Source organism: Schistocerca gregaria, chromosome 9, assembly GCF_023897955.1.
Source record: "Schistocerca gregaria isolate iqSchGreg1 chromosome 9, iqSchGreg1.2, whole genome shotgun sequence".
NCBI classification, from domain to species: domain Eukaryota; kingdom Metazoa; phylum Arthropoda; class Insecta; order Orthoptera; family Acrididae; genus Schistocerca; species Schistocerca gregaria.
Window position 1 is genome coordinate 145,257,040 of NC_064928.1, and position 134,476 is coordinate 145,391,515.

Below are 134,476 nucleotides of genomic sequence, written 5' to 3' on the forward strand. Positions count from 1 at the left end.
TCGTCGCCAAGTAGAACGCGTGCAAAAAAATCTATCATCGACCCGCAATTTTTTCGTGCCTAGAGGCAGAACTGTACACGACGTTCAAAGTCGTCGCCATGCAATTCCTGGTGCATAGAAATATAGTACGGGTGCAGTTGATGTTGATGTAGCATTCTCAACACCGACGTTTTTGAGATTCCCGATTATCGCGCAATTTGTCTGCCACTTATGTGCAGATTAGCGGCGACAGCAGCTACAACACCTACTTGGGCATCATCTTTTGTTGCAGGTCGTGGTTGACGTTTCACATGTGGCTGAACACTTCCTGTTTCCTTAAATAACGTAACTATCCGGCGAACTGTTCGGAAACTTGGATGATGTCGCCCAGGATACCGAGCAGCATACATAGCACACGCCCGTTGGACATTTAGATCACAATAGCCATACATAAACACGATATCGACCATTTCCGCAATTGGTAAACAGTCCATTTTAACAAGGGTAATGTAGCACGAAGCAAATACCGTCCGCACTGGAGGAATGTTACGTGATACCACGTATTTATATGTTTGTGACTATTACAGCGCCATGTATCACAAAGCGAAAAAAGTGGTCCAACTAAAACATTCATATTTCTTTACGTACTACACGAATATGTAATAAAAAATGGGGGTTCCTCTTTAAAAAAAAACTCATTTGATATTCGTTTGACCTATGGCAGCGCCATCTAGCGGGCCAACCATAGCGCCATCTGGTTTCCCGCTTCAAGTTAGACGAGTTTCGTACTTTTTAGTTTTTTGTTTTGTTTGATGCTTATTTCGTGAGATATTTGGCCCGGCCACTATCAATGGACCACTCTGTATAACAGAATTTCTGGGGTGTATACGTTAGAACATACCCTCGGGACACTGCCTGCTACTGCACTATGCTAGAGCTTTCCTGGGGGCGCAATGTTAAGAAAATCTCGTGTGAGCATCGAACTGTTGACCAGTGTTGTTATGTTGCTCCTCTTCAAATGCAGGATTGTCGGTGGGCTTGGGCTGTGCATGCACAGGTACATCAAGCCGAATAACCTGCGAATGCGTGAGGAGGAGCGTAGGCCATCTGATGATAAAATTACACCTTTTAGCTGGATGTTCACAGCCTCTATGGATACACCATGCAACATTTGGAGGTTTCTGATGGCAGCCTGAGAAGGAAATGTCAGATTGAAGGAAAAGATGCTGCTAAGGTCGCTAATGAGAAATATTTTCTGGAGGTACATGTGGCATATCCCACACATTTGCATGGCAAGCATAGCGACATGCCACATCAGGTCCAGCTAGTCGTCCTCCTTGAAATGGTTCCATCCTGAAGTAGTGGACAATGCTGGGGAATAAGCAGCGTTATATCCTCCACTGCAGGAACCTCCAGCTGTGTCTCACATTGCTATGGAGCCGGACGCGGTTCTAGGCGCTTCTGTCAGGAACCGCTCGACTGCTACAGTCGCAGGTTGGAATCCTGCCTCGGGCATGGATGTGTGTGATGTCCTTAGGTTTAAGTAGTCCTAAGTTCCAGGGGACTGTGACTGATGACCTCCGATGTTAAGTCCCATAGTGCTCAGAGCCATTTGAACCATTTTTGAACATTGCGATGGAACTTCTTGGTATCACTCATGTAGTTGGTTCATGAAGTAAATCGATGTAAACACCAAACAGAGGGCTCGCGCAACATGTGTCTTCTAGAAATATTGTTAAAAGTTAATGAACCATTCAGATTTAGTAAAAACGAGTAAAATGTTAAAGAATGCCACTAAATGTATTAATTTACAAATGTGATGGGTGTCATGGTGAAAGAGTTTACACCGCTAGGGCAAATTTCAAATGAACCATCATCTTTAATAAAGGACTGTTCGCTGTGGAGATTACCAACGTTTCAGGGCAGTTCACGAAGGTTGTCTCTATCGGTATGCGTATTCTGGACTTGTCCAAACTCCACGTCTACTTTACGAGTTTGCAAAGACAAACTTGACTGACCTCACTGTATATAGATACAAACCGTTTCGTGTACTGGATGGCTGGCTGCGACCCATATGAAGCAGTTAGATACAATACCAACGAAATCGACATGTCTGGATATGGCGCTGATGATCCTTTTGGAGTAACACCTCAAAACAAGAAAGGAAGACAAAGACAATTGGTCGCAGAGTGTCGATTTTGTCGGGTTCAGGCCAAACATTCACACATACGTTTAGTAGCAGGTGTCACTCAGAGGCAGGCTAACGGTGTGCATCATGCGACCTCAAGGGCTCTCAGGATTGGAGATTATATGGAGTGCTTCCACGTGGCAGTTTGCACAGATCCACATATGGTGCACCACGTAAACTTTTGATCATGTGTTCTTGAGGTACATACTGCAATATGTCCGAAAGTAGAGCCGTTGCAACATGAGGGCAAAGTGTTCATCTATGTGCATGTATTTACATCACTCACTCGAGTGACTGAATGTGTGGCAGTGTGTTTATTTGTAAATAGTGGATGTGTGTATTTGCGAGTATATGCGGAGTAGTTGGATGAACCACTTGTCATAGTTCTGTGTGTGTGTGCGTGGGGGGGGGGGGGGGGGGGGGGGGAGTGGCTGATATCTTCGTATATATAGAATAGCATTGATTAAATGTGAACATTGTGCATATCGAAAGAACAGTATATACTGTATACATAAAAATGATGAAATCATCGAGGAAAAAATGTAAATAGGAAAATAATGGGAAACTTAGTGTTACAGTTCTCGTAACTGATAGTCAAAGACGCTTTGTTTATAACGAATAGCTTTGTAAAAAGAAAATCAATTGAAAATAACACTAGGGTCGTTCAATACGTAATGCCCTACGTATTTTTAAACACCCATTAATATACATAGACAAACTTTCTTGTTGCTGCTTCTCATCTGATGTTTGTTTGCGCGCTGGTGAAGTTTCGAACCGTTCTGGCAGATGGAACAGCTGTAATACAGTGTCAAAATGGCGTCTACATACGACTCACGTTACAAGCAGCATGCTGTTATTCAATTGTTGTGTGCAGGAAAAGAAACCATTAACGTTTGTGTGCAGTGTATGGCGATGCTGCGGTTGATAGAAGTACACTTGGGTGATGGGTAAAGAGTTGCAGCATCAGGAAATGCAGAACCAGAGCTTCATGATGAGCCACACTCGGGACGTCCTGTCACAGCCACTGCTCTAAACATACTGAATCGTGTGGATGCCATTATTCGTGCCGACCGGCGCATCACAACTCGACAGTTGGCTCTACAGTTGTCGGTCAGCATTGGAAGTGCGTCTGCAATGGTCGGGACTTTCGGATACTCAAAGAGGTGTTTACGATGGGTTCCACGAATGCTCACAGCAGACCACAAGATACAGAGAAAGCCCATTTCATCTGAATTGTTGCAGGGTTTTTGAGACCGAGAGAGAGGCCTTAGGGAACACACTTTGAAGATGAGAAGAGTGTCAGTCATGCAGTGAAAACAGGGCTGCGCCTACAGGACGAGAGCTTTCACCAGCAGGGAATACATGCTCTTCCACAACGTTGGCGTACAGCCATTGAGCGTGATGGACACTATGTAGAAAAATAGACCATGGACAAGACATTTTGATGTATATTGTCTCCAAATTGTGACTTTAAACAATAAATACGTTCTAAGAAAAAAAAATGTTAGGCATTACTTATTGAACGACCCTCGTACACTGCAAAAGAGAAATTGTTCGTAATAAACGATTAGTTCATTAGTTGTACCATTATTATTTTCAAACCTTGCCACTCTACAATTATCAGACATATGAAATTTTATGTTTCAGAGACATATTAAGTCTCAGTCTTACCTATGATAATACATACAGGCTGAAGCAATGATTTCAAATTTGTATGAAGGCTGGGACTCTAACACAGGCATGCTGCCCACCAGTAGATGCGCTGATCACTGTGCCACCCTGGCACTGCAGCTAACACACCTGCAGGGATTACCCCGTAGTTACTCTTCCATAATACAAGTTCCAGTTCACATCTCAGTGCATTTTGATGTTCCTCTTCTTAACTTTTATCAGCATAACAAAGTTTCTCCAACATTGGAATAGCACTGTAACATGAAACGAAACTGGAATAATCCTGCCTGTACCTCAGATGTAGGTTTCTTGTGTGTGGTTTTAGGGCGCACAACTACAATGGTCGTTAGCACCCAGACTAAGTTATGAGTGCACTGCGAGGCACAAGTTTAAAACAGCAGCTAAAAAGGACAACACTATAAAAGGCACATTAACAGGCATAGGATTAAAAAAAACACAGTTTAATCAAATGTCCTTAGGTTTGTCAAGTGGATAAAACGAAGAACCCGAGCAGCTGCTCCTGGATCATCCACTAAAATGGCATCCAGAGTACATGGCAGGCCAAGATCAACGCGCAGTGCATTAAAATTTGGACAGGACGTTAAAATAAAGCGTACCGTCAGCAACTGCCCACATGGGCAGAACAGTGCCGGCTCAGCCGTCATCAAATGGCGATGGCTGAACCGGCAGTGTCCATTTCGTAACCGGGCCAAAACGACCTCCTCCCGCCGAGAAGGGCGTGAAGAGGTCGTCCAAGCCGTGGGAAGAGGTTTCAAGGCCCGAAGCTTGTTCTCCGTAAGTGTAGCCCAATCGGCATACCACAGCGATAAAATGCACTGTCAAATGACCCTGCTACAATCTGATGAAGGGACACAAGAAGAAGCTGTCCGAGGCTGGAGGACCGCAGCCTTGGCCGCGGCATCTGCAGCTTCGTTCCCAGGGATACCGACATGGCCAGGAACCCACATAAAGGTAACCGGAGAACCGTCGTCCGCCCGCTGCTGAAGAGAGCGTTGGATCCGGTGCACGAAAGGGTGAACCGGATATGGATCTCTGAGGCTCTGGATGGCGCTCAAGGAATCGGAGCACTTGACATAAGCAGAATGTCGGTGGCGGCAGATGTAAAGAACAACCTGGTAGAGGGGAAATAGATCAGCTGTGAAGACCGGTATTTGAAACTGTGTGTCCCGACAATAAAAGAACACCATCATTGGTTTTAGAGCAGTTTGTATAAATGAAGATCATATTAATGAACTTAGAACGAAGTTCGACAAAACGGGAACGGTATAACGAAGCTGGGGTAACCTCCTTTGGGAGCGAGCTGAGGTCAAGGTGAACGCGAACCTGAGCCTGGTCCCAAGGTGGCGTTTGGCTCTCGCCCACTCGAAAGGTTGTAGGGAGTGAAATATCAAGGAGGCGACGAAAGCGAACTCCAGGGGGTAGCAGGGCAGAGACATACAACCCGTATTGACGGTCGAGAGAGTCGTCAAAGAAGGAACGATAAGACGGGTGGTCGGGCATTGACAATAGCAGACAGGCATACCGACAAAGCAGTATATCGCGCCGGTAGGTTAGTGGCAATTCACCGGTTTCAGCATGAAGACTCTCGACGGGACTAGTATAGAACGCTCCTATCGCAAGACGTAAAAGTCGATGTTGTATGGAGTTGAGGCGGCGTAAGATGGACGGCCGTGCAGAGGAGTACACGAAGCTCCCATAATCCAGCTTTGAGCGGACGATCGACCGATATAGGCGAATTAGGACGGTGTGATCCGCTCCCCATGACATACCGTGAGAACACGGAGGACATTTAGAGAACGGGTACAGCGGGCAGCCAAATATGACACATGTGGAGACAAGTTTCCTGTCAAATGTAAGATCTAAAATTTTGTTGTCTCCACGAATGGGAGAGCAAAGGGACCAAGTCGTAAGGACGGTGGGAGAAACTCTTTGTTGCGCCAGAAGCTAATACAGACCGTCTTCTGGGCAGAAAAACGGAAGCCATTGGAGACATTCCAGGAGTAAAGACGTTCAAGACAACGCTCCAGGAAACATGTACGCTGCGCGCTGCAATAGATGATAAAATCGTCCACGAAAAGGAATACTGATACACCAGCTGGGAGGCAATCCATTATTGGATTTATCGCTATGGCGAAGAGAGCGACGCTCAAAACGGAGCCCTGTGGCACCCCATTCTCCTGCGAAAGGCGTCGGACAGGGCAAAACCCACACGTACCCTGAACTGTCGATCCATTAAAAAGGCACGAATAAAAAGAGGGAGGCGACCGCGAATGCATGATGCGGAGTATGCCCGCCCTCCAACAGGTGTCGTAAGCCTTCTCCAAATCAGCCGTGGTCGGGCGCTTCCGCAAGAAGTTATTCATAATAAAGGTCGACAAGGTAACCAAATGGTCAACAGCAGAGCGGCGCCTACGAAATCCACATTGTACATTGGTAAGTAGGCGTCGAGATTCGAGCAGCCAAACCAAACGAGAGTTAACCACTCGCTCCATCACCTTACAGACACAGCTGGTAAGCGAGATGGGTCGATAACTGGAAGGCAAGTGCTTGTCCTTCCCCGACTTAGGAATCGGGACAATAATAGACTCGCGCAATCATGCGGGAACATGTCCCTCAATCCAGATGCGATTATAAGTGCGAAGAAGAAAACCTTTACCCGCAGGAGAAAGGTTCTTCAGCATCTGCATATGAATAGGATCAGGCCCTGGAGCGGAGGACCGTGATCGGGCAAGTACATTTTCGAGTTCACACATGGTGAATGGGGCATTAAACTTTCACGATTCGAGGAGCTGAAGTTAGGTGGCCTTGCCTCCTCTGCCTGTTTTCGGGGGAGGAAGGCAGGGGGGTAATGAATTGAGCTCGAAACCTCTGCGAAAAAGCGGCCGAAGGCATTGGAGACATCCTCAGGGGCCACAAGGACATCATTCGCGACCGTGAAGCCAGAAACTGGTGAGTGGACCTTAGTGCCAGATAGCCGGCGCAGGCTACCCCCAGACAACAGGAGAAGGAGTAAAACTGTTGAAGGTGCTTGTGAAAGCAGCCCAGCTGGCTTTCTTGCTTTCTTTAAAAATACGACGACACTGCGCACGTAATCGTTTATAATTGATACAATTCGCCACTGTAGGGTGGCGTTTCAAGGCGCGTAAAGCACGTTGACGAGCACGTAAGGCGTCTCTACATGCTGCTGTCCACCAGGGGACCGGTACGCGGCGTGGAGAAGAAGTAGTGTGAGGGATGGAATATTCAGCAGCAGTGAGAATGACTTCCGTGAGGTGTGCGGCCTGACTATCGCAACTTGTGAAGGTTTGATCCTGAAAGGTCGCCCTGGAAGAGAAGAACCCCCAGTCTGCTTTGGAGATGTTCCAACTAGTTGAGCACGGACAGGGGGTATGATGCAGGAGATGGATAACACACGGGAAGTGGTCGCTCGAATATGTATCAGAAAGCGCATACCACTCAAACCGGCGTGCAAGTTGGGTAGTACATACAGAGAGGTCTAAATGGGAATAGGTGTGAGAGGTGTCTGAAAGGAAAGTAGGGGCGCCAGTATTGAGGCACACACGATTGAGCTGGTTGAAAACGTCTGCTAACAGGGAGCCCCTCGGACAGGATGCTGGAGAACCCCAAAGAGGATGGTGAGCATTGAAGTCTCCAGTTAACAAAAATGGTGTAGGTAGCTGATCAAGAATTTGCAGCATGTCTGCCCTGGTAACGGCAGATGACGATGGAGTGTAAACGGTACAGATGGAAAATGTAAAAGTGGGGAGAGTAATGCGGACGGCAACTGCCTGCAGGCCGGTGTGCAATGTGATGGGATCATAGTAGATATCATCCCGGACCAGCAACATAACCCCTCCATGAGCCGGAATACCTGCCACAGGGGGTAAGTCAAAACGCACAGAGGTGTAGTGTGCAAAGGCTATTTGATCGCATGGGCGTAGCTTCGTTTTCCTGGAGAGCTACGACGTGCGGACGGTGAAAGCGGAGCAGCAATTTCAAGTCCTCTCGGTTTGAGCGAATGCTGCGAATATTCCAGTGAATAAGTGCCATCGTGAGAGGAAGAAGATGCAAGAAGGGGTCATCTCGAAGGCCACTGAGGGTCCGGCTTCGAGCGAGCACTGCCGCCGCTAGCAGTAGGCGGACAGTCATCGTCCATTTGTTCTATAGGTTCATCGGCCATCTTGTGAAGATGGCCGGGAGGGGGAGCTTCCTCCACTAGTGATCGGCCAGATGGTCGGCTACCAGCGGTGCGGCCAGGCGAAACGGATGACGGCCTGGGGCGGCAACCGCTGGGTGGCGCAGGAGGAGAAATGCGCCGTGGCGGGGAAAGAGAACTGTGCTTCCTATGAGCCTTCTTGGAAGGTCGTTTTGTGGAAGGATTGGTCGACGGCTGACGGTTCGAGGTACGTAGAAGGTCTGCACGAGACAGTTCCTTCTTGAAGGACCGTGCATCTGACTTCTGGGTCTTCGTCCTAGCAGAAGCTGATAAAGGTGCTTGTGTCGGAGGGTCGACAGGAGGAAGAGGAGACGTCGACCGGGCGATTTTAGCACTGGCCGTAGTGCTGAAGGCCAGATTGCATGTCTGCGTCGCCACCTCCCTGGTAGTCCGAGGAGAGGCGAGGACAGTCCTGTACTTCCACACTGGGAGCAACGTGGGCTTCCTACTAGCAAATAGCTTGCGAGCAGCCGAGGTTGTCAATTTCTCTTTGACCGGAATTTCTTGGATACAGCGTTCTTCCTTGTAGACGGGACAGTCGTGGGAGGACGCTGCATGGTCACCGCGACAGTTCACACAACGAGGAGACGGAGGTGGACAGTCACCCTGATGGGCATCCCTGCCACAAGTGACACATTTTGCCCCATTGGAACAAGACTGGCGAGTGTGATTAAAACGCTGACACTGGTAGCAGCGCGTAGGTGTCTGGACATAGGGGGCGAATAGAAATAACCTCGTAGCCCGCTTTGATGCGCGACGGCAGCTGAACACTATCAAAGGTCAAGAAAAGTGTCCCAGTCGGTACAAGATCATTGTTGACCTTTTTCATGACCCTACGGACAGCCGTCACGCCCTGCTCAGCGAGGAAAGACTGAATCTCCTCGTCAGTCAATCCATCGAGTAATCTAGTATATACCACACCACGAGACGAATTCAAAGTGCGGTGAGCCTCCAGCTGGACAGGGAACGTGTAGAGGAGTGTGGCCTGAAGCAATTTTTGTGCCTGAAAGGCGCTCTCAGTTTCTAGTAACAAGGTACCATTACTCAACCTGGGACAAGACTTGAGATCCGGCTATGGCATCTACGGCCTTCTGGATAACGAAAGGGTTGACAGAGGAAAAATCCTTTCCGTCCTCAGATCGAGAAACTACGAGGAACTGTGGGGCAGGCGGTAGTACTTTTGTCACTTGTGGCTGGTCAAGTATCCGTTTGTGGGCAGAAGTCGAGAGAGAGAAGAAGAAGAAGAAGAAGAAGAGAAATCCATTACGGAGGAATCCCCCATGATTGCCAGCGTGTCCAATGGCGCGCTCCTTCCTTGTGGGGACCCTCTCCGAGAGCACTCCCGCCTTAGGTGATTGTTCACACCTCAGGTCACATCTCCCGAGAAACGGACGGAGGGACCAATCGGCATGGTTGGAAGGCGTCAGCTCAGGCAATCACCCCTCCCTCGGCCTGGCCTTTACCAGGGGGTACTTGCGTGCCTTACTTGTCTACCCAGGATGGGGAATTACGCGTTACCCCGTCACCGGCTACGCGTGCGAACGCGTGGGCTGGCCTTCAGGCACGCACAGGGAGGAAGGAAGAAGAGGAAAAAGAAAGGAGAGAGGGAAAGAAAGGACAGACTGTCTCAAACGCCGAAGCGGAGATCAGAGAAGGAGAAGGAGAAGGAGGCAAGGAGGAGAAGGCAAGGAGGAGAGTAAGACAGTGAGATGGAGAAGAACAAAGAAAGGAACCAACCAAAGGAAGGAAGAAACCAGAAGAAGTGAAAAACCAAAATGAACGCAAATATAGGTCATGAAACCGTCCGTCTCCGGACGCAGGTGCTAACTACCCCCTTGAGGGGGAGGGACTCCTTTTAGTCGCCTCTTACGACAGGCAGGAATACCTCGGGCCTATTCTAACCCCCGGACCCGCAGGGTGTGTGTGTGTGTGTGTGTGTGTGTGTGTGTGTGTGTGTGTGTGTGTTTGTGTGTTTTCGCGCGCACATAGTGTCAAAAATTAAGCAATGTAACTATTAACTACAGTGCGTGACGCATTGATAATTTTGGTCGGAAGAAAAACGTGTCCAAGATGGCCAATGCAGTGAAGGCAACTGCTCGCGTTAAATGGGAGATCCGGGTTCAGGTCTCCGGATCGTCACCATCGAATTATTTTGATGCTCGATTGTAGCTGGCGCTGGACTTCCCTTCGACATCTGGTACTTACAGCCACTGTATCAACAGCGTGCTGTCTTCAGTTCGACATGTCCGACACACACACACACACACACACATATATATATATTACACGTTTTGATTTGCATCTTTGCAAAGGAGTGACAAATTTAAAATTTAGAAGCTTTTTCTGAGTAGAATTTGATGTTCTGCAGCTTTAGTGCGTAACACTTATTTGGAGGAGCCGTTTTTTCAGTAATCGCTTTCAAATTATTAGCGAAAACCTGAAAAAAGGTAAAAAATTCCATGGTTTTTCGGTGTTCAGAAGTTTAGCACAAGTAATTAATCGTCGCAATATCGTTTAGGGGGAAGGGGGCTAATGTAACCTTTACTGTTTGAGAGGTAATTGAACCAGATTTTGCAAATGTTTTCATTATCTTCTTGACTATAATTTGGATCTAGAAAGTACCGACGGACGCAAAAAATTCCAGACTGACGACAAAAAATCACGTATTAAGTAGTAACGCTCCACTTCATTAACAATTTTGTGCACTGAACGGTTAATGTTTTCAAACAACAAAATATTCGCAGTGTTATTTGAGAAGCTTGCTGCTGGTGATCTCTACGCAATAGGCGGCAGTACATCATTTTGGACTTCCTATTATAGGCACCAAGAGACGCAGAGAAATGAGTCTGTCTTTTGGAAGTGACGCACTATTTCCAGTTCTCCAGTGGGGTATCCAAAAAGAGAACTCATTTTTAGTTTTTATTTAAATTTTTATACGGGTACTTGGGAAGCGCAATGATGCTACTCCGAGTGCGACGAGGAATACATGTTACCCTGAAGAGGTAGGTTTCCAGACGGTAACTTTTATTTCTTCAAATGACTACGTTTGGGTTTCACGAAGTTCCAATCTTCAGATTATTACACTGTGAAACGCCGAAATGCTTACCTGAAGAAATGTGCATGTGAATGCTGACCTTGTTTTTGTATAATGGTAAAACAAAGGTGGTGCAAGATAAGCGCTTACCAGTTTCACTGCCAAAATTCTCAAGATATTTTCGGCAACTTACGCACCCCTTATTCTTACCGAACACTTGCTGTGATTGAAATCGTCGCATAGAAGTATCAATGTTTCGTAAAAGCGCGTCACAGAGACCTTCATACGCATCTGCGGCAGTCTCTTAGTCTCATTACGCTAGGTAAATAAGAACGCAACAGCTGCTTTTTGTTGATATTTTCTTTTTCTACGCTACCGGTTTCGAGTACCATTGCGGATATTACGCATCCACCAACGTAAAGCTCGTGGTGAAGTGGTAAGTACTTGAGAAAGTGAATTTATGTCAACGTAATGCATCTTTCCCCATGCACGATCGCTGATGCACAGGAAAAAATGGGCACGCAAAAAAATTATTAGAAAGAACGCATGTAGTCATGCGCGTTCTTGTGTGCAGACGTTACCTCATTATGCAAGCGGCCTGCCGTGCATCTATTACTCTGCTCGGCAGTTTGCACTGTGTTACATTAGCAGGCAGCAGTTCTTCGGCGCGAGGAGCGCTAAGCAACAAACACGTCAGTATTTCCCCCGTCACGTACCATCTCTACAGACAGTGACAAACACACACATGTTCAGAAGAAACAGAACAGCTGGATTTTAGTCACCTCGGTTCAGCATGTGTCCTGTTGCCTAGTAGGCACAGTTACCGCCATGGGCCATGATAACTTGTTCCACGTGTGACGGCGCCGACGCATGTAAGGCGCGAACTGCGTCCTGTGGTATATTGCTTCGTTCACCTGGTTCCAAAGTTCATCTCACCACCTGCCATTTCACCATATCCCACACATTTTCGATTGGCGACAAGTCTGGTGTTCTGGTGAGCCAGGGCAAAAAGGCTGACATGCTGTCACTCAAAGAAGGCATGAGTTCGTGCAGCAAAACGCTGTCGTGCATTGTCTTGCTGAAAAATGGCGTCTGGGGTGTTGTGCAGAAAGGGTATAGCTACATGTCGCAGAGCGTGATTCACGTAGATAATACTGGTCACTGTGCCCTGGGCAACGTATCAACTGCGATTTTTGGTTGTACCCAGTAGCACCCCACACAATAAGGCCTTAAGTAGGCACGAAACGTCTTGTGCGAAAGCGGTCACTCTAATGCTGCTGCTCCTATCTGCGGCGAAGCATAATGCGGCCATCATTTTCAAACCAACAGAACCTGGATTACTGTCCCCAATGATGTCGGTCCATACACCATTGCTATCTAGTATGTTTCTGCACATTCGTCATAGGTGCGTGGAGAAGTTGACGACACGTACGTAACCCAAACTGCAATAAACGGTGACCGACTGTCATCCCTGATAATGTACGGTGTGTGATACTACTCGACTCTTGCGCCAGAGCCGAGGAGAATGCAGATCTGTCCTGCAATGCCATTTGGATGAAATGTCTACCTTCCCAGGACGGGGGGGGGGGGGGGGGGGGTGGAGGTGGGAAAAGGAGGGGGGAGGGATAAGGAGGGGGGAGGGGAGGGCGGCGGCCTGTATGGTGCGACGTGAGGCTTCTCGCCTTCTACGGCCTTCCGTAGACCATTCTGCACACATTGCTGCACTGATGAAGCAGCCCCATACGAGCAGCAATTTCCTAGGAAATTCTCTCATGCCAATAATGCGACCTCTTTTAAACTCACTGATTTGACGATACGGTTTACGGATACTTCTGCAAGGCAATCTGAATGAGCAGCATGGAACAGATTTATGTTTTCTTTTAGTACAGTAATGGATAATGAGCAGAATCGGTACAGTGACAGGAGAAAATATTGCTCCACCTATAGCGAGTTAAAGCAGTGACTGTGTTATTTACAGTGATAGTCTAGTTCTACTGCAGCTGTCAGTATCCAGCTCAGAATCTGTGATAAGGTCTCCACAGTCTGATGGGCTTTCCCATCGCTTTGAAATTTCGGTTTTCATTCCATACCACATCCATTTTCTTTTCTTCAGGAACCGTAGGTTCTGCATGGTTTTAATTAACTGAAAGCCATTCACTAGCGTATAGGCATTACGCTGGATCACGGTCTTATAGGTCCATATTTTGGCAGTACACTTATTATTCTACCTAATTCTTGTCAAACCAAGCTATCTTCATTTTTCAAGATTACACCTACATTAGCAGCGTTTCGTATCCTTTGTCCAGTGTAGTTTCACTAGGTTCTCCGAAATCGTTGGCCCTTTCTATCTCACCTTTGTATCAAGGAATTTTGTTTTGTACCTTCCATTACCTTCCATTTATGGTGGGTGTTTGTTTTATGATATTAAATAGTTCCAGAGTGCAAGCTTGTCTGGGATAAGTGATTTCTATTACGGAGTAGTGTTCAATTGCACGTCGCATATAAGTAGTAAGTGTGCGAGTTAGTTCAGTAGTGCCATCGAAAAACTTGCTGTTTAGCAGTGATTTCAAAAGCTTTGAAAATCTATAGATATCTGAAAACTTCAGATTGCAACTTTTTTTTTCTCAGTTGATTGCTTGTGATATCGATCAAACAGTTCAACAATAGCCCACAGGAAATACAGCATGTAATTTTTCTTTATCTAGTCCGAGTTATTGGTTATACAATTAATTTCGAAACAGTTTCCAATTCATTGGCATCGCAATGTACACTACCTTCTTCGAAAATGCGCACTTTGAAGAGACTACCTTTCTGAAAGAACATACCATAGCGGCACTGCGTGACAATGGCGGAGTTCTCCCTCTCCATCTGTAGAAATTTATTTTTGCGACACTTATAACTACAATAGCCGACCCATTGCCTTTGCTAACTGGTTTACCGTTATTCAATGTGTGTTAAGCCAAGAATATCTGCAGTGAAACAGGTCTCTTATCACTTTTCTTAAAGAAGGGTTTAAGAAAGGCATATTTCAGTATCTCTGGAAAACTGCACCGAGTTAGTGATGCATTTGCATATTTCAGATAAAACTCGTCTTATTATATGGGTACAAAACTAAAGAATTGTGTTATAAACATCATCGAAACCACATAATCTTATTTTTGAAAGAATCTGTAACTTTCTTAATTTCAGAAGGAGAAGATTATACGTCCATATGATTTTGTGAAGGCTACTTATCAACTGGTATGGTGTTACGTGCTCACATCGAGTTTTGTAGAAGTAACGTGGTTGATGGACCTTCAGGAACAGCAACTTGTCTCCCCCCCCCCCTCAACCACCACCCATCCCCAAGCAAACAAACAGACAAAAAAACACAAGTTACATTTATCTGATACTGATAAAATATTTATTACACTGTACCACAAAGGTATTTCATGGCACTGTATGATATCAAGTTTTGCAGTTTCACAACATGTACTGTGAAAAAAAATCAAATATAAAAATGTCCAAGAAAATAAATTGCCAACATTTGTTTAACAAAAATTTCTAGTTAGGAACACAAGAAGGCTACTTCTGGCTCACTTTCAGGTAGGAGTGATTACGTTGGTTTACTAAATGTGGATATTGCTTCATACGGCAACACTAGAGTTTACTGAAGATACCTGAAAGAGCAAAATTAGGTAATCTTTAAAAACACTGTTGCATATTCATATGACACTTGAAGAAATGCATGCACACACTCAAAACAATTTCAGTGCCGTATAAGGCACAAATTTCCTCGTTGGTATGCATCCTGTATTTATGTACTTACTGCACTGTGTTACGCACTACACAGTAGAAATGCTAACTTGTATCTTGGGCATGTCCGTTTTAGTACTAGATGCGCTGATTGATTTGTATTTTCTTTTTCTTGGCGCTGTCCTCGAATTTCAACGGAAATGAAATTACGTATATTTTCGTTACGAGAGAGTAGAACACCAGAAAAAGTAATGAGACTGTGCAGTCGTCTCTTGGAGTATTTTTCGTTCAGTCTAACATTTTGGAAGAACATTAAACATGTTGGTCGTGTTCATATAGTATTTACGATGTATAATGCTGTTAGAAATGCGTTTTTTTATCTCATGACAGTAGGGCATAGCGTGCACAATTTCAGTTTACTGGAATGTTTTCCGCTGCAGGCGGCATTTCATGATGCATGAAGAAGTCTGTTTTATTCAGCTTTACTCATTAAGTAATGATTCAGTTTCTAAAAACTGAGATGATACATTTTGTGTGAGAGGCAGCAGGAAACAATGGCTTCCCCAGTTTCTACTTATGAAATTTCTGTTGGACCCACTTTGTAACAAAATTAGGTGGCAGTGGTAGCGGTGGTGGTGGTGGTGGTGGTGGTGGTGGTGGTGGTGGTGGTCGTAGTCAGCCTGCTGTTGAGTTTTGAGATCAGGCACTGAAGGACATTGGACAGCTGGCTGGAGCTGTTCACTTTTGAGGTCAGATGCTGTCGCAAATGTGGAACTCTTGCTTGGAGTTTAGCACCTGGCAGCTGCCAGTCTTTGGGAACGGTCTGGCGCTTATTGATAGGCTGTTGTTGGGTTTTGGGTCCAGAAACGGTGAAAGACTTTGAACCCCAAGACTCAGCTGGTGGATTCTGAGGTCACACACTGGGGAAGACTGAACTCCTCTACAGTGGCTGCCATCAGCAACCTAACCTGGCAATCCTTGTTAGCCTTATGTAGAGTTTTGGGATCAGACACTGGAAGACCAACCGCTGGATGAAGGTGTCAGTTTCTGGGGGGTCACACACCGTGGAAGACATGGAATTCCTGTACGGAACTGAGCCCCTGGACAGTGGCCACCCTCAGAGGCCAGATCATGCAGTCCTTGATGGCCTGCTGCAGGGTTTTGGGATCAGACAAACCACTGGATGGAGCGCTCGGTTTCTGGGTGTCACGTACTGTGGAAGACGTGGAACTCCTGTATGGAGCTGAGCACCTGGGCGGCCGCCGCCCTCAGTGGCCTGGCCTGGCGGTCATCGGCGGCCTGCTGCTCCAGCGCGTGCCCGGCGATCTCTGCCGAGTTCACGGTCAGCACCAGGCCGCCCTGCAGCACCTCGTTGAGGATGTGGTGCACCTGGTCCGCGTGGAACACGAAGTCCAGCTCACACGCCAGGCCGAAGCAGCGGTCGACGGCGTCCACGAACTCCTGGATGAGGTCCACCGTGGCGAGCGGCGACTCGGCGCCGTCGGCCACGAAGACGACGAACAGGTCTGCGTAGCGGCGGTAGACGGCCGTGGAGTCGGGGCCCAGCAGGTCGCTGACGTCGAAGAAGCTGCAGTTGTGCTTCTGGCGCGCGGCGAGGCGCGAGTGCAGGCCGCGGGTGAGCCGCTGCTGCGACTGCGGCTCGGCCGGCCGCGGGTCGTAGAACTTGCTCAGCCGCACCTTCCCGGCCGCGTTCACCACCAGCACCAGCTTGATCATGGCGCACCTGGAACCCGAAACGGCGATGCTATTTGTATCTAATGATATGTTTGTGTCTAATGTCAGAAATGGGGGAAATCCACAAGAGACAATATGGAGGAGACCAAGTTTCTCAGCAAAGGGCTGGTTTCTGACACTCTTTCCATGAGCTGGCACAGTCTAAAAGAGAATAATGCTTATGTTGTACATACGAGTTCTTCCAATAAGTAAGTCTCTACTACTACCCTTCCAGCACCGAAAAGAATAGTATAGACCAAAGACCAGGACCAATCAATAGAGGGTAACTTGAGGTGGTTATTTGGATGGAGGGAAGGTGAAAAGGTGACAAAAGAATTAAGTCGGAAAGAAGAGGCGAAAAAGTGGAAAGGAAAGGGGGGTAAAGAGGAAAGGAAAGGGGGGTAAAGAGGAAAGGAAAGGGGATAAAGAGGAAAGGAAAGGGGGTAAAGAGGAAAGGAACTTTAAGGAAAGTAAGTAAACAAAGTAAAAGTAAACAAAGAGAGGAAAGAAAGGAAATACAATAAAAAGAGAGGAATGGAAATAAATAAGTAATAAAGAAGAGGAAGAAAAATCGAAGAAAACGATAACAATGTAACGACAGTATAAAAGAAATGACAAAAACGACAAAATAGAAGGAAGGTATTAAGGGAAATGTAAATGACGGAAAGAAGGGAACGAAAACAGGAAGTTACAAATGAAGGTGAGACGGAAGGAACAAAACAGCAATGAGATGAATATTAGTGTTTCACTTCCAGACGGCGCTGACTTCGTTACAGATGAACTACAAGCTAGTATAGGCAAAAAGATCGAAGTAAATTGTTATAAAACATACGGGAAACAAACGCATTAGATCTGCTTCAACAGGAATGCCCGAACATTTCGATTCTGTGGAAACAGGTGTGGGAACAGGCAACCAGAGGATTATTGTAGCTGTGTTGATTACTGGTTCCCAACAGAAGGCTATGTATGATACGTGCGATAGCATTTCTGCTTACTAGTTCAAAAAGAAAATGTTGATGAAGTACCCGCGCGGCCTGCCGTGAACATTCAGCTTTCTGGGGAACTTGCAGATTCTGTGACTCATATTTTCGAATATTATATGTCACGTGCTAGCAAACTATTCATGGAAGATAGCGAGAGCTGAGAAAGACTAACCGTGCGTCATTAACAAAGCTAATGCGAAATCAAAGATGGGTAACAGATTCAGACGAAACACTATAGTTTCTGGCAAAATCTGAAACAGGTCTAAACAAAACCAGCACATTTTGTGAGAAGCAATAAATTTCATAGGTGCTACCTGCTCAGTTGACGCAAACCTTGCATTGGTATTACCTAAAGTTATTCAGTGGATTAATGTTGCCAATCTAGATGTTCTTTGTCGTGGTAGCTCCGAAATGGTTGTAAAATGAAAGACGGGAAATATTGAAATTCCTGTCTTTTCCATCAAATAGGACATTCTCCAGGTTTTGAGTTTTGCTTATCGCAAGTACAGTGTGGACAGAGCAGCACAGTATTGATCCCACACGTATTGCTCCAAAATTCATTTCATATGAACTATTAACTTCCCTAGGAACCTGCACAGGTATCACTCACCACCTAAACCTGTAGCGTCGTCATGAAGTAAGTTTCGATATCTGGTGACGTTCCCCACGAAGTGTCATTGCCTAGAGCTCCCAGAGTTTGATATCCGCCTCTCTTGAAAGCGAGTCCACTTTTTCAAAAGTTTTAGCAATTTACTTGTCATATCAGAGGTAGAAGAAACATGTGTGGACACTAAGCCACAAGTCAATTACCTTGGACAGACAGATTCCTCTAATTTCCTTTTAATACAGAGGACGGATGTAAACAGAAAAGATGTGGAAACAGTCATCGAAATTAAACAGTAAACTTGCAATAAAAGCATTAACTTGTCATTCCAGTATTTGCTGATCGGCTTTGGAGTCTGGTGACTTAAGGCGGGCGTTAATTCTCTCTATTCATTGCCGTGTAGTATTTTGAGTCAAACAACGTGAGAAGTACCTATGCCTGAAATTCTGCATAGATGGTGGTATCTGCAGACTTTCAGGGTATGTAAAAAACACAAATTGAACTCTAGGGAAGATATTCTTTACATCAAAACATTGCAAAAAATTCATATGAGCTTGAGCCCAAAAAATCCTTCGTCATGGACGTTTGGAAGGAATTCCTTTTAGTGAGTTCTGGTTTTGTAATTTACCTCAAAAGTGCCTATATGAACTGACCTTTCAGTTTGCAGTTGCTCATGTTTCGTTTTACCTGATTTTGTTTGTCCTGTTATAGGGTAACTTTCATCACAGTGATGCTGTCAATGACTCAAATGACGGACATGCACTACATTTATGGCCTGATACGGGAATGTGGACACAGCACGCCAATGTTATGTTGAGCTGAACGTAATCCAGACAGACAGCTACTTGTGCAAGAACGTTTGACCAGAGACGCTCATTTGAGAAGAGTTGCAGATGGTGTGAGGCCCACGCGATGGATCAACGCCAGAGTTTTAAGGATCAGTACGAGGAGAACTGCGAGAAGGGAAGGCGCCAACCACAGGATGATTGAAACATTCTGTATGACAACCTGTATGCGTATCATATTCAACGAGTATAGGTATTAAATGAGGCAGACTTTCATCCAAGAATAACATTCAGACAACACGTGTTAGGGAAGGCGCTGCGTCCCTGCAGTTCTTGCACGTACCGCGTGGCTATAATTACAGTGTAGCTACACACAGAGGCACAGTGTGGGCTGTAATTATCGTACGGCAGCGAAGCGAAACAAGATACGCATGCTAATGCGTTAATGCGGAACCCATTTACGCTAGAGAACATTAGTTCCAGTTGCGGCTTCCAGGTGCTGTACACTGTGGTGTGGTGTGTCAAATACCTTAATTCCTCTAGGTACAGCAATAATTATTGTTGCTGATGTAAAGTATGCTCGTTGTGGTCAGTGCGTACTCTAGGATGCACTAGCACACAGTCTGGAGTCCAGCAGAATGAGGAACTAATCCAACAACTCATGCACATTGATTCAAAACAAGGATACCGTCGTACAAGGGAATACGTCTTATTTAAATTAATATTAATAGTGGTGGCCCATTAATATGATGGACCTTGCAGCTATGAATAGAACTAAACGGACCCTATAGCAAATAGATTTATTGGCTTTGAGCGTGAAAGTTACCAACTGGCATCTTAAGAGGAGCCATTAATAATCGGACAAGGGTAACCTTCACACAGGTGGCTATGGAGGATGAAATGCAGACACTGCCAGTGGCTGCGTAAATTTTTAATTAGATGTAGAACGTACACGGAAAGATAGATTGCCAAAATCGCAACGAGCTGGATGCGTTACTAACATGGAACATCTTGAGTGCCCGGTCGCAGATTCAGTCTTTAGTAAGACTCATTTGAAAGTGTTAACATCTGTGAAAGGAAAAATATTAGCTGCTGACTCCTCCTGTGTGTCAGGAGGGCGACAGAAAATGAGTGTCCGGGACGTGGGTTGTATGTACTACACTTTGCGAAATGTACACTACTGGCCATTAAAATTGCTACATCACAAAAATGACGTGCTACAAACGCGAAATTTAAATGACAGGAAGAAGATGCTGTGGTATGTAAATGATTAGCTTTTCAGAGCATTCACAGAAGGTTGGCGCCGGTGGCGACACGTACAACGTGCTGACATGAGGAAAGTTTCCAACCGATTTCTCATACCACAAACCAGTTGACCGGCGTTGCCTGGTGAAACGTTGTTGTGATGCCTCGTGTAAGGAGGAGAAATGTGTACCATCATGTTTCCGACTTTGATAAAGGTCGGATTGTAGCCTATCGCGATTGCGGTTTATCTTATCGCGACATTGCTGCTCGCGTTGGTCGAGATCCAATGACTGTTAGCAGAATATGGAATCAGTGGGTTCAGGAGGGTAATACGGAACGCCGTGCTGGATCCCAACGGCCTCGTATCACTAGCAGTCGAGATGACAGTTATCTTATCCGCATCGCTGCAACGGATCGTGCAGCCACGTCTCGATCCCTGAGTCAACAGGAGGACGTCTGCAAGACAACAACCATCTGCACGAACAGTTCAACGACGTTTGCAGCAGCATCGACTATCAGCTCGGAGACCATGGCTGCGGTTACCCTTGACGCTGCATCACAGAAAAGAGGGCCTCCGATGGTGTACTCAACGACGAACCTGGGTGCAGGAATGGTAAAACGTCATTTTTCGGATGAATTCAGGTTCTGTTTACAGCATCCGTCTTTGGCGACATCGCGGTGAACGCACATTGGAAGCGTGTATTCGTCATCGCCATACTGGCCTATCACCCGCCGTGATGGTATGGGGTGCCACTGGTTACACGTCTCGGTCACCTCTTGTTCGCATTGACGGCACTTTGAACAGTGGACGTTACATTTCATGTGTGTTACGACCTGTGGCTCTAACATTCATTCGATCCCTGCGAAACCCTACATTTCAGCAGGATAATGCACGACCGCACGTTGCAGGTCCTGTACGGGCTTTTCTGGAGACAGAAAAAGGTTCGACTGCTGCCCTGGCCAGTAGTGTATGTTGTCGACACTCAAGAAATGTTCGAAACAAACCACTAATTTCGACGATGAATACCGAATGAAAAAACGCGCCACAGCGATCACAAAGCTTCGCACCATGAAGATCGAAGGCTAATTTCTTGGGAGATACGAACTGAAGAGGACGTTCAGGTAGGTATCCAATCCTAAAGAGTGCATAAAGAATGAAATGGGCGTAATGGGCTGATGAGACCATCGAATGTAATGGCGCGTAACTGCATGCGAAACAGTACATTGTGGAGCTTATCGGAAACTGCTGTCCTTTAAGCGTGGCTGTAGATAAAGCGATAATACGTTTTACAGGCACGGATAAGCAAACATCCAAAAGCTGACTATGTCCAGCGGTTCCAGGTGGGATGCATTGCTGTGTCACACACTTTTCAGGAGGGTTGGTTTGCTATAAATGAGTGATTTTTTACGCTAATTAAAAATCAAGCAGGAGCACATTATTTTGACTAGCTACAAGCCAAAAGTAGTGCTCATACCACAGCTATAGTTCTCTAACCCCCGTTTTCCCACTCTTGCTTGCTGAAACTTAAATATTCACATATGTCCTTACCAGTTATGGCTCACGACGAAGGAGCGTAGGGTACAAAGCATCACCAACTTCTTACAGCGCAATAACTTCGCAGCCAATTTACCAACCAGATTAACAGTCGGCATAACTGCATAAGAATGCGCTACGGAATTGATGTTAGTTCTTGATACAACTCTCCTGGTACCTCTAATTTCCAGGTTTCCTTCCATATGCCGCTCATCTTTAAATCCAGATTGGCTGAAGTTGGAAATAATTCCTTAGTGCACGACAGGATCAATTTGTCTACCCCATCTACAAATTTCGGAGCCGATTCCGCAGTTAATTGTGCCTTATCAAGATGACGCTTTGTTTGAAATTTCGATATCTTCCATCTCTCAATTCTGTAGCACTGAAATTATACAACGATGCACTGCTCCCCTCGAAATCACTGTACTCTACCTTACGTGCAATTTGATGTGCATAATTATTACACACAACCTGTGAATTGTATCTAGCTTCCAAGAATTTTTAGCATATTGCAGCCCCGTCAGGAACTGTGATAGGCTAATATTTTGTAGCATCAGCCTCAGTTGCACAAATTTTCTGGTCTTTACCAGGTTTCGGCTAAATTTATCTAGCCTTCTTCAGAATCAAAAAAATTACTAATACATGCCTGAGTAAGACACAGTCAACAGGCACAGTCTCAAGAGGGCTAGATTGATCTAGCCGAAACCTGGTAAAGCCCAGAAAATTTGTGAAACTGAGGCTGGTTCTTCAAAATATTATTACAGGGTGTTTCAAAAATGACCGGTATATTTGAAACGGCAATAAAACCTAAACGAGCAGCGATAGAAATACACCGTTTGTTGCAATATGCTTGGGACAACAGTACATTTTCAGGCGGACAAACTTTCGAAATTATAGAAGTTACAATTTTCAACAACAGATGGCGCTGCGGTCTGGGAAACTCTATAGTACGACATTTTCCACATATCCACCATGTATCTAGCTTCCTTGAGGAGCGCAAACAGCAGTTTTTGTAACAAGTGCGTCTAGTCCTCCCTTGAATATCCGCAATTTTTTTATGCATTACACGGTCATATTGCTGCGATCTTATTTCAAATATGTTCGAAACTGCTTTTTCACTATGCTCTTTATCATCGTCCACGTACGTTACTATGTTTAGTTCCAGACTCTTGAGCAACGATTGTCTTTTACTACGTTCCATTGGAGTTGGAATTTTTGGCTACCCGTCCAACAAGGATGATTAACTACATGGCTCGACATTTGTTTCCCTGTAGCTTTCACTTGTTAAGTACGTATCGTCATCGTTGTATTCCTCGTACACATTGTCCGCACTGTCGAGTGTATACGATGCCACACGTTCCCCAGACTCATTTTTGCAGAAAGGCTAATATTTCACTGCCATTTCTGTCTCACTCTGTGAAATTCCTTGTGTTCCTTACTGACGAAATTTCAACTCTTAGTAAGAAAGTAAGTAAATTATTATCCGCAATTTGGTTATATTTTTGTATATTTTGGTAGTACGGTCGTTTTACGTTGACGACGCATGCTTTGTTTATTTGTTGTTATATCTTTGCAATTTTCAAGCTGCTAGGTTAGTTTCGTTATCGCTGCCGTGCCGTTAATCATGGATGCTCCGTTGTCTATTTGCACCAAAGAAGAGCAACGTTCAGTGATCCGTTTTTTGTGGTCGGAAGGCATATCAGAGGCCGAAATTCATCAAAGACTTTCGTTACAACGGAGTGTCTACCAATTGATTGAAAATTCCGAAATGGTTGCACAAGTGTTACCCACAACGAAGGATCCGGACGACCGACCGGTTACCGCCAAAAATGAAAAAAACCATCGTTCTCGTGAAATGATTCTCTTAGACGATTAACTAAAGGCTAAGTGGCACATCGTCTGCAAATTAGTCACGGTTCTGCCTATGAAATCATCCACAATGGACTTGGGTTTCATACAGTTTGTGCAAGATAGGTTCCAAAACAACTCACACAGTTGCATAAACAAACGCGCTTGGACATCTACAAAAAACACTTGGAACGCTATGGTAACGAAGGGGACAACTTCTTAGGATCATAACTGGTGACGAAACATGGTTCTATCATTACGAGCCGGAGAGTAAACGACAGAGTATGGAATGGAAACATCCAAATTCGCCATGCAAGAAAAAGTTCAAGACCCAGCCGACTGCAGGAAAACTTACGCTTACGGTTTTTTGGGACGCACAAGGTCCAGTACTGGAACATTATTTGCAAATGTGTACGTTACAGAGAGATGCTTACTACCAGCCTAAAGCCTGCAATTCGAAGCAAACGCCGAGGATTGCTGTCAAAAAAGGAGTTGTGTTGCTGCACGACAACGCCCGTTCGCATACTGCTGCCCACAAGGCTGAAACGCTGCAGAAACTCAAATTTGAAGTACTGGATCATCCTCCATATAGTCCCGATCTTGCCCCCTTCCGACTATCAGTTGTTTGGTCCACTAAAACAGGCATTAAGGGGCCGTCGATTTGCCTCGGGCGAAGCAGTGAAAGGAGCGGTGCATTCCTGGCTCGCAGCTCAACAGAGAACTTTCTTTATTGAGGGCATCAGGAAGTTTGTAGAACGATGGACGAAGTGCTTTGAAACGCAAGGAGATTATGTCAAAAATGATGATCTTTAAGTTTCCTATTTGATTGCAATAAAATTTTATAACTACTTTGCAGATAGTGATTGGCTTACCCTTGTATAATGGGAAGTTTGCTTTGTTTATCGTTGGCATTTGCTCTGCTCTGTATCAAAACCACTAGCATTGCAGCACTGCTGAGTGTTACACGGCGACTAGGCGGTTCAGCTGCGCTCCGTGTTCACCACTGGACACCTCCAGTTCTTCGCACTTTTGTTACTACCAGCCAATATTGTAGTTGCATGGTAGGTAACATGTGGGGCGTTAAATGCAGCGAACATCATTGGCCTTTTGCGACCTCGCACTAAACGTGGTTCTTGTAAGATGGCGTGTTCGGCTCTTGTGAGGTGTCGAAATTTAGTGACTGTAAGAAGACATAAGACGAATTAGATTAAAATTTCAGTTGGTACGATGAATGGCAGCTATCCTTAAATGTGAAAAAAAATGTAACTTAATGTGAATGAGTTGGAAGATGAAACCTCTAATGCTCAGATACAGTATCGCTAGTGTTCTGCTTGACACAGTCAAGTCATTTACATATATGGGCATTACAATGCAAACTGATATGAGGTGGAAAGAACTTGCTGCAATCATGCGGCTGGTCCTGGCGGAGGTTCGAGTCCTCCCTCGGGCATGGGTATATATATACACCAGACACAAATATTCCACAAAATTAAAATGGAGAAAACGACAGACTGGACACAACTTTCACGTAGAATCCGAGAGGCCATGAAACTAGCACAAGCACCGCGCACAAGGAAACACCGTTGGTGGAACCACACATGTGACCAAGCTATTGAGCAACGAATAAGTGCATGGAAAAAAATTTAGTAGCCATAAATCCCAAGAGAATTGGATGAACTTCTTGAAAACACAGAAGCAATCAAGCAAAATCATTCGCAGTGAAAAACGACAGCATGATAAACTGCGACTGACGGAGATCGAATCGGGCTTCATGAAGAACAATATAAGAAACTTCTACAGAACGTTCAGAGAAAATATGACTGGATATCAACCACCCAACTTATGCTTCAGAAGACCGGATGGAACCCTAGAAACCAATACCAAAAACAATTGTGACATTCTGGCAAAGTACTTTGAAAAACTGCTCAACACAGACCCCCAATGGAAGAAATGATGACAGAAACGAGCACGTACAATCCAGGTAGTGAACCTCCAACTCTAGAAGAAGTTAAAGAAATAATCAAGTCACTCAACAATCGTAGAGCACCAGGAGAAGATGGCATCATCGCGGAAATATGGAAGTTACAAGATCCAGAACTACTGGAAGACATCCACAGGACCCTGGAAGACTTCCACAGGACCCTGGAAGACTTCCACAGGACCCTGGAAGACACCTGGAAGACACCTGGAAGACACCTGGAAGACACCTGGAAGACACCTGGAAGACACCTGGAAGACACCTGGAAGACACCTGGAAGACACCTGACTACTGGAAAACTGCCGTGATACACCCACTACACAAAAAAGGCGACAAGACTGACCCGAACAACTACAGAGGAATATCCCTGCTACCGGTCACATACAAGATCCTCTCTAAAGCTTTACTGAACAGACTAGAATGCCAGACCAACCACTTGATTGGGGAATACCAAGCAGGCTTCCGTAAAGGGCGGTCTTGTGCGGAACAAATTTGAAACCTGAAAATGATTTTACAACACAAACAGAACCTGATCATTACCTTTGTCGACTTCAAAAAGGCGTACGACTCTATCGACCGGAAAACTCTCTTCAAAATTCTAGCAGAATACAAAGTAGACAACAAAACACGGGCTATCATAGAGCAAACTTTAACCAACACGAAGTCCAAAGTAAAGTTCTGTGGGGAACTATCAGAGCCCTTTGAAATTCGCACAGGTGTCCGACAAGGCGATGGCCTCTAACCTCCCCTTTTGAATCTGGTGTTAGACAAGGTCATAAAAGAATGGGAAACATCACAACAGGGGATAACTTTAGGAAACCTACATATTAAATGCCTGTCTTTTGCAGACGATTTGGCGATTATCACAAAAGGTATGAAGGAAACAGAAGACGCTATTGAAAAACTGCAGGAAAACGCTTCCAAAACTGGACTACATATCTCTTACTAAAAGACTCAGTTTATGAGCACAAAGAAACTCATCTCTGAACACAAAGTATGGCACGATTTACAGAACGGCAAACTTCAAATACCTCAGTGAAACACTACAAATGAGTGGACATAACAGAGACTCAAACGAAGAAAGAAAGACTAAACTGGACAAGGCATACAAATTAGTGTGGAATCATTACAACAAGAAGTCTATCTCACAAAAAGCCAAATTACGCCATTACGACACGGTGGTGCTCCCCGAGGCACTATATGCAGCAGAGACCACACTAATCCTAGGGCATACACGTATCAGACAGTTAGAAAAAGTAGAACGGAAAATACTTAGGAAAATATTTGGCGCAACTAACAACAGTGGAATATGGATCAAGAAACCTACAGAAGAACTATACAAACATACGGAGACAATCACAGAAAAGATTAGAAAACGCAGACTACAATTCTATGGACACCTATACAGAATGCCATCACACAGACTGACCAAACAGATCTTTGACTGGGTAACAACTAGAAACAACAAATGGGTGGCAGAGGTAGAAAACGACCTGAACCAACTCAGCATAACAGGAGACACAATAAACGACAGAATAAATTTCAGAAACATCATTAAGAAAAGTAAACTACATGAGATACAATGTGACAAACGAACAGGCATGAAATGGACTGAAGAACGCAAGCAAGATCACAGCCAGAAGATGAAAGAAATATGGGCAGCCAAAAAGGCAATCAAGATGAAGCCGAAGAGACAAAGCCGACAAGAAGCGTGGACAGAGGACCGGAAACAGAAACACAGCGAGCGAATTAGGGAAGTTTGGGCAGCAAGGAAGGCAGCAAAAGGAACTGGCCATGTAGTTTTGTCCAAATGCGCTCGTTAAGGGCAAAACACCAATAATATATATATTTTATTGTATTTTGCCCTTAAAGAGCGCATTTGGACTAAACTACATGGCCATTATATATATATATATATATATATATATATGTGTGTGTGTGTGTGTGTGTGTGTGTGTGTGTGTGTGTGTGTGTGTGTTTTTCCTAGGATAATTTTAGAATTTTTTTTTTTTTTTTTTTTTTTTTGGGAAAGAGCTTGTGAGATCTGTGGCAGGGAAGGCGATGGTCGATCTCGGTTTATTAGGAGAATTTTAGAAAAGAGTGGTTCGCCTGTAGAGGAAATCGCATATAGGATTCTGGTGCGACCTATTCTTAAGTACTGCTCGAGTGGTTGGGATTCGTACCAGGTCGGATTGGAGGAAGACATCGAAGCAATTCAGAGGCGGTCTGGCAGATTTGTTACCGGTAAGTTCGAACAACACTTAAGTGTTAAGGAGACGTTCTTTTCGACAAACACTATTGAGAAAATTTAGAGAGGCGACATTTGAAGCTGACTGTCGAACAATTCTACTGCCGCCAACATACATTACGCGAAAGGACAACGAAGATACGAGAAACTAGGGCTCATACGGAGGCATACAGATAGTCTTTTTTCCCCCTCACTATTTGCCAGTCAGGAGAGGAAATGACAGGTAGTGGTACATGGTACCCTCCGCCACGCTCCGTGCGGCGGCTTGCGGAGTAGATGTAGATCTTCCCAGCGATAGTAAGATTCGTCTAATCAGTCATGTCTCCAGCTCGAAGCGTAAAGCAAAGTCATCACTGAACGAATACCCAAAGCGTAAGTGTTTTCGCTAAAAGCTGTCTGAAAATCGGCTGTCTTGCCGCCAAAACTGGAAATCGCTGCCCAATGTTGGCGGGTATTCCGAGTTGCGACGAATGAAAAATGTGTAAAAGCGTTAAACCATCTACTACTTTCTTCTATAGCATTAAGCTTGTGTCACTAGCTCATAGGCGGGCAGCTAGAGTCAGGATATTTCTCCCAGTCCGTGACTTTATTCTGGAATGGACAAATGAAAAGCTCTGCGCATAGGCACAGTCGAAATTGACAGCACTCTGAAGTTCGCAGCTCGTGGTCGTTCGGTAGCGTTCTCGCTTCCCGCGCCCTGGTGCCCGAGTTCGATTCCCGGCGGGGTCAGGGATTTTCTCTGCCTCGTGATGACTGGGTGTTGTGTGATGTCCTTAGGTTAGTTAGGTTTAAGTAGTTCTAAGTTCTAGGGGACTGATAACCATAGATGTTAAGTCCCATAGTGCTCAGAGCCATTTTTTTTGTAGTCTGAAAGTTTAAACTGGACGTTACTCCGAAGCATCGAAACGCCTTGACAGATGTTGTCCAAAGATCTCGTATCTGGCTCAAGGGGCGCCTGTGAAGAATATCGATGTTTCCTTCGGTGGAGGAATGCCGTCTCCCGATGCCTTCTGGGGAGCATGCAGGGGGATAAGAGGGCCAGACTTGCTAGCTGCCGGCGTGCCATTGATCAGAGAGGTACAGTTTTATATCGGCAAATTCCTTTTAACGGAGAGTAATCTCGCGTATCCACCTTGTGATCTTTCAAGTCTTGAAATCACCACCAACTACATAAAGACAGAAGTGCAGCAAAAACATCCACTGGCAGCGCTACTCGATTTGAAATTAAAGAGCAGTGGCCTCTACGACTTCTTGATCAAGGGATCTTGCTTATTAACCTCTTAAAGATGTTCGTTGAGAGTTTCAACGAGAAATTGCCACGTTACAAATGTTTGTGATAGTACGACATCCTCGCTGTCATTTCACAAGCCATAACGAGAGTGAACTGTACAACTGTCGAGAAGGGAGACCGTGCGCTGTTAGCGAAGCTGTTTTATGTGAACGGCAGCAGCTACAGTGCTGAACAGAGAGAGAATCGCCGATTGAAACATCTTGAGCAGAGGCCCAATGTCATTAAATGGTTTTAAGATGATGATAATGAAATTCGAAAACACGGATTAGCTTAGTGTGGAACCTGAAAGAGGGAGGAGGGGGGGGGGGCGTCCTATCCTGAAGGAACTCATTGGCGAGGTTGCTGTTGCTGTAACTGACGATGAAGCTAGTGCTCGGGCAATGTCACGAGAAATGTCCATCCCACCGTCAACAGCGCGCAACGATTTGCTGTGTTTTACAGTGGTACCTGTATAACTGCAACTGGAACCTCATGATCAGCAGCAACGTTCTGAATTTCCTCGTCTATTTCTGAAGTTGATGACATGTGGCCAGGCAATGTTCTGTTGAGTGGGCACATTTAATCTACAGGTTGCACTGAATACATAGAACTGCATAATATGGAGTGCTGTTCAACTGCACGTTATACACCGCAGTATGTGACTGACTGGTGTAGATTCACGATCACCTTTACTTTCGATCAGTTTTTTCTTGAAGCGAATACTCCCAGGGCATCACGACACCTACGTGTTAGCGAGACCTTACCCACCATGTGATTCCTGCATCGGCAGAGCGCATCTACGTGGAAAGTTCTATTTTCATGCAAGATGGGGCAACATCATCTGTCGCTGGCCCAGCGAAAGATCTGCTTCATGCAACCTTTTACCTTCATGTTATCCCCTGAGTTTTTCCAGATGCACCGTCCTGCAGGATCGCCTGATCTGATCCAGGAGAGATTTGGCTCTGGGGGTATCCAAAAAAATTAATTTATCAGGAACACATTCGGTTTTAATCTGATCTGAAGACCGGTATACACAAACACGTTGCTCAGATTAGACTGGAATGCTGTGAGCTATTGTTGATTACGTCATTTTACGAAAGGAACATTTCATCGACGTCTCTGATTTCTCATGATGAACAAGTTGCGGTAAAGGGTAGTTAATAATAAAATCAACATTGTGCCTTTCTCACTTGTTTGCCCTTTTCCGCCCATGTCTCATTCCTAATTCACTACATATGGAAACATTTCTATAATCTTTATCGTATTCACAGCGCCAGATTTGCACCAGGTGGGCAAAATTGGAATTTTTTTTCCAGCGTAGATCGGTTCTGTATTAACGCATTGGCATATCTACCACGTTCCCCTTCCATACGTTAATTACAGCCCACTTTAATTGTGACTACCTGGTACCTAGTCACTAATAAAGCTGGCATTTCACCTGATGGGATTTTCAGTCATCAGACAGCTTACACTACACTCGTTCGTCCTCTGTTAGAATATTGCTGCGCGGTGTGGAATTGACGCAGGACATCGAAAGGGTGGGAAGAAAAAGGGCAGCTCGTTTTGTATTATCACGTAATAGGGGGGAGTGTGTGGCAGATATGATACGCGAATTGGGATGGAAGTCATTTCTTTTTACGAAATTTCAGTCACCAACTTTCTCTTCCGAATGCGAAAATATTTTGTTGAGCCCAACCTACATAGGTAGGAGTGATCATCAAAGTAAAATAAGAGAGATCAGAGCTCGAACAGAAAGGTTTAGGTGTTCGTTTTTCCCGCGCGCTGTTAGAGAGTGGAATAGTAGAGAGATAGTATGATTGTGGTTCGATGAACCCTCTGCCATGCACTTAAATGTGAATTGCAGAGTAGTCATGTAGATATAGATGTAGATCGTAACGTCTACGCTTACGAAAAACCTTACAATGAGATGTGAAGAGTCACGAGATAGCGACATGCAATATACAGATGGCGGTAGTATCATCCACACAAGGTATAAAAATTGAAGTACTTTAGCAGAGCTGTCGTCTGCATTCACGTGATTCACGCGAGAGTTTCCAACGTTGTTACGGCCACACTGCGCGAATTAACAGACTTTGAACGCGGAATAGCAGTTGGAGCTAGACGCTTAGGACACTCAGTTTCCGAAATCGTGAACCATAGTACCAATAGTACCAATAGTGTGCCGAGAATACCAAATGTCAGGCATCACCTCTCAATACAGACAGCGCATTGCCGGCGGCCTTCACTTAACGACAGAGAGCAGCGGCGGCGTTTGTGTATTATTGTCAGTCTGTACTGGACCAGTTGTCGCCCGACTAAGCAAAAATCTACGTCGATGGCCAAACTATATCAAAATTATGGTAGAGTAAGAAAACCAGAATTAAAAATGCTATCATAGCACAAAATACGCGAATACGTCCTAGGAGGAGTTAGGAATGCAAAAGAAGCAAACCCATTTCGAGTTATCTGGCAGCTTCGAAGACATTTAAATATAAACATCTTGAGATTCGCTCTTATTTACGAATTAACTCTACTTCGCAAGTGTGGTGAGGCCTCTTAACTCCAAGGTATCGGCACACTTGCACCTTGTAATTTATAGGCTGAAATGTCCGATCCTATGCACAGAAACTAGAAGATTCGCCTACCACAGCAAGAAATATAAACTGAAGCGCTAAAGGAACTCTTATAGGAATGCGTATTCAGATACAAATATATGTAAACAAGCAGAATACGGTGCTGCTGTCGGCAACGCCTATACAGGGTGTTACAAAAAGGTACGGTCAAACTTTCAGGAAATATTCCTCACACACAAAGAAAGAAAATGTTATGTGGACATGTGTCCCGAAACGCTTACTTTCCGTGTGAGAGCTCATTTTATTACTTCTCTTCATATCACATTAATCATGAAATGGAAACACACAGCAACAGAACGTACCAGCTTGACTTCAAACACTGTTACAGGAAATGTTCAAAATGTCCTCCGTTAGCGAGGATACATGCATCCACCCTCCGTCGCATGGAATCCCTCATGCGCTGATGTAGGCCTGGAGAATGGCGTGTTGTGTCATAGCCGTCCAGAATAAGAGCACGAAGAGTCTCTACATTTGGTACCGGGGTTGCGTAGACAAGAGCTTTCAAATGCCCCCATAAATGAAAGTCAAGAGTGTTGAGGTCAGGAGAGCGTGGAGGCCACGGAATTGGTCCGCCTCTACCAATCCATCGGTCACCGAATATGTTGTTGAGAAGCGTACGAACGCTTCGACTGAAATGTGCAGGAGCTCCATCGTGAACCACATGTTGTGTCGTACTTGTAAAGGCACATGTTCTAGCAGCACAGGTAGAGTATCCAGTATGAAATCACGATAACGTGCTCCATTGAGCGTAGGTGGAAGAACATGGGGGCCCAATCAAGATATCACCAAAAATGCCTGCCCAAACATTCACAGAAAATCTGTGTTGTTGACGTGATTGCACAATTGCGTGCGGATTCTCGTCAGCCCACACATGTTGATTGTGAAAATTTACAATTTGATCACGTTGGAATGAAGCCTCATCCACAAAGAGAACATTAGCACTGAAATGAGGTTTGACACATTGTTGGATAAACCATTCGCAGAAGTGTACCCGTGGAGGTCAATCAGCTCCTGATTGTGCCTGCACACGCTGAGCATGGTACGGAAACAACTGGTTCTCCCGTAGCACTCTCCATACAGTGACGTGGTCAACGGTACCTTGTACAGCAGCAACTTCTCTGACGCTGACATTAGGGGTATCGTCAAATGCACGAAGAATTGCCTCGTCCATTTCAGGTTTCCTCGTCGTTCTAGGTCTTCCCCAGTCGCGAGTCATAGGCTGGAATGTTCCGTGCTCCCTAAGACGCCGATCAATTGCTTCGAACGTCTTCCTGTCGGGACACCTTCATTCTGGAAATCTGTCTCGACACAAACGTACCGCGCCACGGCTATTGCCCCGTGCTAATTCCTACATCAAATGGGCAACTGCCAACTCCGCATTTGTAAACCTGAACTGACTGCAAAACCACGTTCGTAAGGAACACTAACCTGCTGATGCTACGTACCGAAGTGCTTGATGCTAGTACTGTAGAGCAATGAGTCGTATGTCAACACAAGCTCCGAAGTCAACATTACCTTCCTTCAATTGGGCCAACTGGCGGTGAATCAAGTACAGTACATACTGACGAAACTAAAATGAGCTATAACATGGAAATTAGCTATAACATGGAAATTAAGCCTTTCCGGACACATGTCCACATAACATCTTTTCTTTATTTGTGTGTGAGGAATGTTTCCAGAAAGTCTGGTCGTACCTTTTGTAACACCCTGTATAAGACAACAAGCGCCTGGTGCAGTTGTTAGATCGGTTACAGTTACTTCTACTACTACTTCTACTACTACTACTACTACTACTACTAGGGTAGGTTATCAATATTTGAGTGAGTCAAAGTGTTGTTGAAGTTTGCGCACGGGCTTTGAGACAACTACTCCGTCGTAGCAATGAAGTGGGCTTTTCCCCTAGGACCATTTCACAAGTATACCGTGAATATCAGGAATCCGGTAAAACGTCAAATCTCCGACATCGCTGCGACCGGAAAAAGACCGTGCAAGAACGGGACCAACGATGACTGAAGAGAATCATTCAACATGACAGAACTGCAGCCCTTTCGCAAACTGCTGCAGATATCAGTGCTGGGCCATCGACAAGTGTCAGCGTGCGAACCATTCAACGAAACATCATCGATATCAGCGTTAGGAGCTGTGGGCTCACTCGTGTACCCTTGATCACTGCACGACACAAAGCTTTACGTCTTGCTTGGGCCCGTCAACACCGACACTGAACTGTTTATGGATGGAAACATGTTGCCTGGTCGGAACGAGTCTCGCTTCAGATTTTATAGAGTGGTTGGGCATGTACGTGTATGGACACAACCTCATGAATTCATGGACCCTGCATGTCAGCAGGGCAATGTTTGAGCTTGTGGAGACTCTGTAATAGAGTGGGGCGTGTGCAGTTCGTGTGATATGGGACCTCTGTTACATCTAGAGAGGTGAAACTAACGAAACATCCTGTCTGATCACCTGCATTCATTCATGTCCATTGTCCGTTCCGACGGACTTCAGCAATTTCAACAGGACAGTGCGACACTCCACACGTCCACAGTCGCTAAGAGTGGCTCCAGGAACACTTCCGCTGGGCACCATACGCCCCAGACATGAACATTACTGAGCATATCTGGCATTCCCTGCAACGTTCTGTTCAGAAAAGATCTCCACCTCCTCGTACTCTTACGAGTTTTTTGATAGCCCTGCAGGATTCATGGTGTCAGTTCCCTCCTTCACTACTTCAGACATTAGTCGAGTCCTTACCACGTCGTGTTATCGCACTGCTGCGTGCTTGAGAGGGCCCTACGCGATATTAAGCAGGTTTAGCAGTTTCTTTGGCTCTTCAGTGTATAATACAATATGGCTGAAGATGCTTGAAATAACTAAAAAAGCTTTTATGGGGTATAAAATTTCTTGGGGTGCAATTGTTCCAGGGGGAACGATAAAACAATTTTTTTGGTTTCTGGATGGGGGAGGGATGATTTATTTTCCCGAGAGGACTATTTCTTCCTCAGACCCACGCTCTGTTACATGTATGGTGAGGGATGAAAAGACGGATTTATGTGGTTGTAGAGTGTGGGATACATCTACAGTAGGAATTATCCCAAAAAGTAGTAAACTTTAATGACACGTTGTTTGAATTTCCCGACATGAGAAATGTCATTTTGGATGACATGATGGCTGGTGTCATGTTATACGATATCACATCATGTAACACGTTACTATACTCGACGCGATGCATTATATTACATGACGTTTTATAAATACTAACAAGTAAAACAGCGCGAATACATAGAGATGTTTTGATTTAAATGTCTTTGAAACTGCCAGGTTGACACTCAGCTTGCGCCACATAGCAAGATTTGCAGTTTACGTAAAATGTAGATCTAAGGGATTATTATACCGTATGTTTTCTAAATGGTGCCCCACACATGCGAAATATCGCTGCCAGTCTCGCCAGCGACAGCGCTATTGCGTGCGATCGGTCGCTCTCTCCGTTCCCGCCACACGAGAGATTTTGCGACCAGCTCTAATCATTGTGTTGTTCTGATGTGAAACATGAAGTACACTGTTTAGCAACAAAAGCAGTCGTATATATGCGGATGTGGAATTATACTCTTAGAATGAAAGGAACCTTAAATTTATTAAAGCTGCACTCTAAATCATCTTAAAACAAAACCGTCGTTACATGGGGGCGACTTAGCTGTCGTGGCTCTTTTCAAGTTTTGTGATGGCATTTCCTGATATTTCACACTGAAAAGCTATTCCTCTCGTGAAACACACAAGTTCCGCGATATTTCGGCAACATTCCGCCTGAAGTAGAACCAATGAGAAACAAGCACGGTTCTACGTCACGAGCGGAATTTGCGAGACGCCATATTGTATTTTTCGTGCTCAAATGAAGCCTATAATTGGTAGTTTGTGTGTTACAATTTACCCCACGTGATTATATGGTGTTTCTAAGCACGAATACTTTGAATCTCTTGAGAGTGCGTCGTTATTCGTACGACTTATTGCACTATAATGACGGGAAACGCCATATTGGTGGTTAAGGTATTTTGTGTTTAGTTATTTTCCGGTTATAACTCGCGTGTTAAGAAAGTACGCCGTTATAAGGCAACGAAACGTTGGAGATTCATCAAAAATATTTCGTTCTTAGTAGCATTTGTTAAAATGATATGTCAATGACATATCAGCGATGAAAGTCTTCAGCAGACCGGAACATTAAATGTGAGGTCGGTTATCGCACGCGGTGTTCAAAAAGTCTCTCCGCAGTGCCGTACGATAGCGGCGCGTGCCGTATGCCGCAGTGAATATGATGAAATGAAACTCCGTGAAATCCAAGTTATTAATTTATTGAATATTCATTTTTTACTTACAGATTTTCACATTAAATGCTGAAAGCGCACCCCCTGTTGTTGACTACACAATTCAATTCGTCTAATCATGTATCCAAACACAAGCTGTAATATTTCTTCTGTAAAAGAAGCAGTGGAAGTGGATATTGCAGTTTTCAATTATTCGATGTAATTTGGACAGTTTTTATAGACAGTTGCTTTCGCTGCACCCCAGAAGAAAAATTCAAGTGGTGTTAGGTCAGGCGATCGTGGAGGCCAAAGTCCCTGTTAAATTATGTGATCACCAAAAACATCAGCAAGCAGTGACATAGAAACGCGCGCTGTATGCGCGGTTGCACCATCTTGTTGAATATAACCGTTCAGTATTTCACTTAACACATTTCTTACTGACTTATTCGGTCTCTTTGACATTTTATCAGAAATATCCTCAGACAAAACGCTAGGACGCCCACTTCTCGGTGCAATCTGTCACTGAACCCGTACTTGGAAATTTGTTAATCAAATCTCGCACAGTATCGCTATGTGGGAGTGTTTTCTCCAGGAAAACTGAATTAAATGTTTGATGAACTGAAACTGTGTATTTACCGCCAGCTTTGAACACTTGTTAAACTAAAAACACACGTTCTTCAATGGTTAGCATTTTAACAGACGTTAACAAACGTTCACGTCAACACGTAACGACACACACCAACGATACCACTGACGCTGGCTGTGAAACGAAACAGAGGAATGATGGCAGAGTCCACTTGAAGGGAAGCGGAGAGACTTTCTCAACACTTAAGCATATCGTTGTTGGTAGAGTGACCACGTTAAAGACTGCGGATAGAGGATTCGCGTGCTGCTGCAGCCTCATTTTTTTTTCCACCTCCGTTTCTTCTAAAAGGTCGTGGTTACTTTCTTAATAAAGTAATAGGAATAATTGCGTAATATTTGATGTTATAAGTGCGCTCTGTCAGGAATGAGTTTTTCGATTTGGTTAGCTTTTATAAGGTCATGCTCCGTTTGTGTGTTATTACAAGGGAATGTATACTGAAGTTTTTATTTATGTATCCGAGACAGAGAAACGTGACTAGCATATGGACAAGGTAGTAAACGTGCGTTTTAATAGAGCTAACGTATGAATTCTACGCGCTTCCATTTTCGTAAACAGACTGTATGGTTTGCGAACCAAATGAAAGAGACAACTGGGTCGGGAGAGCTGATAGCGTAAAATCACGTGCACGAGCACGTCCCGTGTGGCTATGGCGCTGTAGCTAGTGACGTTACATTTCCCGTCAGCACCCACGTCAGCGTCAATGTTAGCTGCCTCGTACCGTTTAACGACGGCTGGTTCGTGAGATATCTATACGATTCTGCACAAACCAAGCGCGCGCGTGCGTGTGAAGAATATTTGTTGACATTGAATATAGATTCAAATGTTAGTAAATCGTTTCTGAACATAGGTGTCTGCAGTGTAGTCTTGTACTGAAGTGAAACTGACGGTGAACAGTCCAAATGAGAAGAGAATAGAAGCTTTTGAAATGTGGTGATACATAAGAATGCTAAATATATATGTGGGTCGGATAACCATTGAAGAGCAACTGAATCTAAAAAAAAAAAGAGCCTTATTCGACTGAAAGAAGGTATCGGTTGATAGTATACGTCCTCATGCATTAAGGGGAGGTTTACTACCTTGTGGTTAAACAAATCGATTTCTTTTAAAAATACATTTTTGGATCCATAAAAGTGTTTAGTATCCACCCCTGAAACAGTTTTTTCGAATACGGAAAGGAAATGTTATTCTCAGTTGAACAAAAAACGTACCTGCCTGAAATCGGCCTTTTTCACGAACCAGTTTTTATTTCGGAGGACGAGTTATTCTACCGGTGCTTGGGAGGGAACACACAAAATTCAAATGAAAGTTTGCTCGCGTGTGTTTGGAAGTTAGCCCCAAAGCATTTGCATTCTGGTGCAAAGACTATGGAGATTGTGACTTTCCTGGTAGTGAGCAGTTTCAACTAAGGGTATTCAGCGATTCTGAAGATCATGACAACGATAGACGTCACCCTGGGACTCTATACGACGCATTTCGCCAAGCATTCGGACAACCATCGAATTCAAGCGGCCGAAAACCGCTTGTCACCAGCCGTATGAGCGACTCTGGAGCAGCGCAGGATGGCCCAGATCGAGCAGAACGCCCTGTATGAGGAAGAAGAGGGACTAGTTTATGGACCCGGAATAGCAGATCGGACGTAAGTTGCATAACATTGCATTTATATGTAGTCAAAACTTCAAACGCGTTTTTCTCGAAATGACGTTTTCTTTATCGCGCGCTATGGTAAATTCAAATCTACTGAACCGATTGGCATGATTCTTTGTTTCCGACGAAGCTATCTAAATTGTCTAGGAGTTGTACCACTTTTATTCCGATCCATCAACTATGAATATTTTTACTTGGCAGATGAAGTCGAAAAATCGATGAAAAAACTATTTTTTTTCAATGGCCGCCATTCTGTTTCCTATGATCCAAATAACTTAAGCGAAGTTGAACTAACGAATCTTATATACTTCGCTAACGTCAACTCAATTTTGATTTCAGTCTAGCCCGCTGACCTGTGACATAACGCGCGAAATTTTGTTTCGTTCCGACGGCACTTCCGCCTTTGCTCTTCGACATTTCCTATTGAAAAAGTCCAGTTTGTAGAGGAAATACCAATAAACATTTTGACTAAATTTGCCATTGATATCTATAACACATCCCGAGAAAAAAATTCTCAAAGAACGTGCTTTTTTCGGGCCAAAAGATAGTAAACCTCCCCTGAAGTAGTAGTGAGTTTGATAATGAAAGAAGTGGAGGGACGATAAAAATTTTTGGACATTAACCAAATCAATTTCGGACTAAGGACAATAATCCTATGTCGCCTCTGGCAGGCGAGTTCTGCCTTGAGTGCCCTTAGCTTTGAAACAGCGAAATAACATATTTTGCTCAAAGCAACATGAATCTTATGTTTTATCTCTTGCAGTCGCATTTTGGAAACTATTCTGAAAACCTCTAAGCGCTTTTGAAAGAAGTGTTTCAACACCAGCCTCTAAGTAAACCGAGGACGTAGTACCAGTCGCGACTTTTAAAACAGAAATATCCCAGTACTTCCCCTAGCTACACTACTGGCCTTAACATTGATACACCAAGAAGAAATGCAGATGATATATGGGTATCCAGCGGACAAATCTATTACACTAGAACTGACATGTTATTACATTGTCACGCAATTTGGGTGCATAGATCCTGAGAAATCAGTACTCAAAACACCCACCTCTGGCCGTAATAACGGTCTTGATACGCCTGGACTGAGTCAGGCAGAACTTTGATGACGTGCACAGGTACAGCTGCCCATGCGGCTTCAACTCGATACCACAGCTCATCAAGAGTAGTGACTGGCGTATTGTGACGAGCCAGTTGCTTGGCACCATTGACCAGACGTTTTCCATAGGTTTTCAATTGGTGAGAGATCTGGAGAATGTGTTAGCCAGGGCACCAGTCTAACATTTTCTGTATCCAGAAAGGCCCGTACAGGCCCAGCAACATGCGGTCGTGTATTATCCTGCTGGAATGTAGGGTTTCGCAGCGATCTAATGAAGGGTAGAGCCACAGGTCGTAAGACATCTGCTCGAAGTGCCGTCAATGCAAACAAGAGGTAACCGAGATGTGTAACCAATGGCACCCCATACCATCACGCCGGGTGATACGCCAGTATGGCGATGACGAATACACGCTTCCAATGTGCGTTCACCGCGATGTCGCCAAACACGGATGCGACCATCATGCTGCTGTAAACAGAACTGGATTCGTCCGAAAAGACGACGTTTTACCATTCGTGCACCCAGGTTCGTCGTTGAGTACACCATCGCAGGCGCTCCTGTCTGTGATGCAGCGTCAAGGGTAATCGCAGCCATGGTCTCCGGGCTTATGGTCCATGCTGGTGCAAACGTCGTCGAACTGTTCGTACAGATGGTTGTCTTGCAAACGTATCGATCTGTTGACCCAGGGATCGACACGTGGCTACACGACCCGTTACAGCCATGCGGATAAGACGCCTGTCATCTCGACTGCTAGTGATACGAGGCCGTTGGGATTCAGCACGGCGTTCCGTGTTACCCTCCTGAACCCACCGATTCCATATTCTGCTAACAGTCATTGGATCTCGACCAATGCGAGCAGCAACGTCGCGACACGATAAACCGCAATCGCGATAGTCTATAATCCGACTTTCATAAAAGTCGGAAACGTGATGGTGTACGCATTTCTCCTCCTTACACGAGGCATCACAACAACGTTTCACCAGGCAACGCCGGCCAACTGTTGTTTGTGTATGAGAAAACGGTTGGAAACTTTCCTCATGTCAGCTCGTTATTCCTCTCTGTTAAATTTCACGTCTGTAGCTCGTCATCGTCGTGGCGTAGCAATTTTAATGGCCATTAGTGTATTTAGGTTGACTGCTGTGCTGTCCGGGAGCTCCAGCCGCAACACACGTGACAGCTACAGCGCGTGAGACACGGAAAGAAAAACTCACCCGGTCCGTAGCGGCCATGTGGCGTTTTCAAGGACGCCTCCAGTCCGCCAGGAAGTGCACCGAAAGCTGCGGATCACCAAACTATCTCGCCAGGCAACAGCTGGTGGTCCCTGGCCGCGTCTCAAGACCACACCTACATCCGGTCACGAGTTTCTACGAGGCAGCACGCCTTTTCCTGGAGAGCAGCTATTTAAGGAAACCGATGGACCGCGGCCATGAAGCTGCAGACATTGAGCCACTATCAAGGCATTTCCGTGCTATGGCAGAAACTTTCTACGCCACGGTGCGAAACTCCGCAAAATGAACTCATCAACACTCTTAGGCAATACGAGCAACAAAGGGAGAAATACAAAAGACCCAAATCGCTACTCCTGCAGGAGGAGAATAACAAAGAAAAACAACAAATAGCAACTAACAAAAGATCAGCACATATATCACATCAGACAAAAAAAAACAGGAGGAAATCTTCAAATGCGACAATAACCTCCACCAACACTCCCTCTTAAGGAAGAGGACAAAAAGAGAGAAGCAGCAGCCGCGGACAGTTGCCGTCGACTAGAGCTGGCGGCCTCACTCGCCGTCTGCTTGCAGTCCCTCAGTTAAGCTCTCGTCGACGACAGCGGAATGCTGAAAAGTAGACTTCTGCGTCGGAAAACAGCTTTCTTCTGGTGTTGGTAATTTCAGTGTTCATTTCCGGCTCCTGAGGTTAGGTGAAGCCAGATCCACAGAATTGTATTTTATTTGGAAGAGTATAAAAGGACTTAACTTTTAATTTAACTTGTGACTAACATATTTGGTATTCGCAAAGACAAAGATATTTTGCTCCTACCAGGGCTCTTCCAATCAGGAAAAATAGATTTTGCAAAAAAATGACTTATCTTTTGACGTATTACGCCGTAATACAGAGAAACAAATCAAGTGAAAAGCCAGTTTTTGGTTATGATATTTCCTATTTCAACAATAGCTTTTTCATTATTAAAAACAGTCTACGTATTACAGTGCGAAGACGTGTGAAATGGTTGCGTCTTTCGACGTACTTTCCGTATTATTGGTATATCACATGCTCGTTCACGTTCACTGGTACAGTAAACATTCGCCATCTATTATTTAGATCTTTCCTTCACTACAGTTGTATTTTACGCTCTCTCTAACAGCAACTTTCATTTATCACAGAGAATATGTCTTTGGTACTAGCTCATTTGCTAGCACACTATATCCACAACATGATTTCGAACAGTGAACAATAAGACGACAAACTTAAGGAGGTACTCACGACAGCGAGAACGGCATTTCTTCACGGTCCAGACTCCCGCAAGGCTACTGATGCTCGCCTGTGTCCAGCTGCGAGCTGCGTTAAGTAAGTCTTACAGCGAGTGTTAGTCAAGGCCGGGCGCAGATCATGCGACGCCGCGGTGGTAACTCGGCCAGCAGCGAGGTGAGCGGGCAGCGCGAACACTTAGCGCAGTAGGCGCGTGGGAGGAGCCAATTTATTCCTCTACGCGGAGGGGGAGCTTTTTGGAATCACTTGGTTGCACAGCAAAATGCAATCACCTCCACCCTACTATCGTCTAGCTGCACATGCGCCAAAATGTAGTTGATCCTGTACATCTCCGCCTGGTGACTTAACTGCAGTAACTCGAAACCTAGATACCAATACAAATTATAAAAATGTTGTATGTTCAGTCTGTACATTGAGCAAGCAGTAAAGGAACCAAAAGAAAAATTCGGAGTAGGAATTAAAATCCATGGAGAAGAAATAAAAACTTTGACGTTCTCCGATGTCATTGTAATTCTGTCAGAGACAGCATAGGACCTGGAAAAGCAGCTGAACGGAATGGACAGTCTTTTGAAAGGAGGATATAAGATGAACATCAACAAAAGCAAAACGAGGATAATGGAATGTAGTCGAATTAAATCAGGTGATGCCGAGGGAATTAGATTAGGAAATGAGACACTTAAAGTAGTAATGGCGTTTTGCTATTTGGGGAGCAATATAACTGATGATGGTCGAAGTAGAGGATATAAAATGTAGACTGTCAATGGCAAGGAAAGCGTTTGTGAAGAAGAGAAATTTGTTAACATCGAGTATAGATTTAGGTGTCAGGAAGTCGTTTCTGAAAGTATTCGTATGGAGTGTAGCCATATATGGAAGTGAAACGTGGACAATAAATAATTTGGACAAGAAGACAATAGAAGCTTTCGAAATGTGGCGCTACAGAAGAATGTTGAAGATTAGGTGGGAAGATAACATAACTAATGAGGAGGTATTGCATAGGATTGGAGAGAAGTTTGTGGCACAACTTGACTAAAAGAAGGGATCAGTTGCTAGGACATGTTCTGAGGCATCAGCGGATCACCAGTTTAGTATTAGAGGGCAGCATGGAGGGTAAAAATCGCGGGGGGAGACCAAGAGACGAATACACTAAGCAGATTCAGAAGGATGTAGGTTGCAGTAGGTACTGGGAGATGAAGCTTGCACGGGGTAGAGTAGCATGAAGAGCTGCATCAAACCAGTCTCTGGAGTGAAGGCAACAACAACAACAGCAACAACATGTATGTTCCACATCGCTTCCTAAATCACTAGACCCATTGCAAGCAAAGTTGGCACAAACATCATTTGCAGTTGGAAGAAGTCACTGTGAGGGTAAGAACCATCCGCCTATCAGAGGTGCTGGGGGTAAAAATGCAGTGTAGCCAATGATGCGGAAATACTCATATCAGCCATTCAGTATTTGAGAATGAGAGTAGTTAGAGACTTCCCACCTCTACAACCCGTTTTTTCCGCGGCGACCTGTACAAAATGAAGAAAGGAAAAAAGTTTATAACTTACTAGATTGGCGTTGTTGAAGCATTAAAATTGCTACATGAGGCACGACGTTTTAACTTATTACTTTGCTTCAAAGTATTCACAATACATTTCGCAGACGAGGCAAAATTCACTAGACACGCAGGTTAAAGATGTGTGCAAATACGTATGAAATATGTTACACGTGTGTGAAATATATTTGGCATGTGCGTATGCGAGAAAATCCTTGTATAAAAAGCTGATCATAGCCCCCAGAACGATTTCAATCACAGAGTAGTTGCAATCTGGTACGAAATACTGTAGGGGTAAGAACCACCAGCCTTCTATTGCGGTGGGAGTGATAAAATTGAAGAGAGAAAGACAGGGAGACGGACAGACACTAAGGGGGAGGGAGGAGAAGCAGATGGACTAAATAATGCGAAAAATTAAATCACAATTTTAGTTCGTCATCCACGATGCAGCTAATTCAGATTATAAACAGTGTTTTCGGTCTCAAGTTAAACGATGAGCGTGACGTAATAACGCATGGCTGCACGTTTTGTACTTTAGTGATTGATAGGTGAGAGAGGGCGCCGATGGAGTGGTGATATGTTTGAGATACGGAGGCAACGTACAGCAATGACCACATCCGTAACTGCACATATGGAATGGACTAATCTGAGCCGGCCGCGGTGGTCTCGCGGTTCTAGGCGCGCAGTCCGGAACCGTGCGACTGCTACGGTCGCAGGTTCGAATCCTGCCTCGGGCATTGATGTGTGTGATGTTCTTAGGTTAGTTAGGTTTAAGTAGTTCTAAGTTCTACGGGACTAATGACCACAGCAGTTGAGTCCCATAGTGCTCAGAGCCATTTGAACCATTTTTGACTAATCTGAAAGTCAGTATTAGTCAAATGCATTTTATCTGTCACTTACGACTGTAAGGCTGTGAGAATGCACAATTTATACAGGGTGACTCACCAATCTTTTACCCCAAATACTATGGACATGAAAGTGATATTTATGTGTAGTTTTCACAGAATAGAATGGTAGTCGGTGGGTGGCATTGTTAGCCAACAGACTGTAATAGCACTTACTGTATTTTTATGCAAACATGCAATTTTTAAGTGGAACAATGGCTACTGACATTAACAAACTAAAAGTAGGGTAAATTAAAAGGTCAGTGTTGTTTGTTGCAGGATTTTAGTCCGAGTGTTTTACAAGATTTACTATTTTGAATGGTTTACGTACCGACAATTGTTTGTGCCATTCGGTCTTCGTAGCTGCTAGGTACGATGTTATGTTTACTTATTGTGTTCTTGTGTGTTCCTGGAGTGCATTCCAATTTCCCAGTCCGTACCTGACATTTCAAACAGTAGGTTGTGAGTGGACGATGGAATTTACCAATGCAAAAAAAGCCGATATGCTGATGGTGTATGGAGAGAGTAGGAAAAATGCAGTTCGTTCTTGTACGGCGTATGCGGCAAGATATCCCAATAGACGTCAACCATTTCGGTAATTATTTATCGACCTCTTCAACCAGTTACGTGAAAATGGTAGTGTAACACCCCACACATCTACATCTACATGACTACTCTGCAATTCACATTTAAGTGCTTGGCAGAGGGTTCATCGAACCACAATCATACTATCTCTCTACTATTCCACTCCCGAACAGCGAGCGGGAAAAACGAACACCTAAACCTTTCTGTTCGAGCTCTGATTTCTCTTATTTTATTTTGATGATCATTCCTACCTATGTAGGTTGGGCTCAACAAAATATTTTCGCATTCGGAAGAGAAAGTTGGTGACTGAAATTTCGTAAGAAGGTCTCGCCGCGACGAAAAACGTCTATGCTGTAATGACTTCCATCCCAACTCGCTTACCATATCTGCCACACTCTCTCCCCTATAACGCAATAATACAAAACGAGCTGCCCTTTTTTGCACCCTTTCGATGTCCTCCGTCAATCCCACCTGGTAAGGATCCCACACCGCGCAGCAATATTCTAACAGAGGACGAACGAGTGTAGTGTAAGCTGTCTCTTTAGTGGACTTGTTGCATCTGCTAAGTGTCCTGCCAATGAAACGCAACCTTTGGCTCGCCTTCCCGACAATATTATCTATGTGGTCCTTCCAACTGAAGTTGTTCGTAATTTTAACACCCAGGTACTTAGTTGAATTGACAGCCTTGAGAATTGTACTATTTATCGAGTAATCGAATTCCAACGGATTTCTTTTGGAACTCATGTGGATCATCTCACACTTTTCGTTATTTAGCGTCAACTGCCACCTGACACACCATACAGCAATCTTTTCTAAATCGCTTTGCAACTGATACTGGTCTTCGGATGACCTTACTAGACGGTAAATTACAGCATCATCTGCGAACAGTCTAAGAGAACTGCTCAGATTGTCACCCAGGTCATTTATATAGATCAGGAACAGTAGAGGTCCCAGGACGCTTCCCTGGGGAACACCTGATATCACTTCAGTTTTACTCGATGATTTGCCGTCTATTACTACAAACTGCGACCTTCCTGACAGGAAATCACGAATCCAGTCGCACAACTGAGACGATACCCCATAGCTCCGCAGCTTGATTAGAAGTCGCTTGTGAGGAACGGTGTCAAAAGCTTTCCGGAAATCTAGAAATACGGAATCAACTTGAGATCCCCTGTCGATAGCGGCCATTACTTCGTGCGAATAAAGAGCTAGCTGCGTTGCACAAGAGCGATGTTTTCTGAAGCCATGCTGATTACGTGTCAATAGATCGTTCCCTTCGAGGTGGTTCATAATGTTTGAATGCAGCATATGCTCCAAAACCCTACTGCAAACCGACGTCAATGATATAGGTCTGTAGTTAAATGGATTACTCCTACTACCCTTCTTAAACACTGGTGCGACCTGCGCAATTTTCCAATCTGTAGGTACAGATCTATCGGTGAGCGAGCGGTTGTATATGAGTGCTAAGTAGGGAGCTATAGTATCAGCGTAATCTGAAAGGAACCTAATCGGTATACAATCTGGACCTGAAGACTTGCCCGTATTAAGCGATTTGAGTTGCTTCGCAACCCCTAAGGTATCTACTTCTAAGAAACTCATGCTAGCAGATGTTCGTGTTTCAAATTCTGGAATATTCCATTCGTCTTCCCTGGTGAAGGAATTTCGGAAAACTGCGTTCATAACTCCGCTTTAGCGGCACAGTCGTCGATAACAGTACCATCGGCAGTGCGCAGCGAAGGTATTGACTGCGTCTTGCCGCTTGTGTATTTTACATACGACCAGATTTTCTTCGGATTTTCTACCAAATTTCGAGACAATGTTTCGTTGTGGAACCTATTAAAGGCATCTCGCATCGAAGTACGTGCCAAATTTCGCGCGTCTGTAAATTTTAGCCCATCTTCGGGATTTTGCGTTCTTCTGAACTTCGCATGCTTTTTCCGTTGCCTCTGCAACAGCGTTCGGACCTTTTTTGTGTACCACGGGGGATCCGTTCCATCTCTTACCAATTTATGAGGTATGAATCTCTCAATTGCTGCTGCTACTATATCTTTGAATTTGAGCCACAGCTCCGTACGTAAGAGAAGGAAACAGGTGACGAAAAAAGAGGGGGGGAAATAACATTCTTGCTGCTGTTGCAGTTGATCCTCACATTAGGTCCCGCGCAGTCGCACGAGGAGGTGGCAAGAGTAACGCGTGTGCTACGTAATCTCCATGGAAATAGGTTCGATCCCTATCTCGTCTCTCTTCAGCAGGAGTTGCATGGGAAAGATTATGAGAATAGTGTTAACTTCTGTACATGGGCATCACGACAGGATACTCCAGATGTATCGCACAACTCGTTTAGTGATGATGCCACATTTAAGGATTATGGCCAGGTAAACAACCTAAACATGGACTATTATTCAGTTGACAGTCGACGCTGACTTCGCCAGGTGGAACTTCAGTGTCCATTGAGCGTAAACGCGTGGGACCATCAGGTCATATACCAGTTTTTCGTAGACGGAGCACTGACGCGTTGTCATTCTATGAGCGGTAGATATGCAACGCTTGATCTAGACTTTAGTCGTTCAGGAAATATGTCATGAACAATGAGATGCTCGAAGACACTAGTATCTGGTTAAAATGGAAAGTAAATTAAATATCTGTCATAGTGAGAATACTTAGCGACACCCTATGATTTTTAATCCTAATTTCAAATTTTTCCTAAATTTTCTCATTTACATGCCAAACATCAAATATTTTTATGGATATAAAATAATAAATTTATACGAACATCTTTTATTTATTTCGCTTTTCCGTGATATTTCCTCAGGCAACTATAAATCACGTTGCAGGTTTCAGGAATCACATTGAATAAAAAAATTTTGAGGATGTACTGGACTGAACTTGAGGTCCTTTTAACTTCTGCCAGTGGCTAGAAACTGCAATGTAGATAACAACAGCCTTTCCTCACAGCTTCTCTCATGGCCATTCTTTTTCGTTACGAATGGCTTGATGGTGTTCAGCAGCTCCGAAATGCATGTTTCACGCATTCTTAGATAATTTCGAAAATCGTCGGCTGCCGGCTCCGTACGTGACCATGTGCGTGAACTTACTTTCAGCTGCTTTTGGTCTTGCCACGTTTGAAACAGCCAAGACAAAACCTATCCTTTATGCTGTGAAAAACCAAGTGAATCTCGTCGAATATAACCTCAGTGTGTTTGCTATGAACAATTCGCAGCCACCGATAGGAACAGGGTGGCACTGGAATCTCCGAGTGAAATCGGTCGGGACGTGTGTAGGGTGCACACGAAACTGGCCGGCCGATCTGTCGGTCGGTAGGTACGTGTGTTTCGCTTTTCACACTGTCTGCATAATACTGCTTTAAGTTTACCGCTGTCTTTGTATGCTGCCGTTGTTTAAGACATTTATTTTCGAATTCAGTTTCACATTTCTCGAAATTGTTGATCTGTGTGTTTCAGTCAGTGAATTTCCTATCTAAATCTTATCCTGTGTTTTTAAATGTGGATAGGCTACCCTTTTTTCGGCCGAACATAGCGACATTTCGTTTAATATGAAGAGGGAGTTGTGTAAGGTAGTTGATTAAAAATGGGAATCTATAACTAGTATTACTAACGAAATTGATGACGATGATGATAAAAACAGATCGAATTAGAGCAATGTTTGACTGGCAAAAAGGACGTACGAGACGGCTAAACACGAAGATACAGAGACTATGTTTAGCTGAAACAAGCTAGGTCCCACAATGCCCCTACATCAGGCTCTTTATTGCCAAAAAGATTATAAATTTGAAAAACAAGTCGGTATTTAACTTTATGACAATCCAGGTTGGAACATTCCAGAAGCTAGGAATTGTACGTGTTAATGTCAGCTGTGAAGGTATCCAAGTTTTACGGATTGTTTGCACAGACTGCTTGCAGCCTGTATTTCTTTCAGTACTTTGACAACCGACGCGACAGTTTTCTTCGTCGCCGACGAAACTGGCTTATTTCATTGCTTCGTACCCGAAACACCTTCGTTTAATGGATAGTCATGTCCTGAGGTGAAAATGTCAAGAGGAAAGAATTACTATACTGGACGGATCTTAGCCTTATTTCTCATTAGAGAATTTTGAAGTCGCGGTTTTTAAGACATGTAGCAGCATCCACAGTCCAGCATAAGGCGAACAAGAAGGCATGGTTAGCGGCTGCTGTGTTTACCATATGGATTTTCACTTTGGATAAACAGTAAGAAGTCCTTACGAAAGACAGTACATTGTGTGTGAACTGGAACGTTCTATATCGCTTCGCCAACTGACTATCACTTTTCAACCTAACCTAGGCCTAGGGCTGCAGTATATATCTAAACGTCACAACTATCTTCCCAAAACTAATAAAGGAATTAACACTTCTGTTTGCACACGTATTACGTCACACACCTAATCGTGGTTAGGTTTCGTCCCAGGCTGCGTTACCACTACATTGAACCAAACTCTGTCCAAACAGACCTCCAACGGCCCAACCGAACAGATCTACCACCGCGTCACACTCGTCTGTAGGCGTCACTGGATGCCATTGTGGCGTTTATGCCACAGCCCCACCCACGTTTTCACAGTTTTGTTCCTCTGTTTTAAGGCACAGTATAGCAACATTTTGTTACGGTAGTGACTGATCGAATGACGCGCTAAGATGGTCACTGAGTGCTAACGGCCGGCCGAGCAAGAGCCTGGTCGTAGAGAAGGGCAGGCCATTGGTGGCCGAGCGGTTCTAGGCGCTTCAGTCCGGAACCGTGCGACTGCTACGGTCGCAGGTTGGAATCCTGCCTCGGGCATGGATGTGTGTGATGTTCTTAGGTTAGTTAGGTTTAAGTAGTTCTAAGTTCTAGGGGACTGCTGACCTCAGATGTTAAGTCCCATAGCGCTCGGTGATTTTTTTCGTAGGGAGGGATGGAGAGAGTCGCCTAACACGCAGGACGCCGAGGAGCGAATCTTATTTCTTTTATTTACTGTTTAAATATTAACACACAGCTCCAACCGTGTTGATGTTACCTGCACTGAGAACTTGTCACTAATAAATTCAGTATCACTCAATTCATCAGGAAATGCTAATTATAGATTTTACTTATTGTCAGTGCTTATTGATGGAAAGGAGTAATGCACGGAAGTATGTTTTGTAAAAGTGTCTACCCTCACTAAGGATATTTAGCTTTCTTATCTGAGGCGGAGTTGCGAGTAGCGTTTGCAAAAATAGACAATGTCTTTTGGGACAACAGCAATCACTGAAATTATAATGTTACTTAAAAACCGTCTTGATTGCAAATATTTTTATTCATATGACCGGTTTCGGTTCATTCAGAACCATCTTCAGATCTGATATTTCAGTTACAGGAGTGACCCGTCCAAATCCAGCAGTTTTCACATGCTACGTCATCTGAAGATGGTTCTGAATGAACCGAAACCGGTCATATGAATAAAAATATTTGCAATCAAGACGGTTTTTAAGTAACATTATAGTAGCGTTTGCGATGGACCGCGGTTTCCTTTTTCATGCGTCGCATTAAATCATTCTATCAGCAGCTTAAAAATAAAAATGTTCCAAGAAAAGTACAATTTACATTTTAGTTATGTGCTAAAACGGGTGTTAATGTGGGGGAGGAGCGGCCAGAAACTGCGGGGGAGGGGCGAGGGGGGAGGGGGGAGGGCGGCGGGGTTACTAACTACTGCCTAATTACCCTGTCTGATGGTCTAAGAAATGTTGGAAACCACTGGTATACAGAAGTGCAATTTCGCATAAACACGGAATTAATTGTTGAAGTTGCATCGGAGAACATTTCTGCGATGCCATAGGGATTGTAAGATCTTGTGAAGCATTTTGCATTTTTTACGGCGCACGGAAACTAATGATTAATGACTGGGGATCTTATTAATATGAACGATAGATTTTCTGTTGCAATCTTTTTAAATTTTTCAATCGGATAGATAAAATTAGTTGGAATCCTAACATTTTATGATCTTATGCTTAAGCATTTAAACCGCCTTACCACATATTTGTGCACTGTTTATCGCATAAGCGTTAGAGCTCTCGACTGACGCAGAAGAACGGTCTCACAGGACTTTCAGATGTAACTCTCACGTAGCATCATTGTTGAGTCCGCGCGTACATATTGTAGCAGACGATATTTCGAACAATGATTCCAATGATTCCTCTGTCTGCTGTGATACTATTGCGTTATGGGCGAGCAGACACGGTAAGTTCGGTTTACCCTCATTGTAGGGTATGTAAGTACAGTTAATTTTAGCGAAAAACGTAATTACTTAACTAGAATTAAATTTGACGGGAATTAGAAGAAATTACAGTATAGTTTTTTTCTTTTTCGCATGCATATGCATATTTTAACACTCGGACTCACTTTCGTACTAAGCGTGGTTCACGCCAATACGACTTAAGAAGTTAGCTAACAACTCTTCTCATCCCCCCCCCCCCCTTTCCTACACCTCTGATATTTTTTGTACGCTTCATGTACACAGTATGAATTAGAACATCACTCTTCCCTGTTTTGTGCAACGTAGTACAGTTTGTCTAATTTTACCTTGCAGTTTTAGTTTTTATAACGAGAAATGCGTTACATATGGAGCGGACGTAGTCATGGTATGCAGCACATGCTTCACCCACACCATTTTGTATTCACATTCGGTTGCTTCGCCAACTAACAATTTGTCACGTTCTAACCGAACTCACACTCGCTACTGCCAAGATTTTTGGGAAATGGAAGAGGACGGAGGGGGGGGGGGGGGGGGGGGGCAGATCAATCAGTACCATTGTGTGGATCAGACAGCTTGTGACAAGAGGGAAGTTGTTCTGATACCAGCAATAAGTAAATAGAAGGGCTCTGATCACATGCAACAAAATCCCTACAAAACAAATACAGGACGCTCCATAAATTTGGATTAATACAAATTTGAGAGTATGCGAATAAATGTGAGCCACTGATAATCCAAAAAACACGTGCTCATACCGGATACTGATATTTAATCGGTTTGCAGTACATACATGTCACACACTGAAGCTCCCTGTAATACTTAACGAGTCACTTCTAGAAACCTGACAATGTATTTCTACTTTAAAAAACTATTTTGCATAACTTGCTTTTAGTTCTGGAAATAATCATCAATTTTTTTTCTGTTTTTCCTGGTGACAGTTCTGTCGCTGCACACTTAAATACGAGATCTATGCATGTCAGATCCTGCGGTACCTGTGTACTATCATCCTCTAACACAATTTGTTCACTGTATCCGCGTAGCTTAGCTGCTCAAATCCCGATTCATAGGCAGTTCTAATAATTCGTGTAGGTTTTTGTCAACTACGTCTTCACAATCAGAAATGTATGATCGAAACGAAAATATTCGAGTACTAACGATATTTCCAGCACTATTTATTTTTTATTGCTTTTTCGGAAATGACCCAACTATACACGGACAATCCGCAAACCGGGTGATCCGGAGTTCTCCGTTATTTGTCCAACTGAGACAGGGTTTTGAACGATAGTTGTTCACGACGGACGGCTGCAGTGCTTCGGATGAGGCGCAGCACTTACCGTGGAATAGGCTTGTCCCCGCTGTACCAGCTATGTAGGCAGTCTACCGGCGCAAAGACTATACGCAGCAGTCCTGGATAGCAGTCCCGCCGCTACGGTTCTCGTCTACTGTGTCGTGACACAGACAAGCAAAGTGCCTGACAACGTCGACAGTCAAACATTCATCGGTTCACTCCACAGGTCGCAGCCCTGCCCTGCGAAAATCCCGTATTACACTGTCAAATGTTTTGGACCAGTCTACATTAAGGCTCCTACACCGACCGACGAATAGGATCGACCGATTTACGAACTTTCCTTGTCGGGATGTCGGTTGGGTAGGATCACCCGACGGCCTATACTCGTCCCCCCACCTCCCGTCCTCACAACAAACTGTGCCGTGTGCGCCAGAAGTTCGTCTTCTGCCACTGTTCCCGGAGAAATTTAAAGACTGCAGATGTTTGTCGGACACGTTGTGCGAGGAGTATATCAATACCGATGCAAGAAATTAAGCACTTTTTCATTTTTTAATGAATCCACAACGGTTTCGTGTGACACATGGAAAGAATAAAACTCAGTGGACCTTCTTTATCTCTATGTTTGAGTTTTATTTCCGATACTTACCGGAAAGGAAACAAAGAAAAATTCGGAGTAGGAATTAAAATCCAGGGAGAAGAAATACAAACTTCGCAAATTCTGTTAGAGACAACAAAGGACCTGCAAGAGCAGCTGAACGGAATGGACAGTGTCTTGAAAGGAGGATATAAGATAAACATCAACAAAAGCAAAACAAGGATAATGGAATGTAGTCGAATAAAATCAGGTGATGCTATGGCAATCAGATTACTAAATCAGACAAAGTAGTAGATGAGTTTTGCTATTTGGGGAGCAAAATAACTGATGATGGTCGAAGTGGAGAGGATATAAAATTCTAAAGGTGGCAGGGGTAAAATACAGGGAGCGAAAGGCTATTTACAACTTGTACAGGAACCAGATGGCAGTTATAAGAGTCGAGGGGCATGAAAGGGAAGCAGTGGTTGGGAAGGGAGTGAGACAGGGTTGTAGCCTATCCCCGATGCTATTCAATCTGTATATGAGCAAGCAGTAAAGGAAACAAAAGAAAAATTTGGAGTAGGAATTAAAATCCATGGAGAAGAAATAAAAACTTTGATGTTCGCCGATGATGTTGTAATTCTGTCAGAGACAGTACAGGACCTGGAAGAGCAACTGAACTTAATTGAAAGTGTCTTGAAAGGAGGATATAAGATGAACATCAACAAAAAAAGGTGATAATGGAATGTAGTCAACTCGGGTGATGCTGAGGGAATTAGATTAGGAAATGAGACACTTAAAGTAGTAAAGGAGTTTTGCTATTTGGGGTGCAAAATAACTGATGATGCTCGGAGTAGAGAGGATATAAAATGTAGACTGGCAATGGCAAGGAAAGCGTTTATGAAGAAGAGAAATTTGTTAACATCGAGTACAGATTTAAGTGCCAGGAAGTCGTTTCTGAAAGTGTTTGTATGGAGTGTAGCCATGTATGGAAGTGAAACATGGACGATAAATAGTTTGGGCAAGAAGAGAATAGAAGCTTTCGAAATATGGTGCTACAGAAGAATGCTGAAGATTAGATGGGTAGATCACATAACTAATGAGGAGGTATTGAATAGGATTGGGGAGAAGAGTAGTTTGTGGCACAACTTGGCTAGAAGAAGGAATCGGATATGTTCTGAGTCATCGAGGGATCACCAATTTAGTATTGGAGGGCAGCGTGGAGTGTAAAAATCGCAGAGGGAGACCAAGAGATGAATACACTAAGCAGATTCAGAAGGATGTAGGTTGCTGTAGGTAATATGGGATGAAGAAGCTTGCACAGGATAGAGTAGCATGGAGAGCTGCATCAAACCAGTCTTTGGAATGAAGATCACAGCAACACAGACTTACCCGAAATGAAATCTGAAAACCGAAATATCTACATTCAGTGGACGTTAATTCAAAAAATTTACTTGCTTCATAGTTATATGTGTTACAAAAATTCCAGCCCATATCCAAGCCTACTGCTACGAAGAGGGAAGTTCAAAAATGGCTCTGAGCTGTATGGGACTTAACTTCTGAGGTCATCAGTCCCTTAGAGCTTAGAACTACTCAAACCTAACTAACCTAAGGACATCACACACATCCATGCTCGAGGCAGGATTCGAATCTGCTACCGTAGTGGTCGCGCGGTTCCAGACTGCAGCGCCTAGAACCGCTCGGCCACCGCAGACGACGAGGAGCAAAGTGTGGGATAATTTTTACAGTTCTAACAATTGCTAAATGCTTAATTTCTTGTGCATCTGTTATATTTATTAGCTGATACGCGCCACCACCATGTGTATGTAATCTTTCTCCTACGAATTTGAAATAAGTTTCTAAAATTTACAGGTCATATTTCATGCAACATACATAAATAAATTCATGAGTTAAACATATTTCTTTTGTTTTATTTATTTTTGCTTTCTCGTGATGTATTTCCTCAGTTGACTATAAATCAAGTTGCAGTACAGGAGTCATTTTAGTTATTAATTGTTGAGATACAACAGCACTCAGTTTGCGGTACTTTTAATTTCTGCCATTGTCTAGGAATCTTAATGTAGCAAACAGCCTCTCTAATGAATGTATTGTTTTTCGTTAAGACTGGTTTGATAATGTTCAGCAGCTCCGAAAGCATGATTACTCTATTCTTAGATAATTACGAAAATTATCGCCACCCAGCTGCTTAAGTAACAGAACGTGGGTGAATTTATTTTCTTACATTACTTTCTCTCGGCTTTTTGACCTTGTTACCTTTAAAACAACTAAGGCTGTCTCCCGTTTTTGTTTCTGTGAGAAACCAAACGGGATCTCGTTGAACATAAACTCAGTGAACTTGGGATAAAAAAGGTCACAGCAAGAGAGCGACGCTCTAATCGTTTAGTGCAGTCGGTCGGGATGTGTTTAGACTGACGCGAAAACAGTCGGTCGGTCGGTCGACCGATAAGTTGCTGCGTTACGAAGGGCGGTATTACGGTATCAAATTTTATTGACAAAGTTGATTTATCAAAAATATTTGGCGTGGTATAATAGGGAAATGTTATCTTTCGACAAATTTACATGAACAAACATAGCGCCTCGCTTTACATTTGATCAATGAAGGCACTCGCATTTTCTTCCTATCTTTTGCAAGTACAGCATTTCTTAGGTGAAGATTCCGTTTCGTACTATAGGAACTACTTTCTTGAGCACATGCTGAAAAGTACTTTCGTCGATTCGGATGTAGTTTTCAAATAAATATACGTTCTCGACTTACAGATCCCGAAACAAATTTTGTTGAATGATTTTATTGCTTAGCCATGAAAAAATGTTCAAATCTGTGTGATGTAGATGTAGAATTCCTAAGGAAGAGGAGGAGGAGATTAGTGTTTAATGTCCCGTCGACAACGAGGTCATTAGAGACGGATCGCAAGCTCGGGTGAGGGAAGGATGGGGAACGAAATCGGCCGTGCCCTTCAAAGGAACCATCCCCGGCATTTGCCCGAAGCGATTTAGAGAAATCACGGAAAACCTAAATCAGGATGGGCGGAGACGGGACTGAACCGTCGTCCTCCCGAATGCGAATCCAGTGTGCTAACCACTGCGCCACCTCGCTCGGTAATTCCTAAGGGACCAAACTGCTGAGGTCATCGGTCCCAAAACTTACACACTGCTTACTTACGCTAAGAACGTGACACACACCCATGTCCGAGGGAGGACACGAACCTCCGGCTGGAAGAGCCGCTCAATCCTTTACATGGCGCCTCTAACCGCACGGTCATTCCACGCGACAGCCATGAAACCCACGGCTACACCCAACTGCGATTCCTTCTCTTCTTCTTCTCTTCCAAATGTAAACATAATGCAATCGTAGTACACTTAACTGCAGAACGAAGTAACAAGGTTTCGTCGTCCATTCGGAAGCAACTGTTACGAAATATTTGACGATAATGTAATAAGCCTTTTTGCGCCACGTCAGAGACGTTTGTGAAAGAAATATAATGAATACTTGATCGATTTCTTTTGCCAAACAAATTTGATAGCATAATGCTCGAATGGCAAACACGGTTCATGATTTATGATGGTGAGGCACAGTTGCAGATCGCATATCCAACGCCTTCCGGGGACACAGATCCTTGATTTTCAGTGTTTTATATGATTCTTGACCAATTTAAATTTAAAATGCTGTCGTAACCTACATATTAAGAGGCATAATGTTACGTTGAAGGTTCAACACAGCCAGACAAGTACTACAGTTAGGAACAGCGTGTCTATCATGAGGCAGCTGTGATAAACCTTTTGCATTTCCTTTATGTTTTCGTCTTCTTTAAAGGCAAAGAGAGAAGATGAAGCGGTAGCCCATCATAGAGCCTGTGCCTACCGTCATGTATTTTTTGAATTTCAGTTGTTAAAAAGCAGAGGATTTTTTCTGGTACCAGTAGGAGGAAGGAAGGATTCGCGCTCAGCTAGTGAACGAGTGAGAAGCACGCCATTTTTAGCGACTAATTGCAGACCGCCATTTTGGGGTCGCTATGAATAAGTGAGGAGTATGTATTTCGTACGTGCACCGTTTAGAAAAATACAGTATTGTTTTATTAACAGAAAGGTCGTGAGAGTTGTTATTTCAAATAGCACAATAATTACAAGAACTGAAGCCCACCTCTGTACTTTGGAAAATTACGAAGATCCGATAAGCTTAATGGGAACACGGTCAAGACTTCAAAGGTGAACACGGCGACCAAACGTAGCATTATAAAGAATGGTAAGCACAAACCTACAGCGGAGGAAGAAACTACTTCGCCCTGCAAAATAATATGAACTAATACGAACTTATTTCGAGGCATAGCTCAGCTTATTGTGCTTGTCATTCATGCCGAAAAATTAATCTCATTAATTCAATACATTTCAAAAAGTCACGCATTTCAACATTTTATTATCATCTATTCCATTATTTTATTATATTATACAGCGTAGCTGTCGACACGAAAATTACCCAGAGTACATTCAGCCCATATTTGAAAATGAGAGCATATAGAGACTTCCGACAAACTGAGAAAGTAATTCCACAAACGTTTTCGCTGACATCCCCCACAAAACGCTAAAAGGAAAGAAGTTTATCGCTTCCTACATTTCCGCCGGTCATGCAATAAATCTTCAACATCAGGTATGACGTATTAATTTATTACTTCTTTACAACCAACTCTATTCGCAACACCTTATGCAAACACTATCTACGTACACCACTCAATACACATTAAAATTCATATCACTTTACCACTAATAGTTCAGAAGATATGACATCAAAAACACCGAGATGTGTGAAAAACTAGATTAAAACGCAGCGTAAATTACCCAGAATATATTTATTCAATATATGAAAATAAGAGCCCTTCGCGACTTCCAGCAAACTATAAACGTAATTTCAAACATTTTCTAAACTTTTTCTCACTTACAAGCTTAACGTCAAACATTTAACACCTTTCTCATCTGAAAAGTAGTCAGACTTTTGAAGCTGCCGGATGCACTCTAGCTCTTTCCTTTAAAGAATCTGGGATTTACTCGTGTTTCATTAAAGCTACGACCACACTCTAAAATTATAATAGATATAAGTACCCTAGCACGCCTTCAAAAAGTCGATAAGCCATCTGTTATAAAATATTTCAGTAAGTTCTCTTACAATGTAACATGGGCCTTAGCGGATCACATTTACAGACACATTCTCAGGTTCACCTTACTGTGTTTGTTTGTTTCTTTGTTAACTCGTTCCTTAGACCATAAATGGCACAGACCTTACCTGACATCATCGTGTTGAAACCAATACCTACATCTGACGGCCGATGGAATTCGCTTGCGTCCGCAGCTCGTGGTCATGCGGTAGCGTTCTCGCTTCCCACGCCCGGGTTCCCGGGTTCGATTCCGGCGGGGTCATGGATTTTCTCTGCCTCGTGATGAGTGGGTGTTGTGTGATGTCTTTAGGTTAGTTAGGTTTAACTAATTCTAAGTTCTAGGGGACTGATGACCATAGATGTTAAGTCCCATAGTGCTCAGAGCCATTTGAACCAATTCGCTTGCGTGTTGTTTACCGAGTAAACATTAAGTATTCTTTAGTGTAATATTATCAGTAAAAACCTTTTCATTACTTCAATATTTTCTTCATATGTAAATCCAGAGCCTCCAAGAATTTTGTGAAAGAAAACATTATCCATAGTAGGCTGTATAGTTATCTCTTAAACTACTTTCCAGCACTTATTCATTAGCAGTACGCTATATGCCAATCGTGTTGTGTTATACAATCGAAAAATCAATTTCTTAGGATCATTACATCTGCGCTGCAATCTGAGATCGAAACATCGTTCTTAATGTAAGTTGTCAGGAAGAAAGTAGCGAAAATGAAAAGAACGGCTCCCAAAGATATCACACTAGCAGAATGTTCTAAACCCAGATGTCATTCCATACTCAATCAGAAAATGTGTAACTGTGAACTGGATAAACGACAGGCAACACACTGACAAGCAAGGAAGATTTTTGGCTGCATGGAAGTTTTGACACAAAAAAAAAATGGTTAGCGTCGCTGCCATGGGTGCGAAAGGAACTGGGTTCGTTTCGGAAGACCTCCACTGATTTTTCCGAGGTACTAGATCTGGAATGGAGTAGATATCCGCAAATACTTTCATCTTTGGAAACTAGTTCAGTGATAATCGTTCCGTTTTGGGATCCGTTCACTTTTAAGCGTTCACCGACCTTTTTCCTTCTCACTTACTGCTATATGGATTTCAGATAAATTCCCGAAAAAAATTTCAAGTACGCATGAATATTAGCATGTTGAAGTCATTGATTACTTATCGTAGACAGATTGTTTACGTCGACTTCCTTGGCTGAATGTGTTCTCAGAACACATCACATAGTCAGGTGACTTAACGGCCGCTGACAGCAAGCCAGGCAGAGCGAACCCAGAAGAAGCTGAACAGAAATACGGATTACAGAATCCTTGTCGAGCCAGCACGGGCAGGCCCAATCGTCATCCACTTTCACGTGAAGCATGTAGTTGTATCAAGTACAATGTCTTGGTTTTCAGTTCGTTTGTGTGAAGTACACTATGTGATGAAAAGTATCCGGACACCTGGCTGAAAATGACTTATAAGCTCGTGCCGCCCTCCATCGCTAATGATGGAATTGAATATGGTGTTGGACTACCCTTAGCCTTGATGACGGCTCTCACTCCCAGGACTCTGTGCAGGAAACTCCATTACGGGGATGTTATTGTCGTGTAACCACTCCGACACAGGCCGTGCATTATGAACAGGTGCTCGATCGTGTTGATAGATGCAATCGCCATCCCCGGATTGCTATTCAGCAGTGGGAAGCAAGAAGGTGCTTAAAACATCAATGTAGGCCTGTGCTGTGATAGTGTCACGCAAAACAACAAGGGGTGAAAGCCCCCTCCATGAAAAACACGACCACACCATAACACCGCCGCCTCTGAATTTTAGTGTTGGCACTAGACTCGTTGGCAGGTGACGTTCACCGGGCATTCGCCATACCCACACCCTGCCATCGGATCACCACATTGTGTACTGTGATTAGTCACTACACACAACGTTTTTCCACTGTCCAGTCGTCCAATGTTTACGCTCCTTACACCAAGCGAGGCATCGTTTGGGATTTACTGACATAATGTGTGGCTTATGAGCAGCCGCTCGACCATCAAATCCAAGTTGTCTCACCTCCTACCTGTCATAGTACTTGCAGTGGATCCTGATGCAGTTTGAATTTCCTGTTTGATGGTCTGGATAGATGTCTGCTTATTACACATTACGACCCTCTTCAGCTGTCGGCGGTCTCTGTCAGTCAACAGACGAGGTCGGCCTGTCTTCTTTTCTGCTGTACGTGTCCCTTCACATTTCCACTTTACTATCACATCGGAAACAGTGGACCTTGGGATGTTTAGGAGTATCTAAATCTCGCGTACGTATGACACAAGTGACACCCAATCACCTGACCACGTTCGAAGTCGGTGTGTTACGCGGAGCGCCCTGTTCTGATCTCTCACGATGTCTAATGACTACTGAGGTCGCTGATATGGAGTACCTAGCAGCATGTGGCAGCACAATGCACCTAATATGAAAAACATATGTTTTTCGTATGTCCGGTACTTTTGATAACATAGTGTACAATTGAAAGGAAAAGAAAAATTTCTTTTTCAATACCTTGGCGAATTAGCACAAGTCATTGGTTTTAAGATCTTTACAAATGAAAAAGCCAATTCGTTTTTGATCAGTTAGCCCTTGAAAAGCGCCCCAAGATACATGCATGGAACCGGTCATTAGTTATTTGAAAAAGAGAACTTCTGAGTGAGCACAGGCAGCAATTAACAGGTTAGAGTGACACTAATATTAAAAATTACGCATTAATGTACTTAAAGGATAAATGATACATACAAGCTTATTTGATAAGATAAAGTCACTGCTAGTTTGAGGTTAATAATTTTACGCATAAGTCGGTCGTTTAACTTTTTAAGGAGTTGTCTGTGAAACTCACGCTGAATGGCTCTTCTGCTCAATCATTAGTCTCCGTGACAACAAAATAAATACCTTTTAGAGAGGCGCGTGTTTCGTTTGAAAACGTTTCGAAAAATATCTCTTGTATTTACCTTGCAGTCATAAGTTATGTCAGACGATTGTATTGGTAGTTTTTGAATTATCTGCGTGTTCTGTTCTCGAAGAATCGTCTCAAGAAGTGTGATTCCGTGCTCCAAAGGGATCCACAATGCAAGGTGTAAGGCGAAAACTATTTATGTGCTGGAAAAAGTTCATGTTCCTAGATGAAGCTGAATTGCGACCACAAGAACAGACTGCAATTTGCTCTGTATTTTCCGTACCACTGCATATGTCGAAGCGTGATTCTGCGCCGCTTCAGAAGCCAGATCTCCGTATTTTGATTTCAGAATTCTCATATATCTTCGTATGGATATATCAAGTTGTCGACAGTGGCATCCCGCGTGTGGCTTTACAAAAACTGAAATCTCGTTTACTGATCCTGTCCCTTGTTCTATCGCCTTAATTTTCTGAATCAATCAACGCAGTCACTACACTGAACCGCGAAGCAGAACCAACAGACGAAGACCACATACGTATTTAAGCAGAAATCGATCAAAGTCCGAAAATTAGACTGATGAGATTGTACTGTTCTTTTCTAATAAAATAGGAGTGTATTTGAACAGTTTGATTTTCATGGGAAGTTAATACAGATTCTTCGCAGTGATATATAAATGAAGATGTCAGTGCACTACACCTAGTTACTAAACGGAGACCCGTAAATCTTCCGATTGAGACAGGTGTCGACTTCGTGGAACGCAGTAATAAACGAATTTTAGAAAAAAAGGAGCTGAAGTTATGTACAGGAATACTACATGTACTGTCTGAAACTATCCTACGGTTCCAGCGCCAAAAAGGCCCTTGTTTGAAAAACAAATATGCTTAAAATATAATGTAGTTTCATATGCTTAGTAAGTAGTAGGTTTGTCGATTGTGTCATTAAATTAATAATTAAGTTGTAAGTAATAATGTTCGCTAAAAAGGTACTTGTGAACAACGTTATTTTAGGAAAAAGTAAGTAATAACGTTATGTCATTCTACGATGATGACGTAGTTGTAAGCGTCACCTTATGTCTCCACAAAGACGTCACTGGAATTGCTAATTCAAGACTAGCCTTCAGAACTGGTTTCTTGGGGCTACGCGTGAAAGAACGTCTCACGCGCTCAGCACGTTCTTCGGTCGCTCTTAGTCGCCCCGTACTCTTCCCTTTGCAAGGACGGTATACAAGCATAACTGTTTCAGCTGTCCTTTCAATTTGTGAATTATTTATAATTTTAAGCTGAATATAATAAATGCTACACAGGCTTAAAATCCTGGTATTCATTTTGAAACAGGCGGGATGTTGACTTTCACGGACATCTACCGAGCTGACCAAGGGCGCTTAAGCTCACTATGAAGTTTACTGGCTGCAACTAAATTCGCGAAAATCTTCACGTTCTGCAGTTTTGGCGTAATTCACATGAAAAAACGTTGATAAAAGATACTAACATGAAGTTATAGCAATATATGCACTGCGGTCAGAAAAATGATGCAGTGTACATTGTAAATGTCTAAACTGATGCAGTTATATCGATGGAACCTCCGAAATATGCATTTACTCCGGAACTGGTGAAAACATGCATACATGCATTTGCATGGAGACGCGAGATCTACCGATAAGGAATGAGGAAGATCTCGCATCGGCGAGGAGGTGCATGTGAGGAAGCACTGATAGAAGAAGGATTGGAACTATAGGACATGTGTTAAGGCATTACAGAATAACCTACACGGCACTAGTGGGAGATGCACAGGGTAAAAACTGAAGGAGAAGTCCGAGACTGGGATAGATCCGACAAATAACTGAGGAAGTGGGATGAGAAAAAAGCATCTGCACTGTTTACGCAGAAACTACACAGTAAAACTAAATTTCTTACCAGTCCACGTTGATGGATTTCGCTGTAAAAATTCTGTGACTGCGAGGGAAGCCGTGGACGGCACAGTCTTACACAGTAAACAGCCTACCGAGTAACAGCAGCTTCGGCTGCGACGGACTAACAACAGCTCAAGATAGGATGACGACTCAGTGTCCACATAAGATGGGCGCGATCAGCTGCCGTTGCGTCGTATCTACTGGGCAGCGGTACGCCATTGTCAACAGGGACCGACCTGTGCAGCCAGGAAGGGTATACAGACTGAGGTGATGCCCTGACACCGGGGTCCTGTTGACGTACTAATGGGGAAACTAGAGTTTTATGGGGTGAGAGGGAACGCTTTAGCTGTGATAAAATCTTATTTAAGTAACAAAAACCAATTCGTTTCAGTCAGAAATGTAAGTTCTTGCGTCATGGAAATCAGCACAGGTGTACCACAAGGGTCCATCCTTGGACCCTTCTTCTTCATTGTGGCTATTAATGACTTACCTAAAAACATAGCGAACCCTGTCGTGTGTTACGCTGAGTAATTACCACACATCAGAACATTTCAGACCTGAATAAACCAACAGAAAAAAACCTTGATAAGGCCCTGGACTGGTTTGCACCCAATAAGCTCCTGTGCAATACTGATAAAACCCAAGAACCTTTAATGGGAACATCAAATGAAGCAGACAATAAGTCAGTAAAACTCTTAGCTATTCACACTGACTCTAAACTCTATTGGGAGGAACATGTCAATCACGTATGTGAAAAAATATCTCGGGTGGCATACCTTATCTTGAAACTAAGGGAGGTGGGGAGCTTAGAGTACCTGAGGGTGACATACTTTGGGCTACTCCAATCACATATTTCATATGGTCTGATTATATGGGTGCACTCCCCTTACATCAAGAACATCTTGAAATTACAAAACAAAATCTTGCGCACAGTATGTAAAAGAGGTCATAGAGAGTACTGTCGTCCTCTTTTTTTCCAGGCTCAGAATACTCATCTATGTGTCTCTACTCTAAATTAAAAATAATATTTCAGAATTTATTTCCAGAGGGTAAATACATGAACACAACACCAGGGCTAAGGGTAATTTAGACATACTCCGTCACAGATTAGCAAGAATAGGAAATTCCCACAAAGTTAACACATTCAAAATGTTCAATAAACTGCCAATTCATGTTCAGTCTATGGATATATCTTTTTTTTAAATTAAGTGATACAGCTAGCTGTCAGATCATCCATTCTATGACGTTAAAGAATTCTTTGAGATGCCTGAGGAGGATATTAGCATTTAAAAGTTGTCTGTAGTTAAATATATTATTGTGTGCTTTGGTTAATCTTGTGTATTTACATAGTGTATACAATAAACAATAAAATAGTATATTATATTAGAATATAGATAGCTTATTGCATTAACTTTTAGAAGCTATCCTGGTGTAATTTGGTACACTGTCATGCTTGAAATGAATTCTATAATGTACTGACATTTATTTTATTATTCTGTATGTACTAGTACATCCTGTATGACGAAGCCAATATCATTGTAAAATGATCTATGACGAATAAAATTCTTAATTCTTGATTCTTGATCGTGGAAGAAAACTCTGCAATACTGTTGTTGTAGTCTAGTGGTTTTTAACCTATCCTTTGTGTAATCGGGTATTAGCTATAGACTGTTTAAAATTACTTGATAGTTGACACCTGTCGCTTGCCGTTACAGTGTTGCCACATCGTCTGCCTGATACTGTCGGTTGTAGGAGACAGATACCAGGTAAGGGACTTTCCAGTACAACATCTGACCTGTGTGGGAATATACACAGAGGATGTACGAGTGCAGGTCATGATTGATGAAATATGGAAGTTTGGGTCTCGCCGTCACTCCTACATGGATAGAATGATGGCTGCCAGCATGGTAGCTCAGCGTGTTCAGTCAGAGGGTTAGTCGTCCTCTGTAACAAAATAACGGAGTAAATGAATCAACGATGAACTTGAATGTCCACAAAGAAATGCAACGAACAATAAAGAACAAAATGAAATTATAAAAAATGGTAAAGTGATCGTAGGCGATAAGCGGGAAATTGGGGTTCGAGACCCGGTCCAGCACAAATTTTCATTGTCGTCATTCCATTCTACAGCTGTCCTTATTCACAATTGCGAGTACATTTAATGTCTGAAGTGGCCGTCGCTAAATACAATATGTGATCAAAACTATCCGAACACATGGCTGAAAATGACTTACAAGTTCGTGGCGCCCTCTATCGGTAATGCCGGAAATTAATATGGTGTTGGCCTACCCTTAACCTTGACGACAGCTTCCACTCTCGCAGGCATACATTCAATCAGGTTATGAAACTTTTCTTGGGGAATGACAGCCTATTCTTCACGGAGTGCTGCACTGAGGAGAGGTATCGATGTCGGTTGGTGGGGTCTGGCACGAAGTCGGCGTTCCGAAACATCCCAGAGGTGTTCTATAGGGTGCAGGTCAGGACTCTGTGCAGGCCAGTCCACTACAGGGATGTTATTGTCGTGTAACCACTCAACCACAGGCCTTGTATTATGAACAGACGCTTGATCGTGTTGAAAGACGCAATCGCCATCCCTGAATTGCTTTTCAACAGTGGGAAGCAAGAAGGTGCTTAAAACATTAATGTAGGTTGTGCTCTGATAGTGCCACGCAAAACAACAAGGGGTGCAAGCTCCCCCCCCCCCCCCCCTCCATGAAACACATGACAACAGACAACACCGTAACACCACTGGCAGATGACGTTTACCGGGTATTCGTCATATCTACACGCTACCATCGGATCGCCACACTGTGTACCGTGATTCGTCACTCCATACTACGTTTTTCCACTGTTCAATCGTCCTTACACCAAGCGAGGCGTTGTTTGGCATTTACCGGCGTGATGTGCGGCTTACGAGCAACCGCTCGACCATGACATCCAAGTTTTGGAGGAGGAGGAGGAGATTAGTGTTTAACGTCCCGTCGACAACGAGGTCATTAGAGCGCAAGCTCGGGTGAGGAAAGGATAGGGAAGGAAATCGGCCGTGCCCTTTCAAAGGAACCATCCCGGCATTTGCGTGAAGCGATTTAGGGAAATCACGGAAAACCTAAATCAGGATGGCCGGAGACGGGATTGAACCGTCGTCCTCCCGAATGCGAGTCCAGTGTGGTAACCACTGCGCCACCTCGCTCGGTCACATCCAAGTTTTCTCACCTCCCGCCTAACTGTCGTAGTACTTGCAGTGGATCCTGAAGCAGTTTGGAATTCCTGTGTGATGGTCTGGATAGATGTCAACCTACTATACATTACGACCCTCTTCGGCGGTCTCTGTCAGTCAGCAGACGAGGTCGGCCTGCACGCTTTTGTGCTGTACGTGTCCCTTCACGTTTACACGTCACTATAACATCGGAAACAGTGGGCCTAGTGATGGTTAGGAGTGTGAAAATCTCGCATACAGACATATGACACAAGTGACACCCAATCACCTGACCACGTTCGAAGTCCGTGAGTTCCGCCGAGCGCCCCATTCTGCTTGCTCTCTCACGATGTCTAATGACTATTGAGGTCACTGATAAGGAGTACCTGTCAGTAGGTGGCACCACAATGCACATGATATGAAAAAGTATGTCTTTTGGTGTGTACGGATACTTTTGATCATATAGTGTATGACGGAATTGCGAGATGCTCTGTGAACGGCTGAATTTAAGTGGCCAGTAACTGAACTGTGGCAGACTTCTCGTTTCGTAGTCCTGAACTTAAACTCTTGTGCTAACCTAACTGCATCCTCGCGATGTGCAGTGTATCCGGTCAGCAATCTCCGGCGGAAGGAAAATAATGATCGCCTAGAAGGAGATTTTCACTCTGCAGAGGAGTGTGCGCTGATATGAAACTTCCTGGCCTTTCGCGGACAAGTGCTCCACCGACTGAGCTACCCAAGCACGACTCACGCCCCGTCGTCACAGTCTCAGTCCGGCACACAGTTTTAATCTTCCAGGAAGTTTTAATGATCACCTTGTTCACGGCTATTAAAGCTAACCTCTATGAGGAAACTCTGGACAGAAAAAAATTAGCTCCAGCGCTAAAAGCAAACTGTAATTTCTCGCTATCGCTGGTTACCTGAAACTATCCCCACACTGGCTACACGAGCTGCCGCGTTGCTCAACCTAACAGCAGCACTCGTTGCCACTTCGATGCAGATTATAGGCGACATAGGCAGCTTCCAGACGAAATAAGAATGATAGGAAGAAAAAAAGAGCAAATAAAAAAGTCAATACGAAGATGAAAACTACTTGGCAATGAATTAGAAATAAAAAGTTACATTTAAACCAATTACTTGAATAAAAACAGTAATCAGACTCTATTGATTAGATTTAGAAATATAAAAGACTGCTGCTACGTTTGCTGAAATTTCAGACTACGACATTTTGCACGTCAACGTCATACACTAGGCTGCAACGTGGATGAAGTTGTTATTTTGTTCACTACGTTTTTTACGCAATTTCGTGCGAAGTTTATATAATGCAGCCTGTCCTCTGTTTATGATAACTGTATAGGCTATGTGACGCTGAATGCGTCTTGTGAGGATGTCCAGTGGTGTTTGGTTGTTGCTGTGCATGAAACGTCTATATTTCATTAGCATCTTCGTGTTTGTGTGTGTGTGTGTTGTTTTTTGGTGTGGTGTCATGAAGTATGAAATAAAAGTGCCGGATCCATGATTGGGAATTCAAACAAATCAAGAAAGGATGCCGGACAAATGAATTGGAAATGAACTGATCAATTGTTGTGGCAGTTTGGCAAGGGGGAACGATTTGGGCGTGACGTTGGGCGCTCTGAGTGGAGGAAATCAGCTCCAAAGCGTGAAGTGTCAAATATCAAGTAATTTTAATCAGACTATACTACCACCCACTTCCACCCCCTTTTGATTATACTATAATCAACATTACCGCCTTTGGAATGAAAAACGATTATCCTCGAACGCTTCTCTTTTTAAGTTGCTGTAGGCGAGTTACCAGTAACTTTTGGAGAAGTGATGCACCAATCTGTTGATTTATTTTCAATATCATCCTTTGTGTTTAGCATCGTGACCTTTGCATACCATTCCACCACGTGTTCATGATCTCACAGCTTCTGCACAACAGCAATAAGCATCCTTTTCTGCCCGTATCAAATTCCATATTTAATCATGAGAGAGTAAACATGAGTGGTTCTGCAATTGACACGTTTTTGCGGTCGATCACAGTTAGGGGGTGTTGTCTAAAGTTTTTGTCAACAACACAGTGAGGTAGTTTGGCCATAGATAAACGCTGGGTTCAGATTATTGCCGTGATATAGATAGAGACAACGGTCCTTCCTCTCCACCACCGCAATTTGAAAGTGGGACCGTTTCGGCTAGGCTCCAAGCCGGCTTGTTCCAGTGTGAACTCACGTATTAGAGTATGTTACTTTAAGTTTGCAGAAGAGTGCAATCTGTTCTGATTAGATACCAGTTTGGACAGGAAGGCATTTTAATTAGTTTTGTGTGGGAGAGCAGTTTTATAGTCTCTTCTTCGTGTGAATTCGGCTCATCATATCATGTCTTCAGAGTTAAGTGCCTTAAGAATTATTGTGAGCTCTAGTTATTGTTAAATTTGTTTGCTCATTAATGTCGGTGTTGTGTGGGGAATTTCTCGTGGACTTTATGCCGTTTCCAAATGACCATCCTTTGTGTTTAGCATACTAGCCTTTACCTACCATGTACCACATGTCCATAATCTCATAGCTTTTGTATAGTGCTCACACGGTTTTTATAGCCCTTGAAATTCTGTATACAACGAATCGCAACATCCATACAGAATTACTCCTGTTGAATCCTTTTTTCAATTTGGTCAAATTGACTGAAACTGCATGTAATTTTAACAACGGTGGCTACTGTCCTCTTCTTTCGTTCTCTGCTTGTTTTAATAGTATGAAGGGGTAAAATAAATCATTTCCCACCTTCGTTGTGGTGCGAATGTGTATAAATTATATGATTCTTGTGGTGACTCTGTTTGGAATCTTAATACTCTGATGCAGTCCACATTCTCTGTACTCTTGCAGCTGCATTATAATAATATTCTAAGGGACCTCCAAGCAATAACTCCTTGTAATAATGTGTTCGTACTTGTAGTTTGCATTTCTATCCGATGAAAGTGCTGTAAAGTTTTGTTGTCTATGTTCCTGTCTTTCAGGAGTACTAGTTCTGCAAGGTTCGCAGGAGAGCTTCTGTAAAGTTTGGAAGGTAGGAGACGAGATACTGGCAGAAGTAAAGCTGTGAGTCCCGGGCGTGAGTCGTGCTTCGGTAGCTCAGATGGTAGAGCACTTCCCCGCGAAAGGCAAAGGTCCCGAGTTCGAGTCTCGGTCCGGCACACAGTTTTAATCTGCCAAGAAGTTTCATGTTCCCATGTGTTTGACTTTTTTCTATGAATAAATCCTCACCGTTCCCTTTAAAATAGAAACACTGTGTTTCGGTAATTGATTTGCTATATCCTGATCCTTTGTTATCCTCCTATATGTGTTTACTTACATGTGAGGAATATGCAAACCGCAAACCAATTAATATAAAAGTGAGAGAGAGACACATAATATAATTATAGATCGATTCCAATCCACTTCATGATCTTCCATGACATGCAAGCTTAGTTTTTTCATTATCCTTGTATTATTCGAGTACTATTTAGTGTGTTAATGTCTTCTGTACTTATCAGTTACGTTATTTTTGTTGTTCGTAAATTGTAATACGACGACATGTCCAATATCGTTGCAAATGTGATCCACAGATGGGTAGGACTACTACTACACCACAGAAACGACGACGACGACATCGACAACAACAGTGGTTCCCATGTTGAGGGTAGTTACCCCTTGAGAGTTAAAAACGACATTTTCTAACGGTTAAAATGAATTGGCTCCATTGTGTTTCTGACAGGAAACGAATTTTTTAAAAACATTATCACTATTCCTAAGACTGTAATACTGATTAAATAAATTAGTAGTAATTACTTTTTTTTCAAATGCCATCAATATCACGTGACCCAATGTGGTGTAGATTACAGCTTGTGAAACTAATGTATGCATAACACCTTCCTTACTTAATTAACCTGTTACAAATATACTTCTAGCATACATTTATGATAGTACAGTTGAGACATATACGTCACATATACTTAAATATATCATGAAAATGCTGTCTCCGAGTGCTAGGCAGTTCCCACAAAATACTAAGTATGGTGCACACATTTTGACTTGATTGATACTGAATGGGGGTACACGGACTGGGTTAAGCAAGTGTTGCTAGGGAGAGGAATGGCTAGCTAGACGTAGCAACGTTTAGAAACGTCTACCCTCAGCGTGAAAAGTCAGCTTTCTTTTCTGTAGTGGGGCTGAGCGACTGTTCAGAAGCTGTGCATTCAGAAGGTCATAGCTGCGAGCTACCAGAATTACGGTCCAGAACAGCTAGTTCGCGAGGTATCGCAAGTATGACGATTGTGAAGCGATTCGGACTGGAATGTTTCAATACTTAGGATCTGGGTTGATAAGTTTGGCACGTGTTGCCGGCCGTGGCCTTCTGGTAGCAACCGTACCATCATTTGCCTGAACTGGTTTAGGGAAACTACAAAAAACATAAATCGAAATGATCCATTCAATATTGGAGCCTACATCCTCTCGAATCCTAGGCCAGTTCGTATAAAACGGTACTACGGCATTTGGTTTATCCCTATTGAACAACGTTGTTTGCAAAGAAGTCATTTAGAGGCTAGAGCTAAAAGTTCATTCAGTTCTCACTCCTGGTCGCTGCACACACTACACCTGTCATCAGGAAAGAGAACTCTTTCCCCATGAGCAACAGTGTTAGGAAAGTCATTGATATGCATGAGAAACAGTATGCGCCCTAACCAGGAGGTATTACTGTATTTTGATTCTGATTAGTGTTCACTTAAAGTTTAGCCTTATTTGAGGTGTAATATCTTTACCCTTTGCACCCTGTCTTCTAGGGACGATCAGCACTATTCATTTGCTACGTCTGTTATTCCTCACGATTCCTGCTTAGTTAGTATAATATTGTGGTCAACAGCACCTTAGGCCTTCTAAATATCTAAAAATATGCCTGTGACACACTCATCCTTGTCAAGAGAATCAAATCCGAAGGCTACTAAGATGCTTTCCTGTGCAAGCCTCTTCATCTCTGTATAACAACTGCCACCTAAATCCATTTGAACTTGCTTACTGCATTCGAGCTTTGACCTCTCTTTACAATTTTCACACTCCACAACATCCTGCATTACCCAGCTGACGGTTCCTTGATGCCTTAGGATGTGTCCTATCAATTGATAGATCAAGTTGTGTCATGAATTTCTTTCTTCCTCCAGTTCAGTTCAGTAACTCTTCATTTGGCATTCGATCTACCCCCTTGATCCTCAGCATTCTTCTGCACCACCACATTTCATAAACTTATATTCTCTGCTTGACCGAAATGTTTACTGTCCACGATTCACGTCCGAAACAAGTCGATAATCCAGACAGATGTCTCTTCAAACGACTTTCTGACATTTAAATTGATATTCAATGTCTAGAAATTTATTTTCTTCAGAAATATTTTTCTTGCTATTGGCAAGCTACATTTTATGTCCTCTATTTCGGCCATCAATTATTTTGCTGCCCAAATAGTGAGACTCATCTACCACTTTCAGTACCTCCTTTCCTAATGTACGAGGGTCGTTTTGAAAAGTTCTCGGAACGGAATGAAGTACTTACATCACTGAATCTTTTTTTTATTTTTCAATGTAGTCTCCTTGTAGATTAATGCACTTGGTCCAACGATGTTCACGTGCCTTGATCCCATCTCGAAAACGAGTTTCCACCAGGACTGCAGAACAGTTGTCAACTCCGGCTGTCAATTCTTCGTTTGAAGTGAACCTTCGTCCACCAAGAAAAATTTTCAGTTTTGGGAAGAGATGGGAGTCTGACGGAGCCATATCAGGTGAATAAGGCGTGTGACAACAATTCATACCTCAGTTCGTGTAATTTGGCCATGGCGACGGTAAGCTTTTTTGATCCAGCGTCAGTAGTCGCGGCACCCACCTTGCACGTAATGTTTTCATTTAAAATGTGGTATACCCTTTCAGATGACATCTGGCAAGTGTGAGCAGTTTCACGCACTTTCAATGGGCGATCCTCCATGATCATTCTGTGCAATGATTTGTGGAGTATTGACACAGCTTGGCCGACCATTGCGCGCATCATCATCTAAGCTCTCCCGACCAAATATAAAATCATTTGTCCATTTTGCAATAGCTGAATATAAAGGAGCAGCGTCCCCAGTGTATTCTGGAGACCGACATGAATGTCCTTTGCTTTCATATCTTTCTTTACGAAGTAATTAATCACTGCTCGAATCTCGATTTTTTTCATCTTCGAAAGTCACTACGCGGGAGCAACAACAGAGCCACATCACCGCCACAGCTCTCTTCCAAGGGCACTGACGTGGCACGTGTTTACAGACAACAGTCCAATGAATATCACGTGAACAATTCGTTGCGCTAGCGCTTACGTGGTAATTCCGAGAACTTTTCAAACCACTCTTCACAGGCGCGCGAGTACATTCCATTAGCCTTGCACTACTTTTGTTTGTGTTCATCTTACAGTATCTTCTCAAGACATTATACATCCCATTCAACTGATCCTTCGACTCCTTTGCCGACTCTGATAGAATTACAATATCACCAGCAAACCTCAATTTTTTTTTCTTTCCCTGAACTTCAGTTCTCCCAAACTTCTCCTTCGTTTCCTTCACAGCTTCAATGTTGAGACGTCGGTAACAAGTTAAAATCCCGTATTTTCACCTTCTCAACCAACGCATATTTTGATGTCCTTCGACTATTCATCTGGGGTCTGGTTTCTGTACAAGTTCAACATTGAAGGTATAATCTTCTAGGTCGCTCCGCCGCATTATGTTCCTCTCGGATTTCTTCTACATTATCGATGCTTCGACCCCTCTGCTGGGATCGTTTTCAGGATCCACTGGCGTTCACAGCTAACTGCACGCTGCGAAAGTCCCGTATCGCTCTCACTTAGAAAAGGGAATTTTCCCACGCTTGTTCTGAAGAAATCAGGTTACTGGGTACAGTTCTTCCCGCTACTATTGCTGGGCTATCCTCATTGGACAATAAGCGAAGTAGGCAGAACAAGAGAGCGCATTTTTTATCAAAATATTATTGTCTTTAATGCAGGTGTAGATATCATGCTAGTGACGTACTTGTAGCTTTGGACATGAATTCATTTTTTACTATACCAGTGGGAGGCACAATGGAGGTTGTAATGGTTCTTTATTTACATGACCATTACACCACTCCAACCCCAGTTCTCGATACCAGTAATATGCATCTACTTTTCTGCGAAGTAAGACATATGTTTGCGACAATATTCACATTTGGTTTTATTAATGTATAGGTACTCCGATGTATCGATATATTACAGTGATATGGTTCTTGTGTGTACTCATTTCTGTGAGACTGTCATAATCTTTGACTTACTTGTAACCGTTTTGGCGTGAATGCGCACAGAACAGTCTTTGTTTCACCTTGCAGAAGTTATGTTGTTATTTCGCTTTGTAAAAGAACAGTCAAGTCTTGTGTTCGGTTAAAGTGGAAATTAAATATGAGAAGATTGATACAAACCGGTTTTCTTGATGATGTGACAATTAAGAAGAAGTATATGTGAATTTACAAGAAGTTTATTAAAAATGTGTATCGTGAAAACCAAGTCAAAAATTATTTCTGTCGTGCCATTGTTCCGATCTGGGATTGTTTGATCATTAAGAATTTCCTGAAAAACACGTTTGTTGGATCTTCAAATGTTGCTAAAATACAGATCCGGACCTTCTAGCAGCCAAAGTGGAATCACCCTAGAATCAACATAACGACTTCGACAAAATCTACGTGGGAATCCATTCAAAATAAGTGTCAATGACTTATTTACATTGACCTCATTATTTCGATTCTGACGATACCATCCACAGTCAATAGTTTTGTTGTTGCCCGATAAAGCGAACATATGCTGCGTGAGCAACATTATTAATCTGATTTCTAATGTACTTTGCAAGTGGTGGTATTGTTAGAAGGTCTTGGGGGAAAAGTTGCTACAGATGAGTATGGAAAGATCGAATTAAGTCTGCGATCATAATATTTTAAAAATAAATGAGAATTTTTTGAACAATGTGCCGGCGCTTCTATAGGTTCACCTTCATCGCAAGTAGCAGCTGACATTATTTTAAAAATGGATGAGAATTTTATGAACAATGTGACGGTGCTGTTATAGATTGACCATCACCAGTAGCATCTGACATTTTTATGGAATATTTTGAATAACACACAGTAAGAAATGCGCCACTAAGGGCTTCTCGTTGACTCTGCTGTGTGGATGACACATTTATTACTTGGCTTCACAGTAAAGAGTAGCTTCATAGATACCAGAATTTCTTAGGGGCACAAACTGTGTCCAAAGCCTACTAATAGGTATTTTGATTCCACTTCGCATCACCATGCAGCCCAGAAGCAAGTAGCGCTCGACAGTCCATCTTCATGTGTCTTCCGCATCAATGACAATAACGCCTAGGAATCGGCGTTGGATTTCTTAAACAAAACAATGAAAGCCAACGGCTATGATGATTTGTCCATAGACGATTGGTCTTTCAAATAAATATTATCAGTTATGTTAATCAGGACGACGAAGAACCAACTTCTCACTGTGTTAGGTTGGCGTTGTTTCTGGTTTCAAACTTGAGCGGCAGCCGTCTAAACGGCACCGTGTACACGGCACGCCGTAACGGTGGCTTCACGTTTATCCGGCCACTGTTGTGGACGACGTGGCACGGCAGTTTCATCATTTTCTTTCTTCCCACTCTTCCAGTTGATTCATCCAATTAATTTAAAAAAGAACGAATGCGGGCGTTTCACGTTGCATTTCAAGAGTTCTGTAGTGATCCCGAGAAATTTTTCCAGTACTTTCGAATGAGTATATCAACATTCGACGAACTACATGTGCCACAGAAGGAAGTCCCAAGATATCTTCTTCTGTGGAGGCACGAGACTTTTGGACTGCAAGGACACTTTCTTCGACCGTATGGAGGGGATTTTCGACAGCCGCAAAGAGAATTTTGAGTTATCGTCTTTATAGCGTACGAAGGTACGTAGAATGTGCCTTCAGAATAATGAGCAACAAATGGAGAATTATTAATACACTGTGAACTCCTGGTTTTTCTGCAGGCATCGTAAAAGCAAAAACATATGATTGAATTTACGCAACTGACAGCAGTCTCAAACGCAACTGTTATAATACGAATGGCATGTAAGCGTGCATTTTATCTAGTCGTATATGCGCTTTGTCCTGTACTGAACTGTTGGCTGCGAAAATGTAATTTAGCTGCGACAGTGTAAACTGTCAATAACTTAAACCAAATCAAAACTGCATGGATTGACATAACACGAAAACTACATCTGATGCAACAATACTGATTTGAAACTGGCCCTGGTAAAATAGCTCTGAGCACTATGGGACTTAACTTATGAGGTCATCAGTCCCCTAGAACTTAGAACTACTTAAACCTAAATAACGTAAGGACATCACAAACATCGATGCCCGAGGCAGGATTCGAACCTTCGGCCGTAGCGGTCGCGCGGTTCCAGACTGTAGTGCCTAGAACCGCTCGGCCACTCCGGCGGAAGGCTTGGCCCTGGTAATATAACAATCTACTTCAGAAGTTCCAAGACAGGCATGTGAATACATTTATTCGACTTACAGTAATGACACTGCAGAACACATTTGCAGAGAATGGTGTTCTAAACAAAACTCAGATTCAGGAAACTGTCAGGGTATTTTACTACGCGTGTGTTCTTAAAAAAAATGGTCTTAACGATTTATTACAGACGTCCTTGAACTAAGGAAGTTGCTGATAAATTCTGTTATAGCATACGAAGAATTTAAATCATGCTATGAGCTGCACGAAAATATAAGTGAATCCCATGGCGACGTAAACATTTTTTTGATACATACTGTGATATGAATCGAGTAACTGAAGAATACTTGGAATCATGGAAAAAATGTGTGTGTCTTCTGAAAAAATGTGAGATTGTCTTACAGTGTTGTATGAAGGATGGTTGTGATTTAAATGAAGAGTTTAAAAGGTTCGTGCAGTTCATTTTTGCTATTCCAGGAACTAATGCAGACTGTGAAAGAATGTTCAGTGTTATCTCAAACTATTGGTCGTCTGAAAAAAAGTAGGCTTTCAGCAGAGATGCTGGAAAGTGTGGTGAAAATGAAAGCTACCTCTGATTACAACTGCCAGCAGTTTTAGGATGCCACGACAAAAGAGACCTAGCTTCTCGAAAAGGCGGAAACCTGAGAAAAATATAATAGGGAGGGACCAAGCTTCAGCGCACGACAGTCTTAAGTGTTCATTTGCTATAATCAGAGAAGACAACGTCAAATGTATGTGTTTTTAAATGAATAGATAAACATTATTTCTTTGGCCAATTCAGTAGGTATGTCGGGTAAGATGAGGTAAATTCGACCGGATAGTTAACCCGACCGCCCACTATTTGTGAGAAACGGCAAAGCGGAGCGATTTCGCATTAGTGTTACCATATGGAGCACCCGCAATAAGGAAAATGTCACCTTGACAGCTTTGCAGCATTTGATATTTAGACACCCAAAAGACAAAAAAAGGATGATCTCGATTGTTTCAATTTCATTTTTGTGCCAATTTCATCATTACATTTACCTTATTAAAAATAAAATGATCGTAAAAACAAATGGTAAGTGATTTGGTAGTGCATTTAGTGACCTATTCAGTGTATGTATCGTTTTCGTTGGAAATTTCGTGTAAATTGTTTCTATGTGTGTGTGTGTGTGTGTGTGTGTGTGTGTGTGTGTGTGTGAAATCTTATGGGACTTAACTGCTAAGGTCATCAGTTCCTAAGCTTACACACTACTTAACCTAAATTATCCTAAGGACAGACAAACACACCCATGCGCGAGGGAGGACTCGAACCTCGGCCGTGTTTCTGTGTGTGTGTAATGAAAAATGGCATGGCGGGGTAAGGCCGACCGCTAAATGGTGGGGTAAATCCGACCGCTCATTTTTTATCGGTTATGTGTATGAAATTATTTATTTATGAAAACAAATTGAATTTTGTTTATTTTTAGGAAAATGGTACGAAATTACAAACGAAAAACGAAAAAACGCAGTCAAAACGATATTCTCTGAGCACTTGCTGCAATGGAAATGGGAATGTCTTTATGAGCTGTCGCTCCTGATTTTAACATTCCGATATTGCTGTTGCGCCGCCGTGCAATGAAATCATCTTTTTTCGTTTAAAATTTACATTCATTTAACTTTCAGTATATTTAGTACTCTAAACATTGTTATTTTTTAAGTAAATTTTGTTCATTTATGTAATAAACATAATTGCTTATAATTATTTCCTGAAACAACCGTTCATTTAGAATTATTTCTGTGCAAAATCAGCCAAACAAATAGGGGGTCTGATTTACCCCACCATTTTTTGCAAATGGCAAAAATGGACGTTTCTTAAAATACGGATATCTCAAAAAATATTGATGGCATTACAAAAATATTTTGCAAGCAGTTGCTGCTTTATATTACCTATAATTTAATGTATATAACGTTAAGATCCGACCTCGAATAAGCCTTTTATAGCCACAAGAAATTACTAGGTCGGATTTGCCCCACCTTACCTTACTCTTTTCCTGTTGGAAATGTTATGGTCACCCTGTGTCCTCGCAGTTTTGTAGAGTTTTGCCCCACAAAAATCTGCCATTAAGGAAACTAATCGTTAAATGTCTGCTTCCAAAGCCATGTATAGGCTTACGAGAAGAAGCTACAAGAACAACAGGAATGGAAAATGTCAGTAGAACGGATGAGATGATGCGTACGCAGTTGTTTGCCTCGAAGACTGCCGAGCCGTGGCGTGCCTGACACATGTTTAACAAGGTCCCACTGTCAGACCCGTCGCCGTGAGAACTGCTCAAGGCGTGCCCGACTGTTCCACGGCCGCCGTGTGACTTCAGGACCGCAACGGCCCGTGTCGTGTGGGTGTCAAAAGCGCCGTGTGGCTCTCCATACCAAGGCCGTGCTCTAGGTGCTGCGTAGACGGCTGCCGGACAAGCGTCATAGGGGCCTTAGTAATCGCAGCACCAGAACTGTGCGGAAAATAAAATACAGGCCACGTATTATTACAGTCAGAACAAAACGAAAGACTTATTTCTAAGCGAACCGGACGTGCCTGAACACCTCCACAATACGAGAGTATACAAGGTGTTTCAAATTCTAAAAAATGGTTCAAATGGCTCTGAGCACTATGGAACTTAACATACATGGTCATCAGTCCCCTAGCCTTAACCTGAGGACATCACACAACACCCAGCCATGACGAAGCAGAGAAAATCCCTGACCCTGCCGGGAATCGAACCCGGGAACCCGGGCGTGGGAAGCGAGAACGCTACCGCTCGGCCATGAGATGCGGGGTTCAAATTCTACATTTCTAAAGGTAGTAGAGGGGACTTAGTAGACCAAGTTTTACACAGGAACCCACGTCCGGAAACATCATCCAATGACGCTACAGACAGTCAAAGCTACAGGCGCCGATGCCTTTAAATGTATGTACATACAGGGTGCATTCGTGATGATGTTACAGACTTTCAAGGATGATGGAGGGGGAAAATATATCAATTCGAGGCAAGGGTCTCTGTACCGGAAACGAACGAGTCGAAAGTTACAAGCGAAAACAGTTCTGATGCCTCTGATAGTGGTGTACATGTTGTTGCTAAGAATGTAGGGCAGGCAGCTACCAGAGGTGGTAGTATGGACCAAAACAAGAGAGAAGTATGGTAAACATGAGCTCCAAAATTAATACCTTAGGAGCCATGAGTACATCTACTGTGAAACACATCTCATTTACTGAACAAGTTTTCACAACTCTTAAGGCATACATTTTAGAGCCTGTATTTACTAGGCATTGTAGCGTTGCTGTTAGGGGGCGAAAAGAAAAAGAATTGTTATTTTATTTTTATTTTTTTGAAAAATGTCGAAAATGTGAATAATTTTGTGGGCCACTTGGCAACAGAATCAGGGATTGATTGCATTATTATAATAACATACGTTGAGCATTAAATACCTGAATAAGAGCAGCAAATTGATTTATTTGAAATCGTTCGGAAGAAATTATCATTTCTGTGCATTTTTATAGTCGCGATGTAGTCATACCCGGAACAACACTAAGGGACCAGAAATTTATAGACTTTAAAAGAAATGCAACACTACCCAATTAAAAAAAAGAGTTGATTCAGAAAGAATAGGAAAACGATAATGTTCCTTCTGCCTCGTGCTGCATTCGGTCCATCAGGGTGATCGTAATTTCTGGTGATGAACTAAAACAAAAAAATTATCATTCAAGTAAATGAGGAGATGGAAATCATCAAGGTTAATTTACTAAAATAAGCACACTTATCCTTAACACACGTTTTTTGAATGATACGTACCTTTTCATATTAAATTACAATAGACGACCATTGTGGTTAAATACTTTATACATAACAGTCAAAATGTCCTCTTGATGCTGTCTGTTCGTAATCAGTTACAAGAAACTACATGTTTTCTGATTGGAAAAATAACAACTAGCACATTTATTGAATATTTTCACATAAAATATAATATACCGAGCCGGCCGCGGTGGTCTCGCGGTTCTAGGCGCGCAGTCCGGAACAGTGCGACTGCTACGGTCGCAGGTTCGAATCCTGCCTCGGGCATGGATGTGTGTGATGTCCTTAGGTTAGTTAGGTTTAAGTAGTTCTCAGTTCTAGGGGACTAATGACCACAGCAGTTGAGTCCCATAGTGCTCAGAGCCATTAATATACCGATGCGGAACGCACCAAGACCGCGTCCGCCTTTCAGGGAATACAAACAGTAAAAGGCGAGGCGCCCAATGCCTCATTTGTCTTGAAACAACAGAATTCTTTTTTATATCATTAATCGATACATGTACATAGATATTTACAGGCACCGCGCAAGTACGGCAAAGATAAAGAATAATAGATTCTGTCGCTGCTATGCAGTGGTTCATTTCTTTTACTTTACAATTGTTCAATAACTTTAAGCCATCAGGCTTTTACTATTAAGCGTATATTAATGATTGTGAGGCGAAAATTACTAATATACAATTTTTTTTTTAATTTTTGTCCATACTACCATTTCTGTAAGTTCAACAACAGTACCACTCCATGCATTGCACTGACAGAGGTATCAGAACGTTATTCTCTTATAACTTCCGACTCGTCCGTTTCCGGTACGGGGCCTCAGATTGAGACATTCAGCCTTTTCCATCATCCTAGAAAGTTTGTAACATCATAAAGTTTGTAACACCAGCACTGAATCACCCTGCATTTACATACATTTACACGCGCCGGCGCCTATAACTTTGACACTCGATACCCACGATGGAGGACGTTTCCGGACGCGGGTTCCTGCGTAAAAAATGATGTTCTGCGTCCCCTCTACAACCGCTGGTCTAGAAGTGTGTGACAGAAATTGTGAAACACCCTGTATAAAGTGAAGTGCGATTATGGCAGAGAGTATGTAGGTAAAACGGGAAGACAGTAAGATAACCTATTAAAGAGCAGGGACCCCACACGAGATTAGAACAGAGTGTGTGATGTGCTACAGCGGAACACTGCGAGAACTGCGGCCGAGGCACACTGATTTCAATAACGTACGTATGCTGGCCAAGGAGACAAACATTTGTAGAAGGGAAGCCCGATTTTCAAGAATGAAAGTAGCTTCAATAGATATGGGGGCTACTGGCTTATACTTCCGTGGCTTCCCACCGTTAAAGAAATAAGTACCCAGCCGCAGTGCGCGAGGAATATAAACAGCGCCCAGAAAGTGACCTCTGTGGCACGACAATAATATCTCGATCAACATTGTACCTCTCTTGTTCTGCCTGTTTCTTGATCAGTTTGTAAATAGGATTTACGCTGTGTTTGCTCTGTATACGCCGATTCTGTCTGCCATTCTGGGGGTGTATGGAAGAAAAGCCGCACCCGACATTTTTTTCTTCCGACGTGTCACTTTACCGGATGATGAGTTTCAAAAATGGTTAAAATGGTTCTGAGCACTAAGGGACTGACATCTCAGGTTATCAGTCCCCTATACTTAGAACTACGTAAACCTAACTAACCTAAGGACATCACACACACATCCATGCCCGAGGCAGGATTCGAACCTGCGACCGTATCACCCGCGTGGTTTCGGACTGAAGCGCCTAGAACCACTTGGCCACAGTGGCCGGCTGGAGACACTTCTTGTACAAGATGCAAACTGGTTAGAACGACCACAGTGATGTAGAGGAAGTCGAGATGAACAATTTGCTAATGGATAGTTGTGGTATGTGAGGTCGGGAAACTACCCCAAATTGGCCTAAAAAAACCACCTACGCTACACCGCATTTGCACCGCCGAAGATTTTTCAGTTATCTTTCGCTCTCGTCTCGCAAATTATTATCGACCCTAGAGAAAAAAAGTGAATAGGAGGTAGGAAAATGATACTATGTTTTTATGAAAATCACCCGAAATTGTGTGGACAGTGATACCGAACTATGAGAATGTCAATTCGTTTTACCACTGCCACTGCCAGCTCAGTTCAGGGGCAAATAAGCTGGACTGTGGAAGTGCAGGAAACGAGACTTTGTTGTGACCGAGACGAATAGTGCTTTGCTGGCATTAATTCTCGGGTGGTGGAGCAATTATCATTCATGTTCCATCAAGCTTCGAAAGTGGAGACTTTCAAAAATGGTTCAAATGGCTCTGAGCACTATGAGACTTAACATCTTAAGTCATCAGTCCCCTAGAACTACTTAAACGTAACTAACCTAAGAACATCACACAACACCCAGCCATCACGACGCAGAGAAAATCCCTGCACCACCGGGAAAAGAACCCAGGAACCCAGGAACCCAGGCTTGGGAATGGAGACAAATAACTGTGCAGTATATATGAATTTCAGTGACGTTGCAGAAGTTTCGACTGCGAGAACAGAGTGGGCATTGTTTACAGTGTGAATCACGTAAAAAAAGAATTCTATGAACTGTCTATTTGTGGCTACGCCTCTATGAATGTGACGAACTGTGTAATTATGGACGAAAGCGTCACGGGCAGTGCACGAAGTATGTAAACGAACGCTGTCTACGTAATGTGCTTTGAAAGGGGGGACATGTCAACAACGGTCGCATACCAGCGTCTCGTGGTGTGTTAGTCGACACTGGGTTACTGATACAGCTGTGCAGAAACTTAGTCTGCGTTTCGCCGGAGAAGATTAACAAGCGGAACTGCCTGTGTCCTGCTCACAACTTAGTAACCCGCCAACGACGTGCTACCCAGCGCAACGCTTCGTGTGCAGCGAAAAGTTAAGATATTTCGCCGAACGTTATCCCCTGATCTAAAAACTTTCTTTCTATATTAAAAGTATTAGAATTATGGACTCTATTGAAATCAATTCTCTGCTTGTTTGTTTGCTTTCTGCTATCGAAAATAAAAGTACCATTAATGAACTAATAGTTGCACGGTAGTCAATGTTGAAACACCAGAACTCTTTCTCCTTGCATGTCAAAATTACTGCAGCCGCGTTATTTTAGGATATTTTGTGTATCGTTATGAGTACAGCAATGTGATAGTGACTAATAAGAGTATTTTGACGCGAAATACGGATGCGCGCGTAAATTACGGTGACCGTCATAATTGCCTGAAATCCGACCAATGACATAAAAGCTACTATTTCACCATTGGTGCATTTTCTGTCATGAGCGCGAATCACATAAGTTGTAAAAACACGTGGGGAATGTTTACACAGTATTACACGCTTTGATTTTGTATTGCTACGAGTCGTAGTATTGTGAAATGCTGGTTATACACAGAAGTGGGTGGATGTATGGTGAATCCCCCCAGTGTTCATGCAATTATTAACAGTATTGTATGTGATTCACGTAATTTTGTCACCTCCTCTAAATTCTATCAGATATTATCTGTGACCTTTTTGAAGTTTCAGAGAGTAGGCCTATACACAATTTTGTTGACTCGGGTTATTTTCAGAGCAGTTTCTCGTAAACATTCGGTTTTTCAGTTCATAAATGAACTGTGATTGTGACCAATTGAGAAGTACAAGTTTGGTTTTCCAGCTAGAATTTTGGGTACCTTCACAGTTCAGATTTTGATAATTATTTTTCCTATGGGGTGAGGTCATCACACGCTCCAAAACCAGCCGTGTGTGTTGTTAGGGTCAGTCTAGGCATGGGATCGTAATTTCCCATACGGGCTGCTGCTAAACTCTGACGACGCTGCTGACATCGAAGCCTCACACCAGTTTGCGGCATCTTGAAAGTCATCAGTAAATATCTGGCGCTGTCTGAGTTCCCCTATACGCGGCCTGTTCAAAAAAATTCCGGAACATTCGTAATTTCGCAGCAATGGTGCGTTGCAGCGAAATGCGGTCGGATCCCTGCACACGCCCGTGTTTAATGTGTAACTGCTAGAACTTTCATTGTTGTATGTCTGTTAGTTATTGTTCAGCGCTGTATTGAGTAGAATGTTGTGTCGCGCAGTCTGCAAATTTCGAGATGGCAGAGTTAGAGGAGCAATGCGTCTCCTCAAATGGCTCTAAGCACTATGGAACTTACCGTCTGAGGTCATCAGTCCCCTAGACTTGAACTACTTAAACCTAACTAACCTAAGGACATCGCACACATACATTCCCAAGGCAGGATTCGAACCTGCGGCCGTAGCAGCAGCGCGGTTCCGGACTGAAGCGCCTAGAACCTCTCGGGCACATCAGCCGGCATGCGTTGGATTAAATTTTGTGTGAAACCCAAGAAAACCCTTACAGAGACACCATATGATGCAGGAAGCCTACCGTGATGAGGGTTCAAGCCGTACTCGGTGTTACGAACGACACAAACGATTTAAAAGTGGCCGGCGGAATTTAAAGACGACCTTCGTTCAGGATGACCTTGGACGACTACCGACGACGCCCATGTCAGGAATTGTGAGTGCCAATCGGAGACTGGCTGTCCGAGAGATGGTAGAAAATGTAACATTTCAGCTGGATCGTGTCACGATATCCTGACGCAGCCTCTTGGAATGAATCGCGTTGCCGCATAGTTCGTCCCACAGTTGATGAGTCAGGTCCAGGAAGACCTCGTATTCGCAATGCGTGAAGAGCAACTGAATCGCGCAGATGAGAAAGAAATGTTCCTTAACTGATGTTGAGACGTGGGTCAACGTTTATGATGTTGACACCAAGGTTCAGTATTCACAATGGGTCAGGAAACGTTCTCCAAGATTAAAAAAAAGCTCGTCAGGTGAGGTTGTAGCACCTTCTCGAATGCTGTAAGGATTTATTTTACTTTTTTGCTTTCGTTTAATGTTATAACACTGAGTATCTGTAAATGTGTTTGAATCGATAACATAAAATTGTATACTCCTTTCCTTGTTAAAACTTTGATGTCATGATTTGATTCTATGCAAAGTAGTGTATCTGTCATTTAAATTCTGTGTCCCATTTGGAGAGAACAAAACTTACTATATATAAATGTAATTTCTGAATGAATAATTTTTTGTAGAAATGTCAATATGTGCAAATGTTCTGTTTTATTTCATGTATTTGGTTACTGTTATGTAAACTACTGATCCTCACTTAGGGTTCTTAATTATTCTGTATGTAAAAGTTGTTGTGGTTCCCCTCGGGAATGGAACTGGGTAGCGCGCGCAAATTGTGGTTGGCTAAGTAGGAAAGGTGGAACTGAGAGTCAGTAGGGGACGAGCTACGAGTCGGGACGAGCTACCAAACTGTGCACTGCCATGTAAATGTTGCATATTGTGCTGGTTCCGAGAGAGGCTCTTTCTGTTACTTTCTAGTGCCTCGGATGGATGGATAAATAGCTGGAACGATTGAGGAATTGGCATCCACCATCGCCACCAAGAAATGACAGAGTCCAGCAATTCTACCTGCAATTCCACCTACCAACATGCAATCGCCACCACATTGCGCAATCACTGTAATGGAACACTATAGTAATGTACAGTGAAGGATCAGCTCAATGGATGTGTTAGTGTGCTCAAATATAAGGTAATTTATAACTGAATTTATGTACCTACCTTGATTTTTCTCCTTATCATAACACCTCCCAGGTTCGTCTCCGTTTGAACTAAAGTGATTACCGAGTCTCCCTACTGAAATAACATTAAAAACCAGTGTTTTTGCTAATTAATGCCTCTTGAACAAAGTTAACGTGGCAAGAGAGTGAGTTAAAGTTAATGATGCTTGCTGAAAATAATTTTCCTAGTAAAACTGCTTATTCATGTATTGTTGCCAACTTCAAATTAAGAGTTCTTAAGACTGAGGCTTATAAAGTTTTGCTTGGTAAATAATCACATTACTGCCTGTTGTAACCGCAGAAGGTGAGTCAGTATCTTACATACATGTTAATTTTGTCTCTGAATGTAGTAAAAGTGGAAAACTGCAGTGTGAAACGTTATATACTCATGTTTGCCAAGTGTTTGTCTTTCTTGTGTATTGGAAGTGCATATTAATAATATAACAGGATCCACAGTTTGTCTATTGTGTTAATGCTAGGTAACAAGTAATGGGAAAACCACTAATTATAAAAAACATTATTTCTTTATTCAAATGACAGTGAGAAGCAACCTGTTAGTGGATTCCAATTAACTTTCATTTTAAATAGTAAAGTATTTAACTGAGAGAAACTTAACCTATATCCACTTAATGATTCTGCAGTGAATAGTAATAATAACGTTATAAATACCATTCAGTTTGTGTAAGCCCTGAAAGTAATAGTGTGTTTCGGTATCTGTTATAATTTTGCAAATAGTTTGTGCTGCTCTAACTTTTAGTTTCAATCTTACCGTAAACATATGTATGTGTCAAGAGTTCACTGCACTCGCGTGTTACAAAGTATCGGTTGTGTTTATCCATTAAAGTTATAATAACTATTTTCTTGAACGAGAATGTTAATCATTCTCTTGCCTAGTTAGGCTGGCGACCGTTTTCTTTATCCGTTGAACAGTGCAGATAGGCAAAATTTTGTTTGTTACTGTTCAAATATTTACGTAATTCTGACTTTCATTTCCGATAACCCACCTCCGTTAGGTACAACACGGTCAACATAACAAAATTCCTCTCAGAGGGTAACACTGCTCTGTTGCTTTATACCATAACTGCTTTAACAAGAGAGTTTTATTTCACGACCTGCTTCCAACTTTAAGGTTATGGTATAGCAGTAGCAGACAGACGGTAGTGTTATACGTGGCTTCCGTGACAGGACTATTTGTTCTGTTGGAACATAGTATGTAATAAACCAAATTTCGTATTTGATTACATAAGCTACGTAAATGCTGTTGTAGTGTTATAAGGTGTGTAGTGTTCTGCCCAAGTGTTCTTTGATTTTGAAGGAATAGTTTACCACGAATTCGTGCCACAAGGACAAATAATCGATCGTAGTGTCGAGACATGTTGCGACACCTGCGAGAGGATGTGAGAAGAAACCGGCATGAAATGTGGCGAGACAATTTATGGCTCTTGCATCACGATAGCGCACCCGCACATTCGTCCCAGCTGGTGCGTCGCTATTGCACAAAGAACAAAATCTCTGTTCTGCCTCAACCTCTGTACTTTCAAGACCTGGCTCCTGTGGACTTTTTTTTTTATTTCCAAAGTTGAAAACCCCGTTGAAAGGACGCTGATTTGCAGTGATAGACGAGATAAAAGAAAATTCGCAGATGGTGGTACGCGTCATCTACATCTGCGTGACTACTCTGCAATTCACATTCAAGTGCTTGGCAGAGGGTTCAACGAACCACAATCATACTCTCTCTCTACCATTCCACTCCCGAACAGCGCACGGAAAAAACGAACACCTAAACCTTTCTGTTTTCTCATTTTATTTTGATGATCATTCCTACCTATGTAGGTTGGGTTCAACAAAATATTTTCGCATTCGGAAGAGAAAGTTGGTGACTGAAATTTCGTAAATACATCTCGCCGCGACGAAAAACATCTTTGCTTTAATGATTTCCATCCCAACTCGCGTATCATATCCGCCACACTCTCTCCCGTATTACGTGATAATACAAAACCAACTGCCCTTTATTGCACCCTTTCAAAGTCCTCCGTCAATCCCACCTGGTAAGGACCCCACACCGCGCAGCAATATTCTAACAGAGGAGGAACGAGTGTAGTGTAAGCTGTGGACTTGTTGCATCTTCTAAGTGTCCTGCCAATGAAACGCAACCTTTGGTCGCCTTCCCCACAGTATTATCTATGTGGTCTTTCCAACTGAAGTTGTTCGTAATTTTAACACCCAGGTACTTAGTTGAATTGAAAGCGTGAGAGTGAATCGAGTGAGAGGCGTAGTAAGACTTCTCCCGGAAGTGGAAACGGAATTGCGAGCGCTCTATCAGTTGTGGAGGAGAAAATTTCGAAGACGATGCACAATAAGTAAAAGGTAAGCTTAGAAAAATTTTGCGTACAAAGTTCCGGAATTTTTTGGACAGAACTCGTACATACGCGCCGACGGTGTTTACGTATACGAAGTTGCACAACGTATACGAAGTTACACCGACATCCCATCGTGACTTCCAAGTACTTCACTTTCTTTGTCAGGCAGTGTACACCTATAATATTGAAAAATATGCTTTCACATAACTTTCGTTGCTGCCCCATCTGAGCGCCTTTGACTACTAGCATTCATACACTATGTGATCAAAAACATCCGGACACTTGGCTGAAAATAACTTACAAGTTCGTGGCAGCCTCCATCGGCAATGCTGTAATTCAATATGGTGTTGGCCCACCCTTAGCCGTAATGATAGCTTCCACTCGCAGGCATACGTTCAGCCATGTACTGGAAGGTTTCTTGGTGGATGGCAACCCCCATTCTTCACGGATTGCTGCACCGAGGAGAGGTGAGGCCGGGCGTTCCAAAACATTTCAAAGGTGTTCTGTAGCACTCTCTGCAGGTCAGTCTGTTCTGTTATTGTCGTGCAGCCACTCCACCACAGGCCATGCATTACGAACAGTTGCTCGATCGTGCTGAAAAATGCAGTCGCCATCCTCGAATAGCTCTTCAACAGTGGGAAGCTAGAAGTTGCTTAAAACACCAATGTAGGCCTGTGCTGTCATAGTGCCATGCAGAACAACAAGGGGTGCAAGCCCCTCCATGACTACGCCGTAACACCACCGCCTCCGGTTTTACTGTTGGCACTACACACGCTGGCAGATAACGTTCATCGGGCTTTCGCCACACCCACACGTTGACATCGGATTGCCGCATTGTGTACTATGATTCGTCACTGCACACAACGTTCTTGCACTATTTAGTCGTTCAACGTTTATGCTCCTTACACCAAGCGATGTGTCGTTTGTCATTTACCAGCGTGAGGTGTGGCTTCTGAACAGCCGCTCGAGCATGGAATCCAAGTTTTGTCACCTCCGGCCTAACGGTCACATTACTTGCAGTGGATCCCGATGCAGTTTGGAAATACTGTGTAATAGTCTGGATAGATGTCTGCCTACTACACATTACGACCCTCCCTTGGCGGTCTCTGTCAGTCAGCAGACGAGGTCGGCCTGCACGCTTTTGTGCTGTACGTGTCCCTTCACGTTTCCACTTCACTATCACATCGGAAACAGTGGGCCTAGTGATGTTTAGGAGTGTGGAAATCTCGCATACAGACGTACGCACAAGTGACACTCAATCTCCTGACCACGTTCGAAGTCCGTGAGTTCCGCAGAGCGCCCCATTCTGCTCTCCCACGATGACTAATGACTACTGAGGTCACCGATACGGAGTACCTGGCCGAAGGTGGCAGCACAATGCACCCAATATGAAAAACGCATGTTTTGGGGGTGTCCGGATACTTTTGATCACATAGTGTAGCAGTATCAGCTCAACGAATTACCTACATAAAGTTACAGTATTGTATAACGTACGGCATGTGTTAAGGAAAATCGAGAGTTCCTGTTTTTCTTAGGGAAGAAATTTATTTATTTCTCTACATGAACGTTATCCCTTTCAAAATAGTCTTCAATAGATATTTCACACCTATGCCAACCCCTTTTCCAATCTCCGAAAACCTCTTGAACTCGATTTTTTGGAATTTTCAACGACGCGATTTTAATCTCATCTATGTTTATAAAACGTAGCCCGTTTAAGGGACTTCTCCCACTGTTTTCAAACGGCCGTGCATTATGATTTCCTTCACATTTTGGAAGATTTCATCGGCTGATGATGTGCCGCGGCATGCAGGTCGCTTGCCATCTTCAACATCCTCAAGCCCTGCTTTGAAACGCTTATACCACTTGTAATCCCTAGTTCTACCTGTGACATGTTCTTCAAAAGGAGTTTTTAACGGCTCTAAAAGTTAGCTGTACTTTATTGAGTTCTTACGGTAAAATTTACTACATATTCTCTGATCCATTTTATAAGCAATTAGCGAAGAAAGACGTCGTAGCCCAGGTAATTGTTCATAGCTGTACGTCCGCGCCCGTGTCGCGAAGGCATCTCGCCTTGTGCTTTGTGTTTGTGACGTCACATCTCCTGAACTGTGTGTAGTAGAATGAGATAATTATGTAGCTACATTCTGCGGCACATGTTGATACTGTCTGCAAAATGTGTTCCCAATGGAGGTAGTATCAACGAAGTAATAAATTTAAAAGCCAAGTGCGATGTGACGGTTTTTCACGCATCTCACTGTTTACGACTTCACATCTCCGGAACTGTGTAATGCTGTAGGTACTTTCAGCGGCACGTGTGGATGCTGTCTCAGAAATTTATAGCGAACGGAGTTCGTCGCAAAGAAGTAAGAAATTCACACATCATGCATGATGCGGCAGTTTTTCAAGCGTCTGTCGCACAATGATGTAATTTCGCACTTTTGTTCACTGAAATGTGTGCATACTGTTTGTAAAATGTCTCGCGAATGCAATTAGTAGTAAAGAAGTAATACCTCGTGCCTCACGCAGTACATTTACGGCGGGAGCAGCGAAAAAGTACTAATATTTTTCGTTTCATTACTTAGCAGGAGTTCTCAGAGAGAAAAAGATTTCGTAAGGATTTGAAATTTTTGAAATTATGTGTAAAGTTTGTTGTTAGTCGCTGTCATTCTCAAATACAAGATGAATGAATTCTGGGAACACATGAGTCGCGGACTACGCTTGTTTTTCACACCTGCCCCCATCCCTTTGATAAGTATGTGGTTCTTACCCCCACGACAATTGACGCCTGGCAGTGAGGTATATAGGTATATGTATACCTAGTTTGGTTGAAATCGATCCATAGGTTGAGGAGGACGTACGGAAAACCCATACACACGCACACACATTCTTATAGCATGTATGGGTAAATAATTGCCCATACTATCAAAAACACACGCAAGTTTTTTGCTACCTGACAACAGTTTAAATATCCCATATGGCTAACACAATACAGACAGAAATATTTTCTGTAGGCGGTGTTGAACAGCTTTTAGGGAGGTTATAAACTGAATTATAAAAAACGCAGCTGCACCACAATTTTTTACTGAAAACCTCAAATTGGATCCAACATCAGACCATCTTCGGGCCGCAAAAGCAACTCAGCTATGCATTCTTTCAGTTGCAATACCAAATGTAACATAGAGACTGTCTCAATCTATACGTTTGACATTCTATTGGTACTGCGACCGGGAGAATGCATAACTGAGCTGCCCTTGATACCCGAATAGTGTATGATGTTTGACCGAAATCAATGTTGTCAATAAAAAATGTGGTGATACAGTTTTGTGTTTTGTAATGCAACTGGCATAGCGCTTTCTGCTTCGCTCACGTAGACTGTACAGTCTCCACATTATTTTTTTGGTTCTTTAATCGAATGTTTATGTTGTTCAAAAATTGCAACATCGTCTAAACTTTTTAAGCTAATTAAGGCCGTAGAATCATGGTTATTTCCGAATTTAATTCTGAGCAAAAAGCGATTCTTGTAGCTGGAGCCCAAGGCTTTTATTAATTATGACTTTTGCTTTCTTATGATATTGCTATAGAAACATGCATCCCCTAAGGTAGTTCTTTACATCTAACCGACAAGAGGTATACTAACTTTTACATTTAGTTTTCATTTTCTTTAATATAACGAAATATTTTCTTAAAAATTTTCACCCCTATTTCATCCCCTTAAGGGCTGAATTTCCAAAAATAGTGAAACACGGCTTTTTTTTAACAAAATACCAATTAACATCCAGTTCGTTTTAAAAATGCTTTCACAATCAAATGTTTTCATGAAACATTGTGGTACAGATTTCACCTCATTAGGGCCCGAGTTTCGAGAAACAGTAATATGTGTGTTTTTCTATTTCTAGCAGAGAAGCGAAAAACAGATTTTCCTAGTTAATGCTTCAAAAATATTTGCATGCTGAAGTATTCCCATAAAACTATCACACCCTACTTCTCCTCTCTAGTGGCTAAACTTCCAAACTTAGTGAAACATGTGGTTTCTTATTTCTAACTGACTAGCTAAATTAAAATGTTCATAGATTTAGCCTTAAAACGTCTTTCATAAGGAAATAATTCATAAAAAATTCCATTCCCAATTTCTCCCAATTAGGGGTTGTATTTCCCTGAACATCGAAACACTTATTTTTTTTTAATTTCTAACCGGTAAGTCAGATACCAATTGTGACAGACGTAAGCTTTAAAGGTACGTTGATAGTTCCTTAATAGTGGTTTATTTTTTAAAAAAAATTGCCCACTGTTTTAAATTTCTAAAAATCCTGAAACTCGTCTTTCTTTACTTCTGACTAAGAAACCAAATACCAGTTTCTGTAGATCTAGCTATAAAACTACCGTAATAGCATTTTCAAAAACTCTTTCATCCACTGAATTCCGAAAAATCTCTTCTTGAACGACTCCTACAGTATAAGATCAACACCCTGTGCAAATTTCAAGTGTCTGTCGTTGGCGGTTTGGGCTGGACGGTGATGAATTTGTCGGTCAAGACATCGCGTTTTGTGTATACTGCCAAAAGACATGTCACTTTTGTACCAGCTGACAACGTATTAAATATCCTATACGGCTAATACGGTATATATGGAAATATTTTGTGTTGGTGATGTTGAACAGCTTTTACAAAGATTAAGAATTCCATCACAAAATACACAGCTGAATCGCCATTATTTGTTGAGAACTCTGATGTCGGTCCATCAGACCACCTTCGGATCTGAAAAGCAATATGGGATTTAACATCTGAGATCATCAGTCCCCTATAACTTAGAACTACTTAAACCTAACTAACCTAAGCACACCACACACATCCATGCCCGAGGCAGGATTCGGACCTGCGACCGTAGCAGTCGCGCTGTTCTGGACTGAAGCGCCTACAGCCGCTCCGCCACAACGGCCGGCGCATTTTTCCAGTTGCAGTATCAATTGTAAGTTATACACTATCTCAAAGTATACTAATGACAGTTTATTGGTATTGCAACTGGGAGAATGCATACCTTAGTTGCTTTTGAGACCCTAAAATTGTCTGACATTGGTCTGAAATCGAGGTCTTCAATGAAAAATTGGCCAGATGCGGATCTGACTCGCGCACACAGGGCTCCGTACAAACTTAATTGTGTATACATAGACAGTTCATCCATTCCGGGACCGACGATCTCGACGGCTTTTCCCAGTTATCTACACTGACGTTGTCCAGATACAAGTCCCAGGGATTCCAAGACCTTCGATAAAGTTTTAATTTCAAGTGTGAAGTTGGATAACAAATTATGAGCGAAATATTTTTTCCCTGTCATACAATTAATTAATTATAATTCGCTAAATTTAATGATTCTACCTCAAGAGGAAGTATCCTATAGGTTTTAATGAGTTAATTTGCGAGTATCAAAATATGTGACATGAATGGCCGTATCTTTTGACCGCATTGACTTAGATTAGTCGTTCACAACCTGGGGGTAATTACCGCTTGAGGGGTAATATGAAATTTTCTAAGGGAAGCGTCCTGGGACCTCTACTGTTCCTGATCTATATACACTCCTGGAAATGGAAAAAAGAACACATTGACACCGGTGTGTCAGACCCACCACACTTGCTCCGGACACTGCGAGAGGGCTGTACAAGCAATGATCACACGCACGGCACAGCGGACACACCAGGAACCGCGGTGTTGGCCGTCGAATGGCGCTAGCTGCGCAGCATTTGTGCACCGCCGCCGTCAGTGTCAGCCAGTTTGCCGTGGCATACGGAGCTCCATCGCAGTCTTTAACACTTGTAGCATGCCGCGACAGCGTGGACGTGAACCGTATGTGCAGTTGACGGACTTTGAGCGAGGGCGTATAGTGGGCATGCGGGAGGCCGGGTGGACGTACCGCCGATTTGCTCAACACGTGGGACGTGAGGTCTCCACAGTACATCGATGTTGTCGCCAGTGGTCGGCGGAAGGTGCACGTGCCCGTCGACCTGGGACCGGACCGCAGCGACGCACGGATGCACGCCAAGACCGTAGGATCCTACGCAGTGCCGTAGGGGACCGCACCGCCACTTCCCAGCAAATTAGGGACACTGTTGCTCCTGGGGTATCGGCGAGGACCATTCGCAACCGTCTCTAAGAAGCTGGGCTACGGTCCCGCACACCGTTAGGCCGTCTTCCGCTCACGCCCCAACATCGTGCACCCCGCCTCCAGTGGTGTCGCGACAGGCGTGAATGGAGGGACGAATGGAGACGTGTCGTCTTCAGCGATGAGAGTCGCTTCTGCCTTGGTGCCAATGATGGTCGTATGCGTGTTCGGCGCCGTGCAGGTGAGCGCCACAATCAGGACTGCATACGACCGAGGCACACAGGGCCAACATCCGGCATCATGGTGTGGGGAGCGATCTCCTACACTGGCCGTACACCTCTGGTGATCGTCGAGGGGACACTGAATAGTGCACGGTACATCCAAACCGTCATCGAACCCATCGTTCTACCATTCCTAGACCGGCAAGGGAACTTGCTGTTCCAACAGGACAATGCACGTCCGCATGTATCCCGTGCCACCCAACGTGCTCTAGAAGGTGTAAGTCAACTACCCTGGCCAGCATTTGGGACTGGATGAAGCGTCGTCTCACGCGGTCTACACGTCCAGCACAAACGCTGATCCAACTGAGGTGCCAGGTGGAAATGGCATGGCAAGCCGTTCCACAGGACTACATCCAGCATCTCTACGATCGTCTCGATGGGAGAATAGCAGCCTGCATTGCTGCGAAAGGTGGATATACACTGTACTAGTGCCGACATTGTGCATGCTCTGTTGCCTGTGTCTATGTGCCTGTGGTTCTGTCAGTGTGATCATGTGATGTATCTGACTCCAGGAATGTGTCGATAAAGTTTCCCCTTCCTGGGACAATGAATTCACGGTGTTCTTATTTCAATTTCCAGGAGTGTAAATGACCTGAGTGACAATCTGAGCAGTTCTCTTAGACTGTTCGCAGATGATGCTGTAATTTACCGTCTAGTAAGGTCATCCGAAGACCAGTATCAGTTGCAAAGCGATTTAGAAAATATTGCTGTATGGTGTGTCAGGTGGCAGTTGACGCTAAATAACGAAAAGTGTGAGATGATCCACATGAGTTCCAAAAGAAATCCGTTGGAATTCGATTACTCGATAAATAGTACAATTCTCAAGGCTGTCAATTCAACTAAGTACGTGGGTGTTAAAATTACGAACAACTTCAGTTGGAAGGACCACATAGATAATATTGTCGGGAAGGCGAGCCAAAGGTTGCGTTTCATTGGCAGGACACTTAGAAGATGCAACAAGTCCACTAAAGAGACAGCTTACACTACACTCGTTCGTCCTCTGTTAGAATATTGCTGCGCGGTGGGGGATCCTTACCAGGTGGGATTGACGGAGGACATCGAAAGGGTGCAAAAAAGGGCAGCTCGTTTTGTATTATCACGTTATAGGGGAGAGAGTGTGGCAGATATGATACGTGAATTGGGATGGAAGTCATTACAGCATAGACGTTTTTCGTCGCGGCGAGACCTTTTTACGAATTTTCAGTCACCAACTTTCTCTTCCGAATGCGAAAATATTTTGTTGAGCCCAACCTACATAGGTAGGAATGATCATCAAAATAAAATAAGAGAAATCAGAGCTCGAACAGAAAGGTTTAGGTGTTCGTTTTTCCCGCTCGCTGTTCGGGAGTGTAATAGTAGAGAGATAGTATGATTGTGGTTCGATGAACCCTGTGCCAAGCACTTAAATGTGAATTGCAGAGTAGTCATGTAGATGTAGATGTAGATGTAAGAGGTAAAAACAAAACGATTCCTTTATGTTTCAGTCACGAAAGTAAATTATTAGTAAAAGACCGTTACTGTTATTACATTTTTGTAAGACACTAATATTGATCATATAAGTTATCAATAATTACTTTTTCTCAATTAATAGCATTAATGCGGTGGACTTTTGCAGGTTTCTCACATAGTCGACGCGATACAAACATATGTTGTGCTTTGTCCCATACATCGCTGATGGTAAAAATGAGACATATACGTAACAAATGCTATATATCTCAAGAAAATGTCTTGTACATGTTGTAGATAGAATCTTCAACAGTCCAGCAGTTGCTTCATTACTCGCTTCGAAACGGATAAATGAATTAATTGACAGCACGACATAGCAGTAGCTACGTATGGGCTACTATAGTGCTGAACACAGTATTATTATTATTATTATCACTGTTACCGGCTGTGGTCAGACACAAAGCATTAACGGCCTCAAGTCTTCAATTCTGCCAGTTCAGAAGTAATGAATGCAGCAATCAAGCTATTTATGAACAGTAAGAACAGTACACATATTTAAATTGGTTGATTTTAAATGGGGTTGCAGTGACCAGGCGAAGCAAGTGCCGTAACGTAGCGGTGTAATTGCAGAGGTCGTTTGTTTTGTAAACAAGTTTCTACCCTCACTGTGGACAGTTGGCTTTCTTATCTCAGAAGGAGATGTGGGTAGCACTTGCGATGCACCAAGAATTCCTTCGCCATTCATTCTAACCCCCCCCCCCCCCCCCTCCGTCCCATGCCTCCCACATACACACACACGTTAACTAAATATCGTACATCTTTCGTCATTTTAAAAATAAAAGTGTTCCAAGAAAAGTCTTTCATTCTACACTTTAGTTAGGTGCTTAAATTGGTGATAATGTTGAGTAGTTGGAAAGGGGGGGGGGGGGGCAGTGCGTACTAGCTAATGTCTGATTGCACTCAGGGGTATTGGTCTAAGAAGGATTGGGATTGGGAACCACTGACTTACAAGCTTAGCACTACACCACCAGGGGTAATGTAAATGTCGTGTGACTACGGCCTCCCGTCGGGTAGACCGTTCGCCGGCTGCAAGCAGGGATGGGCTATGATCGCGCTCGAGAAACGCGCGACGCGAAGGCAATTTCTCGAGAATTTCTCGGGTACGCTCGAGAAGTTGACAGTGCTGCGCTCTCTGAGAAATTGCGCAAACCTTCAGTACACGAAGCGCTGAGCCGCTGCGGTCGTACTCGTCGTACGATCGTGCTCGGAAAACTTTGAAATTCTATGATTGATATCAACTGTACTACCGTTATTAACGTGTACTGAAGCAGTAGTATATGTCTCATAAGACAAAAATCATAGAATTGTTGTTTAAAACAAAGCACAGAATTCGCATAAAACAGAAGCTTTATTCTTACAAAATAAATTACCTTGTACATTCTGCATGTATGCATGCATGCTTAAACGTGAAATATAAGTGCTATAGCATATTTTTTATTTACAGAAACTGCGTACGTGCGTTTACTTACCGAAGAAAAAAGGAAACAAAAGTTGTTCAGCGGGAGGCATTTTTACATCCCACTGCTACACCGCAGTCGATTTTTGTTTAGAAATATGATTTCATTAACCAATTGGCCTTTAAGTCTGCTTCTTTATTTATTTATAAGTAGTCCTGTTTTCGAAAATATTCTTTCACTGGGAACAGAATTTGCAGGTATTGCAAGACATTTTTTTGCCACGACAGTTAGACCTGGGTAACTGAAACTTCCTGGCAGATTAAAACTGTATGCCCGACCGAGACTCGAACTCGGGACCTTTGCCTTTCGCGGGCAAGTGCTCTACCATTTTTTTTTTAATCCCATTTTGTTCGCTTTTGTTCGTTGCGTCTGTTCGGGGCGGACGTCGTACGACATCAGGTTAAGTTCGTTGATGATCTATTAACTCAGTTTTTTTATTACAGAGGGCGCCTAGCTCTCTGACCGAACACGCTGAGCTACCGTGCCGGTCACCATTTGAGCTACCGAAGCACGACTCACGCCTGGTACTCACAGCTTTACTTCTGCCAGTATCCGTCTCCTACGTTCCAAACTTTACAGAAACTCTCCTGCGATACTGGCAGAAGTAAAGCTGTGAGTACGAGGCGTGAGTCGTGCTTCGGTAGCTCAGTTGGTTGAGCACTTGCTCGCGAAAGGCAACTGTCCCGAGTTCGAGTCTCGGTCGGGCACACAGTTTTAATCTGCCAGGAAGTTTCATATCAGCGCACACTCCGCTGCAGAGTGAAAATCTCATCCTGGGTAACTGTTTTCTTTTTTTTTTCAGTAGTGTTAAGGATTATCATTGCGTTGTAGGTACGGTTCTTACAAATATCGTTGTACTTCCAGGTCTATGCTATCACAACCGCTTTACATTAGATTTTTGTTGGAAACCTCTTCATCGAAAGAAGCCCATAAGCAAATACTGGTGTTTGGTACGAAATGGTACTCGTGGCTAGTGTCGTTAGCAACCGAATGAATAGATCGTACGGGCTCTACCACGTTTGTGCACTCTGCAATTGGACTTGCAACGGCATGTTTTGAATGAATGTGATTCGTAAATGGTAACGTTTTGAATGTTGGGTCGAGAACTGTGGCAACGGCATGTACTTTGTTTCTATTAATCCTAGCTGGGCTATTAGTGAGTTGTGCAGATGTTGCTGTAGCTCTTGCGCTGTCGTTGTAGCCCACTTCCGAGTGCATACGGTTAGGATTAGCTGTCTGATTGCTGGAATAGCTTTCGAAAGAGAAGTGTAGTTTTCAGTTGAGATATCACTTGTTACCACTTCAAATGGCTCCAGTACACTCAAACATTCCCTCAAATTCGCCACTCGTCATCTGTGAGGTTCTGTACACCTGAATACAAAGTTGATAAACCGGCTGCAATGCATTCCTTTTCCTCCACTAGACGTTGTACCATATAAAACGTACTGTTCCATCGAGTTTCGGTTTCATGAATCAATTTATGAACAGGTTTTTTCATTAGATCCTGGATCTCAAGGAGTTTTTCTTTAGCATTGCAACTTGTTTCAAATAGCTAACAATTTTTCTGGCCTTTTCGCGCATTATGCAGAGTTCACTGTTGCTGTTCAAAGAACTTTTCACAACTAAATTGATGGTGTGTGCTAAACAAGGCACATGTTGCCGCTGTGAATAAGTTGTACGGCTGCCGTCATGTTACTGGCGTCGTTAGTTGTGATGCTTACAGCTTTGTTTCAATGTTCCATTTTGAAATCATGTTATCTAACGCCTCACTAATACACTCCTGGAAATTGAAATAAGAACACCGTGAATTCATTGTCCCAGGAAGGGGAAACTTTATTGACACATTCCTGGGGTCAGATACATCACATAATCACACTGACAGAACCACAGGCACATAGACACAGGCAACAGAGCATGCACAATGTAGGCACTAGTACAGTGTATATCCACCTTTCACAGCAATGCAGGCTGCTATTCTCCCATGGAGACGATCGTAGAGATGCTGGATGTAGTCCTGTGGAACGGCTTGCCATGCCATTTCCACCTGGCGCCTCAGTTGGACCAGCGTTCGTGCTGGACGTGCAGACCGCGTGAGACGACGCTTCATCCAGTCCCAAACATGCTCAATGGGGGACAGATCCGGAGATCTTGCTGGCCAGGGTAGTTGACTTATACCTTCTAGAGCACGTTGGGTGGCACGGGATACATGCGGACGTGCATTGTCCTGTTGGAACAGCAAGTTCCCTTGCCGGTCTAGGAGTGGTAGAACGATGGGTTCGATGACGGTTTGGATGTACCGTGCACTATTCAGTGTCCCCTCGACGATCACCAGAGGTGTACGGCCAGTGTAGGAGATCGCTCCCCACACCATGATGCCGGGTGTTGGCCCTGTGTGCCTCGGTCGTATGCAGTCCTGATTGTGGCGCTCACCTGCACGGCACCAAACACACATACGACCATCATTGCCACCAAGGCAGAAGCGACTTTCATCGCTGAAGACGACACGTCTCCATTCGTCCCTCCATACACGCCTGTCACGACACCACTGGAGGCGGGCTGCACGATGTTGGGGCGTGAGTGGAAGACGGCCTAACGGTGTGCGGGACCGTAGCCCAGCTTCATGGAGACGGTTGCGAATGGTCCTCGCCGATACCCCAGAAGCAACAGTGTCCCTAATTTGCTGGGAAGTGGCGGTGCGGTCCCCTACGGCACTGCGTAGGATCCTACGGTCTTGGCGTGCATCCGTGCGTCGCTGCGGTCCGGTCCCAGGTCGACGGGCACGTGCACCTTCCGCCGACCACTGGCGACAACATCGATGTACTGTGGAGACCTCACGCCCCACGTGTTGAGCAATTCGGCGGTACGTCCACCCGGCCTCCCGCATGCCCACTATACGCCCTCGCTCAAAGTCCGTCAACTGCACATACGGTTCACGTCCACGCTGTCGCGGCATGCGATGGAGCTCCGTATGCCACGGCAAACTGGCTGACACTGACGGCGGCGGTGCACAAATGCTGTGCAGCTAGCGCCATTCGACGGCCAACACCGCGGTTCCTGGTGTGTCCGCTGTGCCGTGTGTGTGATCATTGCTTGTACAGCCCTCTCGCAGTGTCCGGAGCAAGTATGGTGGGTCTGACACACCGGTGTCAATGTGTTCTTTTTTCCATTTCCAGGAGTGTATTTAGCGCTGTATGCTTTCCTGGGAAACGGAATGTCTCGAGAGCTAAAGCTTTCAGGCACCAATTAGTGTTAATGAAATGACCAGTTACAGCAATGTATGCCTCATTATTGAGTGAGGTCCAAATATCGGTCGTTAAAGAAACACAAGTAGAGTCTTCCACGGCCAAGTTTACAGCCTCTTTCTGTTTATGGTAATCGTCCTCAATCATGAGGTGCAACGTTTTTCGATTTGGTATCGAGTATTGTGGGTCCAACAGTGAAACAAAATGTCGAAAACCAGTGTCCTCGACGGTTGAAAGCGGTTGAAAATCGTCTGTTATCATGGCCACTAGTGCTTCATCTAGCTGTTGTTGCCGTCTGCTTCCCTCTGTGAAGAGAAACGTAAGATTTAGAGCAGGGCTCCTGCAAGGGGGTACGTTATGCTCGACAACTAGTTCAATAAAATTACATATCGTATCGTGCAAAAGATAGGATAATGTTTGATTTTAGGGTATGTCGTATGTTATCGGAGTACGATTAAATAATCAATGTTTTTTAAGCGTGGCGGACCGCTTCAGACACTGTCCGAACTTTTGGCGGAATTCACCTTTTGTACTATACGTATCTGGATATTTTGTCTGCCTCGCACTATTTGAAGAATGAGCCTCTGTATCCAAGGACGTCGTTGTTTTATTGCTCGATAAATTGTGCAGTTTAAGATGTCTAATCATGCCCGTTGTATTTTTTGATACATTACGGAGACTTTAACGACAAATGTTGCAAGTAACGTTATCTCCATCCTCCGTAAAGTATTGCCAGCACCATGACGTTCGTTTTCGAGTGTCCATATTGATTTGAATAACAGCTTTACTCGAATGAAACCTGAGACATACTAGTTACGAGCACAGCGATCGTGTTTGTCTAGCGGCGCCATTCAATTCATAAAACAACAGCGGCGCGGCTTTTGTTGTCCCAGCCAACAGGCGCGCAGCGGCACACGCCGGCGCGCCATTTCTCGTGAGCTTCTCGAGAATTGCTTGAGAACTAGAGGCTCGAGAAATTCTCGGTGCGCTGGAGTCGCCGCGCCTCGCCATCCCATCACTGGGTGCAAGTCTTTCGATTGGACGCCACTTCGCCGGCCGGAGTGGCCGAGCGGTTCTAGGCGCCACAATCTGGAACCACGCGACAGCTACGATCGCATGTTCGAATCCTGCCTCGAGCATGGATGTGTGTGATATCCTTAGGTTAGTTAGGTTTAAGTAGTTCTAGGGGACTGATGACCACAGCAGTTAAGTCGCGTAGTGCTCAGAGCCATTTTTTGACGCCACTTCGGCGACTTGCGCGTCGATTGGGATGAAATGGTGATGATTAGGACAACACAACACCCAGTCCCTGAGCGGAGAAAATCTCCGACCCAGCCGAGATTCTAACCCGGGTACTTATGATTGACATTCTGTAGCACCGACCATTCAGCGACTGGGGGCAGACACCACCAGTGGTGTACAGATCTGAGAATGTGACATAAATTTCAACTTGATAGCAACGACCCGTTTCTAACAAGGGAACCTCCCCCATCGCACCCGCCTCAGATTTAGTTATAAGTTGGCACAGTGGTTAGGCCTTGAAAAAATGAACACAGATCAATCGAGAAAACAGGAAGAAGTTGTGTCGAACTATGAAAAAAATAAGCAAAATATACAAACTGAGTAGTCCATGCGCAAGGTAGGCAACATCAAGGATAGTGTGGGTTAAGGAGCGCCGTGGTCACGTGGTTAGCGTGTGTAGTGCCGGCACGGCAGCTCAGCATGTTCGGTCAGAGGGTTACGTACCCACTGTAATAAAAAAAAACTGAGCTAATCGATCATCAACGAACGTAATCGGATGTCTTTCGACGTCCGCCCCGAGTAGATACAACGAACAAACACGAACAAAATGAGACTTTAAAAAAAAAGTAGCTGCGGAACGAGAGGTCCTTGGTTCAAGTCTTCTATTGAGTGAAAAGATTGCTTTCTTTATTTTCGCAAAGTTATTATCTGTCCGTTCGTTCATTGACGTCTCTGTTCACTGTAATAAGTTCAGTGGCTGTGTTTTGCGACCGCACCGCAAAACCGTGCGATTAGTAGACGAAAGGACGTGCCTCTCCAATGGGAACCGAAAACATTTGATCCCAAGATCATAGGTCAACCGATTCCTCCACAGGGAAACACGTCTGATATATTCTATACGACACTGGTGACGGCATGTGCGTCACATGACAGGAATATGGTGTCGACCCACCTAACTTGTACACTTGGCGAATGGGTAAAAAGATTCTTCTACCTTGCCCGATTTAGGTTTTCTTATGGACGTAATAATCACTCCCAAAAAAGTGATGAAAACATAAGAGTTTGTCACAAAAATGCAACAAATGAATGCAGAAGTTTCACAGTCGCACAGTTTTCCCTGTGATCTGTCAAAACACATGTTTCTAACGTTTTCAAATTTTTCCCGGTGTAGACCGTCAAATCCTGCATATGTCCAAGCAAATCTGAACATATCCTGGAATTTTGGAGAGCAAAGTTGACTATGTGTGAGTGCTTGATAATTGCCTGAAATTAAAAAATTAAACTTTTCACTCGAGGGAAGACTTGAACTAAGGACCTTTCGTTTCGCAGCTGCTCACGCTAACCACGGGACCATGGCGCTCCTTAGCTCACACTAACCTTGATGTTACCTATCTTGCGCATGGACTACTCAGTTTGTATATTTTGCTTACTTTTTTTCATAGGACATCACACACATCCATGCCCGAGGCAGGATTCGAACCTGCGACCGTAGCGGTCGCACGGTTCCAGACTGTAGCGCCTAGAACCGCACGGCCACTATGGCCGGCTTTTGTATAATGGAATTTTTAACTGTACCAAGACTTTGCGGAGATGTTTTCCAAAACAATAACGAAAACATAGCGAGAATCAGGCTAATGCAACACGCGAAATTACAAAATTCCCGGTACTTTTTGAAAACAATCCATGTGCAGCGCGCGCCACATTCAGACACGGTACAGTGTCTCTCGAAGTGCATAGACGTGTTAAGAAGCGCAGCGACGGCGTTTACCTGCCGGAGGGCGTGGCAGCCGCCCGCTGTTGGTGTGTAACGCCGCCCGCTACGTTCGCATAGCTCGCAGCACGCGCACTGCTTTAGTACTGCCCATCCGGGGACCTTCGGCCGCCCACAGACGATAGGCGATCCGGCGCTTATCACAGGGGCAGTCACGGCGTGGCCAAGCATCGGGAGCACCGAGGCCCACGCAGTTCCAGTGAGGCTGGGTTCAGCAGCCAGCTACCGTACGTCACATCGCGGGTCCATCTCGGACATTGTTTACATTTACAGCCATACAGGGCGTTTCTGTAAGAGCGCGCAAAAATGTAACAGTGTTACAGGTCGGGATTGATCTATGAGGTCTTGAATATCTTATTTGTAACTGTCAGTTGGTATGGAGAAATTCAAATTTGGGGGATTTCTTTACACAGGGTGTTACAAAAAGTCTAAACATTCATGGTGGTGTCTGTTTGATCTATATCGTGTCTCCCTACCACTTTCGCGCAACGACGCTCTGAGCGTGTTTTTTAGGGAATTGACTAGTTTGAACCTGGGACCTGTTGCTGGTAAGGAGACGCCAGACCACACATGACATGTAGAATTCAGAAGAGTTCAGTGAGACTAGCGATGATATAACCAAATACTAAATGATCTCAGCGTCAGCTCCACTGCACTCCCTGTAAGAGAATCTTAATACTAACTAAATTTAGTGGAAAGGGTTCAAGGCTGGTAAAATAACGTCGAAAAAGCAGTTAAGTTTACCATTGGAAATTTTATTCTACTCACAAAACATCGTTTATAAATTGCACTATTGATAATAGGAAATGTTTTAATACAGGATGGTAAAAACCAACTGCGTTCAACAAAAATGTGAACGAATATTCCCTGAATGGGTTTCCAAGTTCTACAATCGATTGAAGGATGACCTATGCCATATCACATCTATAATCTAGGTTTAATTTAAGTTTCACAAAAGAGAAAACTATCAAAATGGTCTACAGTGACCCTCAATTATCATTAATTACTTATTTAACTTGTCGAAAATTACAGTGGCTGATGTGGCTTCTCAATAACTATATAAAAGAAAAATCATCGCGTTTCAGATCTGTTCTTCAACTGGCAAATGTGAACACCATGAGCTTAAATTGACGATCGACACTAGTATTACGCAAAAAGGGGGTGTAACAGATGAGACTTCTGCAGTTCTGAGTGAAGCCTTATGCGCTCAAAAATGCGGCATCGCGTGCGTTCATTACCTTGTCGGTGTTTAGGCAGCGTCAGGGCAGCGGCTCCGCTCACCTCGCCATCTCGGAACTAACTCTCGTCTAACTTCTCCTTACTACAATTTACCGAAGTTAGTTTAAAAAATCTGTCTGGCTATGTTTTCATCTGACCAATCAGGGTCTCGATGTTAACCTTAAGCTCCCCCTACAATAATTCTGTCTATCCAATGAGAAACGTTATACTTTTAGTGGTGGGGCAATGTTTTTAAAGTTTGCAACGTAACAGAGACGCTAAAAAGTCTCACGCTAAAACCTGCAGCTGGTGTGGTCCTTTTAGCGTTATCGTAAGATCTACACTGTTCTTCTGGAGGGCTCTATCTTTTAACATGGGCTGCGGGGTGGTCCTTGACGTACCTGAGACGCGAAAAAGTCTCACGCTAAAACGTGCGGGTGGTGAGCCTAGTGGTTAGCTGGCGACGTGGGTGTCCAGTCCGTCTCTTATCGTAGGGCCTTCTAGCTTAACACGGTTCTGCTCTCGGCGTCTGTTCTCGTTTCTCCCTTCGGAACTGCGTCGGTCTCTCGGTGGGAAGGTACGACATGCATTTAGGTATTCTTGTGTTAGTCTGTGGTATTCCATTTGCTCACTCGTTACTCGTATTACTTTGGTTAATTTAATGTCACGATTTATTCGGAGCTATGTGACATACTACTGGATTTGCTTATCATGCCAGGGTTTTCATGGAAGGTGTTGGATTTGCCTGACACCTTACAAAAGGTACGGCCAAACTTTCAGGAAACGTTCCTCACACACAAAGAGAGAAAAGATGTTATGTGGACATGTGTCCGGAAACGCTTACTTTCCATGTTAGAGCTCATTTTATTACTTCTCTTCAAATCACATTAATCATGGAATGGAAACACACAGCAACAGAACGTACCAGCGTGACTTCAAACACTTTGTTACAGGAAATGTTCAAAATGTCATCCGTTAGCGAGGATACATGCATCCACCCTCCGTCGCATGGAATCCCTGATCCGCTGATGCAGCCCTGGAGAACGGCGTATTGAATCACAGCCGTCCACAATAAGAGCACGAAGAGTCTCTACATTTGGTACCGGGGTTGCGTAGACAAGAGCTTTCAAATGCCCCCATAAACGAAAGTCAAGAGGGTTGAGGTCAGGAGAGCGTGAAGGCCACGGAATTGGTCTGCCTCTACCAATCCATCGGTCAACGAATCTGTTGTTTAGAAGCATACGAACACTTCGACTGAAGTGTGCAGGAGCTCCATCGTGCATGAACCACATGTTGTGTCGTACTTGTAAAGGCACATGTTCTAGCAGCACGGTTAGAGTATCCCGTGATAACGTGCTCCATTGAGCGTAGGAGGACGAAACTAAAATGAGCTGTAACATGGAAATTAAGCGTTTCGGGACGCATGTCCACATAACATATTTTCTTTATTTGTGTGTGAGGAATGTTTCCTGAAAGTTTGTGCGTACCTTTTTGTAACACCCTGTATAGTTTTGCGTGATTAAGTCCCGACGCTATGCAAACCTATCATTTAGTTACGTGCGATTTGCGATCTGTTATGTGTTATGGTTCACATGGCTCTGAGCACTATGGGACTTAACAGCTGAGGTCATCAATCCCCTAGAACTTAGAACTACTTAAACCTAACTAACCTAAGGACATCACATACATCCATGCCCGAGGCAGGATTCGAACCTGCGACCGCAGCAGTCGCGCGGTTCCGAAATGAAGCGTCTAGAAACGCTCGGCCACCACGGCCGGCTGTTATGTGTTGCTTTCCGGTAATAAATCATATTTTTTCTGATTACCGTTAAAATATAACGACGATAAATTTTTGAGATCATTTGGAATAATATTTTAATAACTACGTAGATGACGTGACGTCATTCGTTTACTCCTAGGGGAAAAAAGTGTTAATTGGGCGTTTATGGACGGTCAGTGTCGAGATCAGCGATTACGATTCCAGAAATAATTGATTTGACGCAGTTCAATTGCACACAATCGTGTAGGGTGAATTATGACCTTGAAATTGATTGTAGACGTATGCAGGTCAGTTTCGTGACGGGCTAGCAAGCGTCGCGGGTGTGTCGCTGCAGCAAGACTGGTTTCGCGCTGCCGATGGTTTGCTTTAAACTCGCGAAAATACAATTTACGCGAATTCTAACTATCGCGAAAGGATATGTTATGAGCCATTGTGGAGGCCGTAAGTTTGGATAGAAAGATCATTTTCAAAATCCAATATAAATCCTGTTGATCGAAGTAGCCTAGCAACCCAAAAGCTCATACGTGGTTATCAGCAGAAACAGTGATCTATTTTTCATGCACACGTTTACACTCTATATCGAGGTGTGGATGATTTGTGGGCGCGCAATAAACATTTGAAAGCATTTGATTAAATAAAAGGAAAAATATAAAGAAGTTTATTCGTATATTTTGTTATTTCATGAACAGTGATATTTTCTTATACTGGTGTAGAGCCTTACGTATTATTAATATTGTGACAGACTGATCGTAAGTGCTCTCGTTACAAGTCGAGTTTTGGGCCTGATTAAGAGTAGCTGGTTCTTAAAGTCTCAAAGGTTAAGTGAAGATTAATATCAAACTTATATAAGGCTGCATCAAAACCCATTATCTTTACAATACATTAAGCTAGCTATTCCGGAATTAGCTGATACCGTGGCCGTGTAGTTGTATGTTCTCGACAGCAAATAGGTAAACACAAACATAAACATTTCTCATGCTCTGATATCGACGAGGGAAAGAACAGACAACGACGACTTACACGTACACGTATACAAACGGTATACGTGGCGACTTATAATACAACAACACAACAGACGTCTCGGTATAACAGGACATAGAGAATGTTCCACTGAACAATCGGAGGTAGGGAACCTGGGGTCGGAGAGGCCACCATAAGGCGATATCGAAGTTATCTTGTCAACCTCCTCGTCTAGCATTACTGTTTTCCAGTTTATTTATAACATTTGAACAGGTTTACACGTACTGTGCTGTTTATTTACATGCACTCATACATTATTTATTTCTTGCAAGGAAACAACGACGATAAGCCTGTTTACTAGGAAGTCTCGATACAGACGTTGTTTACTTTGCTTGTCCAGAAGGTGACTCTGTTGTATCGTATTCACAATGTCTCATGACGGAACATGCTATGAATGAACGATAGACCCATCACTCACTGCTGTTCAGATACACTTTGTGATCAAAAGTACCCGGACATTCCCACGCCCGGGTTCTCGGGTTCGATTCCTGGCGGGGTCAGGGATTTTCTCTGCCTCGTGATGGCTGGGTGTTGTGTGGTGTCCTTAGGTTAGTTAGGTTTAAGTAGTTCTAAGTTCTAGGGGACTGATGACCATAGATGTTGAGTCCCATAGTGCTCAGAGCCATTTGAACCATTTTTATCCGGACACTTGGCTGAAAATGACTTACAAATTCGTGGCGCCCTCAATCGATAATGCTGTAATTAAATATGGTGTTGACCTACCCATAGCCTTGATGACAGCTTCCTCTATCGCAAGCATAAGTTCAGCCAGGTGATGGAAGATTTTTTGGGGAACAGCAGCCTCTTCTTCACGGAGTGTTGCACTGAGGAGAGGTAAAGATGTCAGTCGGTGATGCCTGGCACGAAGTCGGCATTCCAAAATATCCCAAAGGTGTTCTGAATGATTCAGACCAGGACTCTGTGCACACCAGTCCATTACAGGGATATTACTGTCGTGCAACCACTCCACCACAGACCCTGCATTATGAAAAGGTGCTCGATCGTCTTGAAAGATGCAATCGCCATCCCCGAATTACTCTTCAGCAGTGGGAAGCAAGAAGATGCTTGAAACATCAATGTAGGCTGTGCTGTGATTGTGCCACGCAAAACAACTAGGGGTGCAAGCCCCCTCCATGAAAAACACGACCACACCATAACACCGCCGCCTCCGAACTTTACTGTTGACACTACACACGCTGGCATATGGCGTTCATCGGGAATTCGCCACACCCACACCTTGCCACCGGATTGCCACATAGTGTACTGTGATTCGTCACTCCACACAAGGTTTTTCCACTGTTCAATCGTCCAACCTTTACTCTCCTTACACCAAGGCAGGCGTCGTTTGGCATTTATCGGCGTGATGTGTGGCTTATGAGCAGCCGATTGACCATGAAATCCAAGTTTTCTCACTTCCAGCTTGACTGTCATAGTACTTGCAGTGGATCCTGAGGCTGTTTGGAATTCCTGTGTAATGGTCTGGATAGATGTCTGCCTATTACACATTTCGATCCTGTTCAACTGTCGGCAGTCTCTGTCAGTCAACAGACGTGGTCTCCCTGTACGCTTTTGTCCTGTACGCTTCCACTTCATTATCACATCTGAAACAGTGGACCTAGCGATGTTTAGGAGTGTGGAAATCTCAAGTACAGACGTATGACACAAGTGACACAAAATCACGTGACCACGTTCGAAGTCCATGAGTTCCACGAAGGGTCCCATTCTGCTCTCTCACGATGTCTAATGACTACTGAGGTCGCTGATATGGAGTACCCGGTCGTAGATGGCAGCACAATGCACCTAATATGAAAAACGTATGTTTACGGTGGTGTCCGAATACTTTTGATCACATGGTGTACGTACAGTGCAATACGATGGAGCAGTACCAGTACAGTCTCGCAGAACTCAGTGACATGCAGCTAGTGTATGGGAAACTACGTTGCAGTACTCTCGCTGCTGAAAGGCTGTACAAAAAACGATTTCCGAAAGAGATATCCTCCACAATAAGTGTTTGGTTCTCCCTATCGACGAATGCGGATGACTGGTTCATTGGAAAGAAGAAACGAGTGACCTGGCAATATGGGGAGCACACCAGGGATATTTGCAGGATGCGTCACAATCTTGTTCGCCAATGTCATGCTTACATTGGTGTTGATGGCCGTCAGTTTCATCTACTTTTGTTACAGTACAAACAGTACGTCATTCTGTCAATGGTGATACTTGCAGTTAGCTGTAGCTCATGTAAATAATAAAATATGCAGTTATGTCATTTTATTCCTATTATCTCCTTATCTGGTTTCTTTTACCCCAAATTGTTCAGTGCAGCATCATCTATGTCCTCTTAAATTTTGCACGGAAACACGCGGTATGCGACTGAGGAACCAAAACATTATGACCACTGCCCAGCAGATAGGCTTGACTTCAGGAAGCCATTTGATGTATAAAGTGTGTTCAAAATGAAACCGAACTTTTTAGTTAACACCTTTGTTCCTTGTCGTACAACATTTTAAGCACTGTCGCCTCAAAGTAGTCGCCTCTACTGACAATAAACCGTTCCCACCGTTTCTTCCATTTCTGGAAAGCCTCCCGGAACGCACATTGTCATGGAACGCAAGACTCGTATCGCATTGTCCTGAATCTCCTCTATTATTTGGAAATGACGTCCTTGCAACGTTTCTTTATGTTTGGGAAACAGGGAAAAGTGTGAAAACTACTGGCAGATTAAAACTGTGTGCCGGACCAAGACTCGAACTGGGGACCTTTGCCTTTCGCGGGCAAGTGCTCTACCATCTGAGCTACCCAAGCACGACTCACTCCCCGTCCTCACAGCTTTAATTCCGCCAGTACCTCGTCTCCTACCTTCCAAGTAGAGCACTTGCCCGCGAAAAGCAAAGTTCCCGAGTTCGAGTCTCGGTCCGGCACACAGTTTCAATCTGCCAGGAAGTTTCATATCAGCGCACACTCCGCTGCAGAGTGAAAATCTCATTCTGGTAATGGCAGGTTGTTGTCTACACCTGGCCGCAGCGAGCTCCCTCTGCCGGCTGGCGCGTTATTTCAAAAGTTCGCCCTTTTTTTAAATGCAAATCGTAGTCACACACTGTACTTAGAGAAAAAAATGATTTTAAATAACCGGAGTAGCCAGAGGTAGTGTGATAATACCGTCACTGTTTACAATATGTATCGTAACGGTCCTGTCACATTGCCTTGGGGTACTCCGAAGGCACTGTGAATCACGGAGATGTTCACCCCTGAAATTTCGAGGGAGCGCTTTCCCGAAAGGGTCGATGAAAATATAATTTGAAACTTTCTGTGAGATCAAAAGTGTGTGCCGGACCAGGGCTCTAACACAGGACCTTTGCCTTTCGCCGGCAGTTGTTCTACCGAATGAGCTAACCAGGCACGATTCACAACCTCTCCTCACAGCTTTACTTCCGCCAGTTCCTCATATACTGCTTTTTCGACTTCGAATCTCGGTCCTACACACAGTTTTATCTGTCAGGAAGTCTCATGTTATCATACACCAGACAGCAGAGTGAAAATTTCATTCTGGGAACATATTACTTCCTCCTACACTCATGCTCATAAATTAAGGATAATTGCAGAATATGGTATCACACAACGTGGCACGACACAAAACTGGAGCTAATAGCACAGACACATAGGGAACACACACGACACCGATCTGTAAGTCCACGGTATTGTTGATGAGTTGAGAAAACCGTCCCGAAACACATGTGCTACAAAACGCCACAGTTTTCTCAGAGCTTCTGAAGTGTCGGAGGGGTTTGTAGAAGTGCAGCGATACGTCGACGGAGAGCATCCCTGACGTGCTCGATGGGGTTTAGGCCTGGAGAACAGGCAGGCCACTCCATTCGCCTGATATCTTCTGTTTCGAGGTACTCCTCCACGATGTCAGCTCGGTGGGGCCGTGCGTTATCATCCATCAGGAGGAAGGTGGGACTCTCTGCACCCATGAAAAGGCGCATACATCTGACCTGTTACAGTTCCTCTGTCGAAGACGTGCATGGGTGTATGTGCACCAATCATAATCCCACCAATCATAACCCATCAAACCACGACCTCCATACAGGTCCTTTTCAAGGACATTAAGGGGTTGGTATCTGGTTCCTAGTTCACGCCACACGAAAACCCGGCGAGAATCACTGTTCAGCCTATACCTGGACTTGTCCTTGAACTTAACCTGCGACCAATGTTCCAGTGACCATGTACTGTGTTCTTGACACCAGGCTTTACGGGCTGTCCTGTGAGCAGGGCTCAGTGGAATGCACCTTGCAGGTCTCCAGGCGGATAAACCATGCCTGTTGTCGCCTGTAAACTGTGTGTCTGGATACAACTGTTCCAGTGGCTGCAGTAAGGTCCCGAGCAAGGCTACCTGCAATAAACCGTGGCCGTCTGCGGGCACTGAAGGTGAGATATCGGTCTTCTTGTGGTGTTGTACACTGTGGACGCCCCGTACTGTAGCACCTGGACACGTTTCCTGTCTGCTGGACTCGTTGCCATAATCTTGAGATCACACACAGAGGGCCCGTGCTATGTCCTGGGTTCTTTGAGCCATTTTCAACACACAGTCACCATTAGCATGTCTGGAAACGTCTACAGACTTACTCGCTGCACCGTACTCTGACATACACCAACATACCTCTGCGTATGTGGACTGCTGCCAACGCCACCGTGCGACGGCCGCAGGTCAAATGCACCGCATTGTCATACCCCGAGGTGATTTAAACCCGCAAACCGCCCACCAGAGCGTTGTTTCACAATGTATCAGCGTTATCCTTAATTTATGAGCTTGACTGTAGGTACATCCATCACCAGAACAAGAATCGGACAAATTAGAACTAATAAAGAGGCTTACAATCTGTCTTCCCTCGGGCCACGGACGATGGGAAAAAGGAAGGGGGGATCAAAAATGGTTCAAATGGCTCTGAGCACTATGGGACCTAACATCTGAGGTCATCAGTCCCCTAGAACTTAGAACTACTGAAACCTAACTACCCTAAGGATATCACACACATCCATGCCCGAGGCAGAATTCGAACCTGCGACCGTAGCGGTCGCGCTGTTCCAAACTGAAGCGCCTAGAGCCGCTCGGCCACATCGGCCGGCAAGGGGGAATCAGTCAGTGGTAACGGAAGTACCCTCCCCCATAGACCTGTCAGGCGACCTGCGGACCGATGACGCAGACGTAGAATGTAGTCAAGTGGCATTGCGATCACGTGACTTGCAAAGTCTGGAAGTGGCCTCATTTGCAACATAGTCGCTAATTAAACAGTGATTCGAATACAGAATTCATTTCCTCTACTGATCCCGCATGGTACACAAAACGGATTAGATCGTTCTTGCAGAAGCAAAGGGAAAAGCATGCCAAATTTAAAAGGACGCAAAATCCCCAAGATTGGCAATGTTTTACGGAAGTTCGAAATATAGCGCATGCTTCAATGCGAAATGCTTTTAATAATTTCCATAACGAAACTCTGTCTCGGAATCTGGCAGGAAACCCAAAGAGATTCTGGTCATATATAAAACACACCAGTGGCAAGACGCAATGGATACCTTCACTGCGCGATAACAACGGCGAAGTTACTGATGACAATGCCACTAAAGCAGAGTTATTAAAGACGGTTTTCCGCAACTCCTTCACCAAAGAAGACGAAGTAAATATTCCAGAATTCCAATCAGGAACAACTGCAAAGATGAGAAACATAGAAGTAAATATCCTCGATGTAGCAAAGCAGCTGAAATCACTTAATAAAGGCAAGATCGGTCCAGATCGTATACCAGTCAGGTTCCTTTCAGAGTATGCTCATACAATAGCTCCGTATTTAGAAATTATATACAACCGCTCCCTCACAGAAAGTTCCGTACCTAAAGACTGGAAAATTCCTCAAGTGACATCAATACCCAAAAAGGGAAATAGGAGTAATCCACTGAATTACAGCCCCATATCACTAACGTCGATTTGCAGTAGTGTTTTGGAACATATACTGTGTTCGAGTATTATGAATTACCTCCACGACAACCATCTATTGACGCATAGTCAGCGCCGATTCCGAAAACATCGTTCTTGTTAAACACAACTAGCTCTTTATACTCATGGAGTAATGAGTACTATCGACAGGGGATGTCAAATTGATTCCATATTTTTAGATTTCCAGAAGGCTTTCGACACCGTTCCTCACAAGCGTCTTCTAACCAAACTATGTGCTTATGCAATATCACCTTAGTTGTGCGACTGGATTCGTGATTTCCTGTCAGAAAGGTCACAGCTCGTAGAACTAGACGGAAAGTCTTCGAGTAAAACAGAAGTGATATCCGGCGTTCCCCGAGGATAATATAAATAACTGTTTTAACCAATAATATTCACTTGTATCAATCGTATAACGGCGGCTGCTAGCACGAATTATGCCGATTCTAAATCAATTGCTAAATCCAAAATCACTTGATAATTAAATCATATTACTGCAAAAAGAACATTTAGTTTAACAAAACTTACATATAATACAAAGAAAAAGTGAATTGCTCCTGATCTACCGGGTGATCAAAAAGTCAGTATAAATTTGAAAACTGAATAAATCACGGAATAATGTAGATAGAGAGGTACAAATTGACACACATGCTTGGAATGACATGAGGTTTTATTAGAACCAACAAAATACAAAAGTACAAAATATGTCCGACAGATGGCGCTTCATTTGATCGGAATAGCAATAATTAGCATAACAAAGTAAGACAAAGCAAAGATGATGTTCTTTACAGGAACTGCTCAATATGTCCACCATCATTCCTCAACAATAGCTGTAGTCGAGGAATAATGTTGTGAGCAGCACTGTAAAGCATGTCTGGAGTTATGCTGAGGCATTGGCATCGGATGTTGTCTTTCAGCATCCCTAGAGATGTCGGTCGATCACGATACACTTGAGATTTCAGGTAACCCCAATGCCAATAATCGCACGGTCTGAGGTCTGAGGACGTGGGAGGCCAAGCATGACGAAAGTGGCGGCTGAGCACACGATCATCACCAAACGACGCGCGCAAGGGATCTTTCACGAGTCTAGCAATATGGGGTGTTTCTAATAAAACCCCATGTCATTCCAAGCATGTGTATCAATTTTTACCTCTCTATGTACATTATTCCGTGGTTTATTAAATTTTCAAATTTATACTGACTTTTTGATCACTCGGTACATTAACGACATAGGGGACAATCTGACTAGCCCTCTTAGATTATTTGCAGATGATTCTGTCATTTACCGTCTTGTAAATTCATCAGATGACCAAACCGAATTGCAAAATGATTTAGATATGATATCTTTGTGGTGTGAAAAGTGGTAATAGACCCTGGATAAAGGAAAATGTCAAGTTATTCACATGAATACTAAAAGAAATCAGCTAAATTTCGATTACGCGATAAGTCACATAAATCTGAAGGCTGTAAATTCAACTAAATACTTAGGGATTACAATTACGAATAACCTTAAGTGGAACGATCACATAGTATTGGGTAGAGAAACTAAAGACTGTGATTCAATGGCAGGACACTTAGAAGGTACAACAGGTCTACCAAAGAGACTACTTGCACTACGCTTGTTGGTCCTATTCTGGAGTACTGCTGTGTGGTGTGGGATCCGCATTAGCTGGGGCTGACGGATGACATCGACAAAGTACAAAGAAGAGCAGCTCGTTTTGTATTATCGCGAAATAGAGGAGATAGTGCCACAGACATGCTACTTGAATTGCAGAGCTAGGTCTGTTTCACAAGAACGATACCTTCTGTATCTGTTTTGGCTCGTCTTCTTCGAGATAACTCGTAATGTTCGAACACAGTATACATTCCAAAATCCTGTTGCAAATCGACGTTAGCTATGTGGGTCTGTAATTCAGCGGATTATTTCTGTTTCCTTTCTTGGGCACTGGTGCGACTGACACAACTTTCCAGTCTTTTGGTACGGATCTTTGAACGACTGTATAAGACTTATAAATATGGAGCTTTGGTGTCTACATTCTCTGGGAGGAACCTGACTGCCTGCGAAGAAGTTTGAGAAAGTGGTCTAGCTACGCCTGCCTGCGTGTTCGGCTGGTCTTCCACTAGTAGGTCCGGTTGTTGCGTGCCCGTGTTTTGCCATGGACGACTGATGGCAGTGACTTGCTTTGAAGTTGCTTTCTGATGCCCGTTCTCACGCAACGAGTTGCAAAAGTATGATGTTTTAATCCCTTCGCGTACAATATCTGGTACAGCCGTCATAGGACACCCGTGTGTTGCAGTGCGGCACTGTAGACGCAACAAGCGAGCCTTGTGTAGGTCGCTGCTTTCCGTAATTGTTATGGAGTGATACCAGTAAATGGCACAAGTTGCGCGTTTCTGAAACTGAGGCACCAGATCGAGTTTACGTGCATTTAGTCCGCGTTTCGTGTGCCCAGTGAGTCACGACATGGAGTTGCGAGTCAGAAGCCACGGAGATTCGATGTTTTTTTGGAAGAAAGGGGTTTTAGTGACTCATGTAATGGTGCAGACTGTGCCACTGCAGGCGATACGTTATAAATTTATGAAAACAGCAGGGTTTTGAACGACGGAAGACCGGAAGTACAAAGCGTGGTGATGCAAAAAATTTGTGCCTATGCGACAACAAAGTGCGCTGCGGGCTGTTCAAAGGCAACTCACTGAGACTGCGATAATACGGCTAATCATTATAAAACTAGTGACATCTGCAGCAGAAGCAACGGTTCTACGGCGTCAGGGACAAAATCCTACAGAGCTTCGAGTCGTAAATGAATTGCTTACAAGGCAGTTTTTTGAGTCCGTTGAAAGAGAAACAAAGTTTTACTCACCGAAAACAGTGGCTACCGATTCCATCAGAAACAACAGAGCTGGTTTATACAATAGTTAACGAACTGAAGGCGCACTTTGCTCTCTGCATACCAAAGTAACTGACGTGAAGTCTCAGCACAGGAATTACACAGCTGACCGTTTGCAAATAACAGTTTGGTACACTGACCTAGGTTTCAAGGATATCGTCAATAATATGAAGTTTTAACAAACCGTAAAATTACATTGTGAGAAAGGAATGGTCAGAGTTTCGAGCAGATATCCTCAAGTCAAATATCAAAATTAAACACGTGCCAAAGGCTTGACCGTATTTACATAAAAACGGTACATGGTGTACTGCAAACAATTGAACTTTGTGTGAATGATTTTAATGCTATAAATCCTTAGAACAAGTATATTGATTCACGTCTCGGAAATAATCAACTGTATTTGGAAAAAGATACGCTAAAATAATACTATTCATATGAAAAATCTATTCTGAAACAATCGAACGAATGGAGTAATTTGCTGTACTTGTCCTCAAACTTAACCAATGTTGTTCAGTGAGGGTGTTAACGTTCGATGCACATGATACACTACTGCCCATTAAAATTGCTACACCAAGAAGAAATCCAGATGATAAACGGGTATTCATTGGCCAAATATATTATACTAGAACCGACATGTGATTACATTTTCACGCAATTTGGGTGCATAGATCCTGAGAAATCAGTGCCCAGAACAACCACCTCTGACCGTAATAACGGCCTTGATACGCCTGGGCATTGAGTCAAACAGAGCTTTAGCCACGGGTCGTAACACATCTCAAATGTAACGTCCACTGTTCAAACTACCGTCAATGCGAACAAGAGGTGACCGAGACGTGTAACCAATGGCACCCCATACCATCACGTCGGGTGATGCGCCAGTATGGCGATGACGAATACACGCTTCCAATGTCCGTTCACCGCGATGCCGCCAAACACGGATGCGACCACCAAGATGCTGTAAACAGAACCTGGATTCTTCCGAAAAAATGACGTTTTGTCATTCGTGCACCCAGGTTCGTCGTTGAGTACACCATAGCTGGCTCTCCTGTCTGTGATGCAGCGTAAAGGGTAACCGCAGCCATGGTCTCCGAGCTTATAGTCCATGCTGCTGCAAACGACGTCGAACTGTTCGTGCAGATGGTTGTTGCCTTGCGAACGTCCCCATCTGTTGACTCAGGGATCGAGACGTGGCTGCACGATCTGTTACAGCCATGCGGATAACATGCCTGTCATCTCGACTGCTAGTGATACGAGGCCGTTGGTTTCCAGCACGGCGCTCCGTATTACCCTCCTGAAGCCACCGATTCCATATTCTTCTAACAGTCATTGGATCTCGACCAACGCGAGCAGCAATGTCGCGATACGAAAAAATCGCAATCGCGATAGGCTACAATCTGACCTTTATCAAAGTCGGAAACGTAATGGTACGCATTTCTTCTCCTTACACGAGGTATCACAACAACGTTTCACCAGGCAACGCCGGTCAACTGCTGTTTGTGTATGAGAAATAGGTTGGAAACTTACCTCATGTAAGCGCATTGTAGGTGTCGCCACCAGCGCCAACCTTGTGTGAATACTCTGAAAAGCTAATCATTTGCATATCACAGCATCTTCTTCCTGTCGGTTAAATTTCGAGTCTGTAGCGCGTCATCTTCGTGGTGTAGCAATTTTATTGGCCAGTAGTGTACATAACTAAGTTTTCATGAATCCATCCAAATAGTAAGCGTGATGAATACATCATACTCTTATTTATTTAAAAGATTCCAAGGTGTGTCTAGAATTTCTATTTATTCATTTCTATCTTATGTGGTCGCCCTTGCGCGACGTGCTGCACACACGGACAACAGTATTCGTCTTTGGGAGGGCATACTACAAGTTGGAGTGAAGCTTCTATCACTTATTTACATTCCTGCGTCACTGATAACTTCGTGTTTAAAGATGCGACTACGTACGTGGCACTGTACGCATTTTGCAATCTACCTTCAAGTATGAATGCTTATCCACATTCTGCCTTCCGCAAGAATGTCAGCCAAGGTGAGCCACAATTGTAGTCAGTATAACTTTTTAGGAACTGCTGTCGGTACTAGCCTTTTGCTATCCTTTGTATGGTTTACTGGTTCGGAAGGTAAGTGACAGTCTGGAGTTTCCGAGAGTGCTTGATGGTCGTATTATATTCGATGTGATTTCTTTGGACCTTTATATTTATAGAAACGCTTTAAGTTATCAGACAGAGTCACGCATTGAATATGTTTTTCATCTATAAAGCGCATCATATACTGTATGTCCCAGGAGGAATGGTAAATATTCAGGGGTACGATAGGAACAATCATTCGAAGCAAAAAAATGTAGTAAACGTTGGTTCTGAAGTCCATCTCTTACGAGGGATGACCATATCTTCACCTTCGATGCTGTGAAGCAAATCTCCTCTACAGCAAGCTCTCTGCTTTCTGGATTTTCAGAGGTGGTAGGTAGTATGTGCCAAAACAAGTGAAAAAAAGTCCAGCAAACATGGACTTATCTCAAGAGGTTTGAGAACAGATGTGCTCCACAGTAGCAAAGACGAACAAGTGTTCATAGCTCTTAAGGTAGGCACTTTAGAGCCGATGTTTACTGGACTTTTTTCGTGTTTTGGTCAGTACTACGATCTCCCAAAAATGGGAGAGAGCTTGCAGTGAGAGAGCTTGCAGTGAAGAGATTTGTTTCACGGTATCGAAGATAAAAAAAGTGACCATCGCTCTTAAGATATGGATTTTAGACTCCACGTTTATTACAGTTTTTTGCTTCGAAAGATCGTTGTTGTCATAGCCCCTAATACGCTCAATTCCTCCTGGGACGCCATGTATGCCTTCTACATGTTCTGCCAATCAGATTATGAAATCGCTAGAACTGACTGTGATCATAAAATTCAGTTAAGTATCAATTTATACCCACAATTATTTTTGTTGCGCAAAGTAAGCCCTAATTACTCTTGAATGTGCTTTCGAAATACGGCCAGGTCGCGTTACAAATTACGAGGGTCGTTCAATAAGTTATGCCCCACATTTTTTTTCTCAGAACATATTTATTGGTAAGAGTCAGAATTTAGTGACAATATACATCAACATGTCTTCTTGTTCATATCCTATTTTTCTGCGTAGTCTCCATCACGATCCACGGCCGTACGCCAACATTGTGGAAGAGCATGTATTCCCTGCTGGTAAAAGCTCTTCTCCTGTAAACGTAGCCACGTTTTCAATGCATGGCAAACTCTCGTCATCTTCAAAGTTTGTTCCCCGTTGAGAAACTTTAAGCTCCAACAATTCAGATGAAATGGCCTTTGTTTGAATCTTGTGGTCCGCTGTGAGCATTCATGGAACCCATCGTGAGCACCTCTTCGAATATCCGAGAGCCTCGATCAATGCAGACGCACTTCCAATGCTGATCGACAACTGTAGAGCCAACTGTCGAGTTGTGATGCGCCGGTCGGCACGAATAATGGCATCCACACGATTCAGTATGTTTGGAGCAGTGGTTGTGAAAGGACGTCCGGAGCGTGGCTCATCATGGAGCTCTGTTTCTGCATTTCCTGAGGCTGTAACTGTGTATAATGTATAGCTAAAATAGTCCAGTTACGATTTGAATTACCAAGCGTAACCCTAGCAGGGAGCCAAAAGTTCATCAAAATGAAATATTTGTTGGTGCAGGTAAATCAACTAAGGAGTTGTTAATAATTTTAATTAAAGGATGACTGCCCAAATGCACTGCTATCAACTGCAGCATAGCCATACACTGCACACAAACATTTATGGACGTTCACCACGGTTTCTTTTCCTGCGCACAAGAATTCAATACCTTGAGTCGTATGAAGACGCCACTTTGACCTTGTACTACGGCTCAGTCATCAGCCAGAACGGTTGGAAGATTCACCGGTGCACGAAATAAACATCAAATGTGAAGCACCAATACGGACTTTTTGTCAATGTATGTTAATGGCTTTTTAAAAACTGTGGGGCATTACTTATTAAACGACCTACGTACTACTTGCCGAAAGGGTCAATTATTCAGGCTATTTTTCTGAAGACGTACTTTCATGTACGCCGGGCAATACACAAAAGTCGGTACCCCTTCTCATCAGGCATATGAACGCTGCAGTATCGGTTCTGGAAGTGCGGGATGGGTGTCTTTTTTTTGCCGTAACAGTACTGCACAGTAATTGAAAGCTTTGTTTTTTTTTAAAAAAAAAAAAAGAAGCTGTGTCCAAATATAGCAGAATCTTAACAATAATACAGAATTTCTCATAGCATCCTTGGTGATATAATTAGGATATCGTCACCCGCTAAGCTTTTCATAGTAAAAATTGTCAAGATAGTCATAAAGTATTAACACCTCATAAGAAATATTGTTTTGTTTGCAGTCATGGCAAACACTAAAATCCTCACTCCGCTAGAGGAGCCGAAAATAAATTATTTAGTGAATAGGGTTATGGGTGACATTAGTCCGTGGTCTGCAGAGATCAGACTGCCGGTTAGCTGCAGTAAAACATACAGCCTGTTTATAATGTGGAAAACTACCTGTTAATACGTTTTCGGTAGGAGCAGCGGAAATATTGCACCTGTGTCAGACGAATCCAGACGACGTCTTTAGATGTATTTGTAACTTCTTTGGACATGACTTTATTTTTTAGAGATGGTAATTACTGCTTTTTAAATTCCCCTCGTAAGTACAAATGAATCAATGTTCTGAAGCCGTCTTCTCCCTTATAGTGCTGAACATCTCGTTGCAATTACTAATGCTGACGTACTAGGAGGGTTGTAACTTTAATAGTGGCAACTATTTTACAGCTCGTACAAAATAGACACCTTTCTCCAAGTTTTGCTGACGTTCAAAGTAGTCACCAGCATTGTGTATAACCCGTTGCCAGCGATATGGAAGTCGTAGGATACTCTCAGCAGGGGCAGTTGTGTTGACAGTTCGAGCGGCGTGGTCTATTGCCCGACGAGTTTCTAGCAGTTCTGAAGCAAATACCGTGAAGCGTTTCCTTCAGTTTAGAAATCAAGTTGAACTCACAAGGGCTTAAGTCAGGGAGAGCAGTGGGTGGTATAGCACTTAGCAGCCACATCACTCAAACGAGTCAGTAACAGCTTGCACTGTACGTGCTTGAGCATTGTCCTGCAAAATAATGATCAGATCCTGCAGAAAGTGTCATCACTTCTCTCTCTAAACTGGTTGTAGGTTGTGTTCCAAAGATGAACAGCATAGGGGCAAAAGTAATGACACTTTCTGCAGGACCTGACCACCATTTTGCAGGACAATGCTCAAGCACGTACAGTGCAAGCTGTTACTGATTTGTTCGACTGATGGGGCTACTAAGTGCTACAACACCTATTGCACTCCCCTGACTTAAGTCCTTGTGAGTTCAACTCGATATCTAAACTGATGTTCAAAATGTTCAAATGTGTGTGAAATCTTATGGGACTTAACTGCTAAGGTCATCAGTCCCTAAGCTTACACACTACTTAACCTAAATTATCCTAAGGACAAACACACACACCCATGCCCGAGGGAGGGCTCGAACCTCCAGCCGCACAGTCAATGACTACAACGCCTTAGAGCGCTATCTAAACTGAAGCCGGCCGCGGTGACCGTGCGATTCTAGGCGCTGCAGTCCGGAACCGCGGGACTGCTACGGTCGCAGGTTCGAATCCTGCCTCTCGCATGGATGTGTGTGATGTCCTTAGGTTAGTTAGGTTTAAGTAGTTCTAAGTTCTAGGGGACTGATGACCCATAGTGCTCAGAGTCATTTGAACCATTTTTTTTTCTAAACTGAAGGAAACATTTCACGGCATTCGCTTCAGAACTGCTACAAATTCGTCGGGCATTAGACCGCGCCGCTCGTACTGTCATCACCACTGGCACTGCTAAGAGTATCCTACGACTTCCACTTCGCTGACAACGGGTTATACACAATGCTGGTGACTACCATGAAAGTCAGTAAAACTTTCAAAACACGTATCTATTCTGTACGAGCTGTGAATAAATAGTTGCCACTATTAAAGTTCCAACCCTGGTATATCTGATACAGCCATTCCTTCTCGTGATGTAATAACACAGGACGTAGCTCCCAGACATGCCTTCTGTAAGGTAACCTTGCGATGCTAGTAAGGTTCCACTGCCATTTCGTTGCCTTCTTTATCGCAGCCAGGCATTACGAACTGGAACAAACCGGTAGGGCGACAGCTTCTCATCTGACGTAAGCTCATTCAAGATTCCACAAAACATTAGCCCCTCGCAGGTGATGAATGGAATATCACTAGAGCAAACATTGTACTCGCTCGTGTAGTGGAAACAGAGTCCTCAGCAGGCGCCAGGACGAGAAACGCGAGCTTCTGCTTTCAACAACGAGGCACAGACAGCGTTACACACCAGCAGTCGCAAATGCAGAATGTTCCAGATTCCATTCTCTCTTTTAATAATCACGTTTCCATTGTTACTGTGTTTTAGAAATTCCGTGGCATGCCCCTATGACTGATATATGGAGATACTCTTTCAAGCATCTCCATGGATACTCTGCAAATCACAGTTAAGTGCCTGGCAGGGAGTTCATCAAACCAACTTCACAATAATTCTCTATTATTCCAATCTCGAACAGCGCGCGGTAAAAACACTTATATCATTCCGTGCGAGCTCTGATTTCCCTTATTTTATTATAATGATCGTTTCCCCTATGTAGGTCAGCGAGGAGTTAAGACTAAATAAAGCAGAAGGGATAGATAATCCATCAAAATTTCTAAAATCATTAGTCGATGTGGCAACAAAACGACTGTTCACGTTGGTGTGTAGAATGTATAAGTCTGCCGACATACCATCTGACTTCCGGAAAAACATCATGTTCACAAATTCCAAGGACTGCAAGAGCTGACAAGTGCGAGAATTATCGCACAATCAGCTTAACAGCTCATGCATCCAAGTTGATTACAAGAATGTAATACAGAAGAATGGAAAAGAAAATTGAGAATATGCTAGATGACGAACAGTTTGGCTTTAGGAAGGGCAAATGCACCAGCGAGGCAATTATAATGTTGCGGTTGATAATGGAAGCAAGACTAAAGGAAAATCAAGTCACGTTCACAGGATTTGTCGACGTGGAGAAGGCATGTAAAATGGTGCAAGGTGTTCGAAATTCTCAGAAAAATAGGGGTAAGCAATATGGAGAGACGGGTAATGTAGGATATGTACAAGAGTCAAGAAGGAGTAATAAAAGTGGACGACCAAGAACGCAGTGCTTGGATTAAAAAGGGTGTAAGACAGGAATGCAGCCTCACGCTCCTACTATTCAATCTGTACATCGAAGAGACAATGAAGGAAATAAGAGAAAGGTTCAGCAGTGGAATTAAAACTCAAGGTGGGAGTATATCAATTATACGATGCGCTGGTGACATTGGTATCCTGAATGAAAGTGAAGAAGAATTACATGATCTTCTGAATGTTATGAACAATCTAATGAGTACAGAATATGGATTGACAGTAAATCGAAGAAAGACGAAAGTAAAGTAGCAGGAATGAGAACAGCGAGAAACTTAACAGATGAAGTTAAGGAATTCTTTTACCTAGGCGGCAAAGTCACCACCGACGAACGCAACAAGGAGAACATCAAAAGCAGACTAGCAATGGCAAAACGGGCATTCCTGGCCAAGAGAAGTCTACTTCATTTGAGGAAGAAATTTCTGATAATGCACTTTTGAAGCACAGCATTGTATGGTAGTGAAACATGGACTGTGAGGAATCCGATGCATTTGAGATGTGGTGCTGCAGACGAATGTTGAAAAGTGTATGCACTGACAAGGTAAGGAATGAGGAGGTTCTGCGCAGAATCGGAGAGGAAAGGAATCTGTGGTAAACACTGACAAGGAGAAGGGACAGAATGATGGGACATCTGTTAAGACATCAGGGTATTACTTCCATGGTACTCTTGGGAGCTGTACATGGCAAAAACTGAAGAGGAAGACAGAGATTGGAATACATCTGGCAAATAATTGAGGACGTAGGTATCAAGGGCTACACTGAGATGAAGAGGTTGGCACAGGAGAGGAATTCGTGGCGAGGCGCATCAAACGAGTCAGAAGACTGACGACACAAAGAAAAAGAAGTTTGTGTCGTATCTGGAATCAAACCAGTATTTCCAGGTTGTCTGTGAGCAGTCGCCTCGACCGTTAGGCTATGTGAATACACCCCCAGACATGGCTCAGTATTTTACTGATGGTTTCCTAATTCTGCCACCAGAGGTTTGGCTCTGACCACTATGGGACTTTAACATCTATGGTCATCAGTCCCCTAGAACTTAGAAATACTTAAACCTAACTAACCTAAGGACATCACACAACACCTAGTCATCACAAGGCAGAGAAAATCCCTGACCCCGCCGGGAATCGAACCCGGGAACCCGGGCGTGGGAAGCGATAGCTACCATACGACCACGAGCTGCGGACAGCAGAGGTTTACACACGGGGTATGGGGCAGTTAGAGGCTCGTGGCACGTACAGACACGAACGCGCAATGTGTTGCAGTGACAAAACACTGGATTAGCGTTGGGAGACGGTAGTTCAAATTCTCATGCGGCCATCCAGATTCAAGTTTGCCGCAATTTTCCTAAACCACTTAGCACTGTTTAGAACGGCACTGTAACGACGAGAACCGTAGAAAAAACTTTAACCCTTTCAGACCCTCTGGCTACAATTGTGTAAATTAACTTATACAGTCTGTTAGCTGCAACAAAACTACTTGTTCCCTACGCGAACCTGAGCTACACACTTGTAAATGTTCAACCTTTTTATCACGCGCAAATGCTGCCAACCGTTGGGCATCACAATAAAAATACCAGCAAGTCAATGTAGCAGCGCGCAGCAACTCGTGACCACCAGAATACATGGTTCGCTATATTCCAGTGTATAATTGAGTATTGTTGTTATTATTTTACATGGAAATTAATGAATGATCATTTTACTAATTGTTACAATAGAGAATATTTCATAATTAGTTATTTTAGTCCTTAAATTGAAGCCAAGTGAACAAAGTAAGTTTTGGAAAAGGGTACATATTTTTGTAAAATTCTTGCTCCTAAAATCATTAAAAAATCACACGAATAAAAATTTTTCTTCCTCCAGAAAAATTTCGGGTCTGAAAGGTTAAACACTTTTTAGTAAAGCGCACAAAAAATATTGTTTCAAGGTATACCCTTTATTAAGTGCTGTAATCCTCAACAAAACACATTCAACGTTACATGCGATGTAGTGCACAACATGGCTTTTATAATGATCTGTAGAGTACATTCATAAATATTGATGATATTGCAACTGTTTGCTACTAACAATTGTTCATTTATGTGACAGCACTCATATTAAGCCACATTTGAGTCAAATTACACACATCAAAAAAAGTTTTGCATCATCCCGGTTCCCAGAACTGAAGACGTAGACTGTGTATATTGTATCATAGACACAGTCCCTTTGACTGTTCAGAGATGTCACTAAACGCGCCCAAAGATGTAAAAAATCATGCTTGAGTAGCGCCTATTAGATGGAAGGGGTCCGATAGTCGATCAGTTCCAGTCATTCCACCAGGAAGGTAGAACACGGCTCGTGTTGTGTGTACTTCAACCATGCCCAGACGGTCAATACTGCGGTTCGATCGCTCCGCATTGTTACTTTGTGCCAGAAAGGACTCTCAACAAGGGAGGTGTCCAGACGTCTCGGAGTGAACCAAAGCGGTGTTGTTCGGACATGAAGGAGATACAGAGAGACAGGAACTGTCGATGACATGCCTCGCTCAGGCCGTCCAAGGGCTAATACTGCAGTGGATGACCGCTACCTACGGATTGTGGCACGGAGGAACCCTGACAGCAACGCCACCATGTTGAATAATGCAGTCACAGGACTTCGTATTACGACTCAAACTCTGCGCAATATGCTGCATGATGCGAAGTTCACTCTCAACGTTCATGACGAGGTCCATGATTGCAACCACGACACCATGTAGCGCGATACAGATTGGCCCAACGACATGCCGAATGGACCACTCAGGATTCGCATCACGTTCTCTTTACCATGAGTGTGGCATATGATTTCAACCAGACAACCGTTGGAGACGTGTTTGGGGGCATCACGGTCGGGCTGAATGCCATAGACACATTGTCCAGCGAAAGGAGCAAGGTGGAGGTTTCCTGCTGTTTTGGGGTGTCATTATGTGAGGCCAATGTACGCCGCTGGTGGTCATGGAAGGCGCCGTAACGGCTGGACGATACGTGAATGCCATCCTCCGACCGATAGTGCAACCATATGGGCAGCATACTGGCGATGCATTCGTCTTCATGGACGACAATTCGCGTCCCCCATCGTGCACGTCATGTGAATGACTTCCTTCAGGATAACGACATCGCTCGGCTAAAGTGGCCAGCATGTTCTCCAGACATGAACCCTTTCGAACATGCCTGGGATAGAATTAAAAGGGATGTTTATGGACGACGTGACCCACCAATCACTCTGAGGGATCTACGCCGAACCGCAGTTGAGATGTGGGACAATTTGGACCAACAGTGCCTTGATGAACTTGTGGACAGTACGCCACGACGAATACAGGCATGCATCAATGCAAGAGGACGTGATACTGAGTGTTATAGGTGCCGGTGTGTACAGAAATCTGGATCACCAACTCTAAAGGTCTCGCTGTATGGCGGTACAACATGATACGTGTGGTTTTCATAAGCAATAAAAAGGACGGAAATGATGTTTATGTTGATCGCTATTACAATTTTCTGTACAGGTTCCGGAACTCTCGGAACCGAGGTGATGTAAAACTCTTTTCGATGTGTGTATGGGCCCGGATCACAACTTCTGAACAGTAATATGATTTGCGAGACTATTGACTGCTGCCAGGGTCCCCTAACTTCTTCTATGGAACAATTAATGCTATCTCACGACATAACTGCACTCAGATCTCGTCCGCACGTGAATCTTTCTGAAAACAATATTTCGTAACAATCGGTCAGAGCCATAACCGACGCGACCCTCCAGCTTTCTGTCAACACCCAATTCTCCTGGCCATACGTGAGAGCTTCTGACTGGAGTGTTTTAACCAATCGCCGCAAATCAAATTCTGTAGTACCGTATATGGTAGAGCTTTGTGTAGCCGATAGCAAGAAAGGACACTGTTACCAAGTGGATGGTGACGCCATGACACGTCAACAAAATGCAACGCTGGAAACGCCATGCTGCCCTACTGTACGACATAAAAATCTCAAGCTGTCCTCCTGCCCACTTTGCGTCTTGTTACATATTGCATCATCTTAGAAACATTCAGTATCAATTTCTGCAAAAGTGTTACCGTCCGATCTGACGATGTGTTGTTCTTTTCCCTTCTTTGGTGGGTGTATGTGAAGAACTTCATTCATGTGACCACTTTCCAGTAACCTTGGGTGAACCGCGACAGAGCCTGGCAACAGCGGTGTACGCATTAAATGCAGACATGTTCAGGAAGGTGATGGACCATCGTTTGGATGTTTGTCATGCGTCCGATGGAGAATGTGTTGAACATTTGTGAAAAGTAAATGAAAACTTTACTCCTAGTGTAATTGTAAATGTCCTACCAAGGGTTTATCATCATATAGCGGATAAGCTGACCACAGTCTCTGCCTGCTGAGGCCAGTGTCAGAGTTGTCTATTTCCAACTAAGGCCTTGATGGCCGAAAGCTCACTTTCTGTCAGTCTTCTTGTGGCTATCTGCGACTCAGCTTATCCGCTATATGGTGAGTAGCAACTAACCTTTTACAGTCCATTCTGGATTTTCCATTGTTTGATTCTACCAACGTTTCATGTCCATACAGGTAAAAGACATACCTCGTGAAATTGAGTGATACTTTTTAAAAGAAAAATTTTGTATACCTATGCAGAAGATAAAATGTCCCCAATTTTCTATCATGTGGAAGATGTTCTATAGTGAAATCAGACGAATCTTTTTGAAACACCATCTGTACTGATGAACGGCTAACCTGGCTCATGCCTCCTGTATGGTTCAAGATGCACAGACACGCTTGCGGGTTGCCTATCTAATGCTTACCGGGAGCAACGAAAATTTGATTTTCAGTACTTTGTATGATTACTGACCGATATAAATATTTAAATTTGTGTCATAAGCTACTGTTTAATAGATATAATCTTATTTTATGGGGTTTATCACAGTGGGACAAATATTACAGTTAGAATCTGTGCAGATGTATTTCAGAGTGAGAGCACTTAGTGAGCTGTAACAAACTATACACATACTTTTAAGCCTTTAGAAACGTTTCTTTCGCTCACGCCCGCAACCAAATGACAAAAGGAAAAAAAGTTTATCGCTTACTATATTTTTGATGGTCATAGAGTAAAGCTGCAGCATCAGACATGAAATTTTGATTTATTTGTCACACACTTTGCAACGCACTTGGAGACAATATCTGTGGATAGCACTGATTGTATCTGCAAAATTATATCATAGCGCGACGCTTAGACCAAGGACGAATATTGACCAAGAACCAAGTGTTCGGAATGAAGAGGGTGTGTGACAGGGATTCCAGCCTTTCGGGGCAACTGTTCAATCTACGCTCTGAAGAAGCAATGGCGCAAACAAAACATTGGCTGAAGATTTGGATTAAAACTCAGTGTGAAAGGATACCAACGGTAAGATTCGCTGATATGAGTTGCTATTCTCAGAGAAAGTGGAGAAGAATTAAAGGTTATGTGTAATGAGGACGATATGGACTAAACCAATGAAAGAGGAAGTAAAGAGAAGCAGCAAAAAATATGTAGGAGCTTAATATGAAATCTGATGATTACGAAGTAGGCGAAGTTAAGAAATTCTGCTACCCTGGAAGAAAAATAAATCACGTTGGACGAAGCTAGGAGGATATAAAAAGCAGATTCACGCAGGGAAAAAGGAAATTTCTGTCTGAAAGACGTCGAACATAGGCCTTAATTTGAGGAAGGAAATTCTAAGACAGTACCTTTTGAGGACATGTAATAGTAGATCATCGACTTTGAGAAAACCGGAACAGCAAGGAATCGAAGCGTTTGACATTTGGTGCTACAGAAGAATGATGAAAATTAGCTGCAGTGATACGGTAAGGAATGAGGAGGTTCTCCGCTGAATCGGCGAAGAAAGGAACATATGTAAAATATTGGTGATAAGAAGAAGGTACAGGATGATAGGACGTGTGCCAAGAAAACAGGGAAAAACTTCAGTGGTACTAGAGGGAGCTATAGGAGGAAAAATCTGTAGGGGGAGACAGAGGCTGGAATACATTCAGCTATTCTGAGATGAAGATGGTGGCACACGAGAGGAATTCGTGGCGGGCCGCATCAAACCAAAGGACTAATAACGTTATTAAACAGTGAGATGCTTGAAAAACTAGATTTGCCTACAAAGAAATGCAAATTTCCCAGACTAATGTCCACTCAGTGTTTGATAAAGAGAGTACTTGGCGACTTGGAACAAAATTTGAAAGTAGTTTTGAATCTTTTCTAAACCTTCTCTCCTTTACAGGCATAACGTCAAAAATTTAGTATATTAACTCACATGTCAAGTAATAATAAAGCTAAAGTTGTTTTCCTCCCCCCATGAACCATGGACTTTGCCGTTGGTGGGGAGGCTTGCGTGCCTCAGCGATACAGATGGCAGTACCGTAGGTGCAACCACAACGGAGGGGTATCTGTCGAGAGGCCAGGCAAACGTGTGGTTCCTGAAGAGGGGCAGCAGCCTTTTCAGTAGTTGCAGGGGCAACAGTCTGGATGATTGACTGATCTGGCCTTGCAACATTAACCAAAACGGCCTTGCTGTGCTGGTACTGCGAACGGCTGAAAGCAAGGGGAAGCTACAGCCGTAATTTTTGCCGAGGGCATGCAGCTTGATTGTATAGTTACATGATGATGGCATCCTCTTGGGTAAAATATTCCGGAGGTAAAATAGTCCCCCATTCGGATCTCCCGGCGGGGACTACTCAGGAGAATGTCGTTATCAGGAGAAAGAAAACTGGCGTTCTACAGATCGGAGCGTGGAATGTTAGATCCCTTAATCGGGCAGGTAGGTTAGAAAATTTAAAAAGGGAAATGGATAGGTTAAAGTTAGATATAGTGGGAATTAGTGAAGTTCGGTGGCAGGAGGAACAAGACTTCTGGTCAGGTGGCTACAGGGTTATAAACACAAAATCAAATAGGGGTAATGCAGGAGTAGGTTTAATAATGAATAGGAAAATAGGAATGCGGGTAAGCTACTACAAACAGCATAGTGAACGCATTATTGCGGCCAAGATATATACGAAGCCCACATCTACTACAGTAGTACAAGTTTATATGCCAACTAGCTCTGCAGATGATGAAGAAATTGAAGAAATGTACGATGAAATAAAAGAAATTATTCAGATAGTGAAGGGAGACAAAAATTTAATAGTAATGGGTGACTGGAATTCGAGTGTAGGAAAAGGGAGAGAAGGAAACATAGTAGGTGAATATGGATTGGGGCTAAGAAATGAAAGAGGAAGCCGCCTAGTAGAATTTTGCACAGAGCACAACTTAATCATAGCTAACACTTGGTTTAAGAATCATGAAAGAAGGTTGTATACGTGGAAGAACCCTGGAGATACTAAAAGGTATCAGATAGATTATATAATGGTAAGACAGAGATTTAGGAACCAGGTTTTAAGTTGTAAGAAATTTCCAGGGGCAGATGTAGACTCTGACCACAATCTATTGGTTATGACCTGTAGATTAAAACTGAAGAAACTGCAAAAATGTGGGAAATTAAGGAGATGGGACCTGGATAAACTGAAAGAACCAGAGGTTGTACAGAGTTTCAGGGAGAGCATAAGGGGACAATTGACAGGAATAGGGGAAAGAAATACAGTAGAAGAAGAATGGGTAGCTCTGAGGGATGAAGTAGTGAAGGCAGCAGAGGATAAAGTAGGTACAAAGACGAGGGCTGCTAGAAATCCTTGGGTAACAGAAGAAATATTGAATTTAATTGATGAAAGGAGAAAATATAAAAACGCAGTAAATGAAGCAGGCAAAAAGGAATACAAACGTCTCAAAAATGATATCGACAGGAAGTGCAAAATGGCTAAACAGGGATGGCTAGAGGACAAATGTAAGGATGTAGAAGCTTATCTCACTAGGGGTAAGATAGATACTGCCTACAGGAAAATTAAAGAGACCTTTGGAGAGAAGAGAACCATGTGTATGAATATCAAGAGCTCAGATGGCAGCCCAGTTCTAAGCAAAGAAGGGAAGGCAGAAAGGTGGAAGGAGTATATAGAAGGTTTATACAAGGGCGATGTACTTGAGGACAATATTATGGAAATGGAAGAGGATGTAGATGAAGACGAAATGGGAGATACGATACTGCGTGAAGAGTTTGACAGAGCACTGAAAGACCTGAGTCGAAACAAGGCCCCCGGAGTAGACAACATTCCATTAGAACTACTGACGGCCTTGGGAGAACCAGTCCTGACAATTGACAGATGTGAAAATTACCGAACAATCAGTTTAATAAGTCACAGCTGCAAAATACTAACGCGAATTCTTTACAGACGAATGGAAAAACTGATAGATTCAGACCTCGGGGAGGATCAGTTTGGATTCCGTCGAAATGTTGGAACACGTGAGGCAATACTGACCTTACGACTTATCTTAGAAGAAAGATTAAGGAAAGGCAAACCTACGTTTCTAGCATTTGTAGACTTAGAGAAATCTTTTGACAATGTTGACTGGAATACTCTTTTTCAAATTCTAAAGGTGGCAGGGGTAAAATACAGGGAGCGAAAGGCTATTTATAATTTGTACAGAAACCAGATGGCAGTCATAAGAGTCGAGGGGCATGAAAGGGAAGCAGTGGTTGGGAAAGGAGTGAGACAGGGTTGTAGCCTCTCCCCGATGTTATTCAATCTGTATATTGAGCAAGCAGTAAAGGAAACAAAAGAAAAATTTGGAGTAGGTATTAAAATTCATGGAGACGAAGTAAAAACTTTGAGGTTCGCCGATGACATTGTAATTCTGTCAGAGACGGCAAAGGACTTGGAAGAGCAGTTGAACGGAATGGACAGTGTCTTGAAAGGAGGATATAAGATGAACATTAACAAAAGCAAAACCAGGATAATGGAATGTAGTCAAATTAAATCGGGTGATGCTGAGGGAATTAGATTAGGAAATGAGACACTTAAAGTAGTAAAGGAGTTTTGCTATTTAGGAAGTAAAATAACTGATGATGGTCGAAGTAGAGGTGATATAAAATGTAGACTGGCAATGGCAAGGAAAGCGTTTCTGAAGAAGAGAAATTTGTTAACATCGAATATAGATTTATGTATCAGGAAGTCGTTTCTGAAAGTATTTGTTTGGAGTGTAGCCATGTATGGAAGTGAAACATGGACGATAACTAGTTTGGACAAGAAGAGAATAGAAGCTTTCGAAATGTGGTGCTACAGAAGAATACTGAAGATAAGGTGGATAGATCACGTAACTAATGAGGAGGTATTGAATAGGATTGGGGAGAAGAGAAGTTTGTGGCACAACTTGACTAGAAGAAGGGATCGGTTGGTAGGACATGTTTTGAGGCATCAAGGGATCACAAATTTAGCATTGGAGGGCAGCGTGGAGGGGAAAAATCGTAGAGGGAGACCGAGAAATGAGTACACTAAGCAGATTCAGAAGGATGTAGGTTGCAGTAAGTACTGGGAGATGAAGCAGCTTGCACAGGATAGAGTAGCATGGAGAGCTGCATCAAACCAGTCTCAGGACTGAAGACCACAACAACAACAAAGTTGTTTTACACAAGGCACACCACTGGCCATTAAAATTGATACACCACGAAGATGACGTGCTACAGACGCGAAATTTAACCGATAGGAAGAAGATGCTGTGATATTCAAATAATTAGCTTTTCAGAGCATTTACATTAGGCTGGCGCCGGTGGCGACAGCTACAACGTGCTGACATGAGGAAAGTTTCGAACCGATTTCTCATACAGAAACAGCAGTTGACCGGCGTTGCCTGGTGGAATGTTGTTGTAATGCCTCGTGTAAGAAGGATAAATACATACCATCACGTTTCCGACATTGATAAAGGTCGGATTGTAGCCTATCGCGATTGCGGTATATCGTATCGCGACATTGCTGCTCGTTTTGGTCGAGATCCAATGACTGTTAGCAGAATATGGAATCGGTTGGTTCAGGAGCGTAATACAGAACGACGTGCTGGGTCCCAATGGCCTCGTATCACTAGCAGTCGAGGTGACAGGCATCTTATCAGCATGGCTGTAACGGATCGTGCAGCCACGTCTCGATCCGTGAGTCAACAGAAGGGGACGTTTACAAGACAACAACCATCTGCACCAATAGTTCGACGACGTTTGCAGCAGCATGGACTATCAGATCGGAGAGCATGGTTGCGGTTACCCTTGACGCTGCATCACAGACAGGAGCGACTGCGATGGTGTACTCAACTACGAACCTGCGTGCACAAATGGCAAAAAGTAATTTTTTCAGATGAATCTAGGTTCTGTTTACAGCACCGTGATGGTCGCATCCGTGTTTGGCGACATCGCGGTGAACGGACATTGGAAGCGTGTATTCGTCATCGCCATACTGGCGTATCTCCCGGCGTGATGGTATGGGGTGCCATTGGCTACACGTCTCGAACAGCTCTTTTTCGCATTGACGGGACTTTGAACAGTGGACGTTACATTTCAGATGTGTTACGACCCGTGACTCTACCCTTCATTCGATCCCTGTGAGACCCTACATTCAGCAGGATAATGCACGACCGCATGTTGCAGGTCCTGTCGGGTCTTTCTGGATACAGAAAATATTCGACTGCTGCCCAGGCCAGCACATTCTCCAGATCTCTCACCAATTGAAAACGTCTGGTCAATGGTGGCCGAGTAACTGGCTCGTCACAATATGCGAGTCACTACTCTTGAACTGGGGTATCGTCTTGAAGCTGCATGGGCAGCTGTACCTTTACACGCCATCCGAGCTGTGTTTGCCTCAATGCCCAGGCGTACCAAGGCCGTTATTTCGGCCAGAGGTGGTTGTTCTGGGTACTGATTTCTCAGGATCTATGCGCCCAAATATCGTGAAAATGTAATCACACGTCAGTTCTAGTATAATATATTTGTCCAATGAATACCCGTTTATCATCTGCATTTCTTCTTGATGTAGTAATTTTAATGGCCAGTAGTGTAGTTCGATTATTTATGGAATCGTGAGTTTACTGGTGTGTTATAAAAAAGCAACTTAAGCCACTGTCTGTAAGAGATCTTTTTAAAACGTCAGTAAAAAATAATAAAGAAATTCACGGTAGTTACAGAGGAATTAGCTGTTTTGTGCTGCACACTTCTAGATAAAAGTTTGCGAACTC

The 134,476-nt window shown here is 43.5% G+C and overlaps 1 protein-coding gene across 9 annotated transcripts; it reads right to left on the reverse strand.

Annotated features, from left to right (window-relative positions):
• Positions 1–14,484: 14,484 nt before the first annotated feature.
• Positions 14,485–103,256, reverse strand: LOC126292093 (uncharacterized). Of its 9 annotated transcripts, none has more exons than XM_049985913.1 (4): positions 103,172–103,244; positions 77,959–78,225; positions 64,787–64,935; positions 14,485–16,588 (listed from the first exon to the last, which is right to left on the reverse strand). In XM_049985913.1, the coding sequence occupies exon 4, from the start codon at positions 16,579–16,581 to the stop codon at positions 16,051–16,053; it is 531 nt and encodes a 176-aa protein (XP_049841870.1). In that variant the 5' UTR covers positions 16,582–16,588; positions 64,787–64,935; positions 77,959–78,225; positions 103,172–103,244; the 3' UTR covers positions 14,485–16,050. The 9 variants fall into 9 exon arrangements, with proteins under 9 accessions (XP_049841870.1, XP_049841868.1, XP_049841869.1 ...); XM_049985911.1 differs by having other exon boundaries at positions 64,688–64,935; XM_049985912.1 differs by lacking the exon at positions 77,959–78,225 and having other exon boundaries at positions 64,688–64,935; positions 103,172–103,256.
• Between the last annotated feature and the right edge of the window lie 31,220 nt (positions 103,257–134,476).

What these genes read in the sequence shown, in the direction of transcription:
- LOC126292093 (XM_049985908.1), bottom strand. Translation starts at nt 77,843, where the DNA reads ATGGCAGATTTTTGTGGGGCAAAACTCTACAAAACTGCGAGGACACAG. An exon ending in TCCAACAGGAAAAGAGTAAG is followed by an intron (nt 16,589 to 77,760) that starts GTAAGGTGGGGC and finishes TTCGGGTTCCAG; the next exon opens with GTGCGCCATGATCAAGCTGG.